General features: G+C 40.4%; 1 protein-coding gene across 2 annotated transcripts; it reads left to right on the top strand.

The window, feature by feature from the left end:
- Nucleotides 1–1,706: 1,706 nt before the first annotated feature.
- On the top strand, nucleotides 1,707–101,289 carry LOC126106810 (1,5-anhydro-D-fructose reductase-like). Of its 2 annotated transcripts, XM_049913203.1 has the most exons (7): nucleotides 1,707–1,898; nucleotides 32,078–32,245; nucleotides 44,400–44,600; nucleotides 60,833–61,089; nucleotides 82,440–82,599; nucleotides 94,214–94,311; nucleotides 98,445–101,288. In XM_049913203.1, exons 1-7 carry the CDS (start codon nucleotides 1,824–1,826, stop codon nucleotides 98,485–98,487), a joined length of 1,002 nt encoding a protein of 333 aa, XP_049769160.1. In that variant the 5' UTR covers nucleotides 1,707–1,823; the 3' UTR covers nucleotides 98,488–101,288. The 2 variants fall into 2 exon arrangements, with proteins under 2 accessions (XP_049769160.1, XP_049769161.1); XM_049913204.1 differs by lacking the exon at nucleotides 32,078–32,245 and having other exon boundaries at nucleotides 98,445–101,289.
- Nucleotides 101,290–112,161: the final 10,872 nt, after the last annotated feature.

The following is a 112,161-nucleotide window of genomic DNA, read 5'->3' as shown; positions in this document are numbered from 1 at the left end:
CCTGACGGGATACCAATTAGATTCTACACAGAGTACGCGAAAGAACTTGCCCCGCTTCTAACAGCCGTGTACCGCAAGTCTCTAGAGGAACGGAAGGTTCCAAATGATTGGAAAAGAGCACAGGTAGTCCCAGTCTTCAAGAAGGGTCGTCGAGCAGATGCGCAAAACTATAGACCTATATCTCTGACGTCGATCTGTTGTAGAATTTTAGAACATGTTTTCTGCTCGAGTATCATGTCGTTTTTGGAAACTCAGAGTCTACTATGTAGGAATCAACATGGATTCCGGAAACAGCGATCGTGTGAGACCCAACTCGCTTTATTTGTTCATGAGACCCAGAAAATATTAGATACAGGCTCCCAGGTAGATGTTATTTTTCTTGACTTCCGGAAGGCGTTCGATACAGTTCCGCACTGTCGCCTGATAAACAAAGTAAGAGCCTACGGAATATCAGACCAGCTGTGTGGCTGGATTGAAGAGCTTTTAGCAAACAGAACACAGCATGTTGTTATCAACGGAGAGACGTCTACAGACGTTAAAGTAACCTCTGGCGTGCCACAGGGGAGTGTTATGGGACCATTGCTTTTCACAATATATATAAATGACCTAGCAGATAGTGTCGGAAGTTCCATGCGGCTTTTCGCGGATGATGCTGTAGTATACAGAGAAGTTGCAGCATTAGAAAATTGTAGCGAAATGCAGGAAGATCTGCAGCGTATAAGCACTTGGTGCAGGGAGTGGCAACTGACCCTTAACATAGACAAATGTAATGTATTGCGAATACATAGAAAGAAGGATCCTTTATTGTATGATTATATGATAGCGGGACAAACACTGGTAGCAGTTACTTCTGTAAAATATCTGGGTACCAGGTTGAGATTCATTGGGAGAGTCCTTAGAAAATGTAGTCCACCAACAAAGGAGGTGGCTTACAAAACACTCGTTTGACCTATACTTGAGTATTGCTCATCAGTGTGGGATCCGTACCAGATCGGGTTGACGGAGGAGATAGAGAAGATCCAAAGAAGAGCGGCGCGTTTCGTCACAGGGTTATTTGGTAACCGTGATAGCGTTACGGAGATGTTTAACAAACTCAAGTGGCAGACTCTGCAAGAGAGGCGCTCTGCATCGCGGTGTAGCCTGCTCGCCAGGTTTCGAGAGGGTGCGCTTCTGGATGAGGTATCGAATATATTGCTTCCCCCTACTTATACCTCCCGAGGAGATCACGAATGTAAAATTAGAGAGATTAGAGCGCGCACAGAGGCTTTCAGACAGTCGTTCTTCCCGCGAACCATACGCGACTGGAACAGGAAAGGGAGGTACTGACAGTGGCACGTAAAGTGCCCTCCGCCACACACCTTTGGGTGGCTTGCGGAGTATAAATGTAGAAATGTAGATGTAGATGTAGATGTAGGGCTTAACATTTCTTTCTGAATATTCTCAGCATCGGAGCATCGGAGCACTTCACCACATTCAACATTATTTTCCTTAAAACGGCCTTTCTTTACCGCGAAGGGCCAGCAAGCGTATCATCATTCATTCTCTAAAAAATGGCAATGAAAATTAGGCAACACAACACAGCTCAGTGACAAAGCAGACGACAGTGCAGTCGACACTAGCTACTGGTACGCTGCACAGTTGGCAACCAACTTACGTAAATTTACAAATCACTACTGCGCGCAGTTTGCCGTCTGCTGCAGATAAGATCTGTTGCAACGCAGCATAGTAAACAGTTGTCACGTGTGGGATGTCAGAAGAGAAGCCACGTTTTCGTCGAGCTGCCCAGTATCCATACTTTTATACTACAATAAGTACCGACGAAAATGGAAAAAGTGTTGGCGCCTATCACTTTCTACAATGGAAGGAAAATGCCCATTATTGGGCTGGGGACCTGGCAGGCAAGTATTACACACTATTCGGTACACCATTTAATCATGTCCGTATGTCTCACACGTACCGCACAGTACATTAGATACTGACCAAGGCATTATAACAATTCAAAATAGAAGAGATATTTACAATTGAATATCTTTTACATATCGACGGTAAGTGAAAACTTCGCAATTCCAGTAACCAGCAATCCGTTAGCAGAGGGAGATTTGAAAGTGCGTGGATTTCTCTAATCTGTAAATATCTAGGCTTCTTCTTTATACACTTACACGTGTAACAACGTTGTCTGTCTCACTTCACAAATTTTTCAAGAAACCGTTTTTGCTTCAAAATGGAGTTAAGAGGTTTTCATTGACTATCATCGGCATATATGGTACAAGTGAACTTAAGCATTTACAGGATAATTTTGTAATAATAATATTCTTGAGCATATCTGGTTCATGTCAACATTAAGTAGATATTCGCCGCCACGGTAGATCAGCGTGTTCGGTTAGCGGTTTAGCTAGCATTTGTAATAAAGAACTGAGTTAATAAGGGTCACCGATTAACTATAACAAGCATCATAGGAAGCCCGCCCCGATCAAATATAACGAACTAAAAGGGGTAAAAAATGGTCTACAGGTCAAAGCGCGGGTTTGGAAACCGAAAGGTGGGGGTATCGAATCCTGATTAGACCACGGTTTTTTTTTTTTTCTCCCCCTGTCTTCATCCAAGTACTCACTTTTCAGTGACGCGAAGATTCACCAAGAAAGACACGTGGTTGAAACTTCATATTACAGTTGTCTCATAGTTAATGACAATTGAATTCCTGCTGTATTGATTATGCTATTGACTGAAGGATTCTGGAGGAAATCATCCAGACTGTAGAGGCAGTTCATTTGAATTTTATAAGGTTGTTATGTTGCATTCATTTGGAAGCTTACTGCAGATAATTTTACTTAAGATATTTTGGCAAAGACTTTTTACTTGGTGCATGCAAAAGTGTGTATTCCGTTTTGCAATACGATTATGAAAATTTTCGATTTTGAGAAAGACACGTGGACATATCGTAAATTCCTTAATTTAAAGAGCCCCTTTCAAGGTTGGATCCTTTTCACTCTTGCCCTAACTCATGCTTTTTTTTTTCTTTTTTTTTTGCATTCTACAATATTTTAAGTAGGATTATAGGATTATGAGCTGCCCCAGAAGCTGATTCCATACTTTAGGACAGAATATACGTTAATGTATGGTTATAGCAACAGTTTTCACACACACATTAAATAGCACATGGTACTTAATCTTTTAAATACACCATTAATATGTGTGTCCCATCCAAAGAAACCTATATGATAGTTTCTAGGGGTATGGTGTATTCTTAATATTCTGAAAGACCATTCATTAGTTGTAAGTAGTGATTTGTGAGTTGTAAGTAGCCATAATAAAGTTTCAGTTCAGCCCTGTTAAAAACCTGTGTAATATCTACTTTTAACTAATTTTCTTCAAAGGAAGCTTCTGACACTAGTATATTATTCCTTTTCCTTTGGAAAAGGTTGTATTGAAGCCAGACCTCCATAAATTTTGTATTATTAAGCACTTACATGGCTGAGTTAAAGTCTTTTACAATAGAAAATTGATTCTATCTTTTTTTCACTTTTACCACATATTTTGAAACTGTTGGAAGAACTTGCAAAATGTTTGTGTTGGAGACAGAAGTCTACTAGTGAGTGTTATTTATCAGTGAGAAATGCTATTTAAATTGTAATAATGAGGGCTGAAGATAGGTTACATTCACAGGTAGTACACACTCTACAAAATAAGTTAAACACTGATAGAGATGTTTACTTTTAGTCTGATGTTTCATAGGTGGGACATAAAACATTTGTTTCTCTGAGCAGTGCATTATTTAATGGTGCAGTATTAAGTGCCGATTGATTGATGAAGTCATCAGCATGTCGGAGACAGGTACGTGAGGAAGGATGACATTACCAGGCTATAGTCTAGACTGGGGCCAGTGCTCATCCCAACTATGTTTATTTCCTGCATCAGTTATGCACAGCCAATGGGATGATAGTTTCACATAACACAATCAGATGCACTAGAAGGGGCAAAGTGTCTGTAGTGCCTAAACTGAAATTTGGTTGGGAGCTAACAGAACAAACACATAAAATTAATCTTTCTCTCAAACTGAACGTTGTGCTGACAGACTGATCTGTATCATAGTCTAACATCTAGGTTAGCTTGGAAGGTGATTGTATTGTATTGTATTTTTATTGCTCCAGACAATCATAGTATTGTACAGCTGTACATATGATATTGGATAGGTCAAGAGAGCTATCTACAAGTAATTTTTACAAATTGATTTTTACATTATTTTGTAGCAAGGAAATTATCTATCTTAAACAAAACAGTTAATACAAATCATAGAACTGTAAGGTTGTACATACGATATTGGACGGGTCAAAGGAACATGTTGTTGTTGTGGTCTTCAGTCCTGTGACTGGTTTGATGCAGCTCTCCATGCTATTCTATCCTGTGCAAGATTCTTCATCTCCCAGTACCTACTGCAACCTACATCCTTCTGAATCTGCTTAGTGTATTCATCTCTTGGTCTCCCCCTACGATTTTTACCCTCCACGCTGCCCTCCAATACTAAATTGGTGATCCCTTGATGCCTCAGAACATGACCTACCAACCGATCCCTTCTTCTGGTCAAGTTGTGCCACAAACTTCTCTTCTCCCCAATCCTATTCAATACTTCCTCATTAGTTATGTGGTCTACCCATCTAATCTTCAGCATTCTTCTGTAGCACCACATTTCGAAAGCTTCTATTCTCTTCTTGTCCAAACTATTTACCATCCATGTTTCACTTCCATACATGGCTACACTCCATACAAATACTTTCAGGAACGACTTCCTGACACTTAAATCTATACTCGATGTTAGCAAATTTCTCTTCTTCAGAAACGCTTTCCTTGCCATTGCCAGTCTACATTTTATATCCTCTCTACTTCGACCATCATCAGTTATTTTGCTCCCCAAATAGCAAAACTCCTTTACTACTTCAAGTGTCTCATTTCCTAGTCTAATACCCTCAACATCACCCGACTTAAATCGACTACATTCCATTATCCTCGTTTTGCTTTTATTGATGTTCATCTTATATCCTCCCTTCAAGACACCATCCATTCCGTTCAACTGCTCTTCCAAGTCCTTTGCTGTCTCTGATAGAATTACAATGTCATCGGCGAACCTCAAAGTTTTTATTTCTTCTCCATGGATTTTAATACCTACTCCGAATTTTTCTTTTGTTTCCTTTACTGCTTGCTCAATATACAGATTGAATAACATCGGGGATAGGCTACAACCCTGTCTTACTCCCTTCCCAACCACTGCTTCCCTTTCATGTCCCTCGACTCTTATAACTGCCATCTGGTTTCTGTACAAATTGTAAATAGCCTTTCACTCCCTGTATTTTACCCCTGCCACCTTTAGAATTTGAAAGAGAGTATTCCAGTCAACATTGTCAAAAGCTTTCTCTAAGTCTACAAATGCTAGAAACGTAGGTTTGCCTTTCCTTAATCTTTCTTCTAAGATAAGTTGTAAGGTCAGTATTGCCTCACGTGTTCCAACATTTCTACGGAATCCAAACTGATCATCCCCGAGGTCAGCTTCTACTAGTTTTTCGATTCGTCTATAAAGAATTCGTGTTAGTATTTTGTAGCTGTGGCTTATTAAACTGATTGTTCGGTAATTTTCACATCTGTCAACATCTGCTTTCTTTGGGATTGGAATTATTATATTCTTCTTGAAGTCTGAGGGTATTTCGCCTGTTTCATACATATTGCTCACCAGATGGTAGAGTTTTGTCAGGACTGGCTCTCCCAAGGCCGTCAGTAGTTCCAATGGAATGTTGTCTACTCCGGGGGCCTTGTTTCGACTCAGGTCTTTCAGTGCTCTGTCAAACTCTTCACGCAGTATCGTATCTCCCATTTCATCTTCATCTACATCCTCTTCCATTTCCATAATATTGTCCTCAAGTACATCACCCTTGTATAGACCCTCTATATACTCCTTCCACCTTTCTGCTTTCCCTTCTTTGCTTAGAACTGGGTTTCCATCTGAGCTCTTGATGTTCATACAAGTGGTTCTCTTATCTCCAAAGGTCTCTTTAATTTTCCTGTAGGCAGTACCTATCTTACCCCTAGTGAGATAAGCCTCTACATCCTTACATTTGTCCTCTAGCCATCCCTGCTTAGCCATTTTGCACTTCCTGTCGATCTTTATATTTAAGGACCCTTTGTCCTTAAATATGTCTGCTTGTGTCTGTATATGTGTGGATGGATATGTATGTGTGTGCGAGTGTATACCCGTCCTTTTTTCCCCCTAAGGTAAGTCTTTCCGCTCCCGGGACTGGAATGACTCCTTACCCTCTCCCTTAAAACCCACATCCTTTCGTCTTTCCCTCTCCTTCCCTCTTTCCTGATGAGGCAACAGTTTGTTGCGAAAGCTTGAATTTTGTGTGTATGTTTGTGTTCGTTTGTGTGTCTGTCGACCTGCCAGCACTTTCATTTGGTAAGTCACATCATCTTTGTTTTTAGGTATATAAATCCAGTATATTTCATAGACATGCACAGTATATCATGATAATTTGAGTATGAATTGGCAAAATCATCGAACAAACTCTGTCACTGGCAGACACCATAGAAATCCCAGTGGCAGTCCCAAGTGTGGATAAAGGAGGAGAGCTGTGTGCGGGGCAAACATCCTATCTCAGAAAAGAGTTCATTACGGAATCAGAGCATGAAGGAAGCCAGACGGTGTAATGGATAAATGGCCTTGACAATGGAAATGGCATATGAATTGGTATTTAGTGACATGGAATGTGAGAACACTGAACAAGACTGGAGGACTACAGGATCTGAAAAATGAAATGAAGAAATATAATGTGAAGATGGCACCAATACAAGAGGTTAAATGGGAAGGAAGTGGAATATTAGTATCTGGGACACATACATTGTTATACAGCTGTGGAGGCAGAGGATAGGGAGGCACAGGTTTTTTGGTTGATAATGCCCACAAGGGTGCCATACTGAAATTTAAGCCTGTTGGCAACAGAGTCTCTGTATTACGAATGAAAGCCCACTTCTTCAATACATCCTTCATATGTACATATGCTCCAACAAGATGCAGAGGTCATGGAAGAAGATACATTCTATGAGCAACTGGAACAGAAAATAGCAAGGGTTGCAAAGCATGATGTTAAGGTGGTTATGTGGGGACTTAAAGGCTCAAGTAGGAAGAGAAATTGCATACAGGAAAGCAGCAGGCAAGGAGAGTTTGAATGTAGCTTCTAATGATAATGCTTTCAGACTAACTGATTTTGCCATGGACAATAACATGATTATTAAAATCACATGGGTGCAAAGCATATATATATATATATATATATATATATATATATATATATATATATAATAGAGGGAAACATTCCACGTGGGAAAAATATATTTAAAAAGAAAGATGATGAGACTTACCAAACAAAAGCGCTGGCAGGTCGATAGACACACAAATAAACACAAACATACACACAAAAATCTAGCTTTCGCAACCAACGGTTGCCTCGTCAGGAAAGAGGGAAGGAGAAGGGAAGACAAAAGGATATGGGTTTTAAGGGAGAGGGTAAGGAGTCATTCCAATCCCGGGAGCGGAAAGACTTACCTTAGGGGGAAAAAAGGACAGGTATACACTCGCACACACACACATATCCATCCGCATATACACAGACACAAGCAGACATTTGTAAAGGCAAAGAGTTTGGGCAGAGATGTCAGTCGGGACGGAAGTACAGAGGCAAAGATGATGTTGAAAGACAGGTGAGGTATGAGCGGCGGCAGATTGAAATTAGAAATTAGCGGAGATTGAGGCCTGGCGGATAGCGAGGAGAGAGGATATGCTGAAGGGCAAGTTCCCATCTCCGGAGTTCAGACAGGTTGGTGTTAGTGGGAAGTATCCAGATAACCCGGACGGTGTAACACTGTGCCAAGATGTGCTGGCCGTGCACCAAGGCATGTTTAGCCACAGGGTGATCCTCATTGCCAACAAACACTGTCTGCCTGTGTCCATTCATGCGCATGGACAGTTTGTTGCTGGTCATTCCCACATAGAACGCTTCACAGTGTAGGCAGGTCAGTTGGTAAATCACGTGGGTGCTTTCACACGTGGCTCTGCCTTTGATCGTGTACACCTTCCGGGTTACAGGACTGGAATAGGTGGTGGTGGGAGGGTGCATGGGACAGGTTTTACACCGGGGGCGGTTACAGGGGTAGGAGCCAGAGGGTAGGGAAGGTGGTTTGGGGATTTCATAGGGACGAACTAAGAGGTTACGAAGGTTAGGTGGACGGCGGAAAGACACTCTTGGTGGAGTGGGGAGGATTTCATGAAGGATGGATCTCATTTCAGGGCAGGATTTGAGGAAGTCGTATCCCTGCTGGAGAGTCACATTCAGAATCTGATCCAGTCCCGGAAAGTATCCTGTCACAAGTGGGGCACTTTTGGGGTTCTTCTGTGGAAGGTTCCGGGTTTGAGGAGATGAGGAAGTGGCTCTGGTTATTTGCTTCTGTACCAGGTCGGGAGGGTAGTTACGGGATGCAAAAGCTGTTTTCAGGTTGTTGGTGTAATGATTCAAGGATTCCGGACTGGAGCAGATTCGTTTGCCACGAAGACCTAGGCTGTAGGGAAGGGACCGTTTGATGTGGAATGGGTGGCAGCTGTCATAATGGAGGTACTGTTGCTTGTTGGTGGGTTTGGTGTGGACGGACGTGTGAAGCTGGCCATTGGACAGGTGGAGGTCAACGTCAAGGAAAGTGGCATGGGATTTAGAGTAGGACCAGGTGAATCTGATGGAACCAAAGGAGTTGAGGTTGGAGAGGAAATTCTGGAGTTCTTCTTCACTGTGAGTCCAGATCATGAAAATGTCATCAATAAATCTGTACCAAACTTTGGGTTGGCAGGCCTGGGTAACCAAGAAGGCTTCCTCTAAGCGACCCATGAATAGGTTGGCGTACGAGGGGGCCATCCTGGTACCCATGGCTGTTCCCTTTAATTGTTGGTATGTCTGGCCTTCAAAACACCGTCCGGGTTATCTGGATACTTCCCACTAACACCAACCTGTCTGAACTCCGGAGATGGGAACTTGCCCTTCAGCATATCCTCTCTTCTCGCTATCCGCCAGGCCTCAATCTCCGCTAATTTCTAATTTCAATCTGCCGCCGCTCATACCTCACCTGTCTTTCAACATCATCTTTGCCTCTGTACTTCCGTCCCGACTGACATCTCTGCCCAAACTCTTTGCCTTTACAAATGTCTGCTTGTGTCTGTGTATATGCGGATGGATATGTGTGTGTGTGCGAGTGTATACCTGTCCTTTTTTCCCCCTAAGGTAAGTCTTTCCGCTCCCGGGATTGGAATGACTCCTTACACTCTCCCTTAAAACCCATATCCTTTTGTCTTCCCTTCTCCTTCCCTCTTTCCTGACGAGGCAACCGTTGGTTGCGAAAGCTAGATTTTTGTGTGTATGTTTGTGTTTATTTGTGTGTCTATCGACCTGCCAGCGCTTTTGTTTGGTAAGTCTCATCATCTTTCTTTTTATATATATATATATTTAAAAAGAAAGATGATGAGACTTACCCAACAAAAGCGCTGGCAGGTCGATAGACACAAAAATAAACACAAACATACACACAAAACTCTAGCTTTCGCAACCAACGGTTGCCTCGTCAGGAAAGAGGGAAGGAGAAGGAAAGACAAAAGGATTGGGTTTTAAGGGAGAGGGTAAGGAGTCATTCCAATCCCGGGAGCGGAAAGACTTACCTTAGGGGGAAAAAAGGACAGGTTTACACTCGCACACACACACATATCCATCCACACATACACAGACACAAGCAGACATTTGTAAAGCAAAAGCTTTACAAATGTCTGCTTGTGTCTGTGTATGTGTGGATGGATATGTGTGTGTGTGCGAGTGTAAACCTGTCCTTTTTTCCCCCTAAGGTAAGTCTTTCCGCTCCCGGGATTGGAATGACTCCTTACCCTCTCCCTTAAAACCCAATCCTTTTGTCTTTCCTTCTCCTTCCCTCTTTCCTGACGAGGCAACCGTTGGTTGCGAAAGCTAGAGTTTTGTGTGTATGTTTGTGTTTATTTTTGTGTCTATCGACCTGCCAGCGCTTTTGTTGGGTAAGTCTCATCATCTTTCTTTTTAAATATATTTTTCCCACGTGGAATGTTTCCCTCTAATATATATATATATATATATATATATATATATATATATATATATATATATATATATATATATATATATATATATATATATATATATATATATATATATATATATATATAAAAGGAAAGTTACATTGTGTTCCCCAGATGGGATCACGAAAAATCATATTGATGATGTATTCATAAATAGACAACATGCTTCAAATATATTAGAAGTGGATAGTTGTGGTGCAGATGAAGATAGTGGTCACCATTTGGTAAGAATCAAATACAGACAGAGGATAGGCAATTATATGTTGTTTGTTGTTGTTGTGGTCTTCAGTCCTGAGACTGTTTTGATGCAGCTCTCCATGCTAATCTATCCTGTGCAAGCTCCTTCATCTCCCAGTACCTAGTGCAACCTACATCCTTCTGAATCTGCTTAGTGTATTCATCTCTTGGTCTCCCTCTATGATTTTTACCCTCCACACTGCCCTCCAATGTTAAATTTGTGATCCCTTGATGCCTCAGGACATGTCCTACCAACCGATCCCTTCTTCTAGTCAAATTGTGCCACAAACTTCTCTTCTTCCCAATTCTATTCAGTACCTCCTCATTAGTTACGTGATCTAACCACCTAATCTTCAACATTCTTCTGTAGCACCACATTTCAAAAGCTTCTATTCTCTTCTTGTCCAAACTATTTATTGTCCATGTTTCACTTCCATACATGGCTGCACTCCACACAAATACTTTCAGAAACGACTTCCTGACACTTAAATCTATACTCAATGTTAACAAATTTCTCTTCTTCAGAAACGTTTTCCTTGCCATTGCCAGTCTACATTTTATATCCTCTCTACTTCAACCATCATCAGTTATTTTGCTCCCCAAATAGCAAAACTCCTTTACTACCTTAAGTGTCTCATTTCCTAATCTAATTCCCTCAGCATCACCGGACTTAATTAGACTACATTCTATTATCGTCGTTTTGCTTTTGTTGATGTTCATCTTATATCCTCCTTTCAAGACACTGTCCATTCCGTTCAACTGCTCTTCCAAGTCCTTTGCTGTCTCTGACAGAATTACAATGTCATCGGCGAACCTCAAAGTTTTAGTTTCTTCTCCGTGGATTTTAATACCTACTCCGAATTTTTCTTTTGTTTCCTTCTCTGCTTGCTCAATATACAGATTGAATAACACCGGGGAGAGGCTACAACCCTGTCTCACTCCCTTCCCAACCACTGCTTCCCTTTCATACCCCTCGACTCTTATAACTGCCATCTGGTTTCTGTACAAATTATATGTACAGACCAAGAAAACCGTTGTGTCAAAGTTCGATGGTACCAAGTTAAAAAATGATGAAAATACAGTACAACAGTATAAAACTACTTTAGCAAATAGACTTAGTGAAGCTGAAGATCGGGCAGGACAGGGTATTGAAGAAATACGCAAAATGGTCAGAAGTATAATGCGGGAGACAGCTGAAAATATACTGGGTAGAAAGAAACAATTGAGAACCCAGGACTGGTTTGATCGAGATTGTATGAGGAAGATAGAAGAAGAAAGGAATGAGGCAAAAAAAAAAGTATGCTGCAGAGGAGAACAAGAATTACTATAAAAGAATATCAGGAGAAGAGAAAGGAAGCAGACAAGGAATGGAGGAGAAAAAAAGAGAGAATTTGAAAAACGGTGGATTGATGAATTAGAAGAGAGAAATACAGTTCAGGAAACAAGGGAATTCTATATGAGGGCGAAAAATGTAAAGAAAGGATTCCAACCCAGAGCAGTTTTCTCTAAAGATAAGGAGAGAAATGTGATTGGGGGAAAAGATCAGATTTTAGACAGATGGACTGAGTATTTTAGTGAACTACTGAATACAAAATGAGAAAACCAAGGTGAAGTTGATGCTGCTATGGTCAAAGAGGTGGAGCAGGATGTAAACAGAGAAGAGTAGTACCAGGAATCTGTCAAGGAACCAACACTGGAAGAAGTTAAAGCTAGCATCAAGACTCTTAAAAACAATACAGCTCTGGTAGAAGACAACATTACAACAGAAATGATGAAATATGGCAGAGAAACTAATAATGGTTTTGCATGAGATTATAGTGGAAATATGGTGGAAAGAAAATATGCGGAACAGTGGAATACAGCAATACTCTGCCCTATACATAAGGAACAAGACAAAGCTAACTGCAAATAATAGAGGAATTGCACTGGCCTTTATAATATATAAAGTATTAGGAAAAATCATGCCTGGGCAACTCAGAACATACCTAGGAGACTACCAGTGGGGTTTCAGAACTAATAGATCCACTACAGACCAGATTTTTACTATCAGACAGAGCCCTAAAAAATGTTATAACATCTATGTCCACCAGCCGTTCATTGATTTCAAACAAGCTTATGATAGTATCAAAAGGGATCAACTCTGGAAGGCAATGCAAGAGGCAGGAGACCCAACAAACTGATAAAAACTAGTTCAAATGACTTTGAGAGGAACAGTGTGCAAAGTAAAGATCTTTATCAAAGACATTTGAAGTTAACCAAGGATTGTGACATGGGATTGTGACATGGTGATGTGCTCTCTGCTATTCTGTTTAATGTCGCCTTGGAGAGGGTAATGCGAAAGACACAAAGCAGCAACCCTGGAGGAACACTATTTAATAGAGTGACCCAGGAACTTGCAATCCCAGATGATATTGATCTGTTATCCAGGAGGAAACAGGACCTGAAAGAAAATCTTGAAAAATTAGAATGATATGAAGAGGAAATGGGGCTGATAATTAAGCAGTCAAGGAACAAGTATATGTTAACATCTGGGAAAAGGTATAGCGGAGGAGAATGAAGCCTGATCTTGAACGGGAAAGAATATGAACGCTGTGAGAGCTTTACATATCTTGGGTCACAAATAACTGAGAATAATGATATGCGAGAAGAAATACGTGCAAGGATTACAGCTGGTAATGTGCAGGTTTCTCCTTATGTGCTTGTTTCTGGTCATATATAGAAAAGAATAGATGTTTTTCTCATGACATACAACAAGACATTGATTTAATGTACAGGGTCTCATTAAAACACAAAAATTGGTATATAGTTTTAGGAAGAACATCATTTCTTTACTAGTTCCGCAGGATCTGATGTTACACAGTGGGATCCTCTTACAGTGATACAGAATTTATCATCATAATACAGTGAAAGCTCAAAAAATATACATACAGAAAAGAAGATATAGGCATGCTTTTTGAGGATAGGACATACAGAAAACAAGATAGAGGCACGCTGTACGAGGATAGTACAGGTGCTCAGCTGTGGCTGTAATCATTGAACCATCCTAGCATTTGTCTGAAATGATGTAGGAAAAGCATAAAAAAACCAAAATTGGAATGGCTGGACTGAGAAGACTCCGTCCTCCTGAATATGGGGTTAATCTCTTAAAACCTGCACTGCTTCCTTTGATTGATTCCTATTCCATGGCTGTCAACTATTACAGATTGTCCTTAATGTATCTCTTAGCCGGCCTTTGTGGCCGAGCGGTTCTAGGCGCATCAGTATGGAACTGCGCTGCTGCTACAGTCGCAGGTTCGAATCCTGCCTTGGGCATGAAAGTGTGTGATGTCCTTAGGTTAGTTAGGTTTAAGTAGTTCAAAGTCTAGGGGACTGAAGACCTCAGATGTTAAGTCTCATAGTGCTCAGAGCCATTTGAACCATTTTTTGTATCTCTTAAATTATGGAGTTAAAGGAAGTTACAAAAAATTACAGGAATAGACATTTTACAATTTGATGTTTTAAAAAGAAAATGGGAAAATGTACTGCTTACATTTCGCTGAATGTATTATGCCACTACTCCTAAAATGTTATAATGATTGCCTTAGTGAGCACATAGCAAACCTGTCTGCAGATAATTTCATCACCACAGCTTACTAAGATAGTTTACACTGAGTGATGGCAAAAACTTTTAGTTCTGCACATGTCAGCATAAAGGATAATAATATAACTGCTTTGGAATCAAGTGATGCCACAAGGCTCAAGTTTTTCTAACCAGGTGATGTTTTTAATCAGTTGAGGGAAGACTTGCTAAGAAAAGGAATTCCCTGGAAAAATTTCATTTATTTGCATGTGACAATGCAAATAAATTTGTGAGACATAAGAAATTTTAAACACACATAAGAATTAATACTTTTTCCTGCTGCTTGCTTCATTTAGCTGTGCACAGAGATGTGAAAAACCTCAAATATTTCAATGCTGAAGAGTTTGTAATGGATCTTTACTACTCTCTCTCTCTCTCTCTCTCTCTCTATATATATATATATATATATATATATATATATATATATATATATATATAAAGATGATGAGACTTACCCAACAAAAGCGCTGGCAGGTCGATAGACACACAAACAAACACAAACATACACACAAAACTCTAGCTTTCGCAACCAACGGTTGCCTCGTCAGGAAAGAGGGAAGGAGAAGGAAAGACAAAAGGATTGGGTTTTAAGGGAGAGGGTAAGGAGTCATTCCAATCCCGGGAGCGGAAAGACTTACCTTAGGGGGAAAAAAGGACAGGTTTACACTCGCACACACACACATATCCATCCGCATATACACAGACACAAGCAGACATTTGTAAAGGCAAATGCCTTTACAAATGTCTGCTTGTGTCTGTGTCTGTGTATATGCGGATGGATATGTGTGTGTGTGCGAGTGTATACCTGTCCTTTTTTCCCCCTAAGGTAAGTCTTTCCGCTCCCGGGATTGGAATGACTCCTTACCCTCTCCCTTAAAACCCATATCCTTTTGTCTTTCCTTCTCCTTCCCTCTTTCCTGACGAGGCAACCGTTGGTTGCGAAAGCTAGATTTTTGTGTGTATGTTTGTGTTTGTTTGTGTGTCTGTCGACCTGCCAGCGCTTTTGTTTGGTAAGTCTCATCATCTTTCTTTTTAAATATATTTTTCCCACGTGGAATGTTTCCCTCTATTATATTCATATATATATATATATATATATAGTTAGAATAGAAGGAAACATTCCATGAAGGAAAAATATACCTAAAAACAAAGATGATATGACTTACCAAATTAAAGTGCTGGCAGGTCGACAGACACACAAACGAACATACACACAAAATTCAAGCTTTCGCAACAAACTGATGAGGCAACAGTTTGTTGCGAAAGCTTGAATTTTGTGTGTATGTTCGTTTGTGTGTCTGTCGACCTGCCAGCACTTTAATTTGGTAAGTCACATCATCTTTGTTTTTAGGTATATATATATATATATATATATATATATATATATATATATATATATATATATATATATATATAATAGAGGGAAACGTTCCACGTGGGAAAAATATATTTATTTTGACAAATGTCTGCTTGTGTCTGTGTATATGAGGATGGATATGTGTGTGTGTGCGAGTGTATACCTGTCCTTTTTTCCCTCCTTTTTTCCCCCTAAGGTAAGTCTTTCCGCTCCCGGGATTGGAATGACTCCTTACCCTCTCCCTTAAAACCCAAATCCTTTTGTCTTTCCCTCTCCTTCCCTCTTTCCTGACGAGGCAACCATTGGTTGCGAAAGCTAGATTTTGTGTGTATGTTTGTGTTTGTCTGTGTGTCTATCGACCTGCCAGCGCTTTTGTTTGGTAAGTCTCATCATCTAAATATATATATATATATATATATATATATATATATATATATATATATATATATATCTACCAAATGAAAGTGCTGGCAGGTCGACAGACACACAAACATAATACAACCATATATATATATATATATATATATAAATGATCCAGTTACTAAATTATATCTTCTTCGTCTTATTATTATTATTATCCCCCCCCCCCCCCCCCATAATACTCTTTCGTCATTTGTCAGTGTCAAATGTGTTCCTTTGGAAAGAAGAGCCAGTAATTCACAAACTTCATAGTGTTCTAAATACCTTATTTACAGATTTGATTATGAGTTTTATAAAACCTTCTGGTTGTCAGCTGGAATTGAAATTTCAAAAAAATAAATATCAGGAAGGGTATCAGCATATTGTCACTGGTATAGACACTAGAAGCTGCATTCAGCATGCGAGATTTGAAAAATCTGTTGTTATAAAATTTTATGAAGATATCACAAGTTTTTCCTTCAACTCAAGTACTTCAACAAAAAAAAAATTCTGCTAGATGATGACCTTTTAAAAACATAGGTTAGGAAAAGTGAATCTTTTTCATCAGTTGTAAGGTTGAGTGAATTATTTCTTGGTGTCCTGTGAATATGAAAAAAACCACAGAATTGGAGTTTGATGACTTTCATTTATAGTTGTTTTTATTCCTGGAAAGCCTTCTTTATTTAGGATTGAAAGTGTCTGAAATGTGTTTAAGAGCCTAAATCAGGCTCCTAATTTTAAAAATTTTCCTGGGGGAGGGCTTCCTTCCATATTTTCAGTGTGATACTGGCCATATTTTTTTTTTTTTTAGGTTATCTTCTCCATGTTACTGTACCATAGTCTTCTACATGAGCACTGTGTTGCTGTTTATCATAGCATACATCAGGTTTGCCCATTGAATAATTCATCTGTTGTGCATGTACTGTTCTAAGTATTCTTTTACAGACATCAAAAATTATGACACAGCAAATAAGACTTCATGACTTGACAAGATTATGTATTGTCTTCAGTAGACTTTATACTTGTGGGAAGGTTACTGAGCAGATAAAAACCCATGTGTAATACTTCGCCTCAAAGTTATGACTAAATCAGAATCAACTATATTTTTAAGGGCCATTAGGCTATTGTTTAGTATCACTTTTTTGTAGAAGTTCGAGCAACTATTACCTTACTTCGATATTCAGCAGTGGTCTTTAAGTCAATCTTGACATCAGTAATTTCTGCACTGAAAGTGTATTTAAGGCAGCTGCTATATTATTGCCAGGTTCCAAACTAATTGTAATGTTTGCATACAGGTACCATACATATGATGGCAATATTGATGTCTTCACTGAGATACTAGATATAACTGTTTCCCACTTGCAAAAATACAATCAACATAAAATTTTAATATTTTTTGGGAATGCTAATCCTCCAGCATTTTATACAGGTGGAATTTTAAATCCAAATGTAACTCTTGTCTCACAGATTCTCTGCCCATCCATAAACAGTGTGCATATTGACATGTGATTATCTCAGCCTCCTGACGATTGTCTATCTCACAATGACAAAAGTCTTCTCAACAGCAGCTTAATAATCATTATTCCCATTCCCAGCAGAAGCACTTTAATTTTACCCATAGTGGTCATTTTTGGTGTTGTGACTGATTGATATTTGTAAATTATATGGGGAAAACATTTTACTTTGGTCATATTTGAATCACTTCTACATTTGTGGACGTAGGTAGGTGTAAAAATAGTATTATTTTCCACATAAACAGAAACCCAAGAGTAACTCTCTAAAAGTGAAAGATGAGCTCATAGAATGTGTACCAAATGCACGTTGACTTGCAGTTAAAGTGGACTGAGCATGTTATTGTCCTTGGGAAGTAAATAGCTTCAGCATTGAATAATGAATTCAGTGTATTGTAGCTCTTGCACTAGAACGACATATTTTACATATAGCCATTCCAGAATTAGTTACAGCATAGCGTTCTGGAGAACAAATTAGCAGAATATACAAACATCCTTTAGCTACTGAAAAGGGCTGTGTGATTCATGATGAAAAGTAGCAAGAGAACTCTGCACTGGCTTGTTTATATTATACTTTTATTGGTCCAAGAAAACACAGTATTGTACAATTGTTGTAGGAAAGTTCTTGTTGAATATAAGTACTTTAGGATTAAAGGAAACCACTTACTAGAAAGCGGAAGTGTCGAGTTGTTGACACACAAAAGAAGGAAACACACACACACACACACACACACACACACACATGGCCTGTGCCCTACATGGTGCCAGCTAGACTAACAGTGCCAATGCCATATTTCAGCTAGTATACTGGTTGTTTGTGCTGTGGGATGGGTAGAGGGAGAGGGAGAAGAGGAGGAGGAAGAGGAAGAGGAGAGAGAGAGAGAGAGGGAGAGCAGGGGGGTGACTGGTTTGCTGGCTAGGAATGTGGGAGGGATGGGTGGCATGTGGCATGTATAGAGGCAGGCACAATTGTAGTGTTATATTAGAACAAATAAGACCTCGGTCACAAATATTAAGTCAAAATTGACCAGGTTTCGATGCTACTATGAGCGTAATTTTTAGAATTAAACTAACTGTTCTAAAACATATTAGGTGTATAATACATTACTAAAATTAAAGTTTGTACTGACTGGAAAGAGATGCAGTTCTTACAAGTCACATTTAAAAAAAATCTAAGCTGGAAAGGCAATAAAACTATTCATGACGTCGCCTTTCCGGCTTAGATTTTTTTAAAATGTGACTTGTAAGTACTGCATCTCTTTCCAGTCAGTACAAACAAGAGTCTTGTTCCAACCCTTGTTCACGCAATACAAGCAGCCTTTAGCGGCTCGCCATCATATTTAAAACTATTCATGACGTCGCCTTTCCGGCTTAGATTTTTTTTTAATGTGACTTGTAAGTACTGCATCTCTTTCCAGTCAGTACAAACAACAAGAGTCTTGTTGCAATCATTGTTCACGCAAGTACGAGCAGCCCTTAGCGGCTCACCATCTTATTTAAAACTATTCATGACGTCGCCTTTCTGGCTTAGATTATTTTAATATGTGACTTGTAAGTACTGCATCTCTTTCCAATCAGTACAAACTTTAATTTTATTAATGTATTATATACCTAATATGTTTTAGAACAGTTAGTTTAATTCTGAAGACGACGCTCATAGTAGTGTCGAAACCTGGTCAATTTTGACTTAATATTTGTGACCGAGGGCTTATTTGTTCTAATATAATTCTGACACGGTCACTGAACCTTAGCAAAAAGTTTTAGAATTGTAGTGCTCAAGGCAACATGAATTTGGGGGAGACAGCAGGACAGAGGAACGGGAAGCTAACGGATGGAGGGTGCGGGGACAGTGGGTTATCTGACAAGGGGAGCCTCCATACTGTAAATCAAGGATTTTGATGCGCTTCAAATATGTTGAGGCACTTATCCTGAGTATCTGGCTATCCGGGTTTTTAGCGATGGGTCTTCATTTTTGAGAAAATCAATTTTGAAGTTCATTGCGTGCTTCGTATACCCGTAACATTTCATATATTCCGAGCAAGAAACTGTAGTGCAGCGGTAAATGTTCATATCTATCGCACTGGAGGTAACATGTTCGAATCCTGCTCCCATATGTTTTTTTATGCATGCAAGAACTGTCCGGAAAATTTGATCCTAACATTCAAAAATGAGTAGACGAATTAACTGGGAAATACAGAAATGTAGTTGTGTCCTGCACGAAATCTGGGAAGTTCACGAAACTGGTGTACAAAGACTTCTTGTGTTCTGTAATTCTTCCATATGTGGGACAGACAAAATTTTTGTACATTATCAATTCACAGGGAGGGCAAACTGATTAAACTTTATGCGATCATCTATTCACTGATGAAAGGAGAGCGAGCACCTGCACCCTAAAAGTGCTTCCACCAAAGTGCACTCCTTATTGCGATGTTTAATTTTACCGACAGGTGAAAATCTTCACGAAAATTATTCAGAATGCTTCCGACTTGATGAAAGACAATAGAGAGATCGCTTCTAGGGAAAATTAGATAAAATTACATATGTTAATCCTACATCAATTCAGTGCACCTAATTTTGAACGTATAATTAGAAATGCATGGTTTGTATCGAAATTAGCGGATGAAAGAGAAATCTTTCTGAATGCAAAAGAATTGTGTTTGCCTGTATCGCTCATGAAGAAACCGTGCGCCTGCAAGATGGTTGCTTTCATAAAATGTGTGTGGTGCTGTGAAAATTTGTGTTTCGCTTGTTTCTATGGTAAGTATCACCCACAATATTGTTCTGGCACATCAAGCAATGTGAAAAAAATTTATAACTGAATATATCTTTATAATTTCACACACCTTACACTGTTTGTTGATATTCTTTGGAATAAAATTGAAAAATTCGGTCAATTTTGAATTAAAAAAACAAATGCACACGAGCAGGATTCAAACAAGGTACCTCCAGCACGGTAGCCATGAACATTTACCGCTGCGCTACACTGACTTTCTCAGAATAGATGTAATGTTACAGGTATACAAAGCACTCAATGAACTTCAAAAGCGATTTTCTCAAAAACCAAGGCCCGTCAGTAAAAAACTGAATAGCCCAGTACTTGGGGTAAGTGCCTCTACAACATATTTGAAGCACATCAATATCCATGATTTACAGTATGGAGGGTCCCCTTGTGAGACTGAGGCAAGAACGATTATTGGAATGGAGGACATTTTGAAAGGATAACTTCCATTTGCGTAGTTCAGAGAAGGGAGGGAAGGATCCAGATGCTGAAGTTGTGAAGTAGCTGTTGAAATTAAGTGTGTTGTGCTCAGATGCATGTTGTGCCACCAGGTGGTCAATTTTGTTCTGAGCAACAGTTTGACGGTCACAATTTGTCCCAGTCAACAGCTTGTCAGTAGTCATACTGGCATAAAAAGCTGTGCAGTGTTTGCAGCAGAGTAATTATGCAACATGACTGCTTTAACAGGTAGCAGAGTAAGTTGTTGTTGTTGTGGTCTTCAGTCCTGAGACTGGTTTGATGCAGCTCTCCATGCTATTCTATCCTGTGCAAGCTTCTTCATCTACCAGTACCTACAGCAACCTACATCCTTCTCAATCTGCTTAGTGTATTCATCTCTTGGTCTCCCTCTACGATTTTTACCCTCCACGCTGCCCTCCAATACTAAGTTGGTGATCCCTTGATGCCTCAGAACATGTCCTACCAACCGATCCCTTCTTCTAGTCAAGTTGTGCCACAAACTTCTCTTCTCCCCAATCCCATTCAATACTTCTTCATTAGTTGTGTGATCTACCCATCTAATCTTCAGCATTGTTCTGTAGCACCACATTTCAAAAGTTTCTATTCTCTTCTTGTCCAAACTATTTACCGTCCATGTTTCTCTTCCATACATGGCTACGCTCCATACAAATACTTTCAGAAACGACTTCCTGACATTTAAATCTATACTCGATGTTAACAAATTTCTCTTCTTCAGAAACGCTTTCCTTGCCATTGCCAGTCTACATTTTATATCCTCTCTACTTCAACCATCATCAGTTATTTTGCTCCCCAAATAGCAAAACTCCTTTACTACTTTAAGTGTCTCATTTCCTAATCTAATTCCCTCAGCATCACCCAACTTAATTCGACTACATTCCATTATCCTCGTTTTGCTTTTGTTGATGTTCATCCTATATCCTCCTTTCAAGACCCTATCCATTCCATTCAACTGCTCTTCCAAGTCCTTTGCTGTCTCTGACAGAATTACAATGTCATCGGCGAACTTCAAAGTTTTAATTTCTTCTCCGTGGATTTTAATACCTACTCCGAATTTTTCTTTTGTTTCCTTCACTGCTTGCTCAATACACAGATTGAATAACATTGGGGAGAGATTACAACCCTGTCTTACTCCCTTCCCAACCACTGCTTCCCTTTCATGTCCCTCAACTCTTATAACTGCCATCTGGTTCCTGTACAAATTGTAAATAGCCTTTCGCTCCCTGTATTTTACCCCTGCCACCTTCAGAATTTGAAAGAGAGTACTCCAGTCAACATTGTCAAAAGCTTTTTCTAAGTCTACAAATGCTAGAAACGTAGGTTTGCCCTTCCTTAATCTAGCTTCTAAGATAAGTCGTAGGGTCAGTATTGCCTCACGTGTTCCAACATTTCTACGGAATCCAAACTGATCTTCCCCGAGGTCAGCTTCTAATAGATTTTCCATTCGTCTGTAAAGAATTCGCATTAGTATTTTGCAGCTGTGACTTATTAAACTGATAGTTTGGTAATTTTCACATCTGTCAACACCTGCTTTCTTTGGGATTATTATATTCTTCTTGAAGTCTGAGGGTATTTCGCCTGTTTCATACATTTTGCTCACCAGATGGTAGAGTTTTGTCAGGACTGGCTCTCCCAAGGCCGTCAGTAGTTCCAATGGAATGTTGTCTACTCCGGGGGCCTTGTTTCGACTCAGGTCTTTCAGTGCTCTGTCAAACTCTTCACGCAGTATCGTATCTCCCATTTCATCTTCATCTACATCCTCTTCCATTTCCATAATATTGTCCTCAAGTACATCGCCCTTGTATAGACCCTCTATATACTCCTTCCACCTTTCTGCTTTCTCTTCTTTGCTTGGAACTGGGTTTCCATCTGAGCTCTTGATATTCATACAAGTTGTTCTCTTTTCTCCAAATGTCTCTTTAATTTTCCTGTAGGCAGTATCTATCTTACCCCTAGTGAGATAAGCCTCTACATCCTTACATTTGTTCTCTAGCCATCCCTGCTTAGCCATTTAGCACTTCCTGTCGATCTCATTTTTGAGACGTTTGTATTCCTTTTTGCCTGCTTCATTTACTGCATTTTTATATTTTCTCCTTTCATCAATTAAATTCAATATTTCTTCTGTTACCCAAGGATTTCTACTAGCCCTCGTCTTTTTACCTACTTGATCCTCTGCTGCCTTCGCTACTTCATCCCTCAAAGCTACCCATTCTTCTTCTACTGTATTTCTTTCCCCAATTCCTGTCAATTGTTCCCTTATTCTCTCCCTGAAACTCTGTACAACCTCTGGTTCTTTCAGTTTATCCAGGTCCCATCTCCTTACATTCGCACCTTTTTGCAGTTTCTTCAGTTTTAATCTACAGGTCATAACCAATAAATTGTGGTCAGATTCCACATCTGCCCCTGGAAATGTCTTACAATTTAAAACCCGGTTCCTAAATCTCTGTCTTACCATTATATAATCTATCTGAAACCTGTCAGTATCTCCAGGCTTCTTCCATGTATACAGCCTTCTTTTATGATTCTTGAACCAAGTGTTAGCTATGATTAAGTTGTGCTCTGTCCAAAATTCTACCAGGCGGCTTCCTCTTTCATTTCTTAGCCCCAATCCATATTCACCTCCTACGTTTCCTTCTCTCCCTTTTCCTACTACCGAATTCCAGTCACCCATGGCTATTAAATTTTCATCACCCTTCTCTATCTGAATAATTTCTTTCATTTCATCATACATTTCTTCAATTTCTTCGTCATTTGCAGAGCTAGTTGGCATATAAATTTGTACTACTGTAGTAGGTGTGGGCTTTGTATCTATCTTGGCCACAATAATGCGTTCACTATGCTGTTTGTAGTAGCTTACCCGCATTCCTATTTTCCTATTCATTATTAAACCTACTCCTGCATTACCCCTATTTGATTTTGTGTTTATAACCCTGTAGTCACCTGACCAGAAGTCTTGTTCCTCCTGCCACCGAACTTCACTAATTCCCACTATATCTAACTTTAACCTATCCATTTCCCTTTTTAAATTTTCTAACCTACCTGCCCGATTAAAGGATCTGACATTCCACACTCCGATCCGTAGAACACCAGTTTTCTTTCTCCTGATAACGACCTCCTCTTGAATAGTCCCCGCCCGGAGATCCGAATGGGGGACTATTTTACCTCCGGAAAATTTTACCCAAGAGGACGCCATCATCATTTAATCATACAGTAAAGCTGCATGCCCTTGGGAAAAATTATGGCCGTAGTATCCCCTTGCTTTCAGCCATTCGCAGTACCAGCAGAGCCAGGCCGTTTTGGTTATTGTTACAAGGCCAGATCAGTCAATCATCCAGACTGTTGCCCTTGCAACTACTGAAAAGGCTGCTGCCCCTCTTCAGGAACCACACGTTTGTCTGGCCTCTCAACAGATACCCCTCCGTTGTGGTTGCACTACGATACGGCTATCTGTATCGCTGAGGCCTCCCCACCAACGGCAAGGTCCATCATGGGGGGGGGGGGGGTTAGTATACAACATGATTGCTTTAACAGGTGGCCCAGCCTCTGGTGGGGTAGGATAAGCCTGTGACAGGACTAGAGTACGAGGGATTGGTGGATTGGGCAGATCTAGCACCTGAGTCTTCCTCAGGGGTAAGATCCTTGTGGCAAGGGTTCGGAAGTAGGTTTGGTGTAGCAAAGGGCTAGGCTGTTGTATAGGTTGGGTGGGTGATGAACATCACTTTAGGAGGGGTGAGGAAGGATCTTAGGGAGGTTGTCCCTCATTTCGAAGCAGGATGAGAAATAATTGAAGCTCTATTGAAGGATGCGGTTCAGCCGTTCCAGTCCAAGGTGACGAGGAGGGTGCTCCTTTGTAGCAGATTCTTGGAGGTGGTGGGAGGACTGTGGGTGTGCAAGGATGTGGCATGGGAAATCTGTTTGTGGACTAGGTTTGGGAGGTGTTACCTGTCTGCAAAGGCTTTTGTGAGGCCTGCGGCATATTGGGCAAGGGAGTGCTCGTCACTGCAGATAAGTCATCCGTGGGCAGCTAGGCTGTACGGACGGTATTTTTTGCTGTGGAAGGAATGACAGCTGTTGAAATGCTCTTACAGTTTTATTTTACCCCAGCTCATCAAAGGATAACACTGAAAGCTAAAAAGTTTCCTCCTTTTATGTGTGCCTATTGACAACTTGGTGCTCCTGCTATTCGGTAAGTGGTCTCCTTTAATATGTGCAATTAGTACATATGATATTACACAGGACAAGTATATATTTTTATAATTTAATTTGTTACAGGAAACCCTGTGTATTTTACAAGACTGTAACAGACATCATATTCCACTTTCACTTGTTAGGTGTCTTGCACTTTGTTTTTGCAATAAGATCAAATAATATGTGATGGAATGAAACATGGTGGGAGCAAAAAGAAGAATAAATACAGACCAATGCATTACATATATTAATAACACATACACTACACATAATTTATCAGGGAAGGTGAAAATTTATGAAGGAATTATTTAACACTTAAAACCTTATTTAAAAAAAAAAATAATTTACTGTGCTTTGTTCCAGTAGAATTTTGTTTTGAAATTTATGTGATGCTCTTGGCATTTCTGTTTCTTTAACTTCGTGTGGCAAATTATTTTACATCCGTATCCCAAGACATAGCACATTTTTCTGGTAATAAATTGTTCTGGATTGGACCACATGCAGGTCAAACTGCCACCTTGTTTCAAACATTAATATTGGTGAGCTGTCTTTTTTTAGTTGATAGCTGTTAACAAATGATATGCTGTTGTAATTGTAAATAGGTGGTACAATCGTAATGTCAAGACTGCTGGAATGTTGGCTGCATGATTCATTAGTCTCGGTTTGCACTTTATATGAATAGCCTGTTTTGTCATTCTGAATGCAGGGTGAGTTTCCCCAATACATAATTCCATACTATAATGAGGAGTGAAAGTAAGAATGATATAGTACAACTAAACTGGTGACTGATTTGCTGAGTATCTTTAGAATGTGACATACAATTGACATCTTATTTTAGGTGTAATTGACATGAATATTCCATTTAACATTTTCCTCAAGCTGTATACTAAGAAACATAACACTACATTAGACAGTGACTGGTTGTTTTGGAGTATGCAAGGGATTTATAGTTATTGAGATGAGAGGCTGAACCCGATGTGAGTTGGTGTCGTCTTACAGTGAGATCATGATGAAATCAGTGGTTTAATCCTTTTTTGGTCATGGTCAGCTTTGCCAGTATCTGTTATCAAAATTCTTGTGTCATCAACAAATAATTCTTGTGTCATCAACAAATAGTGTAATATGTCCAGAAGATAGCATTGTGTTCCATAATGTACCGACACTAGTTTATTTTATTATTCTGTATGTACTAGTACATCCTGTATGACAAAGCCAATATCATTGTAAAATAATCTATGGTGAATAAAATTCTTGATTCTTGATTGTTTATGTTGTTAATATTCAGAATGTTGAAAAAAGTATTCCATAATTTCAGAGGTGGTATTGTGGAGCAAAAAAAGACAAAAATATCCAGTAAACATGGTTCTAAAATGCATATCTTAAGAGCTATCAGCACTTGTTCATCTTTACTGTTGTGAAACACATCTCTTCTTCTACCAGAAGCTTTTTGCTGTTATAAATGACCTAAGGTATTGTGCAATAAACATCTGTTAGAGTTGTTACTGTAAACCATGTTTACAGATTTGGGTAAGCACAGTGGTGATTCTCCTGGAAAGCCCGTAGCTCTTAGGGAATTACATTTTACTTGGAACTCTCAGGGATTTTCAGGAATTTCTTAAAATTTTAGGAATTCTACATTTTGTACCTAGTATTGAAATTGAAATTTATTGAGTTTTATAAATAAAAAAATTCAGTGTGTTCATTATACGAATATTATCCCATATAAATTATAAGTGTTTAAAAACTGTGGTTAAACTACTGCTTGTGGCTGGTATATATCAACTGAAAGGAAAGTCGTTTTTGTAGTATGCTCGCTCCCCCCCCCCCCCCCCCTCCCCCCCCTTCACCTTGAATTCTTAGGGAATTCCTTTTCCAAGTTTTAGTTGGGGTACTGGTGCTTGATACAATGGCAATGAAAGCCTACAGCTGCTGCGCTGGAATGTCTTCTTCCTGTTCTGAAGTTTTCTCTACTGAGCGACTTTCCATTCCATTTTACACTATCTAGTCAGTGATGGGTGACTGGAATTCGTCAGTAGGAAAAGGGAGAGAAGGAAACATAGTAGGTGAATATGGATTGGGGCGAAGGAATGAAAGAGGAAGCCGCCTTGTAGAATTTTGCACAGAGCATAACTTAATCATAGCTAACACTTGGTTCAAGAATCATGAAAGGAGGCTGTATACATGGAAGAAGCCTGGAGATACTGACAGGTTTCAGATAGATTATATAATGGTAAGACAGAGATTTAGGAACCAGGTATTAAATTGTAAGACATTTCCTGGGGCAGATGTAGATTCTGACCACAATCTATTGGTTATGAACTGCAGATTGAAACTGAAGAAACTGCAAAAAGGTGGGAATTTAAGGATAAACTGAAAGAACCAGAGGTTGTAGAGAGTTTCAGGGAGAGCATTAGGGAACAATTGACAGGAGTGGGGGAAAGAAATACAGTAGAAGAAGAATGGGTAGCTCTGAGGGATGAAGTGGTGAAGGCAGCAGACGATCAAGTAGGTAAAAAGACGCGGGCTAATAGAAATCCTTGGGTAACAGAAGAAATATTGAATTTAATTGATGAAAGGAGAAAATATAAAAATGCAGTAAATGAAGCAGGCAAAAAGGAATATAAACGTCTCAAAAATGAAATCGACAGGAAGTGCAAAATGGCTAAGCAGGGATGGCTAGAGGACAAATGTAAGGATGTAGAGGCTTGTCTCACTAGGGGTAAGATAGATACTGCCTACAGGAAAATTAAAGAGACCTTTGGAGAGAAGAGAACCACTTGTAAGAATATCAAGAGCTCAGATGGCAACCCAGTTCTAAGCAAAGAAGGGAAAGCAGAAAGGTGGAAGGAGTATATAGAGGGTTTATACAAGGGCGATGTACTTGAGGACAATATTATGGAAATGGAAGAGGATGTAGATGAAGATGAAATGGGAGATACGATACTGCGTGAAGAGTTTGACAGAGCACTGAAAAACCTGAGTCAAAACAAGGCCCCGGGAGTAGACAACATTCCATTAGAACTACTGATGGCCTCAGGAGAGCCAGTCATGACAAAACTCTACCATCTGGTGAGCACGATGTATGAGACAGGCGAAATACCCTCAGACTTTAAGAAGAATATAATAATTCCAATCCCAAAGAAAGCAGGTGTTGACAGATGTGAAAATTACCGAACTATCAGTTTAATAAGTCACAGCTGCAAAATACTAACGCGAATTCTTTACAGACGAATGGAAAAACTGGTAGAAGCCGACCTCGGGGAAGATCAGTTTGGATTCCGTAGAAATGTTGGAACACGTGAGGCAATACTGACCTTACGACTTATCTTGGAAGAAAGATTAAGAAAAGGCAAACCTACGTTTCTAGCATTTGTAGACTTAGAGAAAGCTTTTGACAATGTTGACTGGAATACTCTCTTTCAAATTCTGAAGGTGGCAGGGGTAAAATACAGGGAGCGAAAGGCTATTTACAATTTGTACAGAAACCAGATAGCAGTTATAAGAGTCGAGGGGCATGAAAGGGAAGCAGTGGTTGGGAAAGGAGTGAGACAGGGTTGTAGCCTCTCCCCGATGTTATTCAATCTGTATATTGAGCAAGCAGTAAAGGAAACAAAAGAAAAATTCGGAGTAGGTATTAAAATTCATGGAGAAGAAGTAAAAACTTTGAGGTTCGCCGATGACATTGTAATTCTGTCAGAGACAGCAAAGGACTTGGAAGAGCAGTTGAACGGAATGGACAGTGTCTTGAAAGGAGGATATAAGATGAACATCAGCAAAAGCAAAACGAGGATAATGGAATGTAGTCAAATTAAGTCGGGTGATGCTGAGGGAATTAGATTAGGAAATGAGACACTTAAAGTAGTAAAGGAGTTTTGCTATTTAGGGAGTAAAATAACCGATGATGGTGGAAGTAGAGAGGATATAAAATGTAGACTGGCAATGGCAAGGAAAGCGTTTCTCAAGAAGAGAAATTTGTTAACATCGAATATAGATTTAGGTGTCAGGAAGTTGTTTCTGAAAGTATTTGTATGGAGTGTAGCCATGTATGGAAGTGAGACATGGACGGTAACTAGTTTGGACAAGAAGAGAATAGAAGCTTTCGAAATGTGGTGCTACAGAAGAATGCTGAAGATAAGGTGGGTAGATCACGTAACTAATGAGGAGGTATTGAATAGGATTGGGGAGAAGAGAAGTTTGTGGCACAACTTGACTAGAAGAAGGGATCGGTTGGTAGGACATGTTCTGAGACATCGAGGGATCACAAATTTAGCATTGGAGGGCAGCGTGGAGGGTAAAAATCGTAGAGGGAGACCAAGAGATGAATACACTAAGCAGATTCAGAAGGATGTAGGTTGCAGTAGGTACTGGGAGATGAAGAAGCTTGCACAGGATAGAGTAGCATGGAGAGCTGCATCAAACCAGTCTCAGGACTGAAGACCACAACAACAACAAGTCACTGACAGTAGGTGTGTCTGCCTGCTCGCACCGTGCTGTTCCCTCCGTGTACTGGTAACAGGTTTCAAGTATTCAGTTGTTACTGTCTCTTGTTCCCCATTTATGTCTATCATAAAGGTATTGCTTCCTTTTGTCAACACTCAATGAGGACCCAAATAAGGTGGCTGTAGCAGTGGTCACACAGTGTCATCACATAGCCAGACAGAGGGGCATGTTTGTGAGTCCTTACATAGAAAAATCCTTCTACCCCATGCCTGATGGGTCACAGTGCTTGTAACTGTCCCGTGTGCTTCGGGAAATTCTGTTCTTTGCTCTTGCAGACCTGAGGGTGTCATTAGTGTTGTTAGTTCTCTAGGAACTTGCAACCCTTCTCCAAATACTAATTGTGTCAGTGAACTTAGTATATCTTCCTTCACTGTTGTGCTCAAATGTAATAATATGAGAGGTAACACCTCGCTCCATGTTGTGTTGTAGCACGTAAGCACTGCCTTTACCATACTGTGAAACCTTTGTACCATCCCATTACTTGCTGGAAGGTAACTGGTTGTACATAGATGGTTGCAGCATTACTTCTGTGAACAGTTGTGATTTGCATTGACAAACCCTATCTCTTGTGATCGAGTGTGGAGTTACAAAATGTGTGAACTACTCATCAAATAATACTTTCGTCACAGCTTCTGCTGAAATGTCTGCTACCAGCATCGCTTCTGGCTGTTTTGTAAAACAAAAACAAGGAAGAAAGGAAGATTGGATTTAATGCCCCAATGACACTTAGATCATTAGAGGTGAAACATAAGATCAGATTGTGGGAGGGGTGGGGAAGGACATCAACTGTGCCCTTTCAAAGGAACCCTCCCTGCATTTGCCTGGAGTGATTTAAAGAAATCACAGGGAACTTGTATCTGGATGGCTGAATGCAGGTTTGAACCATTGTCCTGAATGTAAATCCAGTATGCTAACCACTGCACCATCTCACTCGGTTCATAAAAATGATCCATGGTTATAACCATGTACCATTGTCTGTTAGAAGAAGGTAGTGGTGCTACTAAATGCACATGAATGTGCGCAAATCATCTAGCTGGTGCTGGAAAATGTGATATTGGTGTAAGGGCGTGTTGGCTGATTTTGTTACATTGACATTTTAAGCATGCTCGTACCTAATTCCTGCAATTTTTTTGTACGCCTTGCCATACTACACAATAAAATGCACAGCAGCATATCTATTGACTTTAGCTGGACATGTTCTAATCATTAAAAATTCATCTTAGATGGCATATAAGGTATGCTGTCTAAGGTTGATATTCAATGATTATAACATGCCCTGATAATGTAAACAGATGTGCAACTCTGCATTTTATTGTGTACCATTATTTTTATGATGTAACAAAAATCTGTGGGCACTGTGTGTAGGACATGGCCATGTGCACAAGGTGCATTTTGATTTTAAATGTTTTATTTATGACAAACTTTTGTATAATGTGCTACATTTTTGCCACCAACATGACAACTCGACATGAAAGGTTCCAACTCAAAATGACCATGTTTTATAACAAACATTTTTGAAGACCTGAAGATGATAGCAAAATCAGTTGAAGCCGATTGTTGAAAATAAATTAATATATATGCAATCTTGGCTTTAGAAAGTTTTTACAATAGCAGCAGTTATTTCTTTACTATCTGGCAATTTGAAGGTTGTGTTGAGGTAGTCATATACTGCTGTGGTTATTGTTTTTTTCTTTCCAGTCTGGTGTAAAAGAATTTCTCAGATTCTTTGAAAAGGTTTGAGTCTATGGAAGTCTTGACTGTTCCATGTGAATACATTTTGCAAACAGTGATCCACATAAAGAAAGACATTGACCAGTGCTCAACAATCAGGTCTCTACATGAACATGGAACCATATCCAACTACCACTTACACCTCAGTAGGAGGGGGTGAGGATGTGGGATGGGGACTGTGCTTAGCAGTGGAATAAAATTATAAAACAAGTTTCCACATGTAATCAAAGATAAAAGTGAAATACATGCCTTCAGGAAAACTCTTTAAAAAATCATCTGCTAGAAAAATGTTTTTGTACTATCGAGGATTATTTGACAATTATGCTAATGATTAACTGCTACAATTCAGAGACATTTTACAATCCTTTTAATAAAATAGTGACATATGATATACAGACGTTGTAACTTTGATACATTTATGTAATTGTGTTTCTGTGTTGTGCACATTTATGTGCTGACAACATTCATACAGTACATGTACTGACAACATTCATACAGTTCAAATTTTCTGTCAGTGAATAGAGAAATAAATAAATATAAAAACAAAGATGATGTAGCTTACCAAACGGAAGCATTGGTATGTTGATAGACACACAAACAAACACAAACACACACACAAAATTCAAGCTTTCGCAACTAAAGGTTGCTTTATCAGGAAAGAGGAAAGGAGAGGGAAAGACGAAAGGATGTTGGTTTTAAGGGAGAGGGTAAGGAGTCATTCCAATCCCGGGAGCGGAAAGACTTACCTTAGAGGGAAAAAGGGACAGGTATACACTCGCACACACTATATTCGTGTGCTCAACATATTATTTCATCAATATTTATACATGGCATTTGGACGTAAGCATTCAGAGTGTTAACATGTGAATAAAAATTTGATTTAATATGAAAAAAATTGTGTTTTTACTGTGTCTGTACAATTGATAACAGAAGCAGGCCAGCGAAAACTTCTGTGTAGTAATTATGACAACATAATACGTTAAGACTGTGAAGATGAGTCTTGGGGAATCAAATTGCATCACTTAGATGTATTTGCTTTGTGTTTTACAGTTACTTTCTGCTCATGTGGGTTTTACCAATACTCTGAAAATTTCAGTCATCTCCAGATGAAGTGGAAAAAGCTGTTGATGTTGCATTACAAGCAGGATATCGGCACATAGACACAGCTGCTACCTATGGGAATGAGGCTGCCATTGGGAGGGCTTTACAAAAATGGTTTGAGTCTGGAAAAATAAAAAGGGAAGACCTGTTTATTGTTACTAAGGTAAGAGAACTTTTATGGATGTCACATTCATCGTCTTTAAATACTAGAGGCAAAGCATTGCCGCTTTAACCAGCCTTCTCTGTGTCCTCTGTCTCTAATTTGGTTGTAGCTGCTGCAGTTTATTCCACTAATAACACTGTGTGATACAAATGTTCTGCACTTACCACTCGACTTTCTTCCTCGGGTGTTTTCCTTCTAGAGTTTTTTTTTTTTTTTTTTCCCCACCCCCAAATTAGGTGTTCAGTTACTTTAGTTTTTCTTCTGGTTATGTTGTTAATCAATGCTGTTTTCTTTTTAATTTCCTATAGTGTCTGTTCATTAGATTTTCTTACAGTTCAGGGTGTTTTTGTGGCTCTTCTCCATATGAATTGGTGAGTGCAGAAACCACTTCAGTCACAAATTGCAAATTTTTCAGGAGAGAGAAAAAACGTCATAGCTCCTCCAAATTATCAAATATTTTAACTTTTTTTTCTTGTCACAACATGCATTTATGTTGCTGTCATGCAAAAATTTCCTAATTTTGACATAAATTAGGCTCAGGAAAATTTAAAATTTGATCTGGACGTATGCTGTTTCTGTTCTCAACTGGTTTTTACAGACAGCTGAAAACTTGGAAAAAGGTAATCATTCATTTAAAGTGTATAATTTCTCATATTATATCAAAAATGAAGTTACAGTATTGCAAAGATATCAGAAAACAGGAATATGACAAAGTAAAACGCTCTTAAAATAGATCGTTCTCGACCATTTTCATGTGCAGTGGTTGGCCAGGTAAATAGTTCATCATAAAAAACTTTGAAATTTTCAGGAATATGAATTATCATCTTCTTGATGTCTTTCATTTTCTTGATGTTGACTGGAACTTTCCCTGATGGGTACACTGCAATACTTGAAGGAAAATCAGTATCTACGTTCTGGGAAGTAGGTTTCAGCAGCTGATAGCTGTATTTTTGTAATCCATTAATGGAAGTTTATGCTGCGATTACCCCTTTTTCTTTAGAGTTATAGTGCAATTCTGTATATCGAGTGGGAGCAAACTTGAATTTCGCTACTTTTGGCACACTCCTCCCTCGACATTCTTTGGCTAATGGGTTTTTTTGTGTAATATTCCTTCCATCAACCATCAAAATCTTTTATGTCAGTGGTGAGTAGCTTGGCGATGTGAAAGTTGTTACTCTTCCTACTCATCAGGTGTATATATCCGATCATTTTCTATGTATCATCCTCTTAATAGTACCAAAATCTCGATCATTTGGAAGATATGAATGCCCTTGAAGTGGAAAGTAATGAAAAATTTGTTCAAAATGTCCTGTATCTGCAAGAGCGAGGCAGAATCTTATCAGGGTGTGATTCTGATTCTGTCCACAGGTGCCATCGGAAAAGAAACACAGATTTTTAACATTTGATGGAAAACTAGTGTCAATGTATTTCAACAGCATGCTGCATATCTCATTGGCTCCTTTGTGGGCTACTGCTTCATGGTACAGGAATATTTCAGATTTCATACTTTTTAGTTTCTTTATTCCAAAACAGTTCACCAAAAGTTGCCTCCTGAACTAGGATCGCTGGAAGGGGGAGATTTTGCATAAAATCAAATGAAAGTGTGATTGTGTCTTCACATTCCACTCACAAGTTGGTGACACTTTGAAGTTTATTTCTTATCTCGTCTTCTGTGGATAGTAAGTTCAGCAAGAGCAGCCCTCTTAGCTGCATCACCAGTGGAGGAGCTCTTGATTTTTACATCAAGTTCTTCACATTTTATGCAGGTATCTACCTGCAGACATCCGAGCCATAATGAAAAGTTGTCATGAAAATATGTAAGATAAAACTCATATTTTACATCCAAATGTGGGTACTTTTCTTTTTTTAACATCAAGGTGGGCATCAAGATAACTGATATCTTTGGTGCCATAGTGGGTAATCTTGGTGGGGAATGATGAAATATGCTCATGTGTTTTAGAACAAACTTCGGCAGAAATTGTGTTCTTCTTTAGATTTTTACCTTATTTATCTTGAGGTGATTTATCCTCTATTAGGAGATCAGTAAGCCTTCAAATCCTGCCCTCAGTAATGCCTTAGAATGAAATAAATGCTTTCTTACATACCCTTTTCCTTTTCCCTCTGCATAATAAGAAGTATTAAAAACTGCCGGCTGTTTCTCTAGGCTGTTCAGAACAAGGCCTATGGTACTTAATGGCATGTTTTTCAATCAGTTGTAAGAAAATATCTTGTTCGTCTTTGGATTTCAACTGATTCAGATAAGCAACAAATTCAGATTTTTCATCATCACTAAACGTAGTAAAGCATTTTAATTTATCGTTACAAGCAGCACCTGTTGTTCTAGATGGCATGAGATGCCCTTTCCAGTTGATGTATTCAACCTCACGAACTTAAGAGGTTCTAATGTTTTTCTTCATTTCTCCTCCTCTTCTCATGAGCTGTTTCACGATCGCTTTCACTGCTTGTGGTACTCACAGACATATTTAACATAGAACAGGAAACATTAACCACAAACTTGGAACACGTTGAAAACAATCAACAAAACAAAGACTTTGATAAGAGCAGCTGTTTAGGCTGGTAAAAACATGGCACATGCTTGGTAAAAGGGGCAAGACTGGTCATATGATCTAGCGAAGGGAACAGAAACCATGTCAGTCACTGTGTCATGTTACTTCTGCACTCAGTGTTCGAAAAAGACACCCTGTCACCCTGTATTTATGGATCTACTAAACAGACTAATGTAGTTCTTGCACTCAACACGCATCTTTCCTTTCTAAGCATCTTTTCGGCAAAAACGGTTTTTTGCATTTTTGTGACTGAAGTGGTTTCTGCACTCACCGATTCATATCCATATCGCTGTTGGTTCCAAATTCTTTCTTTTTCTGTTTCCCGAGTTCACAAACATTGCTTAAAATGCACAAAATAAAGTGTCTTCAAGAATTATTTATTGTTTCTATCTAAAGATGGTTGTTTGTTAATAATTACTCTTATTTCTGAAGGCTTGTTTAGTCTAGTCTAGTGTAGTCTAATGTAGTCTAGTCTAGTCTAGCTTGTTTGGAGTTCATCTTGTAATACCCATTATGCTTCTGTTGTCATCTGGTATTGTACTTCTCATGTAGCAAAATTCATTCACTTGCATTAGTATTTTATTTCCTATCTTGATGTTTGCCCTTAGTTCTCTGTTCAATTTATCTAGCACCATTATTGTAATATTTATGTTTATTGTCAGTTTGTGATTGTCTAAGGCATTCATCAGAATTTTTATTGTGTAGTTCATGTCCTTTTCGGAAACGAGTAATCAGATTTCAAAGAGTGAAACACCATTGAATTTGTCTCTTTTTAGGATTGCAACACTAGCAGCAAGAATTACGATAGTACTATTTGAAGAAGCAATGTTCACACTTAGGTCTCTGAAAATTATTCTTCAGAAAAGTTGGAGACAGAGTTCATTTAACATATAACTATTGATGTTTTCTGTGAGGACAAGATTAAACAGCATAATGATAGTTTGCTGTTAATATACACACATCGTAAAAGTTTTGCATCACCCCGATTCTCAGAACTCCTGAAGATAGACATTGACTATGGCTATTGCATCACAGACACAGTCCCTTTGGCTGTTCAGAGATCTCACTAAACCTGCCAAAAGATGTAAACAGCCATGCATGAGCAATGCCTATTAGATGGAGGGGGTTTGACAGCCAATCAGTTCCAGTCATTCCACTAGGAAGGAGGTACATGGCTTGTGTTGTCTGTATTTCAACCATTCCTAGACAGTCAGTACCATGGTTTGATCGCATCTGCATTGTTACCTTGTGCCAGGAAGGGCTCTCAACAAGGGAAGTGTCGAGGCATCTTGGAGTGAAGCAAAGCGACATTGTTCGGACATGAAGGAGATACAGAGAGACAGGAACTGTCAATGACATGCCTCGCTCAGGCTTCCCAAGGGCTACTACTGGAGTGGATGACCGCTACCTGCAGATTATGGCTCAGAGGAACCCTGGCAGCAATGCCACCATGTTGAATAATGCTTTTCGTGCAGCCACAGGACGTCGTGTTACGACTCAAACTGTGCATAATAGGCTGTGTGATGTGCAACTTCGCTCCAGACTTCCATGGCGAGGTCCATATTTGCAACCATGACACGTGCAGCACAGTACAGATGTGTCCAACAACATGCTGAATGAACTGCTCAGGATTGGCGTCACGTTCTCTTCACCTCTTGAGTGTCGCATATGCCTTCACCCAAATAACCGTTGGAGATGTGTTTGGAGGCAACCCGGTCAGGCTGAACGCCTTAGACACACTGTCTAGTGAGTGGAACAAGGTCGAAGTTCCCTGCTGTTTTGGGGTGGCATTATGTGGGGCCGATGTATGCCACTGGTGGTCACAGAAGGCGCCGTATCAGCTATACGATACGTGAATGTCATCCTCCGACCAATAGTGCAACCATTTTGGCAGCATATTGGGGAGGCATCGTCTTCATGGATGACAGTTTGTGCCCCATCATGCACATCTTGTGAGTGACTTCCTCCAGGATAACAAAATCTCTCGATTAGAGTGGAAAGCATGTTCTCCAGACATGAACCATATCGAACATGCCTGGGATGGATTGAAAAGGGCTGTTTATGGACGACGTGATTCACCAGCCTCTCTGAGGGATCTACGCCGAATCGCCGTTGAGGAGTGGAACAATCTGGACCAGCAGTGCCTTGACAAACTTGTGGATAGTATGCCACAATGAATACAGGCACGCATCAGTGCAAGAGGACGTGCTACTGGGTATTAGAGGTACCGGTGTGTACAGCAATCTGGACCACCACCTCTGAAGGTCTCGCTGTATGGTGGTACAACATGCAATGTGTGGTTTTCATGAGCAATAAAAGGGTGGAAATGGTGTTTATGTTGATCTCTGTTCCAATATTCTGTACATATTCAGGAACTCTCAGAACTGAGGTGATGCAAAGCTTTTTTTTATGTGTGTAGTATACAGATGACGTTTCTATGGTTTCCTCGTCCTTTGTTAATATGTACTTCGACTCAGTCCACATCTTCAAAGGTTCTTTTCGACAATACCTTCAGAACAGTATGAATGGATGAACAAATGAACAGGTTGAACAATTTGATGCGCAGCCAATACTGAGGATACACTTGTCTGCTTCAGTGCAGGTTTGGCTTCAGTCCATATCACGTTGGGCATCTGCCCTTCTGTTCCCACAAGGCCAGCTGTCTCTGCAGCTGCACAACTCGATCATAACAGTTGGTTACGACTAGTTTTTACACATTCCACTTCTGCTGTTATAAGACATTGATGCACAATAATATATCAAACTGAGAAGATGAGAGTTGTCTTGGTTCACTCAAAAATTGTGAAAAATTGATTCTACCAACCAATTAGAGCTCAGTTTTTGGAGGTTTCCCACATCCATTTGCTTGGATGCTGGACCTGAGTTACAATTTACTCAAGCAGCTCAAGAAGTGCTCTTTGAGATACCTTTGTTCATCTTTATTGATGCCAGTTAACATAAAAGCATAGAAGACATGAAAATAATGCAATACATCCATTAACATGATTAGATGGGTAGGTTTATAAGCAAACATAATGTTGTAGATGCCACTGACATTGAATAAGTCATCTCCTCCCCCCCTCTCCTCCCCCCTCCTCCCCCCTCCGCTTGCACTCTCTTTCTCTCCACGTGAACTTTGAAGAGTGTTAATCAGTGGAACTTCCTCCTGTTTATTTTTGTAGATATGCAACAAGATTTTCTGTCATGCTGATATTTTTCTGTTTTACATTTTTAATTTTTTAGTCTCAGCCCAATATTATTGGTATATCAGTAAAAGTATCTTTGTGAATACTAAAAATATCTTTGTGAGTACTTTCTACCTTTATTTATTGGCTCACTGGACACACTTGATTTAAACAAATGAGGCTTTAATGTCATATCATTAACATGAAAAAGTGGTTTTCATAATCATGTTAATAACATAGTGGAGGTTTCAAAGTAATCTACTTTCAAAACTGTAATACATGGTTAGCTACGTGCCTTTTCATGCATAATATGTTTTACATATCTCCTGTCAAGTGTAGTTCTTGGGGCGCTACACTTCCTCAAGCACAGCAAATTAGTTAAATAAAAAAATTTCAATTTCAGAATCTTGGATAAATTTCTGTTCCTTGTTAACTATGTATTTGTTGAGTGTCATTGCATTGTTTGTGCGAGTTTTGAATTACAAACTCTTGTGTATTTAGGCTTAAATCAGTTTGCTAATTCCAGAGAGTTCTCATATATGTATAGCTATCATATATCAATTTCATGCTGTTACTGAGCTAAGTCTAATTCTTTGTTCGGCCATAATGTGAAACAAAACCTCATTTCAGTTGCCACTGTGCTTGTCGAGGTAAGTCTACAACAATTTGGAACCCCTAAACAGTGGCTTCTTCTTATTTTTCTTCTCCTTCTGCTTTTATGGCCTCACTTGACCACTTCATTATGGCCCCATTTGACCACTTCAGTCAGTTATTTTCTGGTCATCGTCTCCAGTTGGTTTTCTTTCCAAATTTCTAGGTATCTTTTCATTCATTCTGATCTCTTTTCATTTGTCTCTTTTTGGTTTAAATCTTATTTATATGTTTTTCAGTTTCTTTAAATTTTCTCCTTTGTTTTGCAAATGGTCCAGAATTAATTGTAGCTGTTTCATTTCCTCCCTGATTTCCTTTATCCATATACTTGTTGCTTCATGTGCCAAAGTTTCTGTATACTTTTTCTTGATGATCTGGTTTCTGGTGTCTTCATAATGTGACCAAGAAAAGAAATTCTATTTTTCCTTATAGTATTTGTAATGGGCTCCAGTTCACTATACACCATTTCATTTAGCACTATTTGCCATTTTCTATGTTTTTGATATTTTTTTTTATTTATTCCTGCTCTATCTTATTCTTTTCTCTACCTATAGGATTTTGTCAGTTCTGTTTCTCTGGGTGACTTTGAAAAGAGTTTCACTTCTGTATGTCACTTCTGGTTCAACCATCATATTGTAATATTTTAATTTAATTTTGATTGATAGATATTTTTGTTGTATATAGACCATGTTAATTTTTGAGCTTTTATCAGTTTGTTATTTCTTACTTGCCAAGTTGTGTGTTAAAATTTCTCATATATATTTAGATTGTTTCACTATTTTTACTTTCCTGGTATTTACTGTTATGTGATTGATTACTAGTGGATCTGCTACCATTATCTCTGTCTTCTCGAATTATATCTGCAGTCCTACTTTTGTGCTGTATTTTGTAGGCGTGTTATTTGATTTCTACTTTCTTGAATGTTATTAGCTTGTAACCGTAAGCCATCTGCAAATCCCAAGCAATTTAAGTTTATTCGATCTTTCTTGGTTCCACATCTTATGTTTTTACTATTTTTTGTTGTACCATTCCCTCATCATGTACCCGAGTGCATAGTTGATAAACTAACACCCTGTCTCAACCCCATTTTAATTGTAAACAGCTCAGATATTTCTCCTCGGAACTTTACTTTAGCTTTGGTGTTTGTTCGAGTTAAGTTTATTGTTTTTATTAATTTGAGGTGAAGACCATAATTCTGTAGTATCTTCTCTTTGAAGATCTATGGATACAGTCATAAGCTTTTTTGAAGTCTACAAAGATTGTGACTTGAAATTTTTTGTCTTCTTTTGTAGTAATCCATTAATAATTTCAAAGCAATTTTCTGTTCTGGGCAGCTTCTCCAGTGTCTTAATTTCTCCTTAGTATTTCTTAGTTCCAGTTCAAGTGGATCTGTACGACAATTCTGTAGAATTCTTGACATTACTTTATATGTGAACACAACAGAGAATTTCCTCTATAGTTGTCTGGATTTGATTTATCTCCTTTCTTGTGTAACGGTTGGATTATAGCTGTAGTTGATTGTTCTGGTAATTCTGTTTTACTCCAGATTTTCACTTTGCATCGGTATAATGATCTCTTTACTGGTTCTGCTGCATATTTCCAAAGTTCTGCAAATGTTTGATCTTCTCCACTTGCTTTGCAGTTTTTGAGCTCTTTCAAACCTTTGCAGACTTAATGGATTGTGGGTGGGTTTATGCTTTCTGCTGGTGTTTTAATAGGGTTATCTGTGTTAATTTGTAGTGGTTCTGGAGAACCTTTGCAATTTAGTAATTTTTTAAGTGTTTCTGCTAAAATTTCTGCATTTTTCTGCTTCTGTGGACCATCTTATTATTTTTATCCATTAACATTAATGTGGGATGGTCATATCTTTGTAGATGTGTGCTAAATAATTTGTAGTAATCCTTTGAGTTTGTTTTCTTGCTATTTGTTTCTATTATTGGACCTGTATATTTTTTATATTGGCACATAATCCTTCTTATTATTTTTTGGGTTATCTTTCTTTATTCTGTGAGATCCAAGTGTGATTCTTCTGTTTTATGACTCTGCTACCTTAACCAGGCTTGGTGTCTATCTACCTCTGTTTTATCATGCTCATCGTTCCACCATTGGTGTTATTTCCTTGGATTTACTGGGCTGCCTGTTCAGCTGTTTGTTTCAACTGGAGAACTAGGTCATCTGTCATTTGTATAGTCCTTGTTTGTTCTTCATATTCTTTGTGATTATCAATTTATGAGGGTTGTAGGTTCTCTTCTTTTTGGGATGGGTCTTTTTCTTTGTCAACAGGGTGAACTAAATTTTTTAGTCATGTAATGATCTGATCGAGTATCTTTCCCTCTCAGAACTTTCACAGTGTAGATTTCTGTGTGGTAATTTTTATCTTTACAGACATGATTCAGTTGCTATTATCCTTTTTTCCAGTCTGGGTGTTTCCAAGCTTTGAGATTATTTGTTTTTCTTTTGAAGACTGTTGATTTTGAGATCATGTCATGGTTTCTGCAGAATTCCACCTGTCTTTGTTCTTCTTTGTGCTGGCAATTTCCCTATCATGTCCCTGTATCTCTCGTCCCTTCCTAACTGGGCATTAAAATCTCGATTTAAAATAATGATGTAATTTTTATTTGTTGTCACCTGCTCTCAAAGCTCCCAAAATCCATCCACATCATCTCTGTGTTCTTTATTATTATTTTTATCATTAGTTGGAGTATGGAAATGTATTATTACACATATTTTATGTACAGCTTTCAAAGTTAATGTTGATAGCCTTGGAGATTGTGATTTAAATTCTATTAGGGATGCCGTTATTTTGAGACTGATCACAATTCCTTTTGCGAATTGTGGACAGTGCTTAATTATTCTTTTTCATGAGATTCCCTCATAAATTCTATATCATTGTGATTCTACTGGTTCCTGATCTGTCTTTCTCATTTCTGATCTGTCTTTCTTATTTCCTGTTATTCCAGTTATTATAATTCCTTTGTGATCAATTTTGTGTGTCAAAATTTGAGTTCCCCTGGTTGTATGATGAAATTGATGTTATGTGTTACTATATAGTTTACATGTCCCATCTTGAATCTAAATTTTGACCTTCTGTCAGTATTGGGTGTTTTCAGGTGCTTCCCGACTCATCTTAGTTATCTTTCAAATGACTGCCTACTGTATCTGAGTGCAGTCTTCTTTGACAGTTGCCAAACAGGGGATTTTTCCTTAAAAGATATCCTTCCATGTTTGGGTTTCAAAGGTAGTCAACCTCATATGGAGAAATCTCCGAGTTACAAGTACAGTCATTAACCGTAGTGGCTGTTTTGTGTTTGATCCCTGAGAGCTATTTGATTTTGCTCAAGGCCACCAGTGAGAATGCCCAGTCCACCGCATGCCCATGGTGGAGTCTCACCCCTCTGCGTGCTAGAACAATGTAATGGGTTCTATTATTAACATGTAAATGATGTGTGTGCATGTGGTTTGCAATACATTAGCTGTATAGAAAAAAGGGGATATTTTGTGACCTTTTCCAGATCAACTTGAAACTTCCTAGTGAATTAAAACTGTGTGCTAGATAGGGACCTGAATCCAGAACTGCCGGCCGCGGTGGCCGAGCGGTTCTAGGCGCTTCAGTCCGGAACCGCGCGACTGCTACGGTCGCAGGTTCGAATCCTGCCTCGGGCATGGATGTGTGTGATGTCTTTAGGTTCAAGTAATTCTAAGTTCTAGGGGACTGATGACCTCAGATGTTAAGTCCCATAGTACTCAGAGCCATTTGAACCATTTTTTGAATGCAGAACCTTTATTCTGGAGACAATCCCCCAGGTTGTGTCTGAGCCATTTCTCTGCAGTTTCATTATTTCTAGCAGTGTTAGTCCAGCAGGTGTGCTGAAGCTCTGAGAAGTTTGGAAAGTACAAGATAGGTGAAGCTGAGAGGACAGGTGTTGAGTTATGGGTGGATAGTTCAGTCAGCAAAGCAGTCATCTGTGAAAGCCAAATGTTCGCAGTCAGTTTTAATCTGCCAGGAAGTCTCAAGTTGATGCACACCCTGCTGCAGAGTGAAAATTCATTGTGGAATCTTAAACATGTTTTTTCGTCAGAAGGTCTAAATAAGGGCATGAAAATTTCGCAAAAACGATAATGTGAAAAACGGCACGAAATTGGTAGTTTTTAGCAGAATAATATGAAATTGGGATTTTTAGGAAATGTTGTGAAATTTGTCACTTTTCCGTGTAAGATGTTATAAATGTGATGGTGGTAGTTTAACAGTATTCATAGCTGATTGTTACTGAACACTGAAATTGCATGTTGCCTCCTTTTTTCTCAAGATTGAGGTTCATGTGTAATCTAAAAATGATGGTTTGTGTCTCGAATAACCAACTGCAGTTAAGTAACACTGAAATTGGCAAAAAATAATGCTGAACTTTGCAAAAAGTAGCATCAAATTTGGCAAAAAGTAACACAGAATTTCGTAAAAATAACACTAGATTTGGCAAAAAGGTAACACAGAATTCAGCAAAAAGTAATATGAAATTTGGGAAAAAGTAACACAAAATTTGGCTAAAAACTCAAAATTTCACAAAAAATAATATGGAAATTGGCCAAAATAGAAATAACGACAAAATTGGCCAAAAATAGCACTGAAATTGGAGAAATATACCGAAACAGAGAAAATAAAATAAGAGACAATTGGCAGCAAAATGGCACTTAGTGTGACAAAAAGTAACACCGAACTTGCCAAAAAACAACACCAATGTCTTCAACAACTCTGGTGTGCGTACTGTAAGACCTTCGGTACACACACCATCAGATTGTTTGACTTGTCGCTCTAACGAAGTAGGTGAGTGTCAACAATATGTCTCGTGGTCTTACTGTGGCGTGTTTATCTTCTGCCGTTAGGTCGGATGATAGAAATGCCACTTGCACGCTTAGGGTAGCAGATTGACGGTGACCAACTTTAAACAGAACTTGATTAATTTTCACACACATTTATTAAAATAATAAAAGTCATAGAAATTACTTAACTTGATTCTGGATGCTGTTTACAATTGACAATCTGAAGTTCCTTTGGTCTTGGTACGTTAATCTTATTCTCACATATCTCTGATACTTGACACTTGACAAAAGTGTCTATACATTTATCTTCATGGCTATGTACAGGAATATGGTAATCTTATTAGGCGCAGACTGAAACTTGACGATAGACAAATGCAGACTAATGCAGACTGACTAATCGGAGGTCTGTACACTCGTTATAATACCTCGAGCGTTCAGGTATCACTGCGCGAGTGTGATCCGCGAGGAGAAAAGGTTCTATGTTAGCAGCAATCTCATTGGCTGCGTTACATATTAATACGCGGATCGGCGGAAGCAGAATTTGGTCCGTCTCTAAGACAGCGCCATCTCGTAGTGCGGAGACGGACGAGCGCTGCGCCTGCGCTGTTGTGCTTAGCGGGGCGCGCTCTATTGGGAAAATTGTGTACGCGCTGACTACGCGGAACTATGTACACAACAACAACTATCACCAAATTTGACAAAACTAATACTGAACATGCCAGGTAGACCTGTTCTGGGCATTGTTCTTCCAACTGACCACCACCCCCTGAGACCAACTGTCTGGGTTTGAATTCCATTCAGGTATACAGTATTCGGCATCCATTGTGGTGCATACACCACTAAAGAGTCAATCCGTTCCTCTCAATTACAACTGTCTCTGATTGAGATTAGTAATAAATTTGCATTGTTACTGAAAATGTCATTCTTGTGTTTCAGCTACCTCCAGTGGGAAACAGGGCAGAGTGTGTTCAGAAGTACCTGAAGAAGTCTCTTGCTGCTCTGCAGCTGCAATATGTGGATCTGTATCTTATACATTACCCTGTTGGCCTCCAGGAAATACAAGATGAAAGTTTTCCGAAGGACAAGGATGGGAATATTTTGTTTGATATGAACACAGACCATATCAGCCTATGGAAGGTTTTTATACAAATACATTAATCATTTAGGTATTGGAGTTTACTTTGTCTAGCAAGAGTGTAGAACATAATGTAAGGGACAAGAAGTGAGTAAGTATGTTATTGGTCAACTAAACTGTTTTGGCCCACTACAGGTGTCTCCTACTATAGCCTGACACAACCAGTGGTGAAGCAGCATTACAGGTTACTGAAAATGGCTGCGGAGTCAAATTGGATTCACCCAATAACCGAAATAAAATTTATATGGGCATTCACATTTAAATGTATGAGGGTGAGTCAAATGAAAACCTTAAATTTGTAACAACAAATTGAAATTTCGCGCCGTTATCCTGTAAGTTGGTAAGTGTGCTACAAACAGTGTACAGAATGGCCTGTAGGTGGTAGTATAGTGAAGATGCACACATACCGTCACAGTATCACTATAAAGATGGCTGCCCTACTTGCAACTTGCACCAGGGAAGAACAGCATTCTGTTATTCGGTTTTTGTGTAGTGAAGGTGTGAAACCTATTGAAATTCATCGAGGAATGAAGGTTCAGTACAGTGATGCATGTTTGTCACAGCAGCAGGTCTATGAATGGAGTAGGCAGCTCACAAATGGTGTGACTTCAGTGGAAGATGCTCCTCATCCAGATCAGGCACGAGTTGTGACTCGACAGAACATTGCAGCAGTTGAAGCCATAGTGAAGGAAAACGGCCGAGTGACACTGAATGATGATGCAGCATGTTTACAGATTAGTCATGGGTCAGCACACCACATTGTGCATGATGTGCTCCAGTTTCACAATGCGTCTGCAAAATGGGTGCCACAGCAGCTGACTCCTGAAATGAGAGAACGACATGTTGAGTCTTGTGAAGAACTTCTTCGGCACTTTGAATGGGAAAGTGATGGCTTTCTTGCAAGAATCGTTACTGAGGATGAAACCTGGGTTCACTTCCACCAACTGGAAAAGAAGAGAGCGAGCAAGGAATGGCGCCATTCCTCATCACCAAAACCAAAGAAGTTTTGAACAGAACCATCAGCAGTGAAGGTTATGCTGACTCTCTTTTGGGATGAAAAAGGCGTCATTTTGGAGCATTACATGCCTAGAGGGACCACTGTCACCAGTGCATCCTGAAAAATCGTCTGCGGCCTGCAATCAAATCAAAGCGACCTGGATTGCTGTCAGCAGGTGTCCTTTTGCAACATGACAATGCAAGGCCCCACACTGCCCTTGCAACAGTTGCAACACTCACAGACCTGCATTTTGAGTGTCTTCCTCATCCACCATACTCACCAGACCTTGCCCCAAGTGATTTCTGTATGTTTGGACCACTCAAAGATGCAATTGGAGGAAAGAAGTTCCGTTCTGATGAAGAGGTACGCCACGCGGTGCAAGAGTGGTTGCACGGACTACCAAAAGAATTTTTTTTAAAGAAATTTGTGCACTTTGTAAGTGCTGGAGGACTTGCATTGAGCATGAGGGAGATTATGTTGTAAAGTGATACAGCTTTGTACCACTTCTGCACAATAAATAATACTTAAAAAAATATTTAAAGTTTTCATTTGACTCACCCTCGTAATGAACTCGCAGTTCCTCTAAACTGACAACATGGTAAATGTGAACAATGAACAAACGAGGAGTATTCGTGCATTAATAGGAAAGCCAGCAAGGAAGCGCTATAATGAAGTATGTGTGAAAAGCCTGCACACAGAATAGTGGTTTGGAGTGGGGGGGGGGGGTTTCTTGTAGCTTGGTTCCAATTTGAGATAGAAACATGGGGTGAAAATTTTTGATGTATTCCAAACCAGTGGCCATTAAGCAAGAAAGGAAAGACAAACCAGAGCTGGCACTCAGGCAAATTGTGCAAATTGATTAATTCGTTTTGCAAAAGATTTTAATTGGGGTGAAATTAATGCTCAGCTAATGGCTCCATTTGTATGTGCACCACTTGGATTTTACATGAAGAAACAGTCACATTGTTCAGATGTTATGTGCAAGACTGATAGTTGAAATTTGGTGCACTGATGTATCGGAGTTTTGTGTAAGATAAGTTTTAACAGTTTGGGAAAATCCTGCTGTGTTTGGATTTTAAGTGCCAAAAGCTAATTTTTCTGGAAGGCTTTTGAAGTGCACCATTTCTGTGCTCTAAACTTGAATTGGTTCAAACTTCACATGAAGGTAAATGGATAAACTCAAAACGAATTTTTTTATCCAATAATTTTTATCCATTTTTGAGATAGATGGTTTAAAGTCGAGATAAATGTAGCACATAACATTCATTCTTAAGTGAACTGAATCTGCAGAAATGGTTTAAAGTTAATCCATAAATAAAAAATGTATTTTTATGATAAAGTTGAAGCTTTCAAAAATTTAGCTTCATTTGAATTTAACCTACAAATAACTCATTTTTTGTAAGTTTTTTATGTGTGTTTCAAACTTGTGTGAATCAGTTCAAATTTTGTAAGAAGGCAGACGAATACATGTAAATAATAGTTGTCCTGTTGTTTTGTAAAAGCTTTATCCTTTTCCACAGTATAGCAGTCTTAAGTTGCTCATAAAATGCATATAAATCTGGTTTTATGTTAATCATATGGGCTGAGTTTTTTCCCCAGCTGTGATTGTTTGTGTTAAGTATTTATGTGCAGCTCAAAAATACTCATTCTCTTCCAATATGGCCCAGTTAAGCTAAAAGGTTGGACACAGCAGGCTATACTGGACAGATTCAACCATACCAGGCAGATAACGATAGAGGAGCCCCAGACTAATGATGCCCAATTCAAGAAACATAGTTTGAAAGACAATAAACAAACCTGTACTGAAACAGTCATTGCCCGAGTCAACAAAAATCTACATCAGTTGTCAAGCTATGGCAATTTAATGTCAGAATTATGATAGAGTGATAGTTGAGAACCAGGATGAGAAATGTTCCTGCCACAGCACAAAAAAGGCAAATGTGTCCTGGGTAGGGTTAGGGATGTAAAAAAAAGGAACAACTAGCTTTTTGACTTATCTGGCAGTTTCAAAGACATATAAATTAAACCATGTTGACATATTTGTGCTTTTTTACGAGTTAGCTCCACTTTCCCGCACAGTGAGCTGTCTTACCTGCAAGATGTTGGCACACCTGCATCTTGCAATTTATGGGCCAAAGTCCCTGGTCCTGTGCCCAAGATCCAGAAGATTCACCAGCAATAGTAGACAATATATAATATATGCCTGAAGAGCATATATGTAATAGCTAAAAAACTTTTTCAGGGGGGGGGGGGGGGGGTTCATGGGGGAATTTTTTGATTTCATTATTTGGAGCAGGTAGAGGGGAGTTGATTTTTTCCCCAGGGGACAAAATGTATACTATGTATGGTATTGGGATGTAAGAATGAATAGACAAACATTTAAGTGTTTCTAGAGAATGAGGTGCACCACAGTAGGAAGTATCCAAGAGTGGGGTTGCATCTATAATAGGAAGGGGAGATGCATCTATCCTAAACTTTAGCAACATGTTATTTCATATTGCACAACATGACAAATGCTATGTTGGATAACATGGTGTCACATGTCGTGTTATACAACATGATATTGTGTATCATGTTACTTTACTTGACACAAAGCAGTATGTTATATAACACAGGTACTAACACTAACAAGTAAAAAATGTGAACATGTCAAGATGTTTTGATTTAAATGTTTTTGAATCTACGAGATTGTTTTTTCATCTTAACTCTGCCCAGAGCACATTCCCCTTTTTGTGCTATGGCATGAGCATTTTTATTCTGGTACATAATATTTAAAAAAAAGATAAGCTAGGAATAGAAAAGAGTACAGATAAGCTAGTAATAGAAAAGAGTACAATAAAGAACTTGCTGAACAGGAAAGATCAGAGTGAGCCCAAAACTTTCAGTGAGACCCACAATGCAAGAAGCAGTGGCCACAGTAAAGAAAATGCATTAGAAAAGCTGCAAAACATAAAAGGTAAAAAGAGATGTCAGATAAATTAATATAAAGGAGAAAAAAGATAAAGCAGCTGGGGCAAAAACTCAACCTGACTATGTATCCATTTTTTATGGTTTTCTGTACAAATGCATATCATTGAATTATAGTACAGAAATCATAAAAAATGTACAGTAAATTATGTGTTGTTTTAATTTGCACTACTTCTTAAGTGGTCAACAGTACAAACAGTAGAAAGTCCATGACAGAATAACAACAGTCGTAAAGAATATGAGGGTTGTTTGAAAAGTTCTCGGAATCACCAAGAGAGGTCAGCACTAGCGAAAAGAGTTGTTCATGTGATATTCATTGGACTGTTGCCTGTATACACGTGCCATGTCAGTGCTCTTGCAAGAGAGCTGTGGTGGTGACGTGGCTCTGTTGTTCCAGTGTAGTAATTTGTGTAGGTGGAAAAAATCGAGATTCAAGCAGTGATTAAATACTTCATAAAGAAAATTCATGCCAATTTCCAGAATACACTGGGGGACTCTACGCCTTCGTATTCAACTGTTTCCAAATGGACAATGAATTTAAATTTGGTTGGGAGAGCTTATATGATAATTCACGCAGTGATTGGCCAAGATGTGTCACTACTCTAGAAATCATTGCAAAAGTGCACAAAATGGTCATGGAGTATTGCCGATTGAAAGTGCATGAAATTGCTCATGGTTGCCAGATGTCATCTGAAAGGGTATATCACATTTTAACTGAAGAATTAGAAATGAAAAAATTATCTGCAAGATGGATGCTGCGATTGTTGATGCTGGATCAAAAATGCATTATAATTGACATATAGGATTAATGTTTGGTCCGTTTTAGGAGAAACAACAAAATTTTTTGCACCGGTTTGTGACCACAGATGAAACTTGGGTGCACTACTATACCCCAGAGACAAAACAACAGTCTCTGCCACCAAAGCAAGCAAAGACAATTCTTTTGGTGGGAAAGGTCATGGCATCCGTCTTCTAGAATGCAAACAGGATTCTTTGATTGGCGACTCCATGGAGTTGTGTGCACCACGACCAAATAGTGGATCGAATTGGAAGGAAAATCAGAATTGGCCCTATTTTGTTGTTTTATTGTCAGCAAAATCGATTTTCAGTCACTTAGTGACCATCCTCAGTGCTGTAATATACAATTAAAATTGGTAGGCACTGGTATCAAGCTATAACCACAAGCTTAGAGCGAGCACATAAACTGAGCTAAGTTTATGTGATCGCTGTAAGCTTGTGGTTATAGCTTGATACCAGTGCCTACCAACTTTAATTGTATATTACAGCACTGAGGATGGTCACTAAGTGGCTGAAAATCGGTTTTGCTGACAATAAAACAACAAAATACAGCCAATGCTGATTTTCCTTCCAATTCTAAACAGGATTCTGTTTGTAGATTATCTCCCCACTGGGCAAACAATTACTGGAGAATACTATGTTAACCTCCTGGACAAACTGCAACAAAAGATACACAAAATAAGGCTAGGTTTAGCAAGGAAGAAAGTCATCTTCCATCAAGACAATGTGCGCCCGCACGTGTACCGTCACCATGGCAAAATTACACGAATTAATGTATGAATTGTTGCCATGCCCACCTTATTTGCCTGATATGGCTCCATCTCTTCCCAAAACTGAAAATTTTTTCTCACTGGACAAAGATTCACTTCAAGTGAAGAATTGATAGCCAGTTTGACAACTATTTTGCAGGCCTGGAGGAAACTCATTTTCGTGATGGGATCAAGGCACTGGAACATCATTGGACCACGTGCATTAATCTACAAGGAGACTACATGGAAAAATAAAAAAAGTTTCAGTGATGTAAGTACTTTTTTTCTATTCTGTTCCGAGAACTCTTCAAACCACCCTCGTAGATTGCTACTCGCCATATACAGCAGGCATTACTCTATCCCTGTACGTAGCCCTTTGCCTCCTCCCTACCATACACATAGATATGAGACATGCCCCATACATCCTCCCACCGGCACCTACTCCAGTCCTGTTAAGGCATCTCCTACCCCATCAAAGGCAGGGCACTGTGTGAAAACAGCCGTGCGATCTACCAACTTAGCTGCAGCCGGTGTGCCGCATTCTATGCGTGTGTGGCAACTAATAAGCCATTTGTTTGCACAAACTGTCACCCTCAAACTGTGTCTGAGAGACAGATGGATCACCCAGTTGCAGAGCATGCCACTCAACGCAATGTGCTCGACTCTGACTGCTTCACAGTCTGCGCCATCTGGATTTTCCCACCAGCACCAGCTTTTCTGAGTAGAGAAACTCTCGCTGCAGCATATTTTTCGTTGACTTTTGCTAGTCTCTGTCCTCCATCTGTCTATCCCCTCCCCTGTTCCCACTGCAGCCCTACATGTGCCTTCTATCCTGCTGCCACACCTGCCTAGTCCTTTCCCCTTCTCTAATGAAATCTCGGGAATACGTTTGTCTAGGTAACATTTGTAAGTGATTAACATTGCAAGATCACAGGTTAATGTAAGGGCGAGATAAGCCATTGCAAATGTGAAATGCTGGCATATTAACAACTAGTGTAACCACCAGACTGTTGAATGCAGCACACAAAAGTTCATGCATTGTATGTACACGTGCCAGACACGTGTGTGGGATGGAGTTCCGTACCCGTCGCACTTTGTCAGCCAATACGGGGACAGTTAATGCCGTTTGTGGACGACACTGGAGTTGCCATCCAAAGATCTCCCACATGTCCTCGACTGGTGACAGATCTGGCGATCGAGCAGGCCGAGGCAATGTGTCGACACTCTGTAGAGAGTGCCGGGTTACATCAGCAGTATGTGAGCTGGCATTATCCTGTTGGAAAACACTCCACAGAATGCCGTTCGTGAGTGGCAGCACAACACGCCCAGCCCCAGTCGGAGTGTGATGCAGATCCAGTGTGTTAGTACGCAGACAAGTTGGTGGCTAGCCCTCAACTAGTCTCCTAATTAACACACAGCCATCACTGGCACTGTGGCAGAACAAGCTTTCATCAGAAAACAGGCTTCCACCCAGCCCTTCGATGATCTCTTGCTCGACACGACTGAAGTCGCAAATGGCGAAATTTGTGGTTGATGAAATGCGTGGAGCTGTCATTGAAGTAACCAGTTTTAACTGCTGTGTCACTGTTGTGCCAGCTGCTGCTCAGATTGGTGCTGCAGTTGCAGTAGTGTGCACCAGAGCCATGCACTGAACACAGTTTTCTTCCCCCTCAGTAGCGACAAGTGACCAACTGAAGCCCGGTCTTCTTGTAACTGCACATTCTTGGGGCAACTGCTGCCAACAGTCATGTCGGGGCTGTATTGGTGCCGAGTCTTTCTGCAATTCAGCTTCTTATAGCCCTATTACACGATTTTGTTCAAACTCAGTGAGGTGTCAATCATGACATCTTTGTCATCTTAAAGACATTCTTGACTAAAATCAACGCACCACGTCCAGTCTCGAAGGCAATTGTTACAATGTGTATTTGAAGTTAACCTGATTTGCGTCCTCATAATGATGCTACTATCACCACTCTTATATGACTGGAGTGAAATTTGAATAGACATCGTCTTTAAGATGTAGAAACATGCCTACCGAGTTCTGTTTATCTCGCACAGCTCCTGCTTAGTGTTGCAAATTTTTTTTACATCGTTGTGTTTCATTGCTGTTAATTTTATTCACAGCAATTTAAGCTGAGTTATTAGGTCCCAACCTAACAACTACCTCAGAAATTGTGCTGTATTTGGAAGAAAAAAGAACCGTGTATTTATTACAGCCAACATTATTATATTGAGCAGTTTTCATTGGCTGCCATATATTACCAATTGGTTTGTTATTACCAACAGTAATGAACTGCCAACTGCAACTCCCAATGGAAGAGCAACAGTCACTGAGGGAACATCAGCCATTTCTTCAGTTCATCACATGAAGACACAGAATAGTGAAATATATTCTGATCCCTAATTAGAGCTTTTGGCTCACTAAAGGTAAGAAGAAGTTCTGCGTCATGGCCCTAGACAGGGTGATCGGGCCCAACCAATCGCTGTGTCATCATCTGCCGATGATGCATTTGGATGCGGTATGGGGGTGGGGGGCATGTTGTCAGTACACTGCACCCCCCCAGTCATCGTCGGGTTTCTTGACCTCAGTGAAATTGGGAATTACCAGGGTCAGGGAAATGACATTGAAGGTTGGTTGGATTAGGGAAGGAAGTCGGCCGTGCCCTTTCAGAGGAACCATCCCGGCATTTGCCTGGAGTGATTTAGGGAAATCACGGAAAACCTAAATCAGGATGGCCGGACGCGGGACTGAACCGTCGTCCTCCCGAATGCGAGTCCAGTGTCTAACCACTGCGCCACCTCGCTCGGTGACATTGAAGGACTAGGCCCCTTAAACATAATTTTCCCTTGGACAAAAACATTTACTTTTCTATATTTTCTTTGATAACAACCGACCCCCTTTGGAAAACAGGTAGAAAAATTGATGTTAACTTGCCATTTCAGGAATACAAAATGATGAGTGAGACAGCTGTTAAATTACAGTAATAATGACATCAAGCATATTCAGGAAACAAGACCTTAACAATATTGTCCATTTAAAAAAAATAAATTAAACAATTTTTAAATAAACCAGCCAATTAAAATAATTAAAACAGTTTTAGATAAATTGGTTCAAGAGAATTCAAATCCAAGACATTAGGTAGACCCCTAAAAGATAAATATGAACAAAGATAACATAAAAGGATTACACAAAAAAATCAACAATAAAACTTAGAACAAGAGTACAATATGTATTAAACATTAAAGAGAAAATTTCCTAGGTGAAGTCAGTTGATCAAAGGCCCCTTGGCTGACAACAAAATTTAATTTGCAGTGCAAGTCATATAGAATAAGAGACTCAAATTGAGCACAGACAGCCAGTACATTCATCTGCATACAAATAGCAAGCCAGACTAAGAAATAGTAGAGAGCTGTGCACATGGCCACAACTAAGCCACCAACATGGAATATTCTCTTTAGTAAGTGCTGTTTACAGACAAGGAAGACAACTGTCTGATTGGATTATACTACGAGTAAAGTTATGGTTTAACTGTGATTGCACTTATAGAGCTTTTCACATAAGTTGATAAGCCCTAGGAAGTAGGCTTCACTGACAGAACTACAGAAAGGGAGCTGTAACTTCTTCCAGGAAGAAAAATAATAATAAACAACTCTCTAGGGTCTTATCATTAGCTGGAGCTCACAACATGCTTAAAATTGCTGGATAAAAGTAATACCAGAGAGCCCACGAGCTTCTAAAACATCGTGAAAATGAAAATTAAAACTTAGAACAACTGGTTTCTCTTCATCAGAATTGTAAAACAAACCCAAATTAAAAATAAAAAACAACTAGATAAGACACAGCCCCCTGATACAGATACACAGACAACTGAGTTCATAACATAAGCATAAAAACATTAAAAAATGGCTTCTTTTTTTTTTTTTTTTTTTTTTTTTGGGGGGGGCTGGCCGGCAGATTAAGACAAGTTACTCCAAAATCACACAGAGCAGATAGTGCAATACACTATTCCTAAAATCACAGGGACAAGTAACAAAGCATTCCTGACGACTCGGTGAACATAAATTGGAACATCTGTTCAAACAGCTTGCGGAGTGGGAAATCAGTGCACAGAGCTAACAACTAGTTGTGCACAACGTAAGTGAACCAGCCCTTTGCCTTCTTCCCATTTCTGGCAAAGAAGAGTGAATGACGACCCAGAAAAGACGTCATGCTGATCCGCACTGTGTGTATGTTGTTCCAAGCACCGCTGCTGCTCCCAGGTTCACACTGTGTGAGAACTCCTGTCAGCTCTCTGCACCACCCTCTGTGGAGGCTGCTCTCCCTTGCCATGACTCTAGCAGCCGCTTTTGAAGACTAGGTGAGGCAGCGATAACTGTATAAGGGAGTAACATATTCCCCCTAATGAGACGCCAGTGACAAGTTATCGACAGTGAAATGGGCCACCACGGCTCAAACTGATCCCAATTGGTTGAGTACCTTCTCAGTTTGCCTCACAGGATTCACCCCATTCCAGAGAATGAGTGAAATATTCTTATGTACGATACGAAGCCATGTGTATTTATAACAATAGGCAGAACATAAATTAGCATAGTAACAGAAGTATTATTAAATTTCTTCAAAAACAATTATTTAAAAAAAATGCAACTTCAGTTCACAATTATGAAGGAAGTAAGACACTCTGCTTTTAATGCTGATCATTTATGTATTTTCAGTATTGTAAAAACTGAATATTAACATTTTTTGAGTTTTTTTCATATGTGGGATTCTCATTTCTCTACAAAAATCCTCTCTCTTATTTTATAGCTATAGACTTATTAACACTGAGAATTCCTCATGTGCCTTCAGAAAACACATACTTTCATAAATATACGTAGGGCCCTGGTTTTAAATACTTGAAAGTAGACTTATACGAGTCTCTTTTTCAAGTATGAGTGAGTGTTTAGCCAGACTGGTATTGCCCCAAACTCTGTTCCATATCTTGTACGCCATGCATGGGTGAAAAGTAAGTATGTCACATAGTTTCAAACTTTCAGTACTACAGGAGTGTCTAAGCATTATTGGAATATAACAATATTTAGTTGTAGATGCTCGTTTACATCTATGCTCTGCAAGCTACCTTATAGTGTGTGGTGGAGTATCACTGTCAGTTTTCCTGTTGAAACTGTGAATGGCTCACAGGAGGAACGATTTTCGGTAAGCCTCTGTGTGAGCTTGAATCTCTCTAATTTTAGCTTTGTGATCTTTTCTGAGTTATATGTAGCAGGAAGCAATATATTGGTTGACCCTCCTAGGAATGTCTGCTGTTGGTACTTTAACACTGATGCAAAATGCTTCTCTCACAGCACCTGGCACAGAGTTGGTGGAGCATCTCCAGATACTTCCGTGCTTATTACATGAACCCGTGACAGAATGCACTGATCTTCTCTCTTTCCTCTATCGACCTCTCCGTTACGCGTTCCAGACCAAAGAGATATATTAAAGTACACGTTAAATGAGGGTTTTGTAAGCTACCTCCTTTTGTGGGTGGACTACACTTCCTGAGAATTTATTTCAATGAATGTGTCCAGTATCTGCCTTACCTGCGATTAGTTTTATGTGGTCATTCCACTTTAAATTTCTCCACACCCTACTCAGACAATGGATAGTCTAGGTCAGAATATCCATAACCTCTGCTCCTTTCGTTTCCCATACTCGTTCCCCCATGCCCTCCCTCTCCTGACAATGTTCCTGGAGCTCTGTCCTGCCACCTCTAGTCCCTGCATACCCCACCAGGCAGTGCTGATTCCTCTTCATACCCTTCTATCGATCTCCCTTTCCCACCCCATTCGGGATCGTTGCTCTCATTCAATACGTTCCAGTTGCATTCAAGCAGAGTCACAGGAGACGGCGGTCTCGTGTGTGTGTGTGTGTGTGTGTGTGTGTGTGTGTGTGTGTGTGTGTGCATTTGCGTGCACGTGTATGTATGTGTGCGTGAGAGAGAGAGAGAGAGAGAGAGAGAGAGAGATACAGAAGTATGCTTGCTTGTGTGTGTGTGTGTGTGTGTGTGTGTGTGTGTGTGTGTGTGTGTGTGTGTGTGTGAGCTTTCTTCTCTGAAGATGGGTTTGACTGGATGCATATACGTAATAGTGTGTGTGTCAGACTGTCTGTGACTCAATGTGTCATCTTTATGGTAAGTAGCAGTCTATGCTAATATTGCCTATACATGTGCTCCTAGACATTTCTGCTTCCAGTGACAGTTCTGAAATCATGGAATAATGGGTCTTTCTGTATATTTGTGGGTAGTGTGTTACATTTGTTTATGTTGAGGGTTTGTTGCTAATCCCTGCACCAAATGTCGATCTTCTGTAGGTCTCTTTGCATTTCTGTAAAATTTTCAGCTGTTGCGACTTCTCTGTACACAACTTTTTGTGAAAAGTAATGGTCCTTTAACATTCCATTTGGGTTGCCCGCAGTCACTTTTACATCGGAAAATTTCTCTCCAACAAGAATGACATGAATGTTCTGTTTCCTAGAAACTCTGGAATCCATTCACACATCTAGTTTGATATTTTGCATGCTCTTATTTTGTTCATTAGACAGCAGTGTATAACTGTATCGAATGCCATTTCCAACTCTAGGACCACGGCATCAACCCGGGTGCCTGTATCTTCTTTCTGGATCTTGTGCACGAACAGAGTGAGCTCACTTTTATACGATGATTGTTTGTGAAACTCATGCTAATTCCTGCAGACCAAATTTTCAGGTTGCAGACATGTCATATGTAAAAGATTGCTTGTCAGAGATGTAGGTCAGTAGTTCTGAACATCTGTTTGACGACACTTCTTGAAAACGGGAATGACACATGCTTTTTTCTGATCGCTAGGAACACTGTAATCTATGGAGAACTGCTGCTGGAATAGTATTATTAGCTATTTCTCGTACACCATATAGGATTGTATTGGTATCCCTCAGGTCCAGTGGCCTGATATGTAATAGAGCAGTTGGAAAGTAATATCTAAGCATTGTATTTGCAGATTAACAGCTTAAGATAAAATATGGAGTTATCTCATTTCTATTATTTTGACAGAAAGGTAAAATCCTGAGTATACAAATCCATCTTAAGATCATACCTTGCATCTTAAGAGCATACCTTAAAAAAAAAAGAACTCCTCTTATACACATTTCAGCATCGATAGTTAAGTTTTAAGCCACCAGGGAGCATCGTTTGTAGCCTGGCTGTTGTGTTTTTGTTAAGCTGGTTGCCACTAGGTATCGTCTTTACTGTGTGCAGCTTTCAGTACATGACACCAAAAGGCATGATTTCAGCCTCACTCCTGTATTGTTGTTTAGGCAGTGCTTTCCAAACATGGTGGCTATAGTGACTCCGAGTTTGACATTGAATTTAGCGGCTCAGAAAGTGAAAAAGAATGTGGCGCTACTTCAGTAGAGACTGAAAGTCATGACAGTTCATGATTTGAGTGACAAGTGCTCGTCAGTGGTACAAGATAAATACATCCATTGTGCTCTGGCCAACTCCTCCAAGATTTATGTTCACAGGAAACCATTGTGCAATACACGGTTAGACTTCACAGTTGCACAGAAACTAGAAAAAATAACTTGAAGTTCCAGGATACTTTAGGAGTCCAGTGCATGAATATCCTTGGGATTTTACTTTATAGGTGACCTTAAAAATTTTGTAAATCATTATTTTGAGTCTTAAAAGTTATCTTTTTATGTCTATATGTGATGTAATTAATTATACGGAGTGATTCAGAAAAATGTTTGCAAACTGATGTGGTGCATCGGGCATATAAAAAGGATCGTAAAATAAGCAGATGCTGTAAATGCCTTTCAGGGCAACTATATGGCATTACAGTTATTTGGTCACACGATATAAATGGACACCCACTACAGGAGATGTTCAAAGTTTTGTCCAGGTGCGTCCAGACACACTTGACACTGAGGCTACATTGAACGGCACATCCTCTCAAAGATACTTGGTGTACCTCAAAGACATCCTGCTGCCACAACAATCCTGTCCACTAGGTCCTCCAGTAATTTAACAGGTGTTTCATACAGGAGGCCCTTCACATACCCCACAGGAAAAAATCGATTGTGGACAGACTGGGTGACCGTGGTGACAGTGCGACTGGTCCACCGCGACCGATCCAGGTGCTGGAAAAGGTAGCCTGCAGATGTGCCCTCACTTGTCTACTGAAATGCCTGGGGGCTGCACATGCTGCAGTCGAATGCTGCATTGAATAGGTATGGGAACATTATTCAGCATGTCTGGCAGAACCTTTCTCAGGAATATGAGGTATGTGCAACTATCAATTTGGTCCAGGAGAATGTACAGCCCAATTAAACAGTCTCCAACAATGCCAGCCTACACGTTAACGGTAAATTTTCACTGTGAGGCATGCATACTTGTAGCATGTGGGTTCACATCTACCCACATATGCAAGTTATGAAAATTCATCACACCCTCGAGTGAGAATGCAGCCTAATCAGTGAAGAACACACTCTGTGTGAAGCTTCAGTCTGCAGTGGATTCCTGCAGAAACCACCACACAGATCCTATGCACTTATTATTGTCCACTAGTTGCAGCGCCTGGACGTGTTGGAAATGAAAAGGGTGAAATGGAACTTTCATCGTGTACAGTGTGCGAGGTGGAGGGTTGGTGGATATCAGTGGTGTAGGATACACGTCGTGTCCTTGCTGATGACGTAAGCTGCACCCTTTCGACATTGCCTTCATCCGCTGTAGCTATCCGTATTGTTCACTGACAACCAGGTACTCACTCGTGCTCGTGGAATGAGCCGGCTTCGCACAATTGGCGATGGAGGATGGAGAATAATGTATGGTGTTGCACCCTTCTATCAGGATATTTCACACGATACAATAACATGATCTGGTCATGCCATAAATCAAAAGCATCTCATCCATTTCGAGGTACATGTAGCTAGCCATGTTACTCCTACATTACGTAATTTGTGCAGGCGATGGAAGCCCATTGTAGATGCTTCCATGGTGTGAATGGCAACAGTCTCTCTGCACTCCAGTGTTCGTATAGTTAACACTCTCTTGTGACCGTAGTGCCCTCTTGTGGCATTTGTGACTCTCGGTTTCCATGTGATTACTGATCTTTGATCTATGTCTGATGTGCCGCTTCAGTTTGTAAATGTTTTTTTGAATCACCCTGTAGGATGTTTTGCATTAATAAAAATAGTGGTACACTATTGGCCATTAAAATTGCTACACCACGAATATGACGTGCTACAGACGTGAAATTTAACCGACAGGAAGAGGATGCTGTGATATGCAAATGATTAGCTTTTCAGAGCATTCACACAAGGTTGGTGCCGGTGGCAACACCTACAACGTGCTGACATGAGGAAAGTTTCCAACTGATTTCTCATACACAAACAGCAGTTGACAGGCGTTGCCTGGTGAAATGTTGTTGTTATGCCTCGTGTAAGGAGGAGAAGTGCATACCATCACGTTTCCAAATTTGATAAAGGTAGTATTATAGCCTATCGGGATTGTGGTTTATCATATTGCGACATTGCTGCTTGTGTTGGTCGAGATCCAATGACTGTTAGCAGAATATGGAATCAGTGGATTCAGAAGGGTAATACGGAACGCTGTGCTGGATCCCAATGGCCTCATATCACTAGCAATAGATATGACAGGTTTCTTATCTGCATGGCTGTAACAGATCGTGCAGCCACGTCTCGATCCCTGAGTCAACAGATGGGGACGTTTGCAAGACAATAACTGTCTGCATGAATAGTTCAATGATGTTCGCAGCAGCATGGACTATCAGCTCGGAGACCGTGGCTGCGGTTACCCTTGATGCTGCATCACAGCCAGGAGCGCCTGCAACGGTATACTCGATGATGAACCTGGGTGCTCGATGGCAAAATGTCATTTTTTCGGATGAATCCAGATTCTGTTTACAGCATCATGATGGTGGCATCCGTGTTTGGCGACATCGTGGTGAACGCACATTGGAAGCGTGTATTCGTCATCACCATACTGGCGTATCACCCAGCGTGATGGTATGGGGTGCTTTTGGTTAAACATCTCAGTCACCTCTTCTTCACATTGACGGCACTTTGAACAGTGGATGTTACATTTCAGATGTGTTACGACCCGTGGCTCTATCCTTCATTCGATCCCTGCGAAACCCTACATTTCAGCAGGATAATGCACGACCGCGTGTTGCAGGTCCTGCATGGGCCTTTCTGGATACAGGAAATGTTCGACTGCTGCCCTGGCCAGCACATTCTCCAGATCTCTCACCAAGTGAAAACGACTGGTCAATGGTTGCCGCGCAACTGGCTCATCACAATATGCTAGTCACTACTCTTGATGAACTGTGGTATCGTGTTGAAGCTGCATGGGCAGCTGTACCTGTACACGCCATCCAAGCTCTGTTTGACTCAATGCCCAGGCATATCAAGGCCGTTATTACGGCCAGAGGTGGTTGTTCTGGGTACTGATTTCTCAGGATCTATGCACCGAAATTGTGTGAAAATGTCATCACATGTCAGTTCTAGTATAATATATTTGTCCAATGAATGTCTGTTTATCATCTGCATTTCTTCTTGGTGTAGCAATGTTAATGGCCAGTAGTGTATTTTTTTGAACATAATTTGAAAGAAATTTAGTATATTAAGCGGTCAAATTTGTAACTTAACAACAGAAGCTCTAACTCATACATTATGTAATTTGTGCAGGCGATGGAAGCCCAGGTAGACGCGGGCCTTGCCCTGTCAATTGGTCTCTCCAACTTCAATGCCGAGCAGATAAAACGCATTTGGCAGTCAGCACGGGTCAGACCAGCGAACTTGCAGGTGGAGCTCCACGTCTACCACCAGCAGCGGGAACTGCGTGCCTTCTGCCGGGCTCTGGACATCACCATCGTCTCGTACTTCACTCTCGGTTCTCCTCGCTACTACAGCTACATTGAAAACCTGGGCTTGGATGTTAGTAGGTAAAGCAAATAATCCCAGCCATCAGATTCTATAACTCATTGTTTGTAAGGAAAGTACTTATTTGGAAAATAGGGAAGGGGGGCTCTCTCCAGGCTCTTTTACTGATTAAGATTTATGTCAACAATGTGTCTACAGCTGGGAATGGTGATAAGTGCCAATTTTTGTGTGTTTGCAGATGACACCAGCATTGTAACAGAAAATCTGAGAACTCCCTCACCCATAACATATTATCAAAAGTTTGTACCTGGTTTGCTGTTAGCTCTGTTTATGCTAACCTTAACAAGATAAATTTTTGGGCAGTTTCAATCATTGAGTCACCAAAATCAGAGGAATAGACAGTGAAAATCAGTAACTGGAAGTTAACAATATAGAAAAAGGTAGATTGCTACTTACTGCAAAGAAGACACGTCAAGTTGCAGACAGGCACGATTAAAAGACCCTCAGATATAGCTTTAGCCACAGCCTACATCAGTAAAGAGACACACACATGCATGCATGCATCCCCCCCCCCCCCCCCCCACACACACACACAAGAAAGCATACCTCACACACACATGACCACCAACTCCGGCATTTGGCACTCATGTGTGCATGAGGTGTGCTTTCTCGTGTGTGTGTGTGTGTGTGTGTCTGTCTGTCTTTCTTTACTGACAAAGGCTGTGGCTGAAAGGTGTATGTGAGTGTGTTTTAATCATGCCTGTCTGCAACTTGACGTGTCTTCTTTACAGTAATTAACAATCTGTATTTTTTTACACTGTTGATATTCCTATCTGGAGCTTCCGTTGTTTGATTTAACCAGAAGTTAAAGTTGACAGCACTAAGTTCCTGGATTTTCACTTAGATTCCAAACTAAAGTGGGGATATCACATTTCTGGAACTGTGCACAGATTGAGCTCAGCTGCTTTCGCTCTTACTGGAGGTCACAGAGGAAGCTTAATTTGCATATGTGCACTCCACTGTGTCATGTGGAATTATCTTCTGGAGGGAACTCTTCTCTTTCTCAAAAAACTCATCATTGCTCTGAAAGGAGTGATCAGAATCATTTGCAGAGTGAGACTAAGAACTATCTGTCACAAATTATTTAATGGGCTAGGAATTCCTGCCACTACTTATCAGTACATTTCTACTCTCGCGTGCTTCCTGATAAAGAACCATACTCTCTCTGAAAGCAGCTCAGCAGTCCACATGCTTAACACTAGATGTAAAAATGAAAGTCAAAAAGTCTGCCCCCAGTACAGGGAGCTGCTGAGAATTCTGTTGCAAACATTATCAACTTTAATCTCACTGGGCTTAAAAACTTAAGGAATAGTGAATTCCTTTTCAAAACTAAGCTATACCAATTTTTCCTGAATTACACATTCCACTGTATTGAGAAATAAGTGATTGAGAGTTTACCAAATAAATATAGCTAAACAGTTTCACGGTTGTCAAATGTTAATACAATTATTTTATGTCGTTTAGAATAATGACAATATTATGAAAAGGATAGATTGCTATTCACGGTGTAGAGTAGTTGTTGATTGACAGACATGCACAACAAAAAGACGTGTGTGTGAGCTGTGCTTGCATGAATATTTGTATTTTCTACATTAGAAGAAAACCTTTTGGCTGAAAGCTCTTTTTGTTGTTCCTGTTTTCAAATCAGCATCTCCTCTGTGTAGTGAATAGCAGTCTGTCCTTTTAATAATATTGTCATTATTCCATCCTGGATTTTCCGATGTTAGATTATGTGGGTTAGATCACTGTATAGTGTAAATATGTATTGTTATTGTATTTTATTGTTGAACTAATTGTTCAGTAGTACAATAAATGTGCCTGTCAAATGCTCCTGAGCCCGTCACCATTGTAATTTGAAGATAATAATTATTTATTACTATTTTGTTGAAAACTGACATTCTGAGTCCGTGGCTGTGTGCAAGATGTAGGTTGATTCTTACGGAGAAGACAACAGCAACCAGCCACTTGTGACAATTACTTAAAAAGTACCTTTACTGATTTCGTACCAAGAAGTTCTCTTTCAGAAGGCTACTTCATGTTAAGATACATTTTACATTAGCTTTCACTTTTTGTTTTCCTTAATGATGAAATTTCCTTGGGGTGGTGGCGTCCTACAACCAAAACAAGATGTGAGACAATGTTTTTTTAACTGTAACTGTGCCTCACAGCAATTTTAAATCGTGTAAACAAATTACTGTAGTGGAGGTGGTTTGTTTACTTACGGAAGTAACCAGTATGCATTTTATATCATTTTACTTTGGCTGTCTCTAGGTATTTTGCTGTCTTGATAGAAAAACTCATCAACTACTTCTCCAATTTTAATTTTTTCTTTGTGTTCCTTTACTGTTTGCTTAATTGATTGAATAATATTGGTGATAGGGTACAACCAACCCTCTGTCAGTCCCTCCTCACCACTGCTTCACTTTCATGTCGTTAGGTGCTTGTAACTGCAACCTAGTGTCTGTACAAGTTATAGTGGAACTTCAAAAAGTGTAGTCCAGTCAATGTTGTCAAAAGGTTTCTCTATATCTACAAATGCGAGAAACATAGGTTTGCCTTTCTTCAGCATATTCTATAACAGAAATCATGAAGCCAGTATTGTCTTGCAAGTTCCTGCAACGTAATGTATCTTCTCTGAGATTGGCTTCTACAGTTTTTCTACTCTGCTATAGATAATTGTGTAAGTATTTTGCAAATGTGACTTACTAAACTGATAATTTGGTAACACAGTAAAACTCAGTTTTTACGTTTCCACATTTTACATTCGTTTTTGTCAGTCTCAACAGAAATCCTACTCTCTCAATACAATGCATTCATGTTATTAACCATTCTGTGTTACACCATCTCCTACATTTTAAGTTTTCTTTGATGTTATCACAACCTGTAGCATTGATTTTTATACAGATTTCTGCAAAAAGTGCTTTGTATTCCGACTCAGAGTCAGCCTTGGAACAAAGTAGCAAATGCAGACTATACACAGAGTTATTGATTGTGTAACATAGGGTTAGCACAGTAACACAGTAAGCAAGATTTTCATTGTTGCTGTGTTGGGTCATAGTGTTTTAAAGGGTGAGAAAGCATTTTATGTAACTGCCTTAATGATAATCACTATCCAGTGATAGTGACTCTAGTAGTAACCTTCCTTCTGTTCATTGTGTTGGATTAGAAGAGCTTTAATTTGTTTCACAGTCATTTATACAAATAAACTCCACTTTTGAAGAAGGCTGTCTCTGTAATGGGCGTTCACGAATCATCATTACTTCCACATGAAATACACTAATCTGTACTATGCGCGCAATCTTAAGTTGGTATGACCTAATGATGTCAGATGTAAACATTCCTCAAGATGCTTCATAACATGAAAGTTACCACTCTCTTTCTCACCCGAGACATCTCTGAGGTGAGTGACCTCCCTGTCGTCAACAAGCTGTAGATTCCATACCTATTGCTCCTTTTTACAAAGACTGCCAACTGTAGTGTTTTAACCAATATCGTGTTTCAAGTTTTATGTACTGTAATTTTATAATGATTATCAATAATAAGTATCTCATTAGAACACAAGAATCTTTTTATAGTGGTTTCGTGAAAGACTTTCGCTGCTGTGTTTTATTTACACCATTGGACATGATCATAATGAAGAGATAAATCTGCATGCATGTTTGTTCGTGTCAGCACTTGCTTTCTGTACTTTGGAGAGACAGGTAGAGCTAATTGCTGTTTATAAAACAACTCCAGTCAATTATTTCAGAGTTATTAAAAAGGCAAAATTTAAATTGATTTAATTTCGTATTTTGATCAATATAAAGAGAATGACATTATGAGTAATTTGATCATTTTTGCTTGTTGTGTTTCCTGTGCTTTCCTACATTTTTCACTTTCCTGTACTTTTTGGATGAGTCCACTGAAAAGTGCAAAAAGGGGGTTTTAACTGTATTCATACCTGCCACCACCTGCCTCATTTGAAATAGGACTTTCCACGAAGTCTGAGTGTACTTTGCACATCTCAAATATCTTGCTCACGGTGTGGAATAGTTTTGTAATGGCAGACTTCCCGAGGATCTCAGTATTTCTGAGGGAATGTTGTCTACACTAGAGAACTCTGTTGGTTTTCTGTAGCATATAAAATGGCTGCTATTCCCTGCAGGAGTCAGCTGCAGTGAGATTAGCCAGCAGTGTTCTCTTCTGAAATATCACATCTAGACAGTTCTATGATACAGCTGCACACGTGAAAACAGTCAGGTAATATGCTGGGAAAGTTTCTGTAGTGACAACAATACCCTTGCATTGCAAACCAATACAGCTGCCTGTAAAGGTGCCTTGGAAATGGAAAAACTGAGAGATTGCTGTAATGTCCACCACACTTACTGTGTCTGGCCCCTGATGATGACATGTGAGAGTACTATCTGTGGATGAAGGGGCGAGTATGTCTTCTTCGTAAAAAATACAGTCTTTTTCTGCAGGCTGATAATTACTATCTCTTATTTCATCATATTTGTGGATATTAAGAGCTGGAATGGAAGTCCTTTACTAACAAGGGGAGGCCATGACATTTGGAACGTGGATTTACTGCAAACTTCGTACAATCGTAGTACTCCATGAGGACAACAAAATGTGTAAGCAGTAGTGCGTACATCTCAAGCATTATTGAGAAAATCGCAAGATAATTTCGGTCGTCGAGTATGTATCTGTGTGTGGCCATTTTAACCATGTAGCGGCTGCAGCCGAGTGGTGTCGGCTCGGTAGCTCACCGTGTTCGGTCACATCGTTAGCTACCCTTTACGCGTTCAAGCCACGGGATCGAGTTCCGTTCGTCAGTTTTTTTTTTTTTTTTTTTTTTTTTTTTTTTTTTTTTTTTTTTTTTTTTCCAACACAGTCATTTTCTTTATTATTTATATTACAACTGATATAATGGGGAAAATACGTGTAATCAGATGAAATTTTATTAAATTTACAATGTTATTTGGCAGTCTACTAATTTTTATTATCACATATAATGTAACATTCATAACTATCGACTAGTAAACGACCAAATGCATAAAGTCATACTGAACATGTATGCTTGTCCATGATTTGAGAAATCCCTTATAACTGGAAGGAGCCCGAAATGACTTGTTACCTCCAAGTTTTGACCGGCACAGACAGCTTTCGAAAGATGTACAATTAATTGTCGCTTTAGACATTACAAGTTGGAGGATGGTATTTTTCATAAAAATATGGAAAACATAAAGTTAAACGGCACAAGCTGCATTGAATAAATGCTATGTTTCCACATACGCAAGGTCTTTTGACGTTTTCTGTGGAAAAACAAACCTTGTTAACATTTTCAAAAACCTCTCTTTCAGACGATAGTTTGGAAGCAAACCATGCATAATGCAGTATTTCCTTAAAAATCGTCACTGATGATTGGTTATGCAGTATTGAGTGTATTTTAATAGCATCTTCCGAGAAGCAATTTCTTGTTCTCTTTTCATTAAATGCGAACAGTTCTGAAGACACGGACAAGCATACATTTTTAGTATCGCTTTATGTGTTTGGTCGTTTACTAGTCAATAGTTACGAATATTATATTATTTGTGATAATAAAAATTAGTAGACTGCCAAATAACATTGTAAATTTAATAAAAGTTTATCCGATTACACGTATTTTTCCCATTATATCAATTGTAATACAAATAGTAAAGAAAATGACTGTGTCGGGGGGAGGGGGGAGTGGGATCTGACAAACAACACTCGATCCAGCGATTGCCAACCACTCCTTTTTTTCTTTTCTTTTTTTATTATTTATTTTAATTAATATACATATTGTTCTATATTGTTCGCTGAATTTGTTCAGGGCGGATGTCTGATGAAACCCATTCAGTTTGTTTGTTCAGTTTTTTTATTAGAAAGGGAAGCTAGCACTCTGACCGAACACGCTGAGCTACTGTGCTGTCACCCCTCTGCAACAGCCACTTCGTGGTTAAAATGGCCACGCACAAATATATATTCGACGACCAAAATTATCTTGCGATTTTCTCAGTAACGCTTGAGAAATACGCACTACTGCTTACACATTTTGTTGTCCTAATAGAGTACTAAGAGTGTACAAAGTTTGCAGTTACATCAGCATTCCAAATGTTGTGGCCTCCCCTAGTAAGCAGAGAATGGAAGGCTGAAAGGTGGGAAGAATACATAGGGGGTCTATATAATGGAAACAAACTTGAAGATACACTATGTTATCAAAAGTATCCGGAAACCTGACCGAAAATGACTTACAAGTTTGGGGTGCCCTCCATCAGTAATGCTGGAATGCAATAAGGTGTTGGCCCACGCTTAGCCTTGATGACAGCTTCCACCCTTACAGGCATATGTTCAATCAGATGCTGGAAGGTTTCTTGGGGATTGATGCACTGAGGAGAAGTATCGACATCAGTCGGTGAAGCCTGGCACGAAGGGCATTCCAAAATATCCCAAAGGTGTTCTGTAGGATTCAGGTCAGGTCTCTGTGCAGCCCAGTCCATTATAGGGATGTCATTGTTGTGAAACCACTACACCACAGGCCGTGCATTATGAACAGGTGCTCGATCGTGTTGAAAGATGCAGTCGCCATCCCTAAATTGCTCTTCAACAGTGGGAAGCAAGAAGGTGATTAAAACATCAAGATAGGCCTGCGCCATGCAAGCCCCTTCCATGAAAAAGACGACCACACCATAACACCACTGCCTCTGAATGTTACGGTTGGCACTACACATGCTGGCAGATGATGTTTACCGGGCATTCGCCATACCCACACCCTGTTATCGGATCACCACATTGTGTATCGTGATTCGTCACTCCACAAAATGTTTTTCCACTATTCAATCGTCCAATGTTTATGCTCCTTACACCAATTGAGGCATCGTTTGGCATTTACCAGTGTGATGTGTGGCTTATGAGCAGACTCTCGACCATGAAATCCAAGTTTTCTCACCTCCCGCCTAACTGTCATAGTACTTGCAGTGGATCCTGATGCAGTTTAGAATTCCTGTGTAATGGTCTGGATAGATGTGTGCCTATTACACATTACAAACCCTTTACAACTGTCAGCGGTCTCTGTCAGTCAACAGACAAGGTTGGCTTGTACGTTTTTGTGCTGTATGTGTCCCGTCACATTTCCACTTTAGTATCACATTGGAAACAGTGGTCCTAGGGATGTTTAGGAGTGTGGAAATCTCAGGTACAGACATATGAGACAAGTGACACCCAATCACGAGACCATGTTCAAGTCAATGAGTTCCACAGAGCACACCATTCTGCTCTTTCATGATGCCTAATGACTACTGAGGTTGCTGATATGGAGTATCTGGCAGTATGTGGCAGCACAATGCACCTAATATGAAAAACGTATGTTTTTGGGGGTGTCCAGATGCTTTCGATCACATATTGTAATTTCATAGAAAGAGTAGATGAAGTAAATGAAGATAAGAAGAGAGCTATGACGCTGAAAGAAGAATTTGATTGTTCTGGAACACCTAGATCAAAAACAAATCCCCTGGAGAACACAACACTCCCTCAGAATTTCTGACATCCTTGTGAGAGATAACTATCACAAAATTTTTCCACCTGGTTTTGAGATGTTCTTGACAGGCAAAGTACCCCATTCATTACAGACGAATGGAAAAACTAGTAGAAGCCGACCTCGGGGAAGATCAGTTTGGATTCCGTAGAAATGTTGGAACATGTGAGGCAATACTGACCCTACGACTTATCTTATAAGCTAGATTAAGGAAGGGAAAACCTACGTTTCTAGCATTTTTGGTTTTAGAGATAGCTTTTGACAATGTTGACTGGAATACTCTCTTTCACATTCTGAAGGTGTCAGGGGTAATAACTGCAGCACTGAAGGAAGCAGATGCTGACAAGTGTGAATATTACGGAACCATCACTGTTATAAGTTGTGGCTGCAAATGATTGACACAAATTATTTACAGAAGAATGGGAAAAGAGCAGAAGCCAATCTTGGTGCAGATGAGTTGGGGTTCCAGAGAAATGTCTGAACGTGGGAGCCAGTACTGACTGTACATCTTATTAGAAGACAGTTAAAGAAAGGCAAGTCTAGATATGTAGCATTTAGAGATTTATAGAAAAGTTTTTGGCGTTTTTAACAGGAATGGCATTCCGATCTGACCTGCTGATGATGGCAGTTATCTATCTGTGAGGGGTGCTCACTTGTATGAATGTGTGCATGTTTTCTTTTCTGGAGAAAGCTTTGGAAATGTGTAACAATATTTTGTTACGCCTGTCGGTAACCCAGTGAGTCATTTTTACAGTGAGTAGCAATCTGTCCTTTCCCTAATGTTTTTAATTGGAATATACTCTTTAAAATTATTAAGGTAGGATCAATAAATAAGTTTAAGCAAATGTTATTTTCAATTTGTACAGAAACCGTTCTGCAGGTATAAGGATCAAAGGACTTGACAAGGAGGCACTGTTTGAGAAAGAAGTGAGACAACTGCAGCTCATCCCCAATGTTACTCAGTCTGTACACTGAGCAGGCTTTAAAGGAAACCAAAGAGAAATATGGAAAGGGAACTGAAGGTCGGGGGAAGAAATAAAAACTTTGAGGTCCATTGTTGACATTGTAATTCTTACAAAGTCATTGAAGGACTTGAATGAGCAGCTGAGTGAAATGGGTAGTGTCTTGACAAAGAGATTTTAAGATGGACATTTGTTGTTGTTCTGGTCTTCAGTCCTGAGACTGGTTTGATGCAGCTCTCCATGCTGTTCTATTCTGTGCAAGCTTCTTCATCTCCGTGTACCTACAGCAACCTATATCCTTCTCAATCTGCTTAGTGTATTCATCTCTTGGTCTCCCTCTACGATTTTTACCCTCCACGCTGCCCTCCAATACTAAATTGGTGATCCCTTGATGCCTCAGAACATGTCCTACCAACCGATCCCTTCTTCTAGTCAAGTTGTGCCACAAACTCCTCTTCTCCCCAATCCTATTCAATACTTCCTCATTAGTTATGTGATCTACCCATCTAATCTTCAGCATTCTTCTGTAGCACCACATTGCGAAAGCTTCTATTCTCTTCTTGTACAAACTATTTATCGTTCATGTTTCGCTTCCATACATGGCTACACTCCATACAAAAACTTTCAGAAATGACTTCCTGACACTTAAATCTATACTCGATGTTAACAAATTTCTCTTCTTCAGAAACGCTTTCCTTGCCATTGCCAGTCTACATTTTATATCCTCTCTACTTCGACCAACATCAGTTATTTTGCTCCCCAAACAGCAAAACTCCTTTACTATTTTAAATGTCTCATTTCCTAATCTAATTCCCTCAGCATCACTCGACTTAATTCGACTACATTCCATTATCCTCGTTTTGCTTTTGTTGATGTTCATCTTATATCCTCCTTTCAAGACACTGTCCATTCCGTTCAACTGCTCTTCCAAGTCCTTTGCTGTCTCTGACAGAATTACAATGTCATCGGCAAACCTCAAAGTTTCTATTTCTTCTCCATAGATTTTAATACCTACTCCGAATTTTTCTTTTGTTTCCTTCACTGCTTGCTCAATATACAGATTGAATAACATCAGGGAGAGACTACAACCCTGTCTCACTCCCTTCCCAACCAGTGCTTCCCTCTCATGTCCCTCGACTCTAATATCTGCCATCTGGTTTCTGTACAAATTGTAAATAGCCTTTCGCTCCCTGTATTTTACCCCTGCCACCTTCAGAATTTGAAAGAGAGTATTCCAGTCAACATTGTCAAAAGCTTTCTCTAAGTCCACAAATGCTAGAAATGTAGGTTTGCCCTTCCTTAACCTAGCTTTTAAGATAAGTCGTAGGGTCAGTATTGCCTCACGTGTTCCAACATTTCTACGGAATCCAAACTGATAGTCCCCGATGTCGGCTTCTACCAGTTTTTCCATTCGTCTGTAATGAATTCGCATTAGTATTTTGCAGCTGTGACTTATTAAACTGGTAGCTCAGTAATTTTCACATCTGTCAACACCTGCTTTCTTTGAGATTGGAATTATTATATTCTTCTTGAAGTCTGAGGGTATTTCGCCCATGTCATACATCTTGCTCACCAGATGTAGAGTTTTGTCAGGACTGGCTCTCCCAAGGCTGTCAGTAGTTCCAATGGAATGTTGTCTACTCCGGGGGCCTTGCTTCGACTCAGGTCTTTCAGTGCTCTGTCAAATTCTTCACGCAGTATCGTATCTCCCCTTTCATCTTCATCTACATCCTCTTCCATTTCCATAATATTGCCCTCAAGTACATCGCCCTTGTATAGACCCTCTATATACTCCTTCCACCTTTCTGCTTTCCCTTCTTTGCTTAGAAATGGGTTTCCATCTGAGCTCTTGATGTTCATACAAGTGGTTCTCTTATATCCAAATGTCTCTTTAATTTTCCTGTAGGCGGTATCTATCTTACCCCTAGTGAGATAAGCCTCTACATCCTTACATTTGTCCTCTAGCCATCCCTGCTTAGCCATTTTGCACTTCCTGTCGATCTCATTTTTGAGACATTTGTATTCCTTTTTGCCTGCTTCATTTACTGCATTTTTATATTTTCTCCTTTCATCAATTAAATTCAATATTTCTTGTGTTACCCAAGAATTTCTACTAGCACTCGTCTTTTTACCTACTTGATCCTCTGCTGCCTTCACTACTTCATCCCTCAAAGCTACCCATTCTTCTTCTACTGTATTTCTTTCCCCAATTCCTGTCAATTGTTTCCTTATTCTCTCCCTGAAACTCTGTACAACATCTGGTTCTTTCAGTTTATCCAGGTCCCATCTCCTTAAATTCCCACCATTTTGCAGTTTCTTCAGTTTTAATCTACAGGTCATAACCAATAGATTGTGGTCAGAGTCCACATCTGCCCCTGGAAATGTCTTACAATTTAAAACCTGGTTCCTAAATCTCTGTCTTACCATTATATAATCTATCTAAATCCTGTCAGTATCTCCAGGCTTCTTCCATGTATACAGCCTTCTTTTATGATTCTTGAACCAAGTGTTACCTATGATTAAGTTGTGCTCTGTGCAAAATTCTACCAGGCGGCTTCCTCTCATTTCTTAGCCCCAATCCATATTCACCTACAACGTTTCCTTCTCTCCCTTTTCGTACTACCGAATTCAAGTCACCCATGACTATTAAATTTTCATCACCCTTCACTATCTGAATAATTTCTTTTATTTCATCATACATTTCTTCAATTTCTTTGTCATCTGCAGAGCTAGTTGGCATATAAATTTGTACTACTGTAGTAGGTGTGGGCTTCGTATCTATCATGGCGTTCACTATGCTGTTTGTAGTAGCTTACCCACATTCCTATTTTCCTACTCATTATTGAACGTACTCCTGCATTACCCCTATTTGTATTTGTGTTTATAACCCTGTAGTCACCTGACCAGAAGTCTTGTTCCTCCTGCCACCGAACTTCACTAATTCCCACTATATCTAACTTTAACCTATCCATTTCCCTTTTTAAATTTGCTAACCTACCTGTCCGATTATGGGATCTGATATTCCACACTCCGATCCGTAGAATGCCAGTTTTCTTTCCCCTGATAACGACATCCTCTTGAGTAGTCCCCACCCGGAGATCCGAATGGGGGACTATTTTACCTCCGGAATATTTTACCCAAGAGGACGCCATCATCATTTAATCATACAGTAAAGCTGCATGCCCTCGGAAACAATTACGGCCATAGTTTCCCCTTGCTTTCAGCCGTTCGCAGTACCATCACAGCAAGGCCGTTTTGGTTATTGTTACAACGCCAGATCAGTCAATCATCCAGACTGTTGCCCTTGCAACTACTGAAAAGGCTGCTGCCCCTCTTCAGGAACCACACGTTTGTCTGGCCTCTCAACAGATACCCCTCCGTTGTGGTTGCACCTACGGTATGGCTATCTGTATCGCTGAGGCACGCAAGCCTCCCCACCAACGGCGCAAGGTCCATGGTTCATGGGGGGAGGAAGATGGACATAAACAAGAGTAAAACAAGGATAATTTAATGTAGCAGAATTATATCAGGCGATGACAAGGAAATGAGATAAGAAAGTCGGACACTAAAAGTTTTGCCATTGTTGTTGTTGTTGTTGTTGTTGTTGTGGTCTTCAGTCCAGTGACTGATTGGCTGCAGCTCTCCATCCTACTGTATCCTGTGCAAGCTTTTTCTCCGAGTAACTACTGCAACCTACATCCTTCTGAACCTGCTTAGTGTATTCATCTCTCTGTCTCCCTCTACAATTTTTACCCTCCACGCTGCCCTCCAATACTAAATTGGTGATCCCTTGATGCCTCAAAACATGTCCTATCAACTGATCCCTTCTTCTAGTCAAGTGGTGCCACAAATTCCTCTATTCCTCAGTTCTCTGCAGTATCTCCTCATTAGTTAACGTGATCTACCCATCTAATCTTCAGCATTCTTCTGTAGCACCACATTTCGAAAGCTTCTATTCTCTTCTTGCGTAAATTATTTATCCTCCATATTTCACTTCCATACATGGCTACACTCCATACTAATACTTTCAGAAAGAACTTCCTGACACTTAAATCTATACTTGATGTTAAAAAATTTCTCTTCTTCAGAAACGCCTTCCTTGCCATAACCAGTCTACATTTTATATCCTCCCTACTTCGACCATCATCAGTTATTTTGCTCCCCAAATAGCAAAACTCATCTACTATTTTAAGTGTCTCATTTCCTAATCTGATTCCCTCAGCATCACCTGATTTAATTTGACTACATTCCATTATCCTCATTTTACTGTTGTTGATGTTCATCTTACATCCTCCTTTCAAGACACTGTCCATTTCGATCAACTGCTCTTCCAAGACCGCAAACGTCAAAGTTTTTATTTCTTCTCCATGGATTTTAATTCCTACTTCAAATTTTTCTTTTGTTACCTTTACTGCTTACTCATTATACAGACTGAATAACATTGGGGATCGGCTACAGCACTGTCTCACTCCCTTCTCAACCACTGCTTACCTTTCATGCCCCTTGACTCTTGTAACTACCATCTGGTTTCTGTACAAATTGTAAGCAGCCTTTTGTTCCCTGTATTTTACCCCTGTCACCTTCAGAATTTGAAAGAGAGTATTCCAGTCAACATTGTCAAAAGCTTTCTGTAAGTCTACTTGCTAGAAACGTAGGTTTGCCTTTCCTTAATCTATTTTCTAAGATAAGTTGTAGGATCAGTATTTCCTCCCATGTTCCAACATTTCTACAGAATCCAAACTGATCTTCCACGAGGTCGGCTTCTACCAGTTTTTCCATTCGTCTGTAAAGAATTCGTGTTAGCATTTTTTATTAAACTGATGGTTCAGTAATTTTCACACCTGTCAACACCTGCTGCTTTTTGGGATTCGAGTTGTATATTCTTCTTGAAGTCTGAGGGTATTTCGCCTGTCTCATACATCTTGCTCACCAATTGGTAGAGTTTTTTCAGGGCTGGCTCTTCCAAGGCTATCAGCAGTTTTAAAGGAATGTTGTCTACTCCCGGGGCCTTGTTTTGACTAAGGTCTTTCAGTGCTCTGTCAAATTCTTCACAGAGTATCATATCTCCCATTTCATCTTCATCTACATCCTCTTCAATTTCCATAATATTGCCCTCAAGTACATTGCCCTTGTGTAGACCCTCTATATACTCCTTCCGCCTTTCTGCTTTCTCTTCTTTGCTTAGGACTGGTTTTCCAACTGAGCTCTTGATATTCATATAGGTGGTTCTCTTTTCTCCTAAGGTCTCTTTAATTTTCCTGTATGCAGTATCTATTATGCCTCTACATCCTTGCATTTGTCCTCCCTGCCATCCCTGCTTAGCCAGTTTGCACTTTTGAGACTTTTCACTCCTTTTCACCTCCTTCATTTACTGCATTTTTATATTTTCTCCTTTCATCAATTAAATTCAATATCTCTTCTATTACCCAAGGAACTTTTGATGTATCAGCTTTATTGCTTATTGTACAACATTTTAAGTACTGTCCCCTTAAAAATAGTCCCCTCTACCGGCAATACACCATTCCCATCATTTTTTCCAATTTTAGAATGCCTCCTGGAACACATTTTGTGGGATGGCACACAGGTTTCTTGTCACATTGTCGTATATCTCCTCTATGGTTTGGGAACAATGTCCTTTGAATGTGTTTTTCAGTTTGGGAAACAGGTAAAAGTCTGCTGGGGCTAGGTCTGAACAATACGGTGGATGGGGCACAACAGGAATGTGGTGTTTTGCTAGACAGCTGCTGACAAGGAGTGATATGTGAGCTGGCGCATCGTCGTGATGCAACATTCAACTCTGGTTTTCTCACAGTTCAGGCCTGTTACTGCACACAGCATCCTTCATGCACGCTAGGATTCCCTGGTAGACTTCTTTGTTTACTGTCTGACCACATGTCACAAATTCATGGTGGATAACGCCTCCCTGGTTAAAAAAAACAACCAACATCTCCTTGATTTTTGACCGACTCACGTGTGCCTTTGTTGGACGAGGTGACCCTTTGCCCACCCACTGCGATGACTGCATCTTTGTTTCAGCATCATAGCCATACACAAACATCACATGTTATGATGTTCTTAAGAAAGTTTTCATTGTCATTAATAGTGGCAAGCAGTTCCTCGCACATTTCAACATGGGTCTGTTTCTGATCTTCAGTCAACAAATGCGATACGAATTTTGCACAGACACAATGCATGTCAAGTTTGATAGCGTGATCCTATGCTGATTCCCACTTCCTCAGCAACTTCCTGGACAGTTAAATGACAATTTCTGTGAATCACAGCATGAACACTATCCACATGCCCATCTTCTGTTGATGTGGAAGAATGTCTAGACTTGGAATCGTCACAGACAGGCATTCTGCTCTGTTGAAAACATTTAAACCACTTGTAGCACTGTGTGCGACTCATGACTCATACAGTCCTCCCTGTTTGCTTGACTAAGCATTTGGAATGTCTCTGTGAAAGTTTTGCCAAGTTTGTAACAGAATTTCACTCATGCACATTGTTCTTCAAGCTCCTTCATTGCACTATTCTGATGAGTGGGCTGTACATGTGCTTACTTTAGCAGCTGTGGTTCGCTTGATGATTGTCTGAGCGATATGAGGCAAATCACATTTTGTTGTCTAAACTTACCACTAAGTACGCTCAGCAGCCACAGCACTCTCTCTCTCTCTGCTGGTTGGTGCACTATTTCAAAAGTTGGGTTTCTTTTTGAACACACTTCATACAGTTGGGAGGGTATTTGGGAGGGGGGATGTGGAAGAGTCAGCATTGGGGGGAGGGGGGCAGGAAAGGAGAGGAGCAGAGAAGGGGAAAAGACTGGTGGGTGCATTGGCAGAGAGTGGTGAGCAATGAGGGTGACAGGACGTGAATTGGGAGGAGGTAGTAGGACAGAGGGGGCAGAAACTGTCGGGGGGAGTGTGTGGGACACTGTAAGTTGAGGTAAGAATGAATTCGCGAGTGGAGAATATGTTTTAAGGGTAACTCCCATCTGCACTGTTGAGAAAAACTGATGGTGTAGGAGAGGATCGAGATGGCCCAGGCTGTGAAACAGTCATTGAAATCGAGCATGTTATGTTCAGTTGCATGTTGTGCCTCAGGATTGTCCACTTTGCTCTCAGCCAGTCTTGTGGTGGTCAGCTAGCTGGTGTTGATAACAACAAAAAAAGCTGTGCAATGATTGCAGCAGAGTTGGTATACGACACGGCTGCTTTCATGGATGGTCTGGCCTCTGATGGCGTAGGATAAGCCTGTGGCAGGACTGGAAGAGGAAGTGTTGGGTGAGTGAATTGGGCCAGTCTTGCACCTGGGTCTAGGGATATGATCTCTGGGGCAAGGGGTTGGAATTGGGAGAGGCATATGAACGGACTAGGATGTTGTGGAGGTCTGATGGGTAATGAAATACTAGTTTAGGAGGGTTGGGATGGATCTTGGGTAGAATGTCCCTCATTTTAGTGCATGATGCTAGATAATCAAAGCCCTGATAATAACATTGTTGATATTCCAACCTGGAAACTTTCAAGAGAGCGGTGATGCCAAATCGCCAAAAGCACAACATAGAGACTGTCACAGCAAGGCCTTCATAAAATATAGACGACACACACACACACACACACACACACACACACACACACACACACACACACACACACACACACAAAAATGCAACTCACACACACATGACTGCAGTCTTTGGCAACTGAAGCCACAATGTGAGCAGCAGCACCAGTCCATGATGGGAGTGGTGGCTGGGTGGGTGTAAGGAGGAGGCTGTGGCGGGGAGGGGGAGGGGTAGTAGGGTAGGGGTGGGAGACAGTGAAGTGCTGCAGGAGAGCGTGCAGGGACAAGGTGGACAGAGGATAGGGTGTAGGGTAGCTATGTGCAGTCGGGACGTTAGACAGAGGGCAGGGGAGAGGTGAACGGGTAGGCGAGGGAGGGGGGGGAGGAGTAGCAGAAGAGGAGAGAACTAAAAAGACTGGGAGCGATGGTGTAGTTAGTGCTGTGTAGTGCTGGAATGGGAACAGGGAAGATGCTGGGTCAGAACAATGACTAACGAAGGTTGAGGCCGGGAGGATTATGGGAATGTAGGATATATTGCTGGGAAAGTTTCCACCAGTGCAATTCAGAAAAGCTGGTGTTGGTGGGGAGGATCCATATGGCACAGGCTGTGAAGCAGTTACTGAAATTAAGAACATCTTGTTGGGTGGCATGCTCAGTAACGGGGTGGTCCAGCTGTTTCTTGGCCACAGTTTGTCAATGGCTACTCACGTGGACAGACCTTGGTGGTTGTCATGCCCATGTAGAATGCAGCACAGTGATTGCAGATTAGCTTGTAGATCATATGACTGGATTCACAGGCATCTACATCTACATCTACATCCATACTCCGCAAGCCACCTGATGATGTGTGGCAGAGGGTACCTTGAGTACCTCTATCGGTTCACCCTTCTATTCCAGTCTCATATTGTCTGTGGAAAGAAGGATTGTCAGTATGCCTCTGTGTGGGCTCTAATCTCTCTGATTTTATCCTCATGGTCTCTTCGCAAGATATACGTAGGAGGGAGTAATGTACTGCTTGACTCCTCGGTGAATATATGTTCTTGAAACTTCAACAAAAGCCCGTACCGAACTACTGAGCGTCTCTCCTGCAGAGTCTTCCACTGGAGTTTATCTGTCATCTCCGTAACGCTTTTGCAATTACTAAATGATCCTGTAACTAAGCGCGCCACTCTCCGTTGGAGGCAGCACTGCCTTTGATGGGATAGGTGATGCCTGTGACCAGATTGGAGTAGGTGGTGGTGGGAGAACATATTGGACAGGTCTTGCATCTACCTCTATTACATGGATATGAGTTATGAGGTAAGGGATTGGTAGCAGGGATTGTGTAGGGATGGACAAGAATGTTGCGTAGGTTTGGTGGGTGGTGGAGTACCACAGTGGGAGGGATGGGAAGGATAGTGAATAAGACATTCCTAGAATGAGATTTTCACTTTGCAGTGGAGTGTGCGCTGATATGAAACTTCCTGGCAAATTAAAACTCAAAGTCTCACTGTCCAGCCACAGAGGAGCATACCCTTGTAACTCAGTACCACCCAGGACTGGAGCAATTGAATTACATTCTCCGCAAGGGTTCTGACTACCTGTCATCACGTCCTGAAATTAGGAATGTCTTGAAACTTCCTGGCAGATTAAAACTGTGTGCCGGACCAAGACTCGAACTCGGGAACTTTGCCTTTCACGGGCAAGTGCTCTACCAACTGAGCTACCCAAGCATGACTAACGCCCCGTCCTCACAGCTTTACTTCTGCCAGTACCTTGTCTCCTACCTTCCAAACTTTACAGATGCTCTCCTGCGAACCTAGCAGAACTAGCACTCCTGAAAGAAAGGATATTGCAGAGACATGGCGTAGCCACAGCCTGGGGGATGTTTTCAGAATGAGATTTTCACTCTGCAGCAGAGTGTGCACTGATATGAAACTTCCTGGCAGATTAAAACTGTGTGCCGGACTGAGACTCCAACTCGGGACCTTTGCCTTTCGCGGGCAAGTGCTCTACCAACTGAGCTACCCAAGCACGACTGACGCCCCATCCTCACAGCTTCTGTAAAGTTTGGAAGGTAGGAGACGAGGTACTTGCAGAAGTAAAGCTCTGAGTACCGGGCGTGAGTCGTGCTTGGGTAGCTCAGTTGGTTAGAGCACTTGCCCGCGAAAGGCAAAAGTCCTGAGTTCGAGTCTCGGTCAGGCACACAGTTTTAATCTGCCAGGAAGTTTTATATTGCAGTAGTTATGCAGAGACGAAGAGGCTTGCACAAGCTAGACTAGCAAGGAGCGCTGCAAAAATTAATGCATTATGTAAATAAAGAAAGGTTTCAAGCAAGACGAGGTCTGTTCAAAAAATTCCGGAACATTCATAATTTCGCACCAATGATGTGTTGGAGCAAAATGCATTTGGAATCCCTGAATATGCCTGTGTTTTATGTGTTGGTTGGGTGGTTTGGGGGAAGAGACCAAACAGTGAGGTCATCGGTCTCATCGTATTAGGGAAGGATGGGGAAGGAAGTTGGCCGTGCCCTTTCAAAGGAACCATCCCAGCATTTGCCTGAAGCGAATTAGGGAAATCACAGAAAACCTAAATCAGGATGGCCGGACGCGGGATTGAACCGTTGCTCGGTGTTTAATGTGTAATTGCTGGAAGTTTCATTGTTCTATGTGTGTTACTTATTTTTCAGTCCTGTATTGAGTAGAACATTTTGTTCCACAGTTTGTGAATTTCGAGATGGCAGAGTTAGAGGTGCAATGTGTTTGCATTAAATTTTGTGTCAAACTCAGGAAAAATTGTACAGAGGAATACCAGATGATGCAGGAACCTACGGTGATGAGTGCTAAAGCCATACTCAGCGTTACAAATTATTCACACGGCTGGAAAATGGAAGTTGCAGATGACCATCATTCAGGATGCCTTTCGACGTCTACCAACGATGCTCCATGTCATGAACATCAACAGTATAGTGCACGAACAGTATAGTGCACGCCAGTCGAAGACTGACTGTCCGAGAGATTGCAGAAGAATGTAACATTTCAGTTGGATCATATGATGAAATCCTGACATAGCATCTTGGAATGCATCATGTTGCTGCCAAGTTTGTCCTATGGCTCATGAGTCAACAACAGAAAGACTATGGCCGTGCGATCTGTGAAGAGCTTTTGGATCACACGAATGAGGACAAGATGTTCTTTAAGAGAATCATAACTGGTGTTGTTGAGACCAAGGTTCAATCTTCACAATGGGTCAGGAAAGGTCCTCCAAGACCAAAAAACGCTCGATAGGTCAGGTCAAAACGTGAAAGCCATGCTGATACTTTTGTTTGACTTTGAAGGCTTAGTTCGTCATGAATTCATGCCACAGGGACAAACTGTTAATTGATAGTGCTGTTGGGACATGTTGTGGCACCTGCAAGAAAATGTGAGAAGGAAACGGCCTGAAATGTGGCTCTTGCTTCACAATAATGCACCCGCACATTCATCCATGTTGGTGCATGACTATTGCACAAAAAACAAAATAACTCTGCTGCCTTATCCTCCATTCTCTCCAGACCCTGCAGATTTATTTATTTATTTATTATTTATTAATTTTTTTATTTTATTTTATTTTATTTTTATTTTATTTTATTTTTTTTTTTCATTTCAAAAGTTGAAAACCCCATTGAAAGAATGAAGATTTGTGATGACAGACGAGATAAGGAAATTCACAGATGGCGCTTCATGCGATCCAGCAAGAGGTGTACCAAGACTGCTTCCAGAAGTGAAAGCACTGGTGGGAGCAGTGTATCTATTGTGGAGGAGAGTATTTCAAAGGAGACCATGCACAATAAGAAATAGTAAATGTTGAAAAATTCTGTGGACAAAGTTCCAGAATGTTTTGAATAGATCTCGTATTAAAGTTAAATATAAGATTTTTGTTTGCAAGTGATTCAGAAGAACTTTTCACCAAGCATAACATCGCCAAAGACACCTCTGTGGGTTGTTCTTTGTTCAGACTGTTTCCCTGCTCAGTTTCCAATGTAGTAGTAGTTGTAGTGGTAGCTTTATTCATCTGTAGATTTCTTTTTTAGGACATGTCAAAGTATTTACAAGTTTAGATCAGTTTAAAATAAGCTAATTTGTATACACATATATTTACAGAATTCTAGTTAGAGACAATCATTAGATTTACTCCTGGTATACAATACTTTTCTTACAAGTGACGTATTAAATAATGTAATGCCACACTGTTCACTCATATCTCACTATCAGTCACTGCACACACTATACACACATTGATTCATAACACTTCACTCACTGCACACACACGCACACACACACACACACACACACACACACACACACACACACACACACACACTGATGATCTCTGGGCCATTTTTTGTACCGCAACTTCCCATTTGCTATCCTCCATAATGAGTGAGATGTTGAGCTCAGAAAGACGAAGAGGTGTTAGTATTGTGCTATACATAGCTTGGGGATAAGTATTTATAGAAAGGAAAGAAGAAGGGAAAAAACATAAAGTGAAAGTTATGTGGAATTGTTGGATGTTTTATAATCACTATTATTATTATTTATTTGTATAACATTTTTTTATCAAACCCCTACTCTGTTTTATCTAAGTAATCCTTCAATGTATAAAATGTATTGCATAAAAGGTACTTTTTAGCTGCCTTTTTAAATAATAAGTGTATTTTTGCAATTTTATTCTCTGCATTATATATTATATTGTCAAAATGACTTTTTTGCAGCAATCAGCACCTTCCTATAGATCTTTCTGTATCTATGATAGAAATTTCAGAATTCTGGATCATTGTGAATCTTTTTCTTGGAACTGAGGTGTTAAAGTGTTTGGGAGGACTTCATAATACCTGCTGTTATCCATCTGTTTTTGTGAGATGTTGATACAGACATGCATACTTTTGGAAATGCCTTTTCAAAGCTCAATTTAAACAATGTGGAGAATTTAGAGAATTTCATATTCACATTGGTTTCCTTATACACTTCATCCCAGCCGTGTTTTTCTAGCTCTTTTGAAAAATCTTTTATTTTGATTTCTGATAGATGTCATTTGTAGGCTTGTAGTTTAGGGAATGATTCGATGAATGATTTTACTGTTGTTATTTGACAGAGATGGTCTGGTAGTCCAAGATCTTTTACCGCTACATCACATTTCTCCCTGTCCATATTTGTGGCCACATGGTCAATTACTGATGCAGTTGTTGTAGTAACCCTTGTTGCACTATTGACCAGTAGGGACATGCCAAAACGTTTTAGGGTCTTACATGCAACTGCCATAATTCTTCCTGTTTCAGAATACCAAAACAACATCCCCTGAGCGATGCTGTTGTCTTGCACATTGCCCAGAAACACGGGAAGTCAGCTGCACAGGTACTGCTTCGGTTTGTCATGCAGCTAGGAGTGGCCGTCATACCGAAGAGTACTAATCCTGAGCACATTCAGCAAAATTTTGATGTGAGTATGTAAACATTTATCCTTCACTATATGTCAGTGTCAGTCTTGAAAATTAACACCAGAAAACTTTTTGGAGGGATCAAGATCATTTTTATTATTAGTACTGCTACTACTACTACCAGTACTACTACTACTACCACCACCAGCTGAAGAGGACTTGCTTCACCTCTTTTTCCTCCCTACTAGTTTTCTGAATTGGGAAAAAAGTTGGTAGTGTTCTTAGGAATGGTCCTGGGGAAGGATGATGAGGCCAAGTTGGAGGTAAAGAATTCTGTTTCAGCTGAAGAAAGGATAGCTTTACACAATCTGAAAACAGATCCTCACCTAATCATTCTAATTGCAGACAAAGGCTGAAACACTGTCATTAAGGATCACAGCAACTACCTGGCAGAAGGCCTCTGCCAATTGTGTGACTCCTCCACTGATAAGCTTGGCCAGAGTGATTCATCCCAGAAGTGTAGCATAATGCCCAGTCCCTACTGAAATCTATAGGCCTTTCCTGGAGCCTCTCTCTCAAGTCCATTTTGTTCCTCACCCCAACAACACCCAACACACCCGTCTTCTACATACTCCCTAAAACCCACAAACTCAACATTCCTGGATATGCTATTGTAGCTGGTTATTCGGATCCCACTGAAAAAAACTTTGGCTCTCATTGACCAACATGCCCAACCAATTACCTGAAATCTAGCCTCCCACATCACAGACACCGACTACTTCCTTCACCGAATCTCCAACATCACACCCCTTAACCTCCTGGATCCATACTCGTGACTGATGGTGCATCTCCATATACACGGACATACTCACTTCTGTGGCGTTGCCACTATCGAGCACTACTTCTCCCGACATCCTTCAGACTCTTGACCCACCACCTCATTCCTTGCACATATTACCAGCTAAATGCTGACTACAACTAGTTTTCCTTTAAAGTGAAGTTATACAAAAAGATCTGTGGCACATCCTTGGGCACCCTACTCTGCCAACATGTTTGTGGGCTATTTAGAGGAAAATTTCCTGGCCTCCAAAACCCCACAACCCCTAGTTTGGTTCAGGTTTATTGATCATATCTTCACATCTTGAGTCACAGCCAAGACACCCTCTCTGCGTTCCTTCACAACCTCACACCTTCTCTCCCATCTGTTTCACGTGGTCCTCCTCTATCCAGTGTGTCACCTTCCTGGACACTGACATCCACCTCTCTGATGGCTCCATCGAAATCTCTGTCCACATTAAACCCATCTAACCGCCTACAGTACCTGCATCTTGACAGCTGTCATCTCTTCCACACAGCGAAATCGCTCCCATACAGCCCGGCCTCGCGTGGACAGCACATCTGTAATGATAAGAATTCCCTTGCTCAGTATGCTGAAGGTTTCACTAAGGCCTTCACAGACAGGCAACACCTCCCAAACCTAGTCCACAAACAGATTTCCTGTGCCATATCCCCAGATGCCCGTAATCCTCCCACCACTTTCAAGAATCAGCTACTAATGGGTGGACTGGAATGACCAAACTGTATCCTTCACTAGGGCTTCAATTATCTTTCATCTTGCCCTGAAATGAGGGACATCCTGCCCAAGATCCGTCCTCACCCCTCCTGAAGTGGTATTCCATCACTCACCCAGTCTACACAACATCCATCTCTACACCACTCCTACTTATGACCCATGCTGCAGGGATCGCATCCTTATGGAAGGTTCAGGTGCTAAACCTGCCCAATCCACCCACCCAGCACTTCCTTCTCCAGTCCTGTCACTGACTTATCCTACCACATCAGAGGCCGGACCACCTGTTACAAAGCAGCAATCTCATATACTAGCTCTACACAGCACAGCTTTTTATGTTCATATGATTACTGACCAGCTGTCAACCAGGACAAATGGCCACTGCCAAACTGCTGCCCAGAAAAAAGTTTCCTTCCTCTTGTGTGTGCCTACAGACAACACTTATGCTGTTCTATGAGTGCTCTGCTTTAATCCAAAATTCATCACCATCAGAATTTCCTTCCAGTGAACTAGGAAGGAACTTTGTGAATGATATGCCTCCATTGCCTGATAGTTTTTTTTCATCCCATGTTACTCCTCTCCTCATGAGGGCTTCATTATTTTGGTCTGTCCATCTCTTCCTAAGCGCCTCCCAATCACTCTTTTTCCTTGGTACCTCTATCTCCAAATACTGATGTCGGGTTAGAGTTAGGTGCGTTTGCTTCACATGACTTGACCATTTCAGACTTGAAGCACTCATTCTTTCCTCCATTGCCAAGTTCACCTCAGGTCTCTCCTTACATATTCATTCCTGACTCTCCCTTCCTCCCTCCCTCCCTCCCTCCCTCCCTCTCTCTCTCTCTCTCTCTCTCTCTCTCTCTCTCTCTCTCTCTCTCTCTCTATCTCTCTCTCTCCCCCCTCTCCCTCCCTCCCTCTCCTCCTGGTGTTTAGTAGAGCTGACTTGAGGTACTTCATTTCACAGACCTGCTTCTAACTCCCTTCTTTCTTATTTACAACATAGGTCTCCAGACCATACATCGCAATTGGCAGGAGATAAATTTTGTAGATGGTCTGTGTAGCTCTCGAAGGGACTCCTTTGTTCCAGATTAGGTTTCTTACTTGGTGGAAGAAGCTGGTTCCTTTAGTTACTCTATTTAAAGCTTCTAGTTTGGCACTTCCATCACTTGATATGACACTACCCAGATAACTGAAACTTTTCACACAATCAGCCTTCTCACCTTCTTGTATATCTCACAGGTGTGGGTGTCCTGCTCATCTTCATTGTCACTGTCTTGCTCTGACTCACAGTTGACCTGAATTCTTTAAATTTTTCATGCCAGTAATCTAGCCTCCGCTGAACCCATTATTGCTGTCTTTCCCCAAATGGACGAAGATATTAGTATATTATCTATCTCCAGTGCCCCAGTGAAGTGTGATAGGACAGCTATTATTCTCTATACACATAAATGATTTGGCAGACAGGGTGGGCAGCAATCTGTGGTTGTTTGCTGATGATGCTGTATGCACGGGAAGGTGTCAAAGTTGAGTGACTGTCGGAGGATACAAGATGACTTAGACAAAATTTCTAGTTGGCGTGATGAATAGCAGCTAGCTCTAAATGTTTGACACAGTCACATCATTTAAATATCTGGCTGTAACATTGCAAAGCATTACGAAATGGAACAAGCGTGTGAGGGTTGTAGTAAGAAAGGTGAATTATCGTCTTCAGTTTAGTAGGAGAATTCTGAGAAAGTGTGGTTCATCTGGAAAGGGGACTGCATATAGGATGCTAGTGCAGTCTGTTCTTGTATACTGCTCAGGTGTTTCAGATTTGTACTATGTCAGTTTATAGGAAGACTTTGAAGCATTTCAGAGGCAGGCTGCTATATTTGATACTGGTAGGTTTGAAAAACATGCAAGTGTTACAGAGATGCTTCACGAACTCAAATGGGAATCCCTGGAGAGGAGGTGACATTCTTGTCAAGGGACACTGTTGAGAAAATGCAGAGAACTGGCATTTGAAGTTAACTGCTGAATGATTCTGTTGCCTTGGACCTATATTGGATGTAAGGAGCACAGATATAAGGTATGATAAATTAGGGCTTGTATAGAGACATATAAACAGTGATTTTTCCCTCATTCTGTTTGCGAGTGGAACAGGAAAGGAAGTTAATAGCAGTGCCGAGGGGTACCTTCCGCCATGCGCTCTAAGGTTGGTTGCGGCATATCTCTGTAGGTGTAGATGAAGATTGCTAGATGGAAGCCAGAGCTAGAGTGTGGTCCAGGTGGCGACTGGCAGGTGTGCTGTGATTTCTCTCACATGCATCCTATCAGCTACCAACAATGGGTGCACAGGGAGCCTGTCGTTGGCAGCCCACTTTCCACAGGAATGTACAATCTCCCCTAAAGTGCTAACCTACTTGTGATGTAAGTCATAATGAACTATACTTGACCATTAGAAGAAAATATTAATTATGCAAGTGTCTGATTCATATTATTTATGGATCATATGTTGAAAACAATAGACTGGCTGGGGGAGATCAAGATATGTGAACACAAAATAAGCAGTCTTGCATATGCGGATGACTTAGTTGTGATGGCAGATTCGATTGAAAGTTTGCAAAGTAATATTTCAGAGCTAGATCAGAAATGTAAGGTCTATGGTATGAAGATTAGCATCTCCAAAATGAAAGTAATGTCAGTGGGAAAAAAATATAAACGGATTGAGTGCCAAATAGGAGGAAAAAAGTTAGAACAGGTGGACGGTTTCAAGTACTTAGGATGCATATTCTCACAGCATGGCAACTTAGTGAAAGAACTGGAAGCGAGGTGTAGCAAAGCTAATGCAGTGAGCGCTCAGCTACAATCTACTCTCTTCTGCAAGAAGGAAGTCAGTACCAAGGCTAAGTTATCTGTGCACCGTTCAATCTTTCGACCAACTTTGTTGTATGGGAGCGAAAGCTGGGTGGATTCAGGTTACCTTATCAACAAGGTTGAGGTTACGGATATGAAAGTAGCTAGGATGATTGCAGGTACTAGTAGATGGGAACAATGGCAGGAGGGTGTCCACAATGAGGAAATCAAAGAAAAACTGGGAATGAACTCTATAGATGTAGCAGTCAGGGCGAACAGGCTTAGATGGTGGGGTCATGTTACACACATGGGAGAAGCAAGGTTACCCAAGAGACTCACGGGTTTAGCAGTAGAGGGTAGGAGGAGTCGGGGCAGACCAAGGAGAAGGTACCTGGATTCGGTTAAGAATGATTTTGAAGTAATAGGTTTAACATCAGAAGAGGCACCAATGTTAGCACTGAATAGGGGATCATGGAGGAATTTTATAAGGGGGCTATGCTCCAGACTGAATGCTGAAAGGCATAATCAGTCTTAAATGATGATGATGATGATGCAAATGTCTTTTAATTGTGCCTATCTGCATCTTTATGGTAAGTAGCAATCTGATTTTTTCTACATTTTTAAAAATATTAAAATGAAAATGTAAAAGAAAGGCTAGGCAACGAGCACACTGCATACTGTACTTTTATGTTGGTATTCATAATTCCTCCAGTATTTGATTTTTATAACACTGGCCTGAATGAAGAGCTTGAAGAAATTTAGACATATGCTACATGGGTTGTTATGTGTTGGTGTAGTCCATTCAGAATTGCTAAGTGATTCATGGGAATGTGGGTATTGTAAGGAATATAATGACTTCTCATAGAGAAGTAAAGATGAGGTGTGTTCAAAAAAAACTTTGGCATTTTGGGAAATAATTTTATTTATTCTTCTGCTTCGATGTAATCCTATTAAAAATAGTTCCCATTAGATATCGTACATTTTTATACACTCTCAATTCCTTAAACACTTGTGGAAATTGATCTTTATTATAACTTTTAATATTAGCTCTCTCAATAGTGTATTTTTAATCTCATCTGTTCTTGGGAACAGAAAAAAAAACATGGGGCCATGTTTGGCAAATATGGAGGTGGGTCACTATTCAAGTATTGTTTTTGGCCAAAAATTCATTCAAGAATGCTTTATCATAGTGCAAAAGCCATGAATTGTTTCATTGCTTCACACAAATGGCATTAAACATTGTTCATAGCAAAATTTAATATGAATTACCTGATCCATTATATGCCACACGATTAATTGCCAATGCTAACAAAACACATGTAACACTTTTGACAGCTGACAGCAGGCTTAATATGTGGTATGGTTAACACTGAACAGATACTTTTGAGACTTGTTTACCAACACAACAAAAGAAATCATGCAATTGGGCTAGTACAGGATGCTCATGTGAATGAAGCTAATACAGCATGCAAATTTACAAAATCCCTGTTACTTTTTGATCATACCTTGTGTAGAAAATTGATACTTTAAGTAGACTGAAAAATGCTTACAATACTTCGGTCATGCATATTGTACAAGGACCTTGAGGATAAGATAAAGAGAGCAGAACACATATTGAGGATTGTCAATATGTACATGGATGAAACAGCAAAGGAAATAAGTGATAATGTTATGGAGTATCTCTGTCGTGCACTAAACAGTGTTTTGCAGCACATGTATGCACGCAATGAACCATCAAAAATTCAGTCAGAAACCTACACAATTTGAAATCCAATAACATTCTTTTCATTCTCTGCTTTTCACATTCATTAACTGTGTGTAATAACTGGATTGTGAAAAATAGCTTGAGATATATGTGTGCCCACTTCTCCTCTAGGTTTCAGCCCATGGAGCAATACATTTGCTTTACACATATTTTCAACTGAACTATGAAGCTCTGTCACAAGTCTGTTTTTGATATTGTACTGTGTTGTTGTTGTTGCAGTCTTCTGGCTGAAGACTCATTTGACACAGTTCGTCACACTAGTCTATCCTGTGCAAACCTCTTTATCTCCAAATAATTACTGTAAACTACATTCATTGGAACCTGCTTACGGTATTCATCTCTTTGTCTCCAATTTTCATCCAGTGTGCTGGGTGAGTTCATTCATTTGTTTGGAAGGGGAGGCCGACATTGTTTGACCACTTTCAGATGGATGGCTACGTGCTGCAATGACAGAATCGAGATGCCTGCTCCGCAATCTTTCTCAAACGATTTTACGGAAACTATTCATTAAAAAAAAATTGCATTATTTTTAGCTTTATATGTCAGCTTCATGATGACTTGGCCATATTTTGTTAATGTCATAGTTATTGTGGTATTTGGATTTAAGTAAGATTCCAGGCAAAATTCGGAAAACTTTGCAGTGAAAAATAGGAGTCACTATGAGTGAAAAATAGGAGTCACTATGATTTTGCATTTGGTGCATATTACATAATATGTTGCTGTTTATGAAATTTGGGTAACACATTGAATTTTACTTCAGAGTTGGTGGGGTCCCTATCTGTCACCAATCTCAAGAAAATTGATGTAACAAACCCATTTGTGATCATGCGCATCAGCGATAAATCGAGAATGAAATATCTACAACATTCCTCATATTTCACAAAAGGTTTTGGCGAATGAGAGCACACAGAAGGGAGTACTTTGTGTCATGGTTACTATGTAAAACTTCATTCTCCACTGTGTTATTCTGCTGCCTACAGACTTTTTTGATGAAAGAATGTAATTTTTAAGGGCCATCAGTAGCTGTTAAAATGAGAAATGCTGTGGGTTTTGGAACAGCATAACTGAAGACATAATACATTTTTTTTCTACTAAGGATGTGCTTTTTTTGTTAGCTATTGACCTTATTTTGCTTAGTTCCTCACTTAATAAAATTAATAAACCACAATTTCAGAATTCTCTCACAACTGTGTCTTCACAACTCGTTAGTGAGGTGATAATGTGTACACTCCTCAGTATTTTGGCAAAAGAAGCAAATTTTAACATGCAACAAGAGGAATGTGGGTTTTACTCAAAATTTGCCTCTCACGGTGCTTCTCAGAAACTTTAACATTGTTAATAAGTCAGATGGAATTCTTTTTAGACACTAGCCAAAGCAGAGGTGACAGCAGATATTTTTGGATGATCACCGTGCTAGGGTGGATGTGGAAAGGGCCAACTTAATAACTTCAAAAAATGTGAGTGTAGGCTTCAGTTCAAGACGTCACTTCCCGTCCAGTGCTTGACATTTCCCTTACAATGCCTGCCCGCAACTTCCACCACTACCGCTCTCCCCCCACTTGCCCTGCCGATTGTGCGTCTACCGGCAAGGTTATTCTGTGCGTGCTCTATCTTGTTTATTGAATCGAACACAAAATGGTACAGAGTACAACAGGGAAGCAACAGCTGGAGATGAGAAAAGGTCTGTAGCAAAGTTCAAGTCCACTGTAGTGTGTAGTGTAGCATTGCAGATATGTTAAGTTACTGAGAACAAAGTCCAAGCAGTGTAGTGTAACCAGATCTGAGGTGCAGCGTGGCACGGTGACAGTAGCAAGACAAAGAAAGATTTCAGAAGCTGGGATGGGTCCAGATATAGGCCAGTGTAGTGGTCACCAGTGTGCCAGTGTAGTGGTCACCAGTGTTGTCGGTGTTACTGTCAAGTTGGTGCGCCTGTCTGGTGTTACAGACTTGCACTGGAGGGTGACAGTGGAGCCTCTGTTGTTGGCCCCAGATCCATATCTGGCAAGCTCGAGCTCGCGTGAGGAGCCGCTGGGCTGTTTGCGCGGCCAGCATGGAGTGCTAAGCTGAAAGCTTGGTGGATGTCAAATGGTAGTGCTAAATGCAGATTTACCACATTTTTCATTATCATCAAAGTTTTATTTCTCCTTCCTGAACATTTACTTTACTTCACACTCAATATGCAGATTAAATAACATCACAGATAGGCCATGACCCTGTCTCACTCTCTTCTCAATCACTGCTTCCCTTTCATGTTCTTTTACTCTTATAACTGTAGACTGTTTGCTGCATAAATTGTAAATAGCCTTATGTTCCCTGTATTTATACCTGTCACCTTCATAATTTCAAACTGTGCATTCCAGTCAACATTGTCAGAAGCTGTTTCTAAACCTGTAAGTGCTGTAATTGTAGGTTTCCCTTTCTTTAACCTACCTTCTAATTTAAGTTGTATGGTCAGTATTGCCTTGTGTGTTTCTACATTTCGCCGGAACCTGAATTTGCGTCCTCTAAGATTGACTTGTATCAGTTTTTTCATTCTTATGCAAATAATCCGTGTAAGTATTTCAGTACAATAACGTATTAAAGTGATGGTTCAGTAATATTCCCATCTTTCAGGACCCGCCTTCTTTGGAATTGTAATCATTATATTCTTCTCAAAGTCTGAAGGTATTCCGCCTGTCTCAAATATCTTGCACACCGGGAGAAATAGTTTTAGAATTCCTGGCTCTCTCGAGGATATAAAAATTATGAAGGAATACCATTTATTCAGATCTTTCTGCACTATCGTATGCCCCAGCTCAGCTTCATCCGAATCCTCTTCTGGTTATATAATTTTATCTTAAAATTCATTTCCCTTGTATAGCCCTGTTGTATATTCCTTCCATCTTTTGGGCTTACCTTCTTTGCTGAGTACTGGCTTTCCATCTGAGCTCTTGATATCACACAGTTGCTTCTCTGATCCAAATGTATCTTTAACCTGTTAAGTGGGTAGTTTGTGCGGGCGCGCCTCTTCCACAGGGGGTAATATACGCCAGCGCACCCGTTCGCCGTGGTGCTGCGCACTGTTCTCACGTTTTCCTTCGCGTTTTCATTGTTGAATTTAAATTGTTATTGGGTGGAAATCAATAAAATATATTGCAGAAGTTAACAAAACTGTATTTTCACAATATTACATATCGTTTTCAGTGTGAAACCTTTTTAAAACAAGGTGCTGCACGCAAGGAAACTTTGCATTCTGCGTGCCAGTATGAAGTCTCTTTGCGAAGGCCTTTTCTCGTACACACCACACACCTCCTTGTTGGTCTTTTCTTCGTTCTGGGTGGCAGATGGTCTGGAAAATGCCTGGCTGTAAGACGTGCTGCTTTTGGTGTTCGAGGTGGGCATCCTACTGATGTCCCTTGATGTGATGAAGATATGGTCAACTGTTCACCAAGACTAATCAGGAAGCTCATTCTACTTTGTTCGCCACCATCCTTCTTGTACAGAATGTATGCATTGTAGCATGCAATGTCCAACAAGTGGCAGAAAAGCTTCTGATAGTATTTTTTCAGCCTGCTTCTGGCCATCTGGTAGCTTTGTAACTGAGAATCGCACCTATCCACGCCTCCCATATTCTTGTTGTAGTCAATGACAGCTTGTGGCTTTTGAATGATTCCCTTCTTCGAGTTTACATTTACAAATGTATCGTCATCGAAGGTGCTGACCATAACAACGTTTCTTTTGTCTTTCCACTTCATTACCATCTGTTTGCCCTTGTACCCTGTTATGTACTCCCCTTTCTTCAGTTTTTCCTTTTTTACAAAGTCAGGGAACCCCTTCCTGTCTTGCCACATTGTGCCGACAACATTGGTGTTATTGCTGGTTAGTTTGTCCACCAAATCTGTACTGGTGTACCAGTTGTCAATATAAATACAGTGGCCTTTCCCGAGTAGATCGTGTGCAAGCTCCAAAACAATTTGAGAGGTTATTTTTTTGTCTGGATAGTGGCTACCATAATTAGTGTCCTTTCCAGTGTAAACAATAAAGTCCCTTACATACCTGGAACTGCTTTCACAGAGTTCGTACAATTTGATGCCAAATCTGCTAAGCTTTGATGGAATATATTGCTTCCATCCAAGCCGTCCTTTCCAGAGCAACAAAGGTTCGTCAACGGTGATGTTCCTTTCTGGTATGTACACTGATCTGAATTTACGCCGCAGATGCTCAATAATGGTGTGAATTTTGAATAGTTTCTGCTGATAGTGGCTAGTGGATCATATGAGGCATTGTCAGCAAAATGGAGCAAATTCAATAGAAGATGAAACCGCTTTTCACTCATCACTTTCCTGAAGAAAGGTGTGTCAACTGATTCCCTCTTTGAAAAGTACATTTTGTGGTCTGGTTTGTGAAGAATTCCTTGAAATACAAACATTCCAATAAATGTTTTTACCTCATCTCGTGTAGTATTCTGCCAACTGTGCACCCTGGAGCGTGCTGCTAAATTGGGATGAGAAGCTATGAACTGTTCTGCATATAAGTTCGTGTGTTCAGCTATCATTGTGCACAAAGTATCATCCACAAAACACGTAAAACAACTCATCAAATAGTTTTGTTTTAGAGGCACAACTGTACCACTATTACCACTGAACAAATATTGAATACGAACTGAACTAGCACGCACAAATTCACTAGCCTCAACATCTGTATCTTGAAAACTTTCAGAACTGTCACTGAAATTATCGTCACTTTGTAAAAGCAGCTTCTTAATCTCCGAATCTGATAAACGACTTCTTTTCGCCATTGCAAAAGATCACTCACTAATGCTGCAGTAAACACAGACGAAAAAGGCGCGCTTTTGCGGATGCTTCACAGGCCGCATTTTCTCAACGCGCGCTCGGGTGGACAATGTTATAACTAGCCTAGAACACGGTGTGTTGCGTGACAAGAGCTGCCATCTACTGGACGAAGCTCAACTAATACCACAGTGTCAATGGCAGGCGGATAAATTGTCATTCCCACTAGCTACTACTAGCCACAGAACGCAGTGGACGGAGATATCTGTCGAACCCACTGTGCAATAGCAGAGCACGGATGGATATACCATCATGCCCACTTAAAAGGTTAATTTCGCTATGGCCACCTTCTAACTTTCCCAGGTATGCATGCTTCTACAGCCTCACATCTGTCCCCTAGCCATTCCTCCTCAGCCATTTTGCACCTTATGTCAGTCTCAGTTTTCAGATGCCTATACTCTCTTTCACATGCTTCATTTACTGCTTTCTTGTATTTTTTCAATTTGTCAATTAAACTCAGTATTCAGCCTTATCATGTTACCTGTTTGCTCCTCTGCTACCTTCACTGTATCATCTGCTAGTTACCCATTCATCTTCTACTACTGTATTCCGTTCCCCAATTCGTCAAATGTTGCCTAAGGCTCCCTCTTAAACTCTCGACAACCTCTGGTCCCTTTAGTTTATCCATGCCCATCTCTTTAATTCTATACTTTTAAACTAATAAAGTCTTTAAATTCCAGGTATTTGACTTTGAACTTTCTCCAGAAGACATGTATTCACTGGAAGCTTTGGATAAAGGAGAACGGGGCCGACAAGTGAATGATGTAATTTTTCCAGGGTAAGTTTTTACTACTGATACTGGATGTCATTAAACTCCATTGTTCCTCAAAAACTACTTAGTCATTTTTATGATTTGTTAGGACACAGCTTGATTGCAATGACAGATTTTTATTATCTGCATAAAGATGATTATGTATTACTACACAAAAAGCAGCCACTGTTCATTGTGATAGTTTCCTATAAATTACAGAATGATTGTTATAAATTCTGTGACTGTTTCTGCTCTTCCACCTATAAACTCTGCCAGAGTGATACCATCCCAGAAGTCCAGCACAACCTCCAGTTCTGTTTACAGCCTTAGGCCCTTCCCAGAACCTCTCTGAATCTATTTCCCTCCTCACCCCTACAAGACCCCGCATACCCACCTTACACACGCTCCCCAAGATCCACAAACCCAACAATCTTGGACGCCCCATTGTGGCTGGTTATTGTGCACCCACTGAAAGAATTTCAACCCTCATTGACCAACTGCCAATAATTTAGCCTGCATGCCTACATATCAACCACTTCTTTCACTGACTCTCCACCATCCCTACTTCTTTACCACCTGAATTCCTACTCATCACTGTTGATGCCACCTCCATATACACCAACATCCCTCACATCCATGGTCTTGCTGCTATTGAACACTACCTTTCCCAATGTCCTTCAGACTCCAAACCCACTGCCTCATTGCTCATAAATTACTAACTTCATCCTAATCCACAACTAATTCTCCTTTGAAGGGAAGGTGTACAAACAAATCCATGGCACAGGCTTGGGCACCTTTATGGCACCCTCCTATGTCAACCTGTTTATAGGCCATCTAGAGGAGACCTTCCTATTCTCCCACAACTCCAAACCTCTAGAGTAGCTCAGATTCATTGATAATACCTTCATGATCTGGACTCAGGGCCAAGATACCCTCCTGCCTTCATTCCTTCACAACCTCATCATCTTCTCCCCCATCCATTTCACCTGGCCGTCCTCAACCCAGCGTACCACCTTCCTGGATGTTGACCTCCTCCTCTCTGATGGCTCCATCTGCACCTCTATCCACATTAGACCCACCAGCCACACCTGCGTTTCAACAGCTGTCATCCTTTCCGTATCAAAAAATCTCTCCCATGCAGCCTGGCCACCTGGGGACAGCACATCTGCAGTTACAGGAGCTCCCTTGCCCAGTATGCTGAAGGACTCATAAAGGCCTTCACAGACTGCCAATATCCCCCAGATCTTGCCCACAAACATATTTCCCATGCCATATCCCCGTACACTGCCAATCCCCCCACCACCCCCAACCCCCAAGACCCAGCTACAAAGTAATTCCTCCTTCTTGACCCGGTATCACCACAGACTGGAACAACTGAACAACATCCTTCATCAGAGCTTTGATTACCTATCATCTTGCCTTGAAATGAGGACATCATATCTGAGATAATTTCCACCTCTCCTGAAGTGGTGTTATGTCACCCTCAACCTCGGTAACATCCTAGTCAATCCATATGCCACTCCCAGTGCCAACCCACCCGACCTCCGCAACACCCTAGTCCATCTCTATGCCACTTCCAGTCACAACCCTTGCCACAATTATCATATCCCAGTGGAAGACCCAGGTGGAAGACTGCCCAATCCACCCACCTATTCCAGTCCTAACACAGGTTTATCCTAACCCATCAGGGAACAGGCCACTGTGAAGCAGGCATGTCATTTACCAGCTCTGCTACACAGCTTTTTTTGTCGGTGTAATTACCAACCTGCTGTCCACCAGGATGAACGGCCACTGCCAAACTGTGTCCGAGAGCAAAGTAGACCACCCTGTGGTACAGCATGCAGCTGAGCATAACAAGCTCAATTTCAATGGCTTCTTTGCTGTTTGAGCCATCTGAATCCTCCCCTCTATCATCAGCTTTTTATGAAATGGGGAAGATGGGAGTTTTCCGTACAACACATTGTGTGCCCCCGTAATTATCCCAACCTCACCTTGTGGTAACATATTTTTCCCACACCCTCCACCCAGCAGTTTCCAACCCCTCTGTCCTATTATCTCCTCCTATTCTCATCCCTCACCCTCTTTGTTGGCTCCCTCAGCCAATGCGCCCACCTTTCTTTCTTCACTTCTCTCCTTTTTGCCATTTTCCAACCTCCCTGCTCCACAACCTCCCGACATTGCACCTGTTCTAGTCCCTGCACGCTCCACTAGATGGCGCTCCTTTCTACCCCCCACCCATACGTTGCTATCCCTTCCCCTTCTCCACCCCTCCAGATTGCTGCTTCCATTCCACACGACAGCCGCATTCTGGTCTGAGCTGTCAGAGCTGTTGGAGTTGGCGGTCATGTGCATGAGGAGTGTTTGCTTGTATGAATGAGCAATGTGTGTTTCTTTTTCTGATGAAGGCTGTGTCTGAAGGCTTATGAGTGAATGTCTTTTAATTGTGCCTGTTTCAACTTAACATGTCATCTTTACAGTAAGTAGCAATCTATCTTTTTCTACATTGTCATTACTTTAAATGAAGACTTCCGTCACATGTTTACTTTTTTTTAACAGTGTTGGAGTTTGCAAAGTGTAATAACTAGCTCTTTGTTTCAAGTATTACATCTTGAGTATCCTACATCAGCATATGTGTAATTGGAGGGTTCAGCAGAAGAAAATGCTAAGGCCAAGAGCATTAAATTCAAACAATGGAAAATCCAGGATGAAATGTAACAATACGAGAGAAGGAAAGTTGCTACTCACCATATAGCGGAGATGCTGAGTTGTGATAGGCACAATAAAAAGATTCACACAGTCATAGCTTTCGGCCATTAAGGCTTTTGTCAGCAGTAGAGGGACGCACACACACACACACACACACACGCAAGCGCAACTTGCACACACGTCTGCAGTCTCAGAGAGCAGTGTAGTTTCAGCTCTCTGAGACTGCAGACGTGTGTGCAAGTTGCGCTTGCATGAGTGTGTGTGTGTGAGTGTGTGTGTGTGTCTACTGCTGACAAAGGCCTAATGGCTGAAAGCCATGATTGTGTGAATCTTTTCATTGTGCCTATCGCGAAATTCAAAGTCAAGTACATATAAGAGTTTTCAGGATACAAAAGACAATTGTAAGAGTAATGAAACAAGTGAGCAGCAGATCTTTAAAGATCTAAATATCTTAACCCTTCCCTGAGTTTTTATATTGGAAGTAGTCATGCATGTCAAAAAAAAGTATACTGAGAAAAGAAAACCGTTTTCCTCAAAACAAAAGTGTCCATGATTATAGTACCACATCAGACAGTGACATACATGTTAATCATTGTAACACCACACTATGCCAAAAAGGTGTATATCGTGCAGGAACAAAACTATACAAGAGGTTACCAAGACATATAAAATCTCTTCCTGAACTACAGTGACAGCCTACCTTCTGAAAAACTGCTACTATTCAATCTCACAGTATCTCACACAAGAAAAAATGTAATTTGTAGCTTTAACAGTAGAAATAAGTTAAAAATAAACAGTATTTTAAAAATTGTAATTATTAGCTGTATAGATCCAATTTGTTATAAAAATTTAAATAATGTATGTTTGATGTTTGAAAAACCATTAGATAAAAAGATTTTCTGTCCAATATCCTGTGTACAATATATGTACTGAAAAAGAGATATGGAAAAATAAATAAAGAAAATAAAGAAAACAATAACACAAAACTATTTAGTTGGCATTGTTTTCTGGCATTACATATGGAATTAGGTGTTACCAAGATGTGCAGTCGAAAACAAAACAGATAATGTGATCAGCCTAACCCTTAACTACCTAGGGTTAGAACTTTCTTCTACCAACCCTTCAGTTTTTTTATGGTCAGTATTCTATATATTTGTGAAGGAGTTTTATTTCACAGATGTTTAAACATAGTTTGTATGAAAAATTGCTCAAACACACAATTTTTCGCAAATGTATAAGACGTATTTATGGTGCTAATTGGTTAGAATGCTGTATGATTAAGGAAAGAAAGAAAAGATTTAAAAAAGGTGTGTAATACAGAAAATGTTACTGGCATTAAAACTAAGCTGTGATTGTTACCTTTCTTCATTCTTAATGACTGGTTAAGTTTATCTTCATACTTTTAATAATTGTTCTTTAATGTTCTCCCCAACTTATGTTTCTTAAATTTTCAGACAAGAAAATCATCCTGAATATCCATGGAAGTACCGCTATTAATGAGATATTGTTGTGAAAACACTATCCAGCAATGAGAAGATACTGAAATGCATTAGCATCTTAATTGGTGGTTAATGCATTGCAAGAGCTTTAGATACCTTGAAAAAACAATAGTGTAAAATAAATGCCTGACAGCAATTTCGAAACAAGTGGGACAGTACAAGGTCACGGAGACACCAATATTATCAAGCAACTGTGTGTCAATGCAATACCATGTACCTAGACAGTAAGGCATTACAGCTCCAGTATGATGTCATACGCTACGGACAAGCCTATAGCATTAACTGGAAGTCTGCAGTGATATGATTGCACTAACATTTTTGATGAACAATCAACACTGCTAACTAAATTTTACTGTGGTGGCCCATACGATATAGATGAAGTTACTGTGAACTATATTTTTTTATTATTAAAACAAAGTGCAAGGTGTTGTATTTTCTAAAGATATTGAAGAAGACGTGGTTGTTTTATAGTTTTATATGTGGTGTTTTTTTTTATTGCCACAATGTATTCGTAACATTGATAGAGTAAACAACAACAAAAAATGTGCATCTTGTAGTTACAAATAAGTAGCGAACTTGGCAATGCCATTACTCGTAAATAGCTAGCAAACCTGGCAATACTTCGCAATTGCACAATATGCATGGGAATTGGAGGTACGTCGTAATCCCCAGCTACCCTCCCCCCTCTTTCTCCATCTTCTCCTGCCTTCCCCCTCCCTCTGTTGTTCTCCTCCTTGCCCATCTCTCTATCCTACATATATATATGTATATACTATATATATTTACAAATATATAGTCTATGACTGTCCAAATTTTATTAGAATATTGTGTGAAAATTTGAAGTAAATAGGCTAAGAACATGTTGAGATTTTTGCTAATAAGATTTCCTCCTTATATATTACATGTATTTATTTATATACTATATATATTTAAAATATGTTCATTAGAGTACTATATAAAATTTTTAAGTAAATTGGTCAAGAACTTTGTAACTATTTTGACCAACATGTATTGGCCATACAAGACTAACTGTACGTGAAATGAAATTGCATATTTAATTGTACTACAGGCAAATGTTGATACTGGAAATCAGTAATTTAATAACAAAAAAGCTAGTATTAACCCATCACATTTTTTCATTAATAAAAAGTTAGTTTACTAGAACCAGTTCACAGACACACACACAAGGACAACATGCTCTGACGGGTGATACTACCGGTGATTCTGAACAAAAAAACTTCTAATAAACATATGCCCTTTTCTTAACTGTCTCCAAGTAAACTAATGAAAACAGCTAGGAACTGGAAAGGTGCAGGTGACAGTAAATTAAGATACTGTTATCTTATGACTTGTTTAATTGTGTACATTTCCTCACAGAAGATGTTAAACAGTCCACCGCCAACTTCAATGCATGTTGCGCGCTTGTAGACAGGTGCTGTGTCACCGATCAGAGCTCAGTTTTGCATTCCTTTACCTGGGCACAAGCATGTAAAATATGAGCGAGAAGTTCCTCTCGTGTCCACTCTGCGCTTGTGGACGTCACTCTTCAGCCACCCCCACAAACAGTAATCCAATGGGGTAAGGTCGAGTGACCTCGGTGGCCAGGCAGTGACTCCACGGCAACCGATTCAACGACCAGGATACGTTGTGTTGAGATACTCTGTCACTGGCCGTATGGAATGTGTAGGAGCTCCACCGTGCTTAAAGTACATACGAGTTCGTGTTGCCAAAGAGATATCCTCCATGTATTCTGGTAACACATTTTGAAGAAACTGAAGATACTGTGTCCCAGTAAGACGGTTATCTAAAACAACTCAACCGATGAATTGGTCATTGATAATACCGCACCACACATTGACTGAGAAACGTTGAAAATTCATTTCCACAGTAGCGTGCACATTTTCATTTGCCCATACATGAGAGTTGTGGATGTTGATTTCGTTGCAGGTAAATGTTGACTCATCAGTGTCAATGTTGAAAATTCATTTCCACAGTAGCGTGCACGTTTTCATTTGCCCATACATGAGAGTTGTGGATGTTGTTGATTCCATTGCAGGTAAATGTTGACTCATCAGTGAACAGAATACGTAGAATTAATCGCTCGTTGGTAATGATCCACTGACAGAATGCTTGCCGGGCGGCAGCATCTCCTTCGTGCATATGTTGTACACTCTGCCGATAAAAGGGGTACAGACCGTGCACATGTACTGTGCGTGTCACTTGTGTTTGTGGAATACCAAGTTGGACAGCAATTATTCTAGAGCTAGTAGTAGGGTTGCGTTCCACTGCTTGTTGTACAAGACATTCAGAGACAATGTTTATGCTGGGAAGCGTACCATGCTCACGCAATCTGTGAAACACCCTGCTGTCTGGCACTCTGCGATTTGGAAATTGTTGCTGGTATTCTCACACAGCAGCTCTGGAATTCCTATTGGACAAACCATAGACAAACAACATGACAACATACTCTGCATGTGTGAATATCCACGGCATTTTCACTACACAAAACTATATTCGTTGTTCACATAACAGTACTGTAGTGCCGTGCACAATGACAAACACTGTCGGACTGAGATGTAAACAGCTGCACCTGGGTAAGTGAACTGCATACTGACATGGTTAGTAAGGACAACACTACACGTTTCCTGTTCTTAGTTGTTTTCATTGTTTTTCCCGGAAACAGTTACGAAAAGGGCATACGTTTATTAGGAGTTTTTTGTTCAGAATCACCATTAGTATCACCCTCAAAGCATGTACCTTTCCTCCTGACACACCCTGTACACGTGTGTGTGTGTGTGTGTGTGTGTGTGTGTGTGTGTGTGTGTGTGTGTGTGGAGGGAGGGGGGGGGGGGGTTGGAAACACACTCACTCCTTAAGCATAAAAAAATACTGGTCTACACAGAACACCAAGTTGATTTTGTTTAGTCTTAAGTGACCCATTCACAAAAGTTATTACGAAATGGTAAATATAATATCACTCGCATTTTCAGAACAGTTTTACAGCACAATACTAGGGGCAGTCCAATGAAAACAAGGCAGATGGAAAAGGATGTAATAAACTGTTTCTTATTTCAAAAGTAGTCACTGTAACCATTAATAATTTTATCCCACTGCCAGACAAGATGATCTGCCTTCATGGGGAAATGTTTGCAGGTGCCTATGGAACCACGATTGTACCTAAATGTGCATTTCTTCATCCACAGCAAATTGACAGCCATGAATATCCTTCTTCAGGGCTCCAAAATTACAGAAATTGTATGGGTGAAGCTTGAGACTGTATGGATGATGTGGAAGGGCTCCCCAGTGAAACTTCCGCAGCATAGTTGAAATAACCTTGGCAGCATGTAGGCAGGCATTATCCTGCAGTAGAATGATGCTGTCTGTCCACATTCCTGGACGTTTGGGCTCAGTAGCATGAATTTCACTTCCTGATACTACTCCTACAGTCAAAAAAACACACTACACTTTGCTGTTCCTCTTTTGTGGCCTTCATAGTGAAGTCGGAACAACACACAACTTGCCGATCTCACATTGAGCATGTCTAACAGAGAAACATTCGTGCCATTCCTTCCCAATTCCCAGTAGTGAGCAATACTATACACACACCTATCTGTGTTATAGATATCTGCCCCATGCTCATTATATAGTTTGTCTCATATTCATTTAGTCGTCCTTGTATGCTACTGCATGATAAAACTGAACTCAGTACCAATAAACCACAGTTGCTAAAACTGTGGTCAGATCTACAAACACCTGTCCCTCATGAAATTTACTGGCGTTGTAGAGATCAAGTGTGCTCCAAGCCTTTCTCTTGTGGCCCCATGGAGCAAACGACTGCACCCAGCCAGTAGAACTGCCAGTCCACAGTCCACATTGCCGATAGTGAAAGATCGGTACAATTAAACAACCTCCCAATAGTAGGGTGCTTGCTATTTACTACCTTCCTTTGTCCATGAATGTCTTTTGTCAGTCAATGGATATTGAGGAAGTTGAACATCTCATTCTTTGAATGACATGTTACATCTCAATTTTAATGACAAAGTTTTAGCCATATTTTAATGATTCTGGAATCAAATGAGTGCAAGTATTGCTAAAAGAATTTCATCATTGATCGTATGGATGCTTCATTTATGTATATAGCTTTTTCATTTCCTTTATCATGAAGTTGGTAATTGGTTATATATTTATATATGAACAATGATAATGAAGTCTGAAATTATTGATGTTTTGAAATTAGCATTGTTCTTAGGTAAATTAATTATATTAATTGATTGCAAATAACCATAGTAATATAACAGATAGTAGAGTTAAGATGAATAAACTGTGAACCAATATTAGCATTCAAGATATAATTTAACAAATAAAATAACTTTGGCGGGATAGAAAAACATAATGGTGGGAAAGAATCCATCTGCTTTGATATTTTTCCCCAACATTTTGCTTTGGACTTAGTGCCTTTGTTTGATGAGACTTGATGTCTTTGGGCCTAGTTAAAAAGATACTGTGTCAGTGGAGTCAGTGTCTTTTTGAAGTTGATGAAAGTGCAAACGGTTCGGCTGTTTTGGGTTACCTTCTAGTTCAGTGTTGTTTTCAGGTTTAAGATCTGCTCTATACACAAATGTCTTGGTCAAAAAAAAAGCCCGAGTGGTATTTACCAATCTTATGTTCAAGTTGTGCTTGTGCTCTTTGAAATGAACATAGTGACAGTGTCTTGTATATGACTTTGTGGTGACTTCTGTCCCCTTGCAGTAGATGGGGGAATAGTAGCGTACACACACATTAACTTATTGAACATAATTTTATTTGTAAATATTGAATACACAAGAACACAGTATGCGAACCAGACAGTGCACAGAAACGAAAGTGAAGGTAAAACGAGATAGTATGTTCAAAGCACAAAGGTGTTGTTTGAGTGATCATTAGTCACCACAGAGCCCCTTCGCCAGTAGTGCAGAGAAAGATGCTGGACACAGCGAAGTCCTGTAGCCACGTAGGAGGGCAAAAGTGGCATCCTGCATGAGAGTGAGGTGGTTCATCGACCCAGACATGGTCTGTGGATGGCAGATGCAGAGGGACAATAATGGAGTTACACTGTCACCTGAGATCTTGGCCGTTATGTGGTCCTCATCTGCATCTGCTGACAGCTGGAAGGTGCCCATTAGTTGAATGTCAGTTGCGGGTTGCGCTATCGGAAAGACGAACGCTGTGTAATCTCTTATCTCAGTAATCTATTTTAAGGCCCACGACATTGACTGTACACATTGTAGATAGGGCGCGGGGGGTGAGGGAAATGAAAGGATAGAGAAAGAAGTGTCACACAGGGGCATGATGTCATTGTACACTTTGCCCACTATATCATGTAAAGAGGCATCATTTACACCATCAGAGAGAGAAACGTCCTCGTTCCAGGCAGTAACATCACAGACTTCAGTTAGGGAGGGTCGTCGGCTAATGTCCAGGTCGGTTTCACCCTGTTCACTGAGACAGTTTGGCGTTTGCTATTTAACAGTATGTCCCTAGTGTTCTGTCCTTGGCTAAGGACTTTGTGAAGGGCTGAGTATGGAGGCTGGAGGGATGCAGAACTGCACAGTCATGAAGCATGACATATTTGCAGTTAGAGAGCTCTTTATGAATGATGGCTCATGATGGACAATGTGGCTTCAGTAGGAGAGTACAGATATGAGAAATATCTGAGTGTACTTGTTCAGCCAGAGCTGGGAGCTCATCTGGAGTTGGGGGGTCAGTCAGCTGGCACAACACTGTTCCGCTGTATAGAATGTTGGCGAGTGACGCATGTACGTCCCCTTTGTGTGCAGCACGGATGCGAAGGAGGATCCTCGGTAGTGGCTCCGACCAGGAATCACTGTGGCACATGAGAGCCACCTGAAGGGTGGGATGCCAGCAATCGACAAGTCTATTGTTTTGTGGTTTATAAGTGTGAAACTTGTCGGCACTGCGCAGCTCACAAAGTTTGGCAAAAAGGAAAGACTCAACTGGGGAGCCCTAGCCAGTGGTAATGGAACAAGGTTAACCAAAGTGGGGGATCCAGCAGTTGAAGAAAGTGCAAGCAACCAAGCAGGCCATAATATCAGATAGTAGGGACCGCCTCCACCCATCTTGTGACTCGATCAACAATTGAGAGTACACACTGAAAACCTTCGGAAGGAGGGAAAGGGCTGATGCTAACAATGTTTACATGTCATAGGTGATCCTTTTGGCTGTTAAATTAATCCAAAGGGTGTTGCGCATGTCTTCTGACTTTGCTTTTCTGACAAGGGATACATGCACGTGTCCAGCTGTGACAATTGGTCTTGATTCCAGGCCAGGTGAAGTGTTCAGTAACAAGTTTTGTAGTGGCTTTGATGCCTGGGTGAGTGAGGTCAAGAAAGGGATGCGAACACTGCTCGTCGGAGTGAAGGAGGTACGACTGGGCGAAAAATTTGCTGTCGAAATATCACACATGACTGGCAGGGAGGAGTCTGGCAGTACCTACAATTTGAAAGTCAGTGTGTGTTTGGGACCTTTTGCACGTTTGCAAGTTCAGCGTCTTCTTTTTGTAAGAGAGCCAGCTCGTTCATGTCAATGGGGGAGCGACGATGGTCATTCACAACAAATGATGTTACCTTGTTAACAGCTCTGCGTATGTAGCAGATGCCTGTGGCATATTGACTGATTAAGTCCAAGTGGCTGAGTTGTCTGGAGGAAACAATTTTGCCCGAAGTACGGACGGCATCAGCAAGTGGCCGGTGATCAGTACAGACGCCATTTGATATCATCATGGAAATGCCTGACAACATTGTAGACTGCGAGGAACTCATAGTCCAAATATGACCACTTGCGCTGGGAAGACGATAGCTTTTTGGAAAAAAAAATCTGAGGGCTTGGTGGTATCGCCAATGTGTTGCTGCAGGACCGCTACCAATGAGCGAGATGAGTGCTTTGGGTTCCGTTGTAAGCCACCATAACAGTGGGGGCTACAGCCATCCTAAGAGCATTGTTTCATCTGTCTAGGGTACTCTCCTCATGTAGGAAGTGTTTTTGCCTTCCAGAGCATCAGTAAGTCGCGCCTAGATGGAGCAGTGTGAGGCAGATGTCGCCAATCAAAGTTTATAATGCTGAGAAATCTCTGCAATTCATGGTAGTCAGTAGGCAGTGGGAGATTATGAATGAACTCAATGTGGTCGGATGTCAGTCAGATGCCTTCAGAAGGAAAGTAAAAGTTGCAATTTAGCTGTCATTTATCACAACTGATTTCAACATCATTGTCACAGTGTGTGGTATGGAATTGGGCCAGGTGCTGTTAGTGTTCCTCAGCAGAGCCAGTCTGAATGTGGAGTAATGACTGTCATTTTTTCTTCTGGTATTGTAATTTTGTACATCATTGTTCCTTTTGAACAGCAATGGGTTATTTACAGAAAACATCATGAGGAAATAAATATACATTGAAGCAATAATCAAAATGCACAGCTCTTTACCCAGATGTCTATAAGATGGTTGTGGGTGAGCTCCATACGTTGTTCTTACATCACAGTTTAGAGCAATGAACACTTCTCTTTCTTAAAGTTGAGTTATCCCAGAACATTATCCCATATGACACTGCTGACGCAAAATGTGAATGAAAATATGCAATATGTGTCAACTTACTGATTTATCTCTCCTCAAGATTTGAAGAACAAATGTCACTGAACTAATGAATGCAGTCTCAGGCAACTGTAACCACACAGTTTCAGTTGCCTGAGACTACAGTCATGTGTGTATTTGCACGAGTGCTTGTGTATGTCTGTCTATTGTTGATGAAGGCCTTAACGGACGAAAGCTATTGTATTGTATTGAACTGGGAACCTAGAAATGACAGAGAGGCTTCGTCCCCGCCATAGCCCTCAGTGGTTCACAACCCCACAACAGGCTATGGCAGTCCATTCACCCCACTGCCGCCCCACACCGAACCCAGGGTTATTGTGCGGTTTGGCCCCCAGTGGACCCCCTCGGGAAAGTCTCACCAGACAAGTGTCACCCCAATGAAGTCCGGCCCCGGTAGCTGAGTGGTCAGCGTGACGGAATGTCAATCCTAAGGTCCCGGGTTCGATTCCCGGCTGGGTCGGAGATTTTCTCCGCTCAGGGACTGGGTGTTGTGTTGTCCTAATCATCATCATTTCATCCCCATCGACGCGCAGGTCGCCGAAGTGGCGTCCATTCGAAAGACCTGCACCAGGCGAACGGTCTACCCGACGGGAGGCCCTAGCCACACGACATTTCATTTTTATACCCCAATGAAAGCGTGGTAGAGTAATTATGGTGTATGCGTACGTGGAGAAAGTGTTTGCGCAGCAATCACCAACATAGTGTAACTGAGGTAGAATAAGGGGAACCAGCCTGCATTCGCCAAGGCAGATGGAAAACCAAATGACGGAGAGGCTTCATCCCCATCATAGCCCTCTGTGGTTCACCACCCTACAACAGGCTATGGCAGTCCACTCACCCCACCGCCGCCCCACACCAAACCCAGGGTTATTGTGCGGTTTGGCTCCCAGTGGAGCCCCTTGGGAAAGTGTCACACCAGATGAGTGTAACCCCAATGTATGCATGGTAGAGTAATTATGGTGTATGCGTACGTGGAGAAAGTGTTTGCGCAGCAATCGCCAACATAGTGTAACTGAGGTAGAATACGGGGAAGCAGCCTGCATTTGCCAAGGCAGATGGAAAACCACCTTAAAAACCATCCACAGACTGGTCAGCACACCGGACCTCGTCACTAATCTGCCGGGTGGATTTGTGCCGAGGACTGGCATGCCTTCCTGCCCAGAAAGCAGTGCGTTAGACTGCACGGCTAACCGGGCACGCGCCGAAAGCTAAATTTGTAAGTCTTTTTGTAGTGCCTATCTGTGACTCAGCATCTCCGCTATATGGTGAGTAGCAACTTTCCTTCTCATAATATTGTGACTGAACTAAGTTGTTTTAGTTCTAGTTTCAATTCTCATAAATAAGGACACACAAAAATTTTGACTTTTACATCGTAGTTCTTATTTCCACACTTATCATTGATGTAGTATCTCTCCACGTGCAGAACTTATTATGTTACGTCTTTCTGAAATTGAGAGTGAGTCATTTGCAGAAAACCAATTATATTTTTAAGAACATTATTTGCCATTCCCTTGGCAGTTATTTACATCTGTCCCATCTTATTATTATTATTATTATTATTATTATTATTACTATTATTATTATAGCTACTTCTACTACAACTTCTATTTTAGAAACACTGAACATTGTGTCTTAATGGGGAAAAGAATCATAATATCTTTGAAAAAGAAGGCTTTCGTTTTGTTTCTTTTTGGACTCCAAAAATGTTTCCTAACGTAGTTATCTTTTCCACAGTTTGGGAAACAAATTCTTTCATGCCACCCATAAGATTAATTTTACCAGCTCTGTCTTGATGAACATGTAGGAGGAGTAGATGAGCAAGCCTCAACCTTGTCACCGTTGGTCTGACGTAAGTTTTAAGTCATCGCAAGGTGCTGAATGATCTCTCAGAGTATGTTGATGATACTGGAACTGTCACAGTTAGAACAATCTGGTGAATAGCTTCCTGGAACAATGCTTTAAATGCACCATGATCAGTAATATCTTTCAGTAGAGGATACATTACGTGGTTGTACACCAGTCATGATGGTCCACAACTTTTCGAGCTGTACACAAAGCTTGTGCAGTTTAAAGTCTGCTGTGTGTTCTCCAAGAGACCCTTCCAAACACCTTGTAGACCTTCATAATACATCCAGTGATCACAGGTTCTGGAGACCACACACTGCTTCCACAAATTCTCTCTATTCATATGGTTTTGTGCTCAGTTCTTCCAGGAGTAGATGGTGGATTTTTTTTGAAGAATCTAACAAGTGTCTCTTTGAGATGGGCTAGTCACTTTAATTGTATCTTTCAGATTTAGGCCCTTAGAATAATCCTTGTCTTTCTCTAACAGCACATCAAACACTTCCACAGTCCTAAGCTTCACATGAACTATTCTGGAATATCTCAGGATGTTTCACTTCAGCTGCATTAAAATTTGGGTACTGTGGAGATCTGGCCAGTTCTTTGCATAATCCAAATCCTGCAATAGTGACTGTCATATACAAAATAGTTTTCAACAGAAAAAATCGTTCTTGTGAAACACAACTAGCTCATTATTCGCACAAAGTAATGAGTGCTATTGACCAGGAATATCAAATTGATTCCGTCCTTGAGACACTATTCCTCGAAAGAGGCTTCTAATCAAATTGTGTGTCATTTGTATGACTGGATTCATGATTTCCTGTCAGAAAGGTCACAGTTCATAGTAAGCATCAAAAAAGTCCAAAGAAGGGCAGCTCAGTTTGTGTTATCAGAAAATAGGGGAGAGTGTCACGGATATGATAAGCGAGTCGTGGTGGCAGTCATCAAAATAAAGCTGTTTATCATGTTTTCATAAGATTTCAATCAACAACTTTCTCCTTTGAAAATAAACATATTTTATTGATGCCAACCTTTATGGGAAGAACTGATCATCATAAAAAGTGAGAGAGATCAAATCTTTCACAGAAAGATGTAAGTGTTCATTTTTTGAGAGTGGGACAGTAGAGAAATAGTCGGAAGTTGGTTCCATGAACCATCTGCCAGGCACTTAAAGTGGGTATAGTAGAGTACTCATATAGATGTAGAAACTTTTGAGATGATTTGTGAAGCCCCGAAGGTCTGACAGTCTTCCAGATCTAATTGAGTTCTGTGATTGGAGTATGTGAGTCACTGGTTTCTGGAACCAGTCATATTTTTTTCTTATTTATTTTATTTATTTATTCAGTCAACCAAGGATCATCTCACAATGATACAAGATTTGTCAAGATAACACAGTGAAAATCAATAGGCCAAATTTACAACACACTGTAATCATAACACATTTTATGAGGACAGGACAGGTAGCCTATTGTGATAGGACAGGTGGTCGGCTGTGGCCTTGATTAAGGAACCATCCCAGCATTTGACTTAGTGATCTAGGAAAACCAAAATCAAGATGGTTCGACAGGTCATCCCCATTGTCCCAAATATGAGGTCAGCGTCCTAATAGCTGCACTGCCTCATTTGGTCCCTATTGTGTAATTTTCCTTGCTTTACACACAGTCTGTTTCAGGTAACTTGCAATTACAATGTAGTTTCTTTCTTCATTGCCGCACACACTAAGGGTACCAGCTGAAAACTCCTCGACTGTTTCCAATTACTTGTTGTGTAAAACGTAGTTCCACCCTCCACTGACACACACATGCACGCACGCACACAGAGAGAGAGAGAGACTCCTGGAACGTGAAAATGGTGCTGTGCCCCTGGCATCAGCTCCAGATCCCATATTCAACTATGGCCACTGTCCACCTGAAAACTAACCCAACAGACATTACTATCATGCAATTTACATCTTGATGCTCAATTTCCTTGTGAAAGCAGCAAACCATAAGAGTGTATGAAATGCAACAAGTTGCTGCAATTATCCCCTTACATTACTAACCACTACTGTCAGCCTTCTAATTAATCTTTAATGGTGAAATGTGCATTACTTTTGAAGAACATTTCAGCTGCCTTTTCAAACAGATGTGTTTTAGTAATATTGTTCACTTCCTTTGGCAGTATATTGTACAATTTTATCCCCTGATAATAAGTGCCGTTTTGAGTTTTTTGTTTGTTTTCCTGTGTAAATTTAACTCCAAACTGGCTCTTTTGCCTTGATTATGTACAGAACGGTTAGCACAGAATTTAGTAATATTTTCCCTGATGTACACCTCAGAGCTGTATGAAATCACTTGGTGCCCCAAGGATGCCCAGTTTTTAAATAGCTCTTTACAGTGACCCCAACTACTACTTGCGGTTATTATTCTTATGACACTTTTCCGCAGTTTTAAAAAAAATGTCTACATTTTGTGCCTTTGATGCCCAGAAAAGAATCCCATAGCTAAGAAATGAGTGCATGTAGGCATAGTATGTCACCAAGACAAAAACTGGCTCTGAGCACTATGCGACTTTTAACTTCTGAGGTCATCAGTCGCCTAGAACTTAGAACTAAGTAAACCTAACTAACCTAAGGACAGCACACACATCCATGCCCGAGGCAGGATTCGAACCTGCGACCGTAGCGGTCGCTCGGCTCCAGACTGTAGCACCTAGAATCACATGGCCACTCCGGCCGGCTGTCACCAAGACACTGGCTGTTAGAAATTGAAGGGCGTAACATGCTGACCACATTCTTTTTGCTCATATCTTTGTGTGTTCGTTCCATGTTAGCTGACAAATCAATGTTCACCACTAAAAACTTGTGTTTGTGGCACAGTCTGTATATTTATTATCCACACTTAAAGTGACAGATTTGCTTCCCCTCTTTATACTGAGGTACATACTGTTCACTTTCATTACGTACAACATTGATTTATTACATTCTGCCCAATTGTAAATTTATTATATTAGTTTTGGGAGCTGAGAAAGTTTCCAGAACTGCATCTCTACACCAGTGCTCTTTAATGCATACTTATGTGCTGCTCAAAGACTGTAATTCAACTTCAAGCTGATGTACTTTATTTTTAACAGAATGAATAATGAATGGATAATTCTGCACAAATTTCCATGGTGCTTGCACATACCTGTGTAGTACACTATTTCCCACATACATGGTGCAGAAGTCTCATAGCTGGTTGAGATACCTGTAAGAGGGGGAACCTGTTTTCACGGTTTACCACAAAAAAGCCTAGTTATCCTACCCAAGACAATGGCTATTTGACCATGTGTGGCCCCACAACCACCACCTATACCCTCAGTAATCCAAACCACCAACCTTCCTTTCCCAAAACTGTCGAGGTGCTAGTGTAGCCCCATTTCCTGATAGTCCGCACTGGCACCATCGCAATGTACGCCCGCCCAGCAATTGTCAGCATCGTCTCCATGTCTGACACGCCTTACACCACTGTCGACACGAAGCTGGTCATGCCACTGGGACAGTTCTGCTGTGCTCACACAGGTGCCACCGGCTGGCAAAGTTATCCTATGAGGTCACCAACTATGTTATATGCCCTTTCCCTACCAAAGCTGTCCCCTCCTCTACTCATTTTCACTACCTGATCATCTTTTGCGAAATCCTTACACAAGGACCTAAACCCTCAACACCTAGTCCATTCCAGCTCTGGCTGGAAAATGCTGGCAACCTGATACTCCTCCCCAAATTCTCCTGAACTGAGGGCCAACACCTCTAGCATGACTGTTGGCTCATCAGCTGTACTCTTTTCTTCCTGAAATTACTGTTATTCCCAACATTCCTAATCATAGGCATCTGGACATATCCTACTTCCTAGTGAGTCTAAGAAGTGTATTTAATGGTGGTTGCCAGTGTTCCTGCCCTGGAATCTTGGGAACTGTATAAACCCAGAAAAAAGTCTTTTGCTTGGAGTGCCTCTAGTATTTTGTTTTGTATCACTTGTGCCAAAAGAGAGCTGTGATACCTCAATTAGATCTTCATTTCTTACACACTGTTCTCCCTCGCACCAAGAAGTGAGAGGTTTCCAGTGATTGGTTTCCTGACACCTGTGTGCATTTCCTGTTTGATCTAGAAACCTAAGAGAACCAGTAAAGCAGTTTTAGCTACCTCCCCATCAGACAGTGGGTGTCATGCAAG

This window comes from Schistocerca cancellata, chromosome 10 (assembly GCF_023864275.1).
Source record: "Schistocerca cancellata isolate TAMUIC-IGC-003103 chromosome 10, iqSchCanc2.1, whole genome shotgun sequence".
Classification (NCBI taxonomy): domain Eukaryota; kingdom Metazoa; phylum Arthropoda; class Insecta; order Orthoptera; family Acrididae; genus Schistocerca; species Schistocerca cancellata.
This window is presented reverse-complemented; position numbering and strand designations above follow the sequence as displayed.

Excerpts from the sequence above, each read along its gene's own strand:
- LOC126106810 (XM_049913203.1), top strand. The coding sequence starts at position 1,824 with ATGGAAAAAGTGTTGGCGCCTATCACTTTCTACAATGGAAGGAAAATG. Across the intron at positions 32,246-44,399 it reads ACCTGTTTATTGTTACTAAG|CTACCTCCAGTGGGAAACAG; the intron begins GTAAGAGAACTT and ends CTTGTGTTTCAG. Across the intron at positions 94,312-98,444 it reads AATGATGTAATTTTTCCAGG|ACAAGAAAATCATCCTGAAT; the intron begins GTAAGTTTTTAC and ends TTAAATTTTCAG.